General features: G+C 36.2%; 8 protein-coding genes and 1 pseudogene across 20 annotated transcripts in view; 5 read left to right on the forward strand and 4 right to left on the reverse strand.

Annotated features, from left to right (window-relative positions):
• The first annotated feature begins 8,039 nt into the window (after positions 1-8,039).
• On the forward strand, positions 8,040-17,161 carry PRMT6 (protein arginine methyltransferase 6). 2 transcript variants are annotated; one of them, XM_088221791.1, is made up of 14 exons: positions 8,040-8,421; positions 9,578-9,643; positions 9,960-10,028; positions 10,819-10,854; positions 12,153-12,218; positions 13,461-13,529; positions 13,715-13,792; positions 14,048-14,126; positions 14,878-14,972; positions 15,580-15,664; positions 15,813-16,018; positions 16,470-16,588; positions 16,689-16,767; positions 16,884-17,161. In XM_088221791.1, the coding sequence occupies exons 1-13, from the start codon at positions 8,164-8,166 to the stop codon at positions 16,729-16,731; spliced, it is 1,269 nt and encodes a 422-aa protein (XP_088077917.1). In that variant the 5' UTR covers positions 8,040-8,163; the 3' UTR covers positions 16,732-16,767; positions 16,884-17,161. The 2 variants fall into 2 exon arrangements, with proteins under 2 accessions (XP_088077917.1, XP_088077916.1); XM_088221790.1 differs by having other exon boundaries at positions 16,689-17,161.
• Positions 17,162-18,511: 1,350 nt separating this feature from the next.
• On the reverse strand, positions 18,512-23,628 carry LOC110826239 (uncharacterized). 5 transcript variants are annotated; one of them, XM_088221796.1, is made up of 12 exons: positions 23,338-23,628; positions 22,452-22,720; positions 22,288-22,362; positions 21,760-21,818; positions 21,513-21,648; positions 20,924-21,020; positions 20,743-20,809; positions 20,213-20,311; positions 19,744-19,833; positions 19,458-19,612; positions 19,029-19,127; positions 18,512-18,887 (listed from the first exon to the last, which is right to left on the reverse strand). In XM_088221796.1, the coding sequence occupies exons 2-12, from the start codon at positions 22,702-22,704 to the stop codon at positions 18,776-18,778; spliced, it is 1,242 nt and encodes a 413-aa protein (XP_088077922.1). In that variant the 5' UTR covers positions 22,705-22,720; positions 23,338-23,628; the 3' UTR covers positions 18,512-18,775. The 5 variants fall into 5 exon arrangements, with proteins under 5 accessions (XP_088077922.1, XP_021912536.2, XP_088077921.1 ...); XM_022056844.2 differs by having other exon boundaries at positions 19,029-19,130; positions 23,338-23,623; XM_088221795.1 differs by lacking the exon at positions 23,338-23,628 and adding an exon at positions 23,221-23,242 and having other exon boundaries at positions 19,029-19,130.
• A 951-nt stretch (positions 23,629-24,579) lies between these two features.
• Positions 24,580-27,883, forward strand: CI51 (51 kDa subunit of complex I). 4 transcript variants are annotated; one of them, XR_002542013.2, is made up of 5 exons: positions 24,580-24,738; positions 25,337-26,808; positions 26,893-26,983; positions 27,424-27,486; positions 27,588-27,883. XR_002542013.2 is itself a non-coding variant. In XM_022056841.2 (3 exons), exons 1-2 carry the CDS (start codon positions 24,736-24,738, stop codon positions 26,792-26,794), a joined length of 1,461 nt encoding a protein of 486 aa, XP_021912533.1. In that variant the 5' UTR covers positions 24,580-24,735; the 3' UTR covers positions 26,795-26,808; positions 27,588-27,883. The 4 variants fall into 4 exon arrangements, 2 of the variants coding, with proteins under 2 accessions (XP_021912533.1, XP_021912535.1); XR_002542012.2 differs by lacking the exon at positions 26,893-26,983; XM_022056841.2 differs by lacking the exons at positions 26,893-26,983; positions 27,424-27,486.
• Positions 27,884-36,070: 8,187 nt separating this feature from the next.
• LOC148253309 (uncharacterized) lies at positions 36,071-36,475 on the forward strand. The gene has a single exon (XM_088223323.1). It carries the CDS (start codon positions 36,071-36,073, stop codon positions 36,473-36,475), a length of 405 nt encoding a protein of 134 aa, XP_088079449.1.
• A 14,317-nt stretch (positions 36,476-50,792) lies between these two features.
• LOC110826241 (E3 ubiquitin-protein ligase) lies at positions 50,793-53,195 on the forward strand. 3 transcript variants are annotated; one of them, XM_022056849.2, is made up of 2 exons: positions 50,793-52,189; positions 52,734-53,195. In XM_022056849.2, exons 1-2 carry the CDS (start codon positions 50,907-50,909, stop codon positions 52,744-52,746), a joined length of 1,296 nt encoding a protein of 431 aa, XP_021912541.1. In that variant the 5' UTR covers positions 50,793-50,906; the 3' UTR covers positions 52,747-53,195. The 3 variants fall into 3 exon arrangements, with proteins under 3 accessions (XP_021912541.1, XP_021912540.1, XP_021912543.1); XM_022056848.2 differs by having other exon boundaries at positions 52,758-53,195; XM_022056851.2 differs by lacking the exon at positions 52,734-53,195 and having other exon boundaries at positions 50,793-52,393.
• Positions 53,196-53,420: 225 nt separating this feature from the next.
• On the reverse strand, positions 53,421-97,447 carry LOC148253310 (uncharacterized; annotated as a pseudogene).
• A 9,217-nt stretch (positions 97,448-106,664) lies between these two features.
• LOC110826311 (Leucine-rich repeat (LRR) family protein) lies at positions 106,665-108,810 on the forward strand. Its single transcript, XM_022056929.2, has one exon. The coding sequence runs from the start codon at positions 106,799-106,801 to the stop codon at positions 108,587-108,589; it is 1,791 nt and encodes a 596-aa protein (XP_021912621.1). The 5' UTR covers positions 106,665-106,798; the 3' UTR covers positions 108,590-108,810.
• A 20-nt stretch (positions 108,811-108,830) lies between these two features.
• On the reverse strand, positions 108,831-110,893 carry LOC110826313 (high mobility group B protein 7-like). Its single transcript, XM_022056930.2, has 8 exons — positions 110,632-110,893; positions 110,284-110,366; positions 110,026-110,077; positions 109,794-109,907; positions 109,629-109,686; positions 109,435-109,479; positions 109,260-109,337; positions 108,831-109,177 (listed from the first exon to the last, which is right to left on the reverse strand). The coding sequence occupies exons 1-8, from the start codon at positions 110,745-110,747 to the stop codon at positions 109,073-109,075; spliced, it is 651 nt and encodes a 216-aa protein (XP_021912622.1). The 5' UTR covers positions 110,748-110,893; the 3' UTR covers positions 108,831-109,072.
• Positions 110,894-130,911: 20,018 nt separating this feature from the next.
• LOC110807307 (pyrimidine d) overlaps positions 130,912-144,179 on the reverse strand; it is a 14,096-nt gene continuing 828 nt past the window's right edge. For 2 of the 3 annotated variants that reach the window (XM_088222120.1, XM_088222121.1), the window contains exons 3-13: positions 137,915-138,007; positions 137,516-137,598; positions 135,887-136,210; positions 135,399-135,654; positions 135,066-135,146; positions 134,860-134,967; positions 134,743-134,772; positions 133,085-133,222; positions 132,094-132,131; positions 131,872-131,971; positions 130,912-131,375 (exon numbers count right to left, since the gene is read on the reverse strand). In XM_088222120.1, the coding sequence (XP_088078246.1) occupies positions 131,301-131,375; positions 131,872-131,971; positions 132,094-132,131; positions 133,085-133,222; positions 134,743-134,772; positions 134,860-134,967; positions 135,066-135,146; positions 135,399-135,654; positions 135,887-136,210; positions 137,516-137,598; positions 137,915-138,007 (1,326 nt within the window). In that variant the 3' untranslated portion in view covers positions 130,912-131,300. The remainder of the gene's footprint in view (positions 131,376-131,871; positions 131,972-132,093; positions 132,132-133,084; positions 133,223-134,742; positions 134,773-134,859; positions 134,968-135,065; positions 135,147-135,398; positions 135,655-135,886; positions 136,211-137,515; positions 137,599-137,914; positions 138,008-144,179) is intronic. The other variant, XM_088222122.1, reaches the window with a different exon arrangement.

Raw genomic sequence — 144,179 nt, forward strand, 5'->3', positions numbered from 1 at the left:
TTGAGAAGTTCTATCCATCATCTCTTACGCATGTTGAGATTCTTTTAAGTGAATATGTGTTTCAAGATCTTATGGTCTATAGATCTGAAAAGTCTCCCCATATAAGTAATGACGCCAAGTCTTTAAAACGTGGATAATTGCAGCAAGTTCAAAGTTATGGGTGAGGTAGTTTTTTTCATGACTTTTCAACTGCTTATACCCATAGGTTATGACTTTTCCATACTGCATCAGAACACAACTCAACCCCAAGTATAAGACATCACTATAAACTATATATCTACCTGTCGTACTCGGTAAGGCCAACATAGGTGCAGTCGTCAACCGCTTCTTTTGTTTTGAAAAACTCCTTTCACAGTCTTTGTTCCACTGAAACTTGACATTCTTCTTTGTGAGCCGAGTCTAAGGAGCAGCTAGGCTAGAAAATTCTTTCACAAACCTGTGGTAATAACCTGTCATCCTCAGAAAACTACGAATCTCCTATATCAAGGTTAATTTCTCCCAACCAAGCACTGTTTTAACTTTTTTGGGGTTCGCTGACACTATGTCCCTTGATATGATGTGCCTTACGAAGGTAGTTTGTTCGAGGCATAACCCACACTTACTCAACTTTGCATACAACTTCTTTTCTCTAAGAACCTGCAAAACCTGAGTCAGATGGTGAGCGTGTTCCCCTATGCTTTTTGAATAGAGCAGGATATCATCGATAAATACAATGACGAACTGATCCAAGAATTATCTGAAATTGTTTTGGTGCGTTGGTTAGTCTAAATGGTATGACCAAAAACTCATAGTGTTTGTGCCTGGTTCAAAAAGTTGTTTTGAGAATGTCTTCTGTCTTTATCTTTATCTGATGGTAAACTAAATACAGGTCTATTTTAGAGAAGATTTGGGCACCCTGCAACTGATCAAAAAGTCATTGATCCTGGGGAGGGGGTATTTGTTCTCGATCGTCACCTTGTCCAGTTCTTTGTAGTCAATACATAACCTTAACATCTCACCCCCCTTCCTTGCAAATATGACCTAGCACCCTAAAGGAACACACTATGTCAGATGAACCCACTATCCTGCAATATATTGATATATTTTTTCAGCTCTTCCATCTTGATACGACTCATTTAGTAAGGGGCAACCGATATAAGCTAGGTGTTTGGCTGAAGATCTATGGTAAATTCAACTTCTCTGTCCATTAGCAGTCTAGATAGTTCATCAAGAAACACATTCGGAAAGTCTCAGACAACAAGAATCTCTAGAAAACAAATTTCTTTCTTAGATTTGCCTAATTAGAGAAAGTAACCGAGTTAAAGCACTATGTAATAAGGAAATTACTATAAGGGAATAATATTCAAAATTTTTATTAACTTATAAATGACTCTTCGTTAGGAGGCTTAAATATACATTTTTTTTGTGAAAATAATCCACAGTGGTGTGATACATCACTAACTAGTTCATTCTTGAAAATACACCAGGGTCCCCCATGTCAATCTTTATTAGGTCTATCATGGATGAAATTGAGTCTCATGGAAGAGGGGTCAGATGTTGCTGGGGAGGGACCAAGTGGCCCTGTAACGGTTTCAGATGATACGGTGGGGGCTTCGAATTATATTGTGACTGTGTCGGATGGTACGACGGAGGAGCAGGGTTGCATCAAGGTGGCATTAGATCCTCTCGTTGTAGGGATGACTCATATTGTAGAAGTGGTGGAGGGTCAGACAGTTCTCCCCTCTCTTCCCTGGCCTACTGGGCAGAAATGAGTCTCTCTAAAATCTCGAAGAGCTGATCGACATCCTCTCGAGGTAACCCGTCTCGAGCTGTCCTATTTAGTAAGGGACCTCATCTCCTCGTGTCCTTATACTTATTTTTTCGTAAGGAAGGCTTAGGTGTTGGTTCGTATTTGGTGTTTTTAAATTTTTATGTAATGAATGGTTTCGAAGAACGCGACTCTGATACCAAATATAACAACTCAGAACTTAAAAATGAAATAAAGACATGAATTGAATGCAGAAGCAGAATAATAAAGTTAAGTTTTACATTCCTTACACAATAGTTTAAAATACCCAATAGGGCTACGAGAATGTCTCTTCTAAAAGAACAAATGAAAATCAAAGAAATAAATAAAAAATGAACAACTGAGCATCTTAGGACGACCTTCACTAGCTTTTGAGGGAGTGCAGGTGGTGAACTATTCACAAACCCCTTGTTGATCGGGATTTAGGTCTTGATCCTCTTGATTTGAAATAGTTAATGAAGGGGTGAGCTACACTAGCTTAGTAAGAATATCACACTACTCACTGATATAGAAAATGAAGGTTGGTAAAATTCATAAAAACAATAAATTGAGCTCTTAATTTAAGTAAATTCATTTATCATAAGTAAAATCATTTATTGCATACTTACTCTTACAAGATTTTCAAAACCGACATATAAAGAAAATAGTTCAATAATATCATAATATCATATTTAAGATACAAGAATAATAACTTTCCCTTGTTATTTGTCTATTGGTATCCATGGGGGTCTATAGGAATATCCCACTATGTGTGAACCAACATCCAATCTTGTTAACTAACTGATCATCCCCATACCCCATCCCGTATTAGTGCCAAAAATACCTTCCCTCAATTTCCTGTTTGGTATGAGGATGAAACGGGCCGTCCTTATATTTTGTCCGGTATGAGTGCCAAAAATACCAATCCTCGATACCCGTCCGATATGAGGCGACGTTCACGGTATGGTTCCCTATGTACCCGGGCCGTCCATCATCTCTCAGGATATCCAGTAAGGCTATCATTCATTCATTCACTTAACCAATCAATTTTCTATTTATGTTTAATTTTTAGTTTCACAATTTAATCGTAAATCAACGCAAGACACACAATACATGCATTTTACCAATTTCGGTATATTATCATGCATTTAAAGCTATAAAATCAAACAATCGGTTAAACAAGACAATAATAATAAATAACCAGTTCTGCTTCTATTAGTAACATGTAATTAATTCTTAAAGTTTTTTAAATTACCCAAAATATCATATTATTAATAATTAGACTTTAATTCTATAACAGAAAATAAGGTGATAGATTCTTACTTAAATCATTGTCCAAAATACCGAACTTTCTACTGCGCCTACTGGCGATCCCCGGATTTTCTGAATTTTCCTGCGGAGATTAAAATATACTTCACGTAACTAAAAATATCCCAAAAAATTAAAAATCGGAGTTAAAAACTTTTTCTGACCAATTTTAGAATTTCGTCACGGCGACACCGTTGTGGTTCGACGATGGCACCGTTGTGCTCCGGCGATGGCACCACCATGCTCCAACAATGACACTGCCACTTGTATCGGCGATTTACCTCGGACTGGCTATTTTCGACCAGTTGTGGTCGATTTCGACTGGTTTTATACCCATAATTGCGAGAAGACACGTTAGGAGACCTCGGTTGGCCGAAAAAAGTTGAAAAACAAAAACTTACCGGCGGCAAGATTTTTCAGTACGGTGGCTCCACCAGGCTTACCTTCGCATCTGGGTGTTTTTCTTCTGTCAACCTGTAGAAAATAGAATGACGAACACAGTAGTGGAAAAATCACATGAAACAGAAAACAGAAAGGGGCTCATCGGAGGCGATTTTGGGTTTTGCCCGCGGCAGCGGCATTGGATTTTGCCCAAAATTTTCGGCTCATTTGTCGTTTCTTTTGCTCTGATTTGGCTATGGGGGTGTTTGAAATCAAATTTCGAGTGGATAAGAGAGTTTTTAACTTTTTTAGCCGTCGGAGGTGGCTCCAGCGCGGCAGGGCGGTGGCGATTGGCTCCATTCTCCAGCGTCTAGTTCTTCTTCTCCAGCAGGAGGCTGGCGAGTAGAGTTTGGGTTCGGTGTGATGCAAGATATTTATACCCGTCTTTCTTAATTCTGGATCATTCATCGCGTTTAATCGCGATCGTTCGATCACACCTGAGGAGAAAACTGATTCGGATCGTCCACGCGCGTGGGAATGCATCCGGGCTATCCGATTGCGGGTACACGGATTGCCAGCGTGGCTTCCCGCGTGGCACCAAGTCAGCGTGCGTTTCTACGCGGCACGCTCCGGTTCGTCAGGGTTGCTGACTGGGCGGTCCTACGTGGTATAATTTTTTTATATTGTATTTTGACATCCAGTTTTTTATTTTTTTTTTCAAAAATACAATCCGAACCCAAATTTTCACCTTTTTTTTCTAAAATTATTTTTAATTTTATCATCCACCTATTTTTTTCATAATTTTATATTAAATAAAAATGTATAAATTTAAAAATTATATTTATATATATTTTTTAATTTTAAAATTAATTTCGAACTAAATTTCGAACTCAGTTATTAAAACATGTGATATCTTGTTGGTTTTCTCTATGAAAATTTATATTTTTCAAGTTTATGCAAAATGATCATTTTGTCATTTTCTCTTGATTCTATTGACTTTGTGGACCTGTGCATTTTGGTATCTTTTTATGCATATACCATAACTTCTATTCATTTAGGTTATCAACATGAAATGCATTGGATAACAAGCTAAGTTCACCGCTTGCATTAATTAATACAATTATTTTTACTTCCCAATGAAAATGTTTTAAGCTTGAACTCAAGTTGTGTAGCGCCCGGGGAAATTGAAGAAATTGAAGGAAAAAAAAAAAACGCGCGTGCCACGTCAGCAGCCACGTCAGCAGACCCAGTCAGCAGGCCTGGCCAACCAGGACCTGCCACGTGGCAAAACCACGTCGACCGGGGACGGGCCGCGTTGACGATCCGCGTGCGCGCGATCGGATGGTCCAGATCAATCGCGCGCACGGACGGCCCAGATTTAATCGCACGGACGGCCCATATTTAATCAAAAACGGATGGCCCAAATTAAATCAAAATGGACGCTGAGATCAAAAGGCAAAAGGGTATAAATAAGACCCCCACACCAGACCCCAAACCCTAGCCGCCTGCCCTCGCCAGAGAATACGAACCAGAAGCCGGCCGCCGCCACCCGCCGCCGCACCGGAGGGATTTCCGACCGCCGATCGAGGTAAATTTCATACCCCCAACTCGTTTTTCCACGCTGATTTCTCCAGTGGCCAAATCAGAGCCAAAATCCCGGCCAAACGGCCGAAAGCCAGCGCCGCCGCCGCGCCCCTTCTCGGTTTTTGCCTCCGATGAGGCCCTTCCCGGCCTCCGTTTAATGCAATTTTTATATCACCGTAATCACCATTCTTTTCTCTACAGGTTGATCGGAGCCGAATCACCAAAACACGAACTTCACCAGAGAGCCGCCGCACCCGAGAGCACCGCCGCCGGTAAGCTTCGGTTTTCCATAAATTTTCAGCCCCCCAAGGGCCGTAGGGTTGTTTTATCGCAGGAACCAATGCGAGTGTGGCCAAATTCGGCCAGAAACGGCCGAAAACGGCCAACCCGAGGCAAACCGCCGCCGCAAGCGGCGGCGCCGTCGCCGGAGCACGGCGGAGCCGCCGTGCCGGAGTTGCGATATTGGCCGAAAGGGGCCCTGGGCCTAATTTGGGATTTTTTGGAACACGTGCAGGTACCAGTAGTGCGTTTCAGTTCCCCGAGAAAAATTCAGGAAAAATTAGGGACAGCCTGTAGGCGCACTGTGAAGCCGTGTTCGGACCCCGAAACGTGTAAGGACCCCTCACCCTATTTCCTATCACGGTTTTAAAGTTCAATAAATGATAAAACGGTATTTCATGAATCAACGAATATGTGAAATTGCTTAAGGTTGCTAATGGAGCCCGAGTCTAGTGTGTTTGTCGGTTAACTGTTATTTGGCCTGTTTACAATTTTAAATGCAGTATGAGATTTGATGTTTTCATTTTATAGTTTCGTGTGCATATTCTACTGTTTTATTGATTATGGATTGAATGACCGGGATATTGATGCTGTATGTTGTCTGTTTGGCATAAATTATCGTTTTACTTGTTTGTATGTGATTGATAATGCTGACTGAGGGAAAAGGAGAATGAAAGATTATGTAAATGGAAATTTTATAATGTGTTCAGCCTGACTAGATATCCTGGGAGATGGTGGACGGACCGGGTCCGTAGGGAATCCTACCGGGATTGTGGTCTTCCATACCGGACGGGGTATGAAGATCTTATGTGTTTTGGCGCCCATACCGGACGGGGTATGGGGACGACCCTGGAATGGATTTCAAGTGTTAAGGATTAACGGGTAGCGGGACCCCTATGGATCCCCATGGATACTAGTGGGCTGGTGAATTAGGAAAATATGTTGTGTAACGATTGAATTACGAAAAGCTTGATAGGTATTATGTTATACAGTTTATATATATGGTTTCATGATGATGATGATGTTATTGATTTCGTATATTATTTTATGAATTTCACCGAGGTAAGTGAATGGTAAAGGTTTTATTATTAATAAAATGATTTGTTATAAATTATGCTCCATTGGTCTTTTTTGTGTTTTCTACCCACCTTTACCTCCGTGACGGTGAGATATCATGATGTCTTTACTGGGCTAGTGTAGCTCATTCCTTATTTAATCATTTCAGATCAAGAGGACATCGTTCCCGAGCCGGTTCCGCAGGAGGACGACGAAGGGAACGCCTAAAGACTCCATAGTCACATTCGTAGTTTTTACTTTCAAGTTTCTGCTTTAGGTAGTTTAATCTTTTATATTTTGTGAGCACGTTTTTTGGTTTTAGTGTAAGGGATGTTATTCAAATTTTGACTTCGCTTCCGCATTTGATATTTATAATATAATTTCCATTTTAAATTTCCGGGGCTGCTACAAGTTGACAGACACAATTATATTTTCATTACTAGTCTATTCACATTTTTAATTATATCGGAAGTTTATTTTTGTATATGACAGTAAAAGAAATAAAAGAATATTTTTAGTCAAATAAATATTTTAAAAAATGTATAAAATTCGTTCTTTAAAGATGATATATTTTATAATATTAAAAGTGATTATAAAATAGAATACTTGCATTACATGAAACTTATGACACATTCTAGTGAATTTTAGTATAAAAATTTAAGAAAATGACAAATTAAAGAAAGAAAACAAAAATTTGCAATTTATATTTTTCTTCAATATACACTATGATACAAAATGGATTTAGAGCTGAAAAATTGCATAACTTTTTAATATTTGTTTTTTTAATATACTATGTTGTAATATATAAATTAATTAGTTATTTAGTTAACTAAGTAATACTTTTTACAAGCTTTTGATGCTGGTGTTGATGATGATTAATTTTTTATAGTGTTAAGTATAAATACTTTTAGATCATTAATCACATAAACAAAAAAACATTAAATTTTAAATCAAATAAAAATAATAAAAAATTAAAAAGAAAAAGTAACGAAAATGTGATTTTATAGAGGTTCGTCAACCAATCACAAGCCTACAGAATTAACTGAAACATGCAAAAACGACGTCATTTCGTGCAAGATTAAAGTTGAACTCCCCTTTGTTTGGGCTAAGTTTTGATAGAAGCGAAATCTTAGGTTTAAACTTTAAAGGGACTGAACTGAAGTTTTGGGCATTTTGCTTTTTCTTTTTTCACTTCATTTCCTTGTTTTTTTCTTTATTTTTATCTTATCATTTTATTAGAAAACATGTTAATAATAATGATATAAATTCTGAATAAATTAAATTTTTTATTTAATAATTTACATTAATGACTTCCTTTTTTTCATTTTGGTTTGGGTAAAATAACAGAATAACAAATAATATAAATTGCAAAAAAAAAAATCGAATAAAAGTATATAAAATAAAATGCACAAAGACAGAATTAAATGTCTAATTAACTCTTGAAGAGATTTATTTTAAAATTTAGCTTCCTAATACATGAAAATATTCCCTAATCTTATTTTAGAATTTACTGCTTGTAAAAGAATTACACAATTAAAAATTAAAATTTCATAATCATTTCATTGTTATTTTATTGATTCCTGTATATTTTTATAATTAAAATAAAAAAAACTAAAAATATTTTTAAGAATTAAGAATTAGTATCACAGTGGTTGGGTTTTTACGGTTTTGGTTAAAACCCAACCAAAACGCCACCGTTAGACCTCTTTCTCCTTCTCTCTCTCTCTCTCTCTCTCTCTCTCTCTCTCTCTCTGCGGGTTTGGTTTCAGAGTCAGACAGAGAAGCAGACAATGTATTCGAGCACTGGGTACAATAACGGCTACCACCAACCGGAGCAGCAACACCAGCACTCTACCGACAAGCGAGCCGGACCTCGCCGTAGGGAACGAGCTCGTAGTCGTAGGCCACGTGACTCGAGAAGCGGCCATGGTCTTAGGGTTTCAGAGCTGCTGCAAAACGAGCAGAAATCTCCGCCTCCTTGCACCGACTTCGACATGGCTTACTTCCACTCCTATGCGCACGTTGGCATCCACGAGGAGATGATCAAGGTCCTCTTTTTTCTTTCTCTATGTTTGGTTTTGCAGGTGATGTTTTGTTGGCATTGTTCGGTTTTGCTACTTTCTTTTCTTTTTTGGGTTCAATTTATATATGGGTACCCAAATGGTTATTGTTCTTTTCGCTGTGGCCCTGTGGGTGGTGGCAATTTCCTCTCTAAGTAGTGCTGCATTAATCTTTGTGCATTTCTTATGTTAGCCTGCTTTTGTTTTCTGTACAATGTTGACAGAGATTATGTTTGCTTGTTAGCTTGTGTTTCAAGTCGCAGTTTTCTTAATGTTGGGAACATTTGGTGTCTGGAAGTGCTGTGAATTTGATTCTTAACTTGCATGGATGGAACAAATCTAGAACCGATTTTAAGTCGATGATAAAATGGATATGCATGAGTATATCAATGGGGCAAGCATGCTAATTATTTGAGTAGAAAACAAACATGGGTTATGCTGCGGAATCAAACAATTAGGATTTAGGACTAGAAGATTACTGTCTTGCATCTAATTATGACTTGACACTGTAATGTTTGGAAATCAAGTTCACCGTCTTAATCATCTATGGCTTGTGTAATATGCAAATGTGTGCAAGAAAAGGGCTTCTGAGCCCTCTTTTTCCTCGCCTTGTTTTATATGTACTTCTCTATGTCTGTATAATCTACAGTTGTATGGGGATCATTCAAAACTATACACACACATACATACACAACCCACATGCATAAGGATGTACTTATGCTGATTTCAATGATGTGAAGTATATCAGCCACGTTAATGCTCACAAGTTGAGATCTGAATATTTTCTATTTGATAGTAAAATGTAGGCAGGTTTAGGTATCCATGTTGGATTTGATGGAAACAGAGATATTTGGCGTTTCTAATTGATTTCATGCTTTTTGTCAACTTCCTCCTCTCTCATTCTAATAGAGTGTTAACTAAAAGTTTCTCTCTTTTATTCTTTTACAATAGTTCTCTGTCAGTTTTTTTCCTCAAAAAAGAAGGAAAAAGGACTGAGCAGTGTACTTATCTTGCTGATTTAGATCTTGTTTTTGTTTAGCCTTTATAGTTTATTGCTGTTTTATTGTTTATCCTTCACAGTTTTATTTGTGTTGTGATAGCAGTTCTGTGGAAGACTAATATAACTTTTTTTGGGACAAATCAGGATCGGGTGCGGACAGAAACCTATAGGGCTGCAATCATGCAGCATCAGAGTTTTATTGAAGGCAAAGTAATATCATCGTTGCTGTAGTTTCAGTTATGCAGTTATCTGTGGTCTTTTTCCTTTTCAAGATATTTCTATCACTGCCACAATTCTGGTAGCTTGTATGTAATAAAGATTGTGCTGTATTGTAATGTTAATTGAATGCTTTTTCATGGTATTGAAGATGTGAAAATGCTTCAAAAAGTAGATCTGGATATGAATTTGGCTGAACATGCTGTCCAGTTTGAATTGTTCTTAAGATGTACATTTTTTGACTAGTCTTTTCTTCATTGTAATCGGATAGTTTATAAGCTTGATTAGTTGGATTTGGTTATCCTTACAGGTTGTGGTTGATGTTGGCTGTGGGACAGGCATCCTTTCTATATTCTGTGCTCAGGCTGGTGCAAAACGGGTAACTTGTTTATATTTTATTTTAAAATAAACAAATTCTTGCCATACCTTTTATGGGACATAAGAGAAGGATCTAATATATGAAGAGTTTTAACAATTTAACAAAGTGTAAGGACTCCCAAAATGTATTTTAGTTTCTAGTTCCCTTCTGAATTCCATGTTGCAAACGATTGCTGCTTGTCAGTGTTTTCTTTTTTTGGTGAAGTAGATGAATAATGATTAGAAGGCTCTCTAAGTGGTGAGTTAGCAAGCATATTCAGCTTCATTTACACATGCATCAGTTCCAAATATATGAACTATAGTAGATGTACACTAGTGATTAATATACATTGCATAAGTTAAAAAACTAACTAGGGGTGTGTCAATCAACAGAGTTTTAGCCCTGCTCCATCTAACTCTCAATAAAATATAGGTTTCACTGTGCTAATGTCTTGAACCAGATACCATTTTATTTTATCAATAAAATTTCACCATATTGTTATTTATTTTATGCATGGTATTATTTTATTTAATAAGTTCTGTTTTCTTTATTAGCAATGAAGTTCAGTTGAAGCACTGAAGAATCTGTTATTTCAATTTTTTTTGGATAGAAAAAGAAGTTAAGATCTGTTATTTGATCCTTAGTTGAGAGAAAAAAACCAACTAACTTCTCTTTGCTTCTTGATGGGGTGGAGGCAATTTTTGCATTTCTTTTTGCCAGATGGGGTTTTGCATTAGTTTATTTCCTTTGACTCTTTTGGCATGTTGTTGGCCACTGTGACTACATTAATTTTAGTTTCTTTTATTTCCAGGTATATGCAGTTGATGCAAGTGACATTGCAGTGCAGGTATTCTGCTGCAATAATTCTTCAATTTGGCCTATATCCACCTTGTTTAAGCATGTGCTATGTGGCCTGGAGTTTTTTTTGCAATAAGGATTGCTGGCATTTCTTTGGTTTGATCATTCTATCGTCAATTTCGTACTTTTATATACTAAAGATAGTGTGGAAGGTTCCCTGTTTTGATGAATAACATCACTACGTTTTGAGAAAGAGATAAAACTATGTAATCTATGAGTTGGTATTGGTTAAAATGTCAATTTTATTTAAGTAAAAAGTGTAGAAGTATATTATATGAGCACTAAGGGGGCGCAACCCATGTACAAATATTTACAAATCAGTCATCACAACATGAAAGTTTCTAAAAGCCTCCATTACCTCTGGAGGATCACCTGTCAACAAAAATTCTAGGGTCATAGACCATCTATTCCTGAGAACATCAAAACCTTTTGTGTCATCTATTCTGTCAACAGCCCTCTTGTTCCTTCCACATAGTCCACAAAATGGTAAGTGGAATCAACTCAGCAAACATACATCTACTTTCTCAGACTCTCCCAAGCCCACAGCTCATACGTAACTGAACCAGCCATCACCCAATTGATCCCAAGCAATCTATACACCAAGGTCCACAGCTCATACACCATAGGGCACCACAACAAGTTGTTAAAGCTCTCCTCTGCCTTCTCACAGAAATAACATGCATTTACCAGAACCTGTCCCCTCCTTCTCAGCTTGTTTATTGTTAGAATGTGCTCTCTACATTCTTCCCAAGCAAAAACAGATATCCGTGGGGGAACATTGACCTTCCAAATCTGTTTATGAGGATATCTAACAGCATTGTCATTATCCTTGAGCAGCCACTTGTACCAAGACTTTACCGTGAAGGAACCATTTTTTGTGAGCATCCAGCGCAGACTATCATTGCCACCATCTAGGGACACAAGCGAAAGAGTTCTCACAACTTCTCATATTCACTTATTTCCCAATCATTCAAGTTTCTTGAAACCAAAACTTGCCACTCCCCTTCACCTCCGGGAGCCCCAATAAAACAGTCACAAATCTTTGCCCCTCTATTCTGAGAAATATTAAAGATCTGGGGAAATGGAACTTTGAGCAAAACCACCATCAACCCACCGATCCTCCCAGAATATAATTCTATTACCCCTGTCCACCTGCCACCTAATTCTACATGGGTTATGCAGCTGAATCAAATAATTACTGGTGTACCTTGAAGGACTTTCTGATTTTTTACATCTTTTATATAACTTTTATGGTTAACCTTTATATCTGATCCTGTTGTAATGCAGGCAAATGAAGTCGTGAAGGCAAATAATTTATCTGATAAGGTTATTGTATTGCATGGGCGAGTTGAGGTATGCCAGATTACGGAGTCTAATCTAATTTTTGTGCTTGATGATAGATGCCTGTGCATACTGTAAACTTCAAACTACTTAGGGGAAATTAACATGATAGCATTTTGAATTAAAAATCAGATACCACAAGTTCTGTTAGTTTCTCTTTATCATTTGCTGGGAAAATGATGATGGGAGCTGCTTGCGGGTTGAGCCTTTATCTCCTCAGTTCCGTATATTCTTAGATAGCCCTTATTTCGTACTCTTTTGTTTAGGATATTTGGATCTAATGGATGGAAGTAAAATTTTTGTTTGTATACATATTGGTGGATATTAGAGTATCCAGCAGAAGTCTATTGGAACATTGAAATTTAATTGAGGCTTAAATGAATAAGTTTTTTTTTTTTTTAATTTTTTTGAAATAAAAATTACTTAAATGAATAAGTTTTAATTGAGATATTGGTGGCATTAAATTCTTCTTCCAAGTGGCAACTGCAATGTAATATGAAAGTACCTTATCCTGTTCAGTTCTAGCTCAGATTCTCTCCCTAGCAACCTATACTGTTCTCTTGTGATGCAAAAAGGAAGTATTGAGTTTAATTATTTGCAAGCACTAACCGAGGGATCAATTTATGGTATTTATATTTTTCATAATCAGTTTCATAAGATTTTATGGTTTTGTGCCTCTCATTTCCTTAGCAACCGTGACTTCAATTCTTCTTATTACCATAATTCGCAAATTTCTCATGTTAAGAGATAAATATATTGCATGAATTCAACAAGTACTCCAGGAACTAGAAATATATGTGATGTGTTTGAAGTTAATTACTGAAATGCTGCTAGTAGGACTTTTCCCTTGTATGGTGAATGTATTGTAAATTGTGATATATCTGATGTAGTACAGGTTAGGGTTAATCTACCTACTTAAGGATGAGGAGTTATACGTAGATAGTACTCTTAGACATCATGCCTAAAAATTGGGTATTAGTATTTAGTGAGATCTTAGATGTGATTCCTAATTATTTTTCTAGTTATTTTCTTACCCATCAAAACCTAATTCCAATGTTAGGCAATATCTAATAATCCTTGGGGATGATATGTAGGTGTTAACGCCTAGTTGCCAAGTTGGCAGAATTATCCTAATTTGTCCCATATCCCCATAATCCTTAAAATCCTATCATACTTCTAGTTTTCATGGCTGCATAATCAGAACTATCATCTAATGGTTCTTTAGTTGTTGACTTGTGCCTGTAATATCTGCAGGATGTCGAAATTGATGAGGAGGTTGATGTTATAATTTCAGAGTGGATGGGTTATATGCTTTTGTATGAGGTGATTATTAGAGTCTTGAATGCATGTTTGCTTTTTCAAGTTTCATCATAATGCCTGAAACAATATCTGGAAGCTATTTGTAGTTTGGGCATATTATTATAGTACTAAAATCTTTGACATTCTTGTTTCTATTCCTTCTTCGTGTATTTCTAGTCTTGTGATGTTTCTAACTTTTTAAATCATAGAGTATGCTAGGAAGTGTAATTACTGCTAGAGATCGCTGGCTAAAACATGGAGGTTTGATTCTTCCGTCAACTGCGACGGTATGTTTTCTTTATATTGTGCATGTAATTTTTAAAAAAAAAAATATTGTGCATGTAATTTCTGTATTTGCTGCTTGTGAATTTGCTGCTCAGTTCAGATTTCAATTATGTGGAGCCGACAACGGAATGAACTTTGTGCTTTTCGTGAGCTGAATTCTGTGTCAATGTATTTGGTGTTGTCTTGTTATAGCATCCAGCAGTGGCTGAAAGTGGATTCAGTTACACAATTTGAATTTGTTTATTCATGAATTGCAGTTATACATGGCTCCTGTTACACATCCTGACAGATACAGTGAAAGTATTGATTTCTGGCGCAATGTCTATGGAATTGATAGTGAGTATAAGCTGATATGAATTTGAATTATTATACTGTGTTAATTTATCTTGCAAACTGGTGTAATCTACCATAAAATTGTCTGTTTTGTTTCGAAGTAGTCCAAATTATCATGGGCAGGGGCATTTGTTTACTCAGGAGAATCGGTCAGCTGAATTATGGTAAAGGGCCTAGTGGAAAATGGAATGGAACAAAAGCTTAGTTTCGAATATCTTTCAGTTGAATTAACTGTGAACTCCAAAGGTTTAGATTAGACACCAGGTTTAGAAGTGATTGCTCGGTAGGAATTCTGAGCAAAACAACACAGTTCTTTGGCCCATTGCCATTGTAAATGCTGGTTAGGTGCTGTTGAATGAACCAACAGTTTGCATGTAACATGCTACAGAATTCACATTTCCTAGCATCCCATGTACAAGCATCATTTCCAAAGGTGGAATCTATTATTTTTCTATTTCAGTGAATGGCACAAGTCCATTTATGTGAACTAATGTTTGCTGACTTCTTTGGCTTTCTGCTGGGAGGTCTATAAATTTCTAAACGCATTACATTAAAATTGTTGCAATAAAGTTGGTGAATATAAAGGATAAAATGCTGTTCAGTTGCATAAACGGTCCCGATAAGCGCTTTGCTTAGCTTATTCTCAGTTGAAAGTGCATAACATTCCATTATTTTTTTTTTCTATGAACTGTTTTTTCAATTTGTACATGTGAATTGTGGTTTAGCAATTGGGAGGATGTTATGTTGGTTGCAGTGTCTGCTATGATACAGCTAGCTAAACAGTGTGCATTTGAGGAGCCATGTGTGGAGACAATAACTGGTGAGAATGTTTTGACATGGCCACATGTGGTTAGTTCTCTTCTTCTAGTTCTATCACCTCAGTAACTTTGTTAAGCATTTCATCATACAATTGCAAGCTAAATTTAGGAAGTGAAATGAAATTTTAGATTTTGTACAGTTACTCTTGTATAAAATTCATCGAAGGCAAACAGCAAGCTTTAAGTGATATTGCATATTTTGAAGTTCATATGTAAGAGGGATTGTCTCGGATTTGGTAGTTGCTCCATAGAGCAAGGGACATATATGTGTGGAATATGTAAAAGGCAATAGCCTAATCTTTTGGGTTCAAATGGTACCCAAAACCGTATGTATTGGGTCCTTGCTTGGTGGACATCCTAGCTTGTACCACTCATTTTGTGTACCTTTATGGTTGATGGTTTGTGTGGGTATGGGTAAAGGCTCCCTACAGGACCCGCTACTCTAGCTAATTGTCCATCCTTTACAAGTGTGATTTTTATGTTATTTATGGCTGTGTTTGAGAGCACACTGGTTAAATTAGATTCTTTTTTTGATCAATCAAAACCCCTTCCAAAAAGAATGAAGTATTGGTGTTTTAGAGCATGTGCATATCCTGAACATAGATCTCCCACAAATTCTAATTGATTGGTGGATGCAGGTTAAGCATGTGGACTGCTATACAATCCAAATTCATGAGCTAGAATCTGTTTCAACAAGATATAAGTTCCAGTCAATGATGAGGGGTATGTATCAATATGTATATCTTAAATCTTTTTTTTTTTTTGTTTTATGTTAAAATAATCATTCATGGTGAGAGGTACTGTATATATGTATTGATTTCACTTTTTATCCTTTCGTGAAAAACCAACCTAATTTCTTATTGGTTTTCAGCCCCATTACATGGTTTTGCATTTTGGTTCGATGTCGAATTCAATGCGCCAGCAACATCATCTATAGATAATCATGTATCAGCCTTGCTGAGTGGTTCATCAGATAATCATCAAATGGATGGTAGCCAAAGGAAGAAACGAACAAATCCCAACGAAGCACTGGTACTGTCCACTGCCCCTGAGGACCCTCCCACACATTGGCAGCAGGTATGGTATATCATGCATCACTACATTTTGTTTGGTCTGCTTTCCATGGTTGATTTTCTTAAATTGAGAGTAGTAGTTGACTTTTTTGACATATTCACACAAGTACGAGTGACATGCATTTGGTTAGTGTTTATTGAAACTCTCAATAGGCAAATGATCCGCAATCTCAATGAATGACTTAAAAAATTTGTTCCCAATGAGAAAATTGGAAAATCTTAGCGAACTATGTGTTGAAATTTGTAAGATGAGGATGAACAAATATGCACCTTGATTTCATGAGGAATCTGCACCATAAAAAAATTTTGGCAAAATTAATTAATATACAGTTAACCCCCCAGAAAAAAATCGTATGATCATTTCTCTTATAATTAATTTGTTAGAATCCTTCTCTCTTGCAATGAATATATTGTTGAAATTTAGTTTCAATTTATCTTATTGTTGATTTTGGCAGACACTTGTCTACTTTTATGATCCAATTGAGGTAGAGCAAGATCAACTCATTGAAGGCTCTGTGACATTATCACAAAGTAAAGAAAATGCTCGATTCATGAATATTCGCCTTGAGTATGCGTAAGTGATGGATTCTTTCAAGCTGCTATTTTAAAATCTTCAACATGGATCATGTGCAAGTACTTAATTGTTTTTTTTTTTAATTTTTTTACTCTTGCAGCTCAGGTGGCCGATCTTTTGTAAAGGAATCAGTAATGCGTTGATGATGAGTTGATATGGAAACTAGTTTCTTTGAAAGGGTTTGTGAATCTAAATCTCGTTAGTTATATCTGTGGATTTCTTGACTGCAAGTCCTGGTAACTTTGGGATTCAGCTGGGTTTACTCTGCAAACTCATCGATTTCACTAATTTTTAGGTTAGGAAGATGCGTGAAGATGAGACGATTAACAAATTACAGATACAGAAATAGGTGATTCAGTTTAGGGAAATTTTGATGTTAACCAAGCTTGTGTACCGCGGTTGTTTTAGATTTCTCTTTAGGTTGTATTTTACTCGTAGATCTATGAAGATGGGATTTGTCAGTGATCTTGTGGTCTCTTCTCAAGGGGAAGCAAACTTAGGTTAGTAATTTGTAACAAATTTACCTGTGCATTATTCCAGTGGATTTTCAGAAAAATCAGTACTTTCCTTTTACTTTTCTGGTTCTATTTTGTGTAATTACATATATTTTCCGGCTTAAGAAGTATAAGGGGTTTGCAGAGCTCTTCAAACCCAGTTGGCTCAAATTGGCACTGTAAGGTGTTGAACCCTCCTGCTTTCTGCTAGTTTCAGGTAAGCCTGATGTGGTATGGAACCAATCACATCTCGTGCCTTGTTTAATTTGTGCTTAGTAGTTTTATGTCGTCATATTGAGATTTAAACAGGTAAATTACAGCCATTCCCACCAAATAATTTTTTTTTTTTAAACAAGCAAGTCATGTGCATAGAGGAAGTCATTTGATCTGCAAATGAGAACATAGATTTTCAGGGAGTAACTTTTTTTTTTTTGGTTGACTGATGAAGGGAGTAACTTTGTTTTATTTTATTTTTAATTATTTTTAAGCTGAATTTTTATTTTGTTTTATTTTTTTTAATTATTTTCTTTTTAATGTTAGAGAATATTCACAACTATTTTGGTCGTAAATTAGTAATAGTATTGTGATTATTATACAATTTGCCTCTTAATTAGGAATAACTTCTTATTATTTTTAACCAACTAGTTTATATATATACACACACACACACACACATCAAATATTCAAGTAGTATTTAAGATTAAAATAGAATTATAATTAGTTGTAAAATATATTAAGTATTCTTATTATTATATAAAAACTAATGAATTCTATATAAATTCTCTATTCCTTAAACTATATTCAAAACTTTATAAAAAAAATCGGAATATAAGTTATACCCCAAAAAGTAATAATTTTTTAATATATAATAATAATAAAAAAAATAATTGATAAATAAAATAACAAAAATAGCTAAGTTACAATGGTCCTATAAAATACAAAAGATACTGATAAAACTAATAGATATTATAATTATTTAATATATCTCAGTATCACCTTTTGGAAGTATCATGTTTGGGAGCTAAATTATATTTATTCAATCTATAAATGACCATCTCTTTTAGTAATTATTTTATAAATGAAAATATATTTTTATAAATTGATGCCATAAATTTCCTGCAAAATTCTAAACTGAGTTTTAGTGACCTTGTTTGGAACTGCCTTAAAGATTATGTAAATCTCCTCCATGCACTCACTCAAGCATTAGATAGCACTTATTACTGTTAGTTTTCAAGAATAATCAAGATTATTATTCAATATTACCACAGTTTGCAGAAATAAACACCAAATTATTAGTAAATTTTCTCTTGAAATAAGAAACTGTAATTAAAACTACATTACATTGAACATATCTCAACTCTAAGAACCAAAAAGAAAAAAAAATTATGCAAGGTTTAAAGAACATTTGAATAAGATAATGATGAAAAAATTTAACAAATAACAGAAAGTAAATTGATTGAATAAGAACTGAAACAAGCACCACTAGAACACAACCAAATTTTCTAGCTAAATGGTGGGGATTTACACTACAAATCTCCTGGGAAACTTTACTGCTGAAAGGCAAATAGTACATGCTTGAATGGTAGGAATGTTTATTGGGAAAATAATGATATATTTATTTTCCTTTCTTGTATTGTCAGTAGGCATTCAGAATATTACCTGTCTTAACATTCTCTGTCTGAAAACATACATTCTATGAAGCTTGTACATTGTTATTCCATGAAGGATCCACTGGAGGAAGCCGGTACTCGTCAGGTTTAAGGGACAACACGAAATCTGGTAACACTGGAGCTGCCTGCATAATCCTGCAACCAAATTTACTTACCATAATCATCCAGTTCCCAAATTTCTGCATCTTTTTCGTGAGTTTTAGCCCCAAAACTCTTCTAGTAGGATTTCTGTAAAGAATCTAAGGAGGAAGTACTGAAAGACAATGAAAAACCTACTTATGTTGATTGTTGAAGTGTTGCTTGATGAAAACTTTACTTGCGATATCTCTTGGAATTTTCTCAGCAAGGCACATGCTGGTGTCCCAAAGAGGTGGACTACTGAACCAGAATAATAGCTCAAACTATGTAAGCTGGAGAGAAACTCTATATCTACCATGAACTATGTTAGTAGAATATTCAATAATTGGTTATGCCTCATGGTTTGATTTGTGTAGACTTTAAAGCATTTTCATTGATCCTGACAAGTTAAAATTGAAACAGAAAGATGAAAGAACAAGTTTATTTGATTTGAGGGTTACATATAGATATCTACTTTTTTGAGATACGAATACATATAGATAAATAATCCTGCAAATTAAGAATGATGCATCTTCGCATAAACGGGTGAGATTTATTACGAGAAAGCAAGAGATCTAAAGCAAGTACCGTGATATGGGAGGCATCATATGAAAAGATTCACAGGCTTTCTTGCTTTCACTAACTAACTTATGTGCTGTTTGTAAAGCAGCTGCAGCCATCTCGCTGGACTTTTCTGTGTTTCCTTCATTAAGGATTAAACCATGGAAATAGTAGGCAACAGCCTGAAGTAATAACTGACTTGCATTATATTATGTAGCAGTTGGTAAGTATGTACTAAAAATATATATCCAATATTACAGAATGGGATGGAAGATGCTGAAACTGATATGCTGGTAGGGAAGGAGATGTATACCTTGGCTTCAATATATTTCCAGTCAATAAAAAGTTTATGCTTTTCTCCCCATCTATTTGCTAGCGGAAGGTCCATAATACTCTCATGAGCCTGAAGATACATAAATGATAAGTTTTAGTAGCATCTCAAACTATAAACAGAGTTATAAAATGAGCTTATCTTGGGAAGTCAATTTTTAAAGAAACCATTTGTACTAAGTTATCTGATATGAAGAAGGAATATGCATCTGTTCAAGAGGATATGGTACAGAGATCTCAATTTCAAACCATGTTTATCTTCTTCTCTCATAAAATAAGGCATATTAAGAGTTCAAAAAATAGAAAAGTAAACAGTGAACCTAAGATAACCAAAAAGTTTTCTATAAGAGGTTCTTGGTTTGAGTCGGGTTGTGCTTTTCGTGTGTCCTCAATTATGATGAGTATGTAAATAAATTTGTACCATTAAAAAAAGTATAAGATAGATGCAACACCTGACCCAAATATGTAACCATCTCACAGGCAAGCCTCCTTTTCACTGCTAGTGTAGCTTTGAGGCTATCAATTGCCATTCCAAGCTGAACATTAACACCCTGTAATATACCAAGGGAGAAAAGAAAGAGAAGGAGGTAAAATTTGCGTCAGTTAAAAAGTGAAGAGGGTATTAGTTCATAACTTTTATGTTAATTTTAATTTACAGAATCACCACGACTTATTGTCTTCAAATTATTTATATTGTACTTTAAATCTTTTAGAGGTGAAAATTTAACTTTTTTCTTAACAACTATTCCATGCTAAGGGATCAATCAGTAATGCAGTTAATCGAAGAGGGTTTGCAAGACTTACATGATTCATTAGTACAACTTGTTTGGCAGAATTCATGCAGTTTTTTTAATTGTTTTACAGCCGAGATTGGTAATTTTACTGTTGAATAGCATATGGTAAATATGGTGAACTTTTTAATTAAACACTTGAGAAGAGAAGTTATGGTATTTGTTACCATCCATTTAGGTATCTACTTCACCTGGCCAAGAGCTTGCAGGCTAAGAGCTTGAAGAACTTCTTGGGTCAGATCCAATGGTAGATCTTTCCTGCAATAAGCACACATACCAAGTGATCAACTACCTTTCAGAAGATATAAGATTGAAAATTCAAATCTGGAAATTCAGGTAGATGATCTTTAAAGAAGGGATTCCGCAAGAAACCTGAGTTCAAAGGGAAACTGTGGAAGAACATGTTGGACAGCAAATTCTAAGTATCCTGCTGCCCTTAAGAAGACATCAATGGAAGCTTTTCTGCACTCTGGTAAAACAGATAGCCATTAATCAGTCTGACAGAGAGTTTATCGGGAAGCACAAAGGAAGAGACAGGTCTTTAAATGTTGAAAATAAACTTGTATTGGTTGAATGCAAACACAGAAATAGGCAAGTTAAGAACCAATGTAACGGTAACTATCAAAAAGATTAAATCTAAAATTAAAGGTGACAGCATTTGGAAGAAATGCAACAGGACTTAGTTCTTGATCTCTCTGGGAATTTATTTTCTACCTTTATCAATCTTAGCTCGTTAAGCTGCTCAATAATTTACATAAAATGGGACAACTAATACTAAACGTACAACTTGGAATATGATTAATGTTTAAAGAACACTTATATGGTGATTAAATGTTCTATTAAACTGGATTAATGTTCTTTACATTCTCTTTTTAACATGACCTAGTTGCCAATCATGTTTGCAGTTACAATGGGAAATGACATAGAGTCTGAGCAGAAAACTGAAAATACTAGCTCTCACCTGCTGCGACTTTGAGCACAGATCCATCTGGTGGCACCTTGGGCAGAAGTAATAAATTGGCTTGTGATAATGATAGCATAGCCAACAAATGCAAAACTGATAACACCTCATACCAGTAATCTGACATGGTTGTCTCCTGCAAAGATGCTAATGGAATTCAACAATCACATATAATCTTATTAAGAAGGAAATGACCAAGATTTAATCTACCAGTTGATCAGTTAATTTCAGGCCTGATAACACTCACCTTTGAACTGTCCTCCTGATTTACCCAAGAGAATTGAACCATATTCTGTAGCTGCTTCCCTGCGTAATATGTTGAAACAAATAAAAGCTTGTATTAAACAGGGAACACCTTCAAAAAGAGATCTTATATTCCAAGCTCTGGCTTCCAGGTTCCGCTTCTTGTGCTAATAACTCCATAAAGAGAGAAGAGATTGTTTCGGGTCTGGGAGAAGAACAAGTTTGACTCGACAAAACTAATCAAGTTTATTTCTTGGGTAAGTTGGGTTGAACACGTCCCATTTTCAACTAGCATCAGTCAGAAGATTCTTCATGTCATTCGATTGAAAAACTCTTGAAAGGAAGCCTAGCAGGAGATGAGGTGGAAGAATGAAAATTTTCCAGAAGGAAAGACTTAAGATTCAGTATAATCTCTCAAGCAAAACCCAATTTGTAAAAATTTCCTTATCTATTTGTACAATGAAGTGTTGAAATATTCAGCATTTTCAATTTTCAATGCCACTATTAAATTTCAACAATATCATCCACATACCATTCTGAACGAGCCCCAATAAGACCGGCAGGTAGTCCTCGAGAGCTTGCTGAAGATCATCCAATGTTGAACCCCCTGCAAGGAAATCAACAAGAAGAAGCCAAATTGAGATGTCAACAAAATTCAAAAAGTCTTAACTAATAGCGAAAGGATAAACATGAAACCATGTTGCCTGGCTCTTCTTCTTGGTTTTTGTGTCACCAGCAAATTTTCTTTGTCCGCCATCACCACAACACGAGTTCTAAGAGCAGATAAACGCTCCACCAAACTCCTGGATAATTCATCACCAAGTGGCTCTGCAAAATCAAGAGGTTTTGGAATCCTGAGTCCTGGGACAAACACTGCAATTTCCCCAACATTTTCTGGCTGTCTTCTGCTTCCACTCTCATCATTTTGGGTTGACACAACACATCCCATCTCCTCAAATCTTTAGCTGCAGAAACAACCAAAAAACATAAATACCCTAAAATCCACAATAAGAATACCAAGTTCCCCATCCTCCCCCCAACCCCACCCACCACCACCCCCCCCCCCCCCCCCCCCCTCTTTTCTTACTCTTATTTTTTTCTTTTGACAAACAGTGAAGATCGAATGAGTTCAAAATTTGACCAAATTACAATGACAATCTCTTTAAAAGAATTAAGAAGATGCCAAGAATCAATATCCTGATACTTTTCCATTTCAGAAAGAAAGAAATTTGAAGCAAAATGACATTCAATCAACTTTCCAGGTCTATCAAGTAGACTAAATATTAAATGGCAACCAAACAGACTAGTGGGCAATTCACGAGCACCCACTTCACAAACATCCAACAACTATCCAAAAAATTATATTTATATATACGCGCACACACATACATAATACAATCCAAAATCTTTTCTGGGTAGTCTAATTAATTTGCTGCAATTCCAAAAATCACGGCTACCCACTTGCCTCTTTTCACTAACAAAAACAACCACGCAGGCAAATATACCTCACTGATAAAAGAAAAAGGGATATACATGCATATATATATATATATATATATCGAGAAAAACAAACTGAACATACCAAAGATGACACATGAAATGCAGTTTTCTCGTGTGGCTGGCCGCTAAGGCATGTTTGCTTTGCTTGCTGGTAAACTTTATTGTGTTATTATGACTTGCTGCGAACACCCATCCAACTTTGAAGGTATTACGTCAAAAGAACATTTTCTTTTTCTTTTGCTGTTAAAACTTGAAGGAGAAGTTGGGAGGAAATGGAAAAGCAACATCTCTTTTTGACATGAATAATCACTGTTCATTGCGTCTGCGCCCGCAATACATCACCATCTGGTGCGTTACACAAGTAATTAGAATGTTTATGTTAATTCCCTCTAAAGCAATATTAAACAAAAGAAAGTGGAACTTCTAGCTCTGTCTTCATCAGTGGGAATTATGAACTATCTATTTAATTAGACATTTTTTATTATTATTTTTTTTAAAAAAATAACTTAGCTTTCGTTTTTTAAATAACAAATAAATTTATTAAAGCATAAATAAACACTACTAATGTTAAAAAATTTTAAAAATTACAATTTTATTCTATGCGATTTAGTTTTTTTTTCTAAATTTAATATATGTAATTTTATTTTTATAATTTCCATAGTTTAACTACATTGTATTAATTATATAATAAAGAAATAAGTATGAAAATTATAATAGTAAGGAAACATTAATAAATGGACAAAAAAAGTTATAGTATGTCATGATCATCATCATTTGAGTATTTATATGTTTGTAACAACTAATTAATTTTCTACTCATAAAAAAATAATTTTTTTTGGAAAAAAAATAAAACAAAGTGATTAGGACGCATAGGACCAAAGAGTTTTTAATTGAATTTTATAATTTAATACTCATTTTGTTTATGTTGTCTTTAAGCAAAAGGTGCATATAACATAGGATACTGACCATTTCATAACAATACCATAAAAACATGAACAAAAAATTTGATTTATATTACTAAAATTAATTTAAGAGCGAAAAATAATATAAGAATATATATTTACTTTTATAAACAGTTTCATGCGTAAAAAAAGTAAATTAAATATATGTTACTTAAATAAATTAGAAATTAAAAATTTTCGAATGTAAAACTGTTTTATTTCTATCTATCTTAATTTAATATTTATATTTCTATTTTTATTAGAAATAATTTCTGTGCGAATCGTACTTTTTACTTTGGGCCGAGTCTAGGAATTTTGTCTTAAGCGAAGCCCAGAACACGAACAAGCACCAAGGCAATATAATCAATCAGAACCGTTGATTGCTTCAGGATCATCAAAGATCGTCTATCCCCCGTCAGTGGAACACAGGGGAACATTTCTTCACCTTGCACATCTTTCTCCTTCCTCTTTACATCTCTCCATTTTCTGGTTAGTTGTTTGGCTCAATCAACGAAGGGTAGATTTCAGTAACTCTTGCTATGGTAGGCTCTCTATGGACTTTTGAATTTCTCCCCTAATATCATTTGAGTATTTATAATTTTCTTCCGGACATTGATTTACTGAATTAAGGTTTATTTTCCACTTTCATGTATTTTCGCATTATATGTGCAGTTTTCTTCTCGTGTATTGTTAAATAGGGATGGCCTCAATTAGTCTGTGCAAAATGGTTTTCAATCGTTAAGTCTGTGCCAGATCTAATTGAGTTATTTATTTCGATTTATCGTTTGGTTTCCGAGAATGTTGGGCGAAATTAAGAGGAAGATAGTGAATTGGTTTCATCTCGATTTTATGTGTTGTTGCATTCTTTGCTTTTACGTTTAGCTAAACCATTTTATTACATTATCGAGGAGGAAATTTTTTTTGCTTTTCAGCTCTCGAAATTTCAATCGCTTCTCACTAGTCCCTGAAGTTTTTCATCATATCTGTTGCTTCTAAAATTTCAACCCTAAATATAAGAAAGAATTGGTGTTGCTTCCTTGGAGACCTATGATTGGTTAATTGCATATTTTGGTAATGATCTCATAGTGGGTTACAATAAACATCCAGAATTCACTTGTTTTCTTTCACTATTATGGATAGGCACCTGTTAAGGGCATTCTTTCCCTGCAACGCACAGCTTCACGTTGGCAGCAAAGTAACAGATGGGGCCAAACCATGAGATCATTCAGCACTCAAGGTGCTGCACCTTCAAATACTGCACAGCCTCCTCCACCTCCCCCGCCTCCTGAGAAAACTCATTTTGGTGGTCTTAAAGATGAAGACAGGATTTTTACCAACTTGTACGGGTTGCATGATCCTTTTCTCAAAGGTGCCATGAAACGTGGGGATTGGTATAGAACTAAAGACCTGGTACTAAAGGGTGCTGATTGGATTGTCAATGAAGTCAAGAAGTCTGGGTTGCGTGGACGTGGTGGTGCAGGTTTCCCGTCTGGCCTTAAATGGTCATTCATGCCAAAAGTATCCGATGGTCGTCCATCATATCTAGTTGTCAATGCTGATGAAAGTGAACCTGGCACATGCAAAGATAGGGAAATCATGCGACATGATCCCCACAAGTTATTGGAAGGCTGCTTGATTGCTGGGGTAGGAATGAGAGCTACTGCTGCCTATATTTACATAAGGGGTGAGTATGTGAATGAACGTAAAAATCTAGAGAGGGCTAGAAAAGAGGCTTATGAAGCTGGATTTTTGGGAAAAAATGCATGTGGCTCTGATTATGATTTTGATATTCATATCCATTTTGGTGCTGGTGCTTATATTTGTGGTGAGGAGACAGCACTTCTGGAAAGTCTTGAAGGGAAGCAAGGCAAACCAAGGTTGAAGCCTCCTTTCCCTGCCAATGCTGGATTATATGGTTGTCCCACCACTGTTACTAATGTGGAAACAGTGGCTGTATCTCCCACCATTTTAAGGCGTGGGCCAGAGTGGTTTGCCAGTTTTGGCAGGAAGAATAATTCTGGGACAAAACTGTTCTGCGTCTCCGGACATGTGAACAAGCCTTGCACAGTGGAAGAGGAGATGAGTATACCACTTAAGGAGTTGATTGAGAGACACTGTGGAGGTGTTAGAGGTGGATGGAATAATTTACTTGCTGTGATACCAGGAGGTTCATCTGTTCCGCTGCTTCCTAAGCACATATGTGATGATGTGCTTATGGATTATGATGCGCTCAAGGCAGTCCAGTCAGGACTGGGCACTGCAGCTGTGATCGTAATGGATAAGTCAACTGATGTTGTGGATGCAATTGCAAGGCTGTCTTACTTTTACAAGCATGAGAGCTGTGGGCAATGCACACCATGCAGGGAGGGGACAGGTTGGCTTTGGATGATAATGGAGAGATTGAAAGTTGGGAACGCAAAATTGGAAGAGATTGATATGCTTCAGGAGGTGACCAAGCAGATTGAAGGACACACCATTTGTGCATTAGGTGATGCAGCTGCATGGCCTGTGCAGGGTCTTATACGGCACTTTAGGCCAGAGCTTGAGAGAAGGATTCGGAAGCGTGCACAAAGGGAATTATTGGAGGCTTCTGCTTAATTTGTTTTGCCAAGGTTACTTCTTGCGTCTTTTGTGCTTTCATTTTCTTTACTAGATTGTTTCTATGAATAATTGGTTTTTTTTACACATACTGCTAGGACAACCATTGTGTTGGCATGATATTGTAGTATTTAATCTTTCATTCACCAGTCTCTGTGGACATTCAGTGCCCATCTACACACCACACAGGTTAGAAGTTTGGTGAACTTAAAAGTCATCCCTTAGTAAGCATATGAAAATAGGACAGCATAATTAAGATTATCCAGAGAGCCATATATTTCCTTTGTGGTCTTGCTTTTAATTAGCTTGTATTACTCTTATATTCTTCTCAATTATATTTAATTCCTTTCTTCTGAATGATGTTAAACTTTAAGAAGAGAAAAAGAGAAATGACAAAAAGCAACGTGAGTAAAAAAAAAAAAAAGAAAAAAGCTCTCAAAGACAGGAGTTTGGTCCTGAAATGAAACAGACTCCATATGTCAATATTTTTTCACTGATCTCTAGTTTCAACCTATTAAGAAACCAAATTTAGACAAAAAATCCTATGAGTTTTTGGGTCTGTTCTTGAAACGTACTCCATAGCTCTTTTTGCCTTGAATTAGCTCTAATGTTCTTATAATGAATAACAGATTCTAGAAGATTTTCTATTATTGCAATTAGTGGTTTCTACTTGAATATTGCTGGCCGTCTTGGTAAATTTCTACCTTGTTTATTTTTCAGCAGAGAATAGCTACTACTAGAATGCATCTTAACATAAATATAAAGTTCAATGTGCTTCTTTCTTCTGGTATAGGAATTTCCTGTGCTAGTGGATGTTCTGGAATAAAATTGAAGAAGGGTCCGTAGATGGGGGAAGATAGGTGACTCAGTAGCTGTTGGTACTGCTGCAGTTTGTTTTTTAGCTGTATACTCTTGACTTATTTCAACTATCCCAAAGGAATGATTATTTGTTCTATTTGTCTGGGAGTAGATTCTCCAGAGATTGTTTATTGTATCTCCCATCTTTCCTGGGCGTCTTCTTGCACATTTGAGGTACTCTGTTAATAATATTTGAAGTATTTTGTTCTGCACTAGGCAGACAGTTTTCTAGCTGGTGAAACGTTCACGAAAGTGACAATTTAATACCTGCATATTGAAATTTATTTGCATTCCAATTACAAAAATGAAAATGAGTTTGCATTTTGCAAGATCAAGTATTGTGTCCCTCAAGATAACATGATTAGATTGGGAGAGAATCAGCTCGAGACAAAAGCTATTTGCAGTAAAGCTGAGTTGTTGCAACTTGCGATACAAGCTTTAAGCTTGTTAAAAAGACAGGAAAATGATAGTCTTTAGAATTTATAAGTTTTAATTGTGAGATTACGGATTTGTGCAGAGATCATAGCTCATATCGTTTTTTTGTTAGTGTTTAATTTGATGATGGATGAGTGAGTAGGTGATTATGTGACGGCCCCGGAAATTTTAAAATGAAATATGTGTATTAAAAAGGTCAAATGCGGAAGCGTAATAAAAATTTTGATTAAACATCCCTTACACTAAAACAAAAAACGTGCTCAAAGTATAAAAGAACAAACTAACTAAAAGAGAAACTCGAAAATAAAAGCTATAAATATGACTACGGAGTCTTCAGGCGTCCCCTTCGCCGTCTTCCTGCGGAACGGGCTCGGGAACGATGTCTTCCTGATCTGAAATGATTAAATAAGGAATGAGCTACACCAGCCCAGTAAAGACATCACACTATCTCACCGTCACGGAGGTAAAGGTGGGTAGAAAACACAAAAAGAACAATGGAGCATAGTTTACAACAAATTCTTTTATCAATAATAAAATCCTTTACTATCAACTTATCTCGGTGAAATTCATAAAACAATATACGAAAGCAATAACATTATCATCATCACGAAATCATAGAAACTGTATAACATAATACTTATCACGCCTTTTGTATCTCAATCATTACACAACATATTTTTCCTTATTTACCAGCCTACTAGTATCCATGGGGATCCATAGGGGTCCCGCTACCCGTGAACCCTTAACACTTGTAATCAGATTCCAGGGCCGTCCCCATACTCCGTCCGGTATGGGCGCCAAAACTATAAACCTCAATACCCCGTCCGGTATGAGGGTGAAACGGGTCGTCCCCATACCCCGTCCGGTATGGGCGCCAAAACACATAAGATCTCCATACCCCGTCCGGTATGAGAGACCACAATCCCGGTAGGGTTCCCTACGGACCCGATCCGTCCACCATCTCCCAGGATATCTAGTCAGGCTGACCAAATTATACAATTATCAATTTACATAACCTTTCATTCCCATTTTCCTCAGTCAGCATCATCAATTCGCAAACAAACAAGCAAACCAGTAATTTATGCCAAACAAGACAACATACAACATCGGGTTCTCAGTCATTCAACCCACAATCAATAAAACAGTAATATGTGCACACGAAACTATGAAATGAAAACATAAGACCTCATACTGCATTTAAAACCGTAAAATAGGCCAAACAACAGCTAACGGACAAACACACCAGACTCGGGCTCCATTAGCGACCTTAAACAATTTCACACATCTGTTGATTCATGAAATACCGTTTTATCATTTATTGAACTTCAATACCGTGATAGGAAATAGGGTTGAGGGGTCCTTACTTGTTTCGGGGTCCGAACATGGCTCCACAGTGCGCCTACAGGCTGTTCCTAATTTTTCCTGAATTTTTCCCGGGGAACTGAAACGCACTACTGGTACCTGCACGTGTCCCAAAAAATCCCAAATTAGATCCAGGGCCCCCTTTCGGCCAATATCGCAATTCTGGCACGGCGGCGATTCGCCTCGGGTTGGCCGTTTTTCGGCCGTTTCCGGCCGAATTCGACCACACTTGCATCGGTTCCTACGATAAAAAACCCTAGGGCCCTCGGGGGGCCAAAAAATTACGAAAAATCGAAGCTTACCGGCGGCGGTGCTCTCGGGTGCGGCGGCTCTCCGACGAGGTTCGTGTTTTGGTGATTCGGCTCCTATCAACCTGTAGAGAAAAGAATGGTGATCACGGTGATATAAAAATTGTATCAAACGGAGGCCGGGAAGGGCCTCATCGGAGGCAAAAATCGGGGAGGGGTGCGGCGGCGCCGCTGGGTTTCAGCCGTGTTTTCTGGCCGTTTGGCCGGGATTTTGGCTCCGATTTGGCCATAGGGGAACTCAGCGTAGAAAAATGAGTCGGGGGTATGAAATTTACCTCGATCGGCGGTCGAAAAACTCCCCGGTGCGGCGGCGGGTGGCGGCGGCCGGCTCCTCCGGCGTCTGGTTCGTCTTCTCCGGCGAGGGCAGGCGGCTAGGGTTTTTGTGATCAGGTGTGGGGGTTCTATTTATACCATTTTGCCTTTTGATCACAGCCGTCCATTTTGATTAAATTTGGGCCGTCCGTGCGCGATTGAATCTGGGCCGTCCGTGCGCGTGCATCTGGGCCGTCCTTGCGCTTGCATCTGGGCAGTCCAAGCGCACGCTTAATCTGGGCCGTCCGTGCGCGCGGGGACACATATGGGCCGTCCGATCGCGCGCACGCGGATCGCCAACGTGGCCCGTTCCCCGGTCGACGTGGTCTTGCCACGCGGCAGGTCCTGGTTGGCCAGGGTGCTGACTGGGCCGCTGACGTGGCTGCTGACGGGGCGCTGACGGGGCACAATTTTTCTAAATTACGTTTTGACCCCTGGTTTCCGATTTTTTTTTCAAAAATACCCCTAGAATCCTAATTTTCACCCCTTTTTCCCAAAATCAATTTCAATTAAATCCAAATAATATTTTTACCCAATTTTACAATTATTATTATTTTATTATTATATTAAATTAAATTAAAATAAACAAAATAAAATAAAATAAAATAAAAATAAAATTAATAATTGTAATAAAAATAATTTAAAATTATTTGGGCGTTACAACTCTCCCTCCCTTAAAGAAATTTGGTCCCCCAAATTTGCCTCTTACTCTTGGTCGAACAAATGGGGATACTGTGCTCTAAATTCTGATTCCAGTTCCCAAGTAGCCTCTCTAGGCGTGTGGTTCTGCCACACGACTTTTACAAATGATATTTTTCGGTTGCGGAGTATTCAGCTCTCTTGGTCCGTGATACCGACCGGTACTTCTTCATAAGACAAGTTCTCTTGGAGTGGAAGCGGTTCATGGGCCAAGACATGAGAAGGGTCCGGGTTGTACTTACGTAGTATCGATACGTGAAACACGTTGTGAACTCGGGAGAGCTCAGGAGGCAGTGCTAGTCTGTAGGCAACGGTACCAATCTTGTCTAAGATTTCAAAGGGTCCAATATATCGGGGGTTTAATTTTCCCCTTTTGCTGAACCTACTAATTCCCTTGAGAAAGGAGTGACCTTAAGAAACACACGGTCGCCTTTCTCAAACGCTAGGTCTCTCCTCCGGATATCTGCATAACTCTTTTGCCTGCTCTGAGCTGTCTGAATGTTCTTCTTGATTTTAACTATCTTGGACGTGGTCTCCTCCACCAACTCCGGGCCGAACAATCTTCTATGGCCCACTTCCTCCTAACAAATTGGTGACCTGCACGGGCGCCCATATAGCGTCTCATATGGAGCCATGCCGATACTTGCTTGGTAGCTGTTGTTGTGCGCCTACAGGTTGTCCCTAATTTTTTCTGAATTTTTTCCGGGGAACTGAAACACACTATTGGTACCTGTACGTGTCTCAAAAAATCCCAAATTAGATCCAGGGCCCCCTTTCGGCCAATATCGCAATTCCGGCACGGTGGCTCCGCCGTGCTTCGGCGACGGCAAACGGCGGCGATTCGCCTCGGGTTGGCCGTTTTCAGCCGTTTCCAGCCGAATTCGGCCACACTTGCATCGGTCCCTGCGATAAAACAACCCTAGGGCCCTCGGGGGGCCAAAAAATTACGAAAAATCGAAGCTTACCGGCGGCAGTGCTCTCGGGTGCGGCGGCTCTCCGGCGAGGTTCGTGTTTTGGTGATTTGGCTCCGATCAACCTGTAGAGAAAAGAATGGTGATTACGGTGATATAAAAATTGTATCAAACGGAGGCCGGGAAGGGCCTCATCGGAGGCAAAAACCGGGGAGGGGCGCGGCGGCGCCGCTGGGTTTCGGCCGTGTTTTCCGGCCGTTTGGCCGGGATTTTGGCTCCGATTTGGCCACAGGAGAACTCAACGTGGAAAAACGAGTCGGGGGTATGAAATTTACGTCGATCGGCGGTCGAAAAACTCCCCGGTGCGGCGGTGGGTGGCGGCGGCCGGCTCCTCCGTCAAGGGCAGGCGGCTAGGGTTTTTGTGGTCAGGTGTGGGGGTTCTTTTTATACCCTTTTGCCTTTTGATCACAGCCGTCCATTTTAATTAAATCTGGGCCGTCCGTGCGCGATTGAATCTGAGCCGTCCGTGCGCGCGGGGACGCATCTGGGCCGTCCGACCGCTCGCACGCGGATCGCCAACGTGGCCCGTTTTTCGGTCGACGTGGTCTTGCCATGCGGCAGGTCCTGGTTGGCCAGGGCTGCTGACTGGGCCGCTGACGTGGCTGCTGACGTGGCGCTGACGGGGGCACAATTTTTCTAAATTGCGTTTTGACCCACGATTTCCGATTTTCTTTTCAAAAATACCTCCAGAATCCTAATTTGCACCCTTTTTTTCCCAAAATCAATTTCAATTAAATCCAAATAATATTTTTACCCAATTTTACAATTATTATTATTTTTATTATTATATTAAATTAAATTAAAATAAACAAAATAAAATAAAATAAATAAAAATAAAATTAATAATTGTAATAAAAATAATTTAAAATTATTTGGGCGTTACAGATTAGATTTAAGTTTATCATTATTTTTGCTCAATGAATTCAGAGTTGCCATGAAGTTAAGTTTTAAACAGCCTGCAATGCGGTTGTAAGTTTTCTCTAGAAGTTGAAATTCCTTGCAGAGGTAGTTTATTTAAGAAGCCAATTTATTAGTAAGAAAATTATTTTTCATATTATTATTAATTCAGTATTATGTCTTGCTTAGGATTCAATTTTTGTTTTTAACCTATCATGCAATGTCCAATTATAAATATATTTTTTTAATTTTAATTTAGTGTAAAAATAAAGAAAATATGATGGAGGATGAAAGTGAAAACAATTTTAGAAAAAAAAAAGTAAAAATTTGAGTTATGGAGATATTTTTTGAAAGAAAAATTAGAAATCGAAAGTCAAAATACAATTTAGAAAAGATTTGCCACGTAGGATGCTCGGTCAGCAGTCCCGACGAATTAGGACGCGTCGCGTAGTAATGGATGCTGATGCGGTGCCATGCGGGCGATCCGCGTGCTCGCGATCGAACGACCCAGATTTGTTCCTCCGCGCACGGATGGCCTGGATGCGTTCTCCTCCCAAATGCAATCAGACGGCCAGATTTGAACGCGATCAAACGATTAAGATTAGATCGCAATGAATGGTCCAGATTAGATCGCGATGAACGATCTAGATTAACTCTCTATTTAATCGCGATCGGACGGTACATATTAAATGCGATGGACGGCTCAAATTAAATGAGAACGGATATAAATAACCCCATTCACACCAAACCCTAACCCTAGCCGCCAGCCACTCTAGCCGGAGAAGAAAACCCAACCGCCAGAAAGGAGAGCCGCCATCATCCGCCGCCGCGTCGGAGCTACTTTCGACCGCAAAAAAAGGTAAAAATTTATTCCTTTACTCGGAATTCAATTTTAAACACCTCTATGACCAAATAGGAGCAAAAGAGCCGACCAATTGGCCGTAAACCGTGGGCAAAGCTCGGCGGCGGCGCCACCGCGGGAAATTTCACAAAATGCCTTCGATGAGGCCCTTTCCAATTCCCTTTCGGCGTAATTTTTCATCCATTGTGACCACCTTTTCGTTCTCTACAAGTTGACAGGAGTAAAACATCCAACCGCAACGTGAGCCGGAGGAGCCATCACACTGGAGAGCCCCGCCACCGGTGAGTTTCAGTTTTTTGTGCTTTTTTGGCAAACCGATGCCTCTTAACGTGTGTTCTTGCAGGGATCGATGCAAAATCGGCCGAATTCAACCGAAAATGGCCGACTCGAGGTGGACCGTCGCCACGGGCGACGTCGACGTCGCGAGAGTGGAATTGGCGAAAATTGGACCTTATGGCTAATTTTGAAGTTTTTTAGGACATTTATAGGTACTTATAGCGCGTTTTAATTTTCGAAGAAAAATTCAGGAAACTCAGGGACCGCTAGTAGACGCAGTCAACAGTTTAGCCTTTCGGGCATCAAAATGAGTAAGAATCTCTCACCCTATCATCTGTTATGGACTTGAAGTTTAATTTTAAATAATATGGTATTTCGTGAAACTTAGAAAATATTTATAATTAGTTATGGGTTACTAATAGAGTTAGAACCGAAAATTGTTCTCTGTTGATTTCTGTTGATTTATTTTACAGTTTAAATGCATGATAGTATCTGATTTATCGATTTTATGGTTTCAATGCATGTATTGCTGCCTTACATGACTACTGTTAAATTGGAAAACCGAGATATGATTGCATTCCCTGATGCTTGTTTGTTTGTTTATGTGATCACGGTTGATTTGAAAAATGGAGATTAAAGAAAAACGGAAAAATTGTGTGATTAAGTGAATGGATGAAACGACAGCCTTATTGAATATCCTGAGAGATGGTGGACGGACCGGGTACAATAGGGAACCCTATCATGAACGTTGTTTTATACCGGACGGGATATCGAGACTTGGTAATTTGGCATTCATACTAGATGGGGCATAGGGACGACCTGTTTCGTCCTCATACCGGACGGGTATTAAGATTTAGTGGTTTGACACTCATACCAGACGGGGTATTGGGACGACCATTTAATTGAGAATGTTGAAGGAAATGGTTCACCCACTACATCCCTATGAACCCCCATGGATACCAGTAGGTCGATAAAAGGAAATGTTGTTGTTTGATTTATTGAATATGGATTTATAATGTGTTCCTGTTACCAATTACATATGGAATCATGATAAGTACTATGTTATTGTCTTTATAGGTTGCTTTTATAAATTTTACTGCGATAAGTGGATGGTAAATGTTTTTATTATTAATAAATGTATTTGTTTAATTAAGTACTTCATTAGTTATTTCGATTTTCTACCAACCTTCATTTCTGTGTCGGTAAGTAGCGTGATATTTTTACTGGAGTAGTGTAGCTCATTCGTTATTTAACTATTTCATATCAAGAGAACCAGGATCCAGAACCCGATCCACAAGAGAGTTGCGAGTAGGATACCGCTTTTATTTATTTTCTATTTATTTATTATTATTATTTTTTTCATATTTCTTTCAAAATGTTAATTCTCGTAATACTATTTGGGACTTTAAGTTTATATGTGAGAAATGTAAACCTTAGTTATTTATTTTGTTTCCGCACTTAACTTATAATTTATTTCTTTGAACATTCTGAAGTTGTTACAGTTGGTATCAGAGTTGCGTTTCTCGGACCTATTTCTTACACAAAATCCTTAGGAAACACAAAAAACAATGAATTATCACTCAACCATTTCTTGTGAAATGTAGGTACAGATAGATGAGGAGAGGAATACCCCTACTAAACGAAACAGCCCGAGAGGGTTCACTTAGAGAGGATGTTGATCGGTTATTTGAGATAGTGGAGAGACTCATTATTGCCAAGTAGGCTCGGGAGGAAAGAAGGGAGCTACCTGACCCTCCCTCGCTGCCACAGGTTGAGCCACCCCTGCAGCGGGAGGATCCTGAACCACTCCGATATGACCTTGCTTCTCCACAGTACCACCCGGAACCACAACAGTATGATCCGGTGCCCGAGCCACTGCATCACTTGACACCACTACAGTACAATCCGGTGCCTCCACCGTATTATCAAATACCACTGCAGGACCATCCAGTCCATCCTCAGCCCAGTCCAGTTCCCTCATCCATGGGACATAGCTCCTCTCATGATGGACCTAGACTACAAAGAAAGATATAAAAGACTAAATCCTTCTACTTTTGCAGGGAGATCATCCTTTGAAGAGGTCGAGTTCTGGTTAGCTGAGACAGAGAATGCCTTTAAGACCCTCGGGGTGATCCCCGAACAGATGGTCATCCTTGTTACCTACATGCTAGTGGGAGAAGTAGACTGCTGGTGGCAACTCAAGCAGACCACCCTGCTCTTTCCAGTCACTTGGGAACAGTTTCTGACGGCCTTTCATGTAAAGTACCTCCCAGAGCATCTCCAACATATGAAGAAGATGGAGTTTGCACACTTGGTCCAGGGGGATATGACTGTATCAGAATATGCTCGTAAGTTCTTAGAGTTGGGTCGATATTCTCCTGAAAGTATGATGGATGAAGGCATGAAGGCTAAAAGGTTCAAGTGGGTTCTCCGTTTTGAGATCAGACAACAATTGTTTGTGCATGAGCTCAATACTTATTCGGCTGTTCTGACCAAGATACAGTTAGTGGAAAGGAACATTCACACCTTCTCTCAAGCAGCAGGGAGCCTCATGTCCTCAGCCCCACATCACAGACCAGCACCTAATGCACCTATTCAACAGAACAAGAGACCTAGGTCGATGACTCAAGCTCTCCCTCAGGTTCCAGCAACAGGACGCGACAAGATCTGTCAGCATTGTGGCAAAGATTATGGGGACTGACCCTATTATCGCCTCAACAACACCTGCCGCATATGTGGTAGCGCCCAACATTATGCAAGGGAGTGCCCGAGGAACCAGAACTAGACCATACCTCCTATCTAGGGCAGGGCTTACAATGTAACACCCAACCCTTTTTTTTATTAATTATTATTGTATGAATATAATTGTTATTTATGTAATTTTATATTGAATTTAATTTAGTTTAATTTATTTTAATGAAAATAATAATAATAATAATAAAAAGGGGTAAAAATTATTTAAGGATTTAATTGAAAATAATTTTGGAGAAAATGGGTGAAAATTTGGGTTTTGGGGGTATTTTTTGAAAGAAAAATTAGAAATCGGGGGTCAAAATATAATTTTAAAAAATTGTGCCACGTCAACTGCCCGGTCAGCAACCCCGGCCAACCAGGACGCGCTAGGTGGTAGAGACGCTGACGTGGGAGGCCACGCGGGAGGGAGCCACGTGGGTGATCCGCGTGCACGCGATCGAATGGTTGAGATTTGTTCCCGTGCCCACGGACGGCCCAGATTGCGTCGTGCACAGACGGCCCAGATTGAATCGTGCACGGATGGTCCAGACTCATTTCTTATTTAATCGCAATCGGATAGTTCAGATTAAAAGTGATGGACAGCTCAGATTAAAAGCTGATGGGTATAAATAACTTCATCCGCACCCAAACCCAAACCCTAACCCTAACCGCTAGAGCCCCTCGCCGGAGAAGACAACCCAGTTACCGGGGAGCCGACCGCCGTTGTACCGGAGCAATTTTCAGCTGCCAAATGAGGTAAAAATTCTACTCTTTGCTCAGAATTTGATTCTAAACCCACTTATGGCTAAATCGGAGCGAAAGCACCGGCTAATTGGCCGAAAAACGTCACCAAAGCTCAGCGGCACCGCCGCGGGTATCTCGATTTTTGCCTCCGATGAGGCCCTTCCTGATTCCCATTCGATGTGATTTTTCCACCATTGTGATCACCGTTTCCTCCTCTACAGGTTGACCGGATCAAAACACTCAACTGCGACGTGAGTCGGAGGAGCCGTCGCACCGGAGAGCCCCACCGTCGGTAAGTTTCAGTTTTCTGTATTTTTTGGGCTGACCGAGGGCCTTAAGTGTGTTTTCTCATAGAAACCGATGCAAGTTTGGCTTAATTCGGCAGGAAACAGCCGAAAACAGCCAACCCGAGGCGGATCACCGCCGTTCGCGGCGGCGCCGTCGCCGTCGCCGGCGCACGGCGGAGCTGCCGTGCTAGAATTCTGAATTTGGCCGAGTAGGCCCTGAGTCTGATTTTTGGGTAATTTGGGACATGTGTAGGTACCGTAAGCGCGTTTCAGTTTTCGGTAAAAAATTCAGGGAATCTAGGGACCGCTCGTAAGTGCAGTGAAAATCTAGTTTTCGGCATCAAATTAAGTAAGGATCCCTCATCCTATTTCCTATCATGGAATTGAAGTCTGAATAAATGATAATACTGTATTTTGTACAAATTAAATAGATATGCATAATTAATTACAGTTGCTAATGGAGCCCGAAACGGACATATTTCTCTGTCAATTCCTGTTTGATTTATTTTACAGTTTAAATGCATTATGGTATCTAGTTTATTTATTCTATGGTTTTGAATGCATGTACCATTGCTTACTTCACTATTTTTTGATTTTGAGAATCTAAGATATGCTTGCTTTGTTGGATGCACATTACTCGTGTATGTATTCATGTTTGAGTTGGTAACGGAGACTAAGGACAAATAGGAATGGGATGAGATTTGATAAATGGATAAGATGATAACCTCACTAGATATCCTGGGAGATGGTGGACGGACTGGGTTCATAGGGAACCTTACTGTGAACGTTGTCTCATACCGGACGGGGTATGGAGACTTGGTCATTTGGCGCTCATACCGGACGGGGTATGGGGACGGCCCGCTTCACTCTCATATCGGACGGGGTATTGAGGTTTATTATTTTGACGCTCATACCGGACAAGGTATGGGGACGGTCCTGGAATTAAGTTTGTTAAGGGGAATGGTTCACGTGTAGCGGGGACCCCTATGAATCTCCGTGGATACTAGTAGGCTGATAAAAAGAGGTAAATTGTTGTTTGATGATTTGAATATAAAAGTATGATATGTGCTATGTTACAGATATTGTATGAATTCATGATATTTATAATGTTATTATTTCCATAGGTTGTTTTTATAAATCTCACTGCGGTAAGTGTACGGTAAATAGTTTGATTATTGATAAATGAATTTGTTTAAAATTTGTGCTCCATTGGTCGTTTTTGGTTTTATACCAACATTTATTTCTGTGACAGTGATATAGTGTAATGTCCTTACTGGGCTAGTGTAGCTCATTCCTTATTTAACCATTTTAGATCAAGAGGACCTGGTTTCCGAGCCCGATCCACAAGAAGAAGGTGAGTAGATGCTAAATACTTTATAGTTTCCTTTATTTTTCTCATTTCTCGTATTTCCTTTAGAGAACTTATTTCGTGATATTGTTTAGTACTTTAAGTTATTGTGTAAGGGATGTTAACCTTAATCTTTTATTTCGCTTCCGCACTCAGATTATTATATGTATTTCCTTTTGAATTTCTGGGGTCGTTACATATAATCTCACTCAGTAGGATGCAGAAGCCAACATAAACGTGGTACATGGTATGTACACTATATGTAATCATCTTGCTCATGTCTTGATTGATACTGGTGCATCGCATTTATTTGTTTCACATGTTTGTGCATTAAAATTAGATGTATTACCTAAAAAATTTGATTATGTGTTGTTTGTGTATACTCTTGGGAGTAGGACACTATTGGGAGAGGTTGTATGCAGGGCATGTATCATAGATATAGCAGATAAAAAATTGAGTGTGGACCTAATAGAAATTGACACGTGAGACTTTAATATAATTTTAGGAATGAACTGGTTAGCGGCATATCACGCCACTGTACATTGTTTTAGTAAGAAGGTTGTATTCAACCCTCCTAATGAGGAGTCATTTACAAATTAATAAAATCGTTTAACATTTGTTCACTTATGGCAAATTTTCTTATTATCAAGTACTTTAACCCAATTGCTTTCTCTAATTAGGCAAACCCAAGAAAAAAATTTGTATTCAAGAGATTTCGATAGTCCGAGACTTTCCAGATGTGTTTCCAGATGAATTACCTGGACTGCCAGTGGACAGAGAAGCCGAATTCACTATAGGCCTTCAGCTAAGCATCCAACCTATTTCAGTTGCTCCTTACCGCATGAGCTGTGTTGAGATGGAGGAACTAAGGAAACAGATCACGGAATTGCAAGATAGTAGATTCATCCGACATAATGTGTTCATTTGGGGTGCCAGAGTCACATTTGCAAGAAAGAGAGATGAGATGTTGAGGTTATGTATTGATTACAGAGGTCTGAACAGGGTCACGATCAAGAACAAGTATCCCCTCTCCAGGATTAATGACTTCTTTGATCAGTTGTAGAGTGTCCAAGTCTTTTCAAGATAGACCTGCGTTCAGGTTACCATCAAATAAAAATCAGGGCAGAAGACATTCCCAAAACAGCCTTTCGAACCAGGTATGGACATTATGAGTTCCTGATCATGCCATTTGGACTAACCAACACTCCAACCATCTTCATGGACTTGATGAATAGAGTTTTCAGACAATTCCTGGATTAATTTGTCACTGTGTTCATCGACGATATCTTGGTCTATTCAAAGAGTAGAGAGGAACACGCTCACCATCTTACTCAGGTTTTGCAGGTTCTTAGAGAGAAGAAACTGTATGCAAAGTTGAGTGTGGGTTCTGGCTTGAGCAGACTACCTTCCTAGGACACATCATATTAAAGGATTGAGTGTTAGTGAACCTCGAAAAAATTAAAGCAGTGCTCGGATGAGAAAAATTGACATCGGTTAAGGAGATCCGTAGCTTTCTGGGGATGACAGGGTATTACCGTAGTTTGTCGAAGGGTTTTCTAGTCTAGCTGCTCTTCTGACTCAGCTCACAAAGAAGAATATCAAGTTTGAGTGGAATGAGGATTGTGAAATAAGTTTTTCAGAATTAAAGAACTGGCTGACTATTGCACCTGTGTTGGCCTTATTGAGCAGATCGGGTGGATATACAGTTTACAATGATGCCTCATATTTATGGTTGGGTTGTGTTTTGATGCAACATGGGAAAGTCATAGCCTCTGTAATGACCCCGGAACTATCCAAAGGAAATAAAAGATAATTAAAGTGCGGAAGCGTAATAAATGTTCAGTGTTTACATGTCTTACACAAATAACTTAAAGTACCAAATAGCGTTACAAAATTCACTCTTTTGAAAGAAACACAAGAATAAGGAAATAAACGGAAAATAAAAAAATCTAGCATCTACTCGCAATCTTCCTACGGATCGGGCTTTGGAACCTGGTCCTCTTGATCTGAAATAGTTAAATAAGGGATGAGCTACACTAGTCCAGTAAGGATATCACACTATATCACCGACACAGAAGTAAAGATTGGTATAGAATCAAAATACTAATGGAGTACGTAATTTAAATAAATTTATTTATTATAAATAAAATTATTTACCGTTTACATACCGTAATGGGATTAATAAAAATAACTTAAGCAGACAATTAATATCACACAGATCATAGTTTTATTTAAAATCAGCAACAACACATATCACAAGTCTATATACATTGTCAATAAACCAAATAATAACTGTCACTTTTTTCACTAGCCTACTAGATTGGGGTTCATAGGGATGTCTCCGCTCTACGCAAACCCTTTCCTTTAACAATCTCAATTACGGGTTGTCTTTATACTCTGTCCGGTATGAGCACCAAATTATTAAACCCCAATACGCGAACCCTTTCCTTTAATAATCTCAATTACGAGTTGTCTCCATACCTCGTCCGTTATGAGGGTAAAGCGAGCCGTCCCCATACCCCGTCCGGTATGAGCGCCAAATTATCATGTCTCCATACCCCGTCCAGTATGAGACAACGTTCATGGTAGGGTTTTCTATGTACCTGGTTCGTTCACCATCTCCCAGGATATCCAGTAAGGTTACCATCTTCATCTATTCATTCTCCCACACAACTTTTCCATTTCCCGTTAGTTTCCACCAAATCAACCATAATCACATAAGCAACAAACATGTATAAGGAAATACAATCATATCTTAATTTTCTAACTAAACGGTGATCACGTAAGACATCAATACATGCATTCAAACCATAAAATTAATAAATTAGATACTATCATGCTTTTAAACTGTAAAATAAATCAACAGAAATCAACAGAAATCAATAGAAAATAATTTTCAGTTTTGACTCCATTAGCAATCCGTAATTAATTATGCACATTTATTAAATTCACACAAAATACTATATTATTATTTATTTAAATTTCAATTCTATGATAGGGAATGGGGTGAGGGATCCTTATTCGATTTGATGTCCAAAAAGCTAAGCTGTTCGACTGCGCATATGGGCGATTTTCGGGTTTCCTAAATTTGTTTTTCGAGAATTAAAACACGCTAATAGTACATACAAATGTCCCAAAAAAATTCAAAATCAGTCCCGAGGCCCACTTGGCCAATTTCAGAATTCCGGCACGGCGGCTCTGCCATGCTCTGGCGACGGTGCTGCCGCCCGCGGTAGCAGTCCGCCTCGAGTCGGCTGTTTTTGGTCGTTTTCGACCGAATTCGGCCAATTTTGCATCAATTATTGCGAGAAAACACGTTAAAGGATCTCGATTGGCTTAAAAAATATAAAAAATCGAAACCAATCGGTGGGGGGGCTCTTCGGTGCGGCGGCTCCTCCGGCTCACGTTGCGGTTGGGTATTTTGCTCTGGTCAACCTATAAAGAAGGACATGGTGATCACAACGGTGAAAAAATTACATAGAACGGGAATCGAAAAGGGTCAATTGAGGCATTTTATAAAATTTCTCGTAGCAGCGCAGCTGGGCTTCGCCCGCCTTTTCCAACCAATTGTCCAGTTTTTTTGCTCCAATTTGGCCATGGCTGTATTTAAAATTAAATTTTGAGCAAAAGAGGAAGGTTTTTTTTTTACCTTTTTTGGCAGTCGAAAAGGGTTCTGGTGTGGCGGCGGGTGGCGGCGGTCTCCTTCCCGACGGTCAGGTCTTCTTCTCCGGCGAGGAGTTCTGGTGGCTAGGGTTAGGGTTTGGTGCGAATGGGAGTTATTTATATCTGTCAGGTTTTGATCTGGGCTGTTAATCGTATTTGATTTGGACCCTCCGATCGTGATTAAATAGGGAGTGAATCTGGACCGTTCATCACGATCCAATCTACGCCATCTATCACGATCTAATCTGAACCGTCCAATCGCATTTGAATCTGGCCGTTCGATTGCATTTGGGAGGGAGTGCATCCAGGTCGTCCGTGCGCGCGAGAACATACCTGGGTCGTTCGATCGTGGGCATGCAGATCGCCCGCGTGGCATCGCGTCAGCGCCTATTATCACCTGGCGTATCCAGGTTGGTCAGGACTGCTGACTGGGCATCCTACGTGGTAATTTTTTAAAAAATTGTATTTTGACCTCTGGCTTTTTATTTTTCTTTTAAAAATACCATCAGAACCTAAATTTTTACCTTTTTTCTCCAAAATTGCTTTCAATTTCATCGTCCATCAATTTTATTTCATTTTTATTCTAAATTAAAATAAAAATAAAAATAATTGAAAAATTATTTTATTACATTTAGAATAAAATCCTAAATTATAAAAAAAAATAAATTTCGGGTGTTACACTATGAGTTCAGCAGTTGAAGAGTCATGAGAAAAACTACCCTACCTATGACTTAGAACTTGCCGCAATTATTCATGCATTGAAGACTTTGCGCCATTATTTGTATGGATGGACTTTTCATATTTATACCAATCATAAGAGATTGAAACACATATTCACTCAAAAAGATCACAACATGCGTTAGAGAAGATGGATAGAACTCCTCAAAGACTATGATTGTGATATCATGTATTACCCAGGTAAAGGCAACATGGTAGCCGACGCACTCAGTATGAAAAACGCAGGTGCATTAGTTCATTTGATGGTTTCAGAATGCAGGCAGATAGGGACTGCACAACAGGTTCGACTTTAGGACTTGAAAAGAGTCACATGTTTGAGCCACCTGACTGTTCAGTCGGAGTTAATTCAGAGAATAAAAGAAGCTTAATCCGTCGATTCCACCATAGTAGCACTCAAGAAAGATGCAGAACAAGGAGTTAACTCAGAATTCCAAGTCTTTGCTAATGGGTTACTCAGATTTCAGGACAAAGTGTGTGTTATAGGTGACAATGAGTTGAAAATGGACATCATGACAGAGGCCCATAGCTCAAAATTTGCCATGCATCCCGAAATTACTAAGATGTATCAAAGTATGCGACCCCAATTTTGGTAGAACGAAATGAAAAGAGATATAACTGACTTTGTTTCTAAGTGTTTAGTATGTCAGCAGGTCAAGACAGAGCATCAACGCCCAGATGGGCTACTTCAGCCATTACCAATTCTGGAGTGGAAGTGGGAACATATCACCATGGATTTTATGACAGGATTGCCTAAGGTACGCTCAGGACATGATGTCATTTGGGTAATTGTTGACCGGCTTACCAAGTCTTCCCACTTCTTGGCCATCAGGATGACCGATTCCTTGTACAAGTTGGTAAGAATGTACATTCGGGAAATAGTCAGATTACATAGAGTTCTAGTGATAGTAGCATCCGACAGGCACTCCAGGTTCATTTCTCGATTCTGGTCTACCTTTCAGCAAGCCATGAGAACGAAACTGTCCCTTAGTATTGCATTCTACTCTTAAACTAATGAACAGTTAGAAAGGACAATCCGTACACTTGAGGATATACTCTGAGCTTATGTTCTTGACTTTGGGGGCTATTAGGATGACCATCTACCCCTGATAGAGTTCGCCTATAACAACAATTACCAAGTAAGTATTGACATGGTTCCGTATGAGGCATTGTATGGCCGCCCATGTAGATCGCCGATCTGTTGGGAAGAAGTGGGTGATAAGAAACTGTTCGGCCCAAATATTGTAGAGGAGACTATAGCCAAAATAATTAAGATCAGGAAGAACATTCAGACGACTCAAAGCAGACAGAAGAGTTATGCGGACACCTAGATGAGGGATTTGGAATTTGGAAAAGGTGATTGAGTGTTCCTTAAGGTCACTCATTTCAAGAAAATTAGTAGGTTTGACAAGATGGAGAAACTAAGCCCCCAGTTTATTGGGTTATTTGAGATCTTAGATAGAATTGGTACCACAACCTATAAACTGGCGCTGCCTTCAGAACTTTTCAAGGTCCATAATGTGTTTCATGTGTCTATGCTACGCAAGTACAACCCGGATTCCTCTCACGTCTTAGCCCACGAGCTTCTTTCCCTCCAAGAGGATGTGTCATACGAGAAAGTATCGGTCAATATTGTGAACCGGAAGAGCAAATTACTCCGCAACTGGAAAATTCCATTCGTTAAGATTATGTGGCAGAATCACACACTGAGAGAGGCCACATGGGAGCTAGAATCAGACTTCAGATCCCAATATCCTCAGCTATTTGATTGAGAGAGAGAGAGAGAGACAAATTTGAGGGACCAAATTTCTTTTAAGGGGAGAGCGTTGTAATGCCCAAATTAATTTAATTGTAAATTAAATTAATTATAAATATAATTTTTTAATTTTTTTAATTTTAATATAGTGTAAAAATAAAGAAAATGTGATGGATGAAGAAATTGAAAACAATATTGGGAAAAGAGGTGAAAATTTGGGTTTTGGAGATATTTTTGAAAGAAAAATCAGAAACTAGAGGTCAAAATACAATTTAAAAAAGTTTTACCACGTAGGATGCTCGGTCAACAGCTCCGACGAACCAAGATGCACTGCGTGGCAACAGATGCTGACGCGGTGCCATGTTGGAGGCCATGCAGACGATCCGCATGCCTGCGATTGAACAACCCAGATCCGTTCCTGCGCCCACAGACGACCTAGATGCGTTCCCTCCCTAAACGTGATCGAAAACCAGATTTAAACGCAATCAGACAGTCCAAATTAGATCGCGATGAACGATCCAGATTCATTTTCTATTTAATCGTGATCGGACGGTTAAAATCAAACGTGATGGACGGTCCAGATTAAATAGAGACAGACATAAATAACCCCCTTTATATCAAACCCTAACCCTAGCCGCTAGCCACCCTCGCCGGAAAAGAAGACCTAGTCGTCGGGAAGGAGAGTCGTCGCCACCCGCTGCCGTGCCAGAGCTACTTCCAACTGCCAAAAAAGGTAAAAATTTCTTCATTTGCTGGGAATTCAATTTTAAATACCCCTATGGTTAAATCGAAGTAAAAACACTGGTTGATTGACCGAAAATCGCGGGTAAAGTCCGGCGCCACTGCCGCAGGGAATTTCACAAATCGTCTCCGATGAGGCCCTTCCCGATTCTCATTCGGTGTAATTTTTTCACCATTGTGATCAACGTTTCCTTCTCTATAGGTTGACCGGAGGAAAACAGCCAACCGTAATGTGAGCCGGAGGAGCCGCACCAGAGAGCCTTGCCGCCTGTGAGTTTCAATTTTTTGTATTTTTTCAGTCAATTGAGGCCCCTTAACGTGTTTTCTCACAGAGATCAATGTAAAATCGGTTGAAAACAGCGCAGCGGCGGGGCCCCCATGTCGAAATTCCAGAATTGACCAAAATTTAACCTTAAGGCTGATTTTGGAATATTTTTAGGTACTTATAGCGCGTTTTAATTTTCGAAGAAAAATTCAGGGAATACGGGGACTGCTAGTAGGCGCAGTCAATAGTTTAACTTTCCGGGCATTAAATTGAATAAGAATCTCTCACCATATCATCTATTATGGAGTTGAAGTTTAATTTTAAATAATATGGTATTTCATGAAATTTAGAAAATATGTATAATTAATTACGGGTTACTAATGAAGCTAGAACCGAAAATTATTCTCTGTTGATTTTTATTGATTTATTTAACAGTTTAAATACATGATAGTATCTGATTTATCGATTTTATGGTTTGAATGCATGTATTCCTGCCTTACGTGACTACTGTTAAATTGAAAAACTGAGATATGATTGTATTCCTTGATGCATGTTTGTTTGTTTATGTGATTATAGTTGATTTGAAAAATGGAGACTAAAGGAAAACGAAAAAATTGTGTGATTAAGTGAATGGATAAAACGAAAACATTACTGGATATCTTGAGAGATGGTGGACGGATCAGGTATAATAAGGAACCCCACCATAAACGTTGTCTCATACCAGACGGGGTATCGAGACTTGGTAATTTGGCACTCATACTGGACGAGATATGGGGACGACCCGTTTCATCCTCATATCGGACGTGGTATTGAGGTTTAGTGGTTTGACACTCATACCGGTCGGGGTATGGGGACAGTCTTTTAATTGAGAATGTTGAAGAAAATGGGTTCACGCGTACCGGAGGCATCCCTATGAACCCCTATGAATACCAGTAGACCGATAAAATGAAATGTTATTGTTTGATTTATTGAATATGGATTTATAATGTATGCATGTTACTAATTGCATATGGAATCATGATAAATGCTATATTATTGTCTATATAGGTTGTCTTTATAAATCTCGCTGCGGTAAGTGGATGGTAAATTGTTTTATTATTAATAAATATATTTGTTTAATTAAATACTCTATTAGTTTTGATTTTTTACCAAACTTTATTTCTGTGTCGGTGAGTAGCGTGATATTCTTACTGGACTAGTGCATCTCATTCCTTATTTAATAATTTTAAATCAAGAGGATCAGGATCCAGAACCCGATACATAAGAGGGTTGCAAGTAGGATACCAGTTTTATTTATTTTTCATTTATTTATTTATTTTTTTCGTATTTCTTTCAAAATGTTAATTCTCGTAATACTATTTAGAATTTTAAATTTACGTGTGAGAAATGTAAACCTTAACTATTTATTTCACTTCTACAATTAAATTATAATTTATTTTTTTAGATATTTCAGAGTTGTTACATATTCGAAAAGAAAAAACTATTTATTATTAACCCAAATAGTAATAAACAAAATTTCAAGTCATTGTTATTTCAGATATTTCTCTTGCCCATCTCATCTTTCTCATGCCCATCTCAATGGCTTTGTAAATATTTTTAAAAATCAATTGGCACAGTTGTTCATAATCAATCATTTAATATTTTTAAGAATCAACACATGCTTTCAATAAATATTTTATTAAAATAGTTTAGATAAATAGAAAATTTGTGCTTTCAAGAAATTTTTTTAAAAATTACTTTATTTAAAATAATAATTCTATTTATTTATTTATTTAGTTGATTATAAATAAATACAAGAATGGTTATCTATTAAATAATTTTCTCTATATAAAGGTTTAAAACAGTACTCTTACTTTTAAAAAAAAATCTCATAATATTTAATACATAAATTAATTAAGTCATATTTTAAAATTTTAATTAAAAAATTTATTTAATAAAATGAAGCTGCAACAAGTATGTATGTATTTTTTATATATTTAATAGCAGCTACATCATATATATATATATATATATGTATGTATTACTTTATTCTTTAACGATAGATGAGAGCCGTTCCCATAATTTACGTTTCCCACCCCCGCCAAGAATCGGCCGTCGCTATCTGATAAAAACTAAAATAAAACCAACCAACTATTAAAATTTAAAAAACCAAATTAAAATTGGCAGCTAGTGAAAAACTTTTTAAAAAATTCAGTCCTGCCTCATGTAACGGCCCCGAAAATTTAAAATGAAATATATATATTAAATATATCAAATGCGGAAGTGTAATAAAAATTTTGATTAACATCCCTTACACTAAAACAAAAAACGTGCTCAAAGTATAAAAGAACAAACTAACTAAAAGAGATACTCGAAAATAAGAACTATAAATATAACTACGGAGTCCTTAGGCATCCCCTTCGCCGTCTTCCTGCGGAACGGGCTCGGGAACAACGTCTTCCTGATCTGAAATGGTTAAATAATGAGTGAGCTACACCAGCCCAGTAAAGACATCACACTATCTCACTGCCACGGAAGTAAAGGTGGGTAGAAAACACAACAGACCAATGGAGCATGATTTATAATAAACTCGTTTATTAACATAAAAACCTTTACTGTCCACTTACCTCGGTGAGGTTCATAAAATAACATATGAAAGCAATAACATTATCATCATCATGAAATCATATGAACTGTATAACAAAATACTTACCACGCCTTTGCATCTCAATCATTAAACAATACATTTTCCTCATTTACCAGCCTACTAGTATCTATGGGGATCCATAGGGGTCCCGCTATCCGTGAACCCTTAACATTTATAACCTGATTCCAGAGCCGTCCCCATACCCCATCCGGTATGGGCGCCAAAACCATGAACCTCAATACCCCGTCCGGTATGAGGGAGAAACGGGCCGTCCCCATACCCCGTCCGGTATGGGCGCCAAAATACAGAAGGTCTCCATACCCCGTCCGATATAAGAGGTCACGTTCCCGGTAGGGTTCCCTACGGACCCGGTCCGTCCACCATCTCCTAGGATATCTAGTCAAGCTGTCCAAATTATCCATTTATCAATTCACGTAACCTTTTATTCCTTTTTTCCTCAGTCACCATCATCAAATCACACACAAACATGCAAACCAGTAGTTTATGCCAAACAAGACAACACAGTACATCGGGTTCTCAGTCATTCAGCCCATAATCAATAGAACAATGATATATGCACACGAAACTATGAAATGAAAACATCAGACATCATACTGCATTCAAAACTGTAAAATAGAACAAACAACAATTGACCGACAAATACACCAGACTCGGGCTCCATTAGCGACCTTAAACAATTTCACACATCTATTGATTCATGAAATACCGTTTTATCATTTATTGAACTTTAATACCGTGATAGGAAATAGGGTGAGGGGTCCTTACTTGTTTCGGGGTCTGAATACGGCTCTACAGTGCGCCTACAGGCTGTCCCTAATTTTCCCTGAATTTTTTTCCGGGGAGCTGAAACGCACTACTAGTACCTGTACGTGTCCCAAAAAATCCCAAATTAGACCTAGGGCCCCTTTCGGCCAATATCGCAATTCCGGCACGGCGGCTCCGCCGTGCTCCGGCGACGGCGCTGCCGTTTGCGGCGGCGATTCGCCTCAAGTTGGCCATTTTCGGCCGAATTCGGCCACGCTTGCATCGGTTCCTACGATAGAACAACCCTAGGGCCCTCGGTGGGCCGAAAAATCACGAAAAACTGAAACTTACCGGCGGTGGTGCTCTCGGGTGCGGCAGCTCCTCCGGCGTGAGTTGCATTTTGATGTTTGGCTCTGATCAACCTGTAGAGAAAAGAACGGTGATCACAGTGGTATAAAATTTGCATCAAACAGAGGTCGGGAAGGGCCTCATCGGAGGCAAAAATCGAGGAGGGACGCGGCAGCACCGCTGGGTTTCGGCTGAGTTTTTCGGCCGTTTGGCAGGTGGTTTGGCTCCGGTTTGGCCATAGGCGGACTCAGCGTCGAAAAACGAGCAAGGGGGAGAAAAATTACCTCGATCGGCGGTCGGAAACTTCCCCGGTGCGGCGGCGGGTGGCGGCGGTCAGCTCCTCCGGCGTCTGGTTCTTCTTCTCCGGCGAGCATTGGCGGCTAGGGTTTCTTTGGTCAGGTGTGGGTGGGGGTATTTATACCCTTTGCCTTTTAATCTTGACCGGCCATCAAGATTGAATCTGGGCCGTTCGATCGCAATTTAATTGGGATTAAATCTGGGCCGTTCATCGCAATGCAATCTGGGCCGTCCGTGCCTGATTGAATCTGGGCCGTCCGTGCGCGTGAATCTGGGCCGTCCGTGCGCGTGGGAATGGATCTGGGTCGTCCGATCGCACGCACGCGGATTGCCCCCGTGGCCCGTCCCCTGGTCAGCGTGTCCTTGCCACGCGGCGCGTTCTGGTTGGTCGGGGCTGCTGACCGGGCCGCTGACGTGGCTGCTGACGTGGTGCTGATGTGGCACAACTTTTTTAAATTACATTTTGACCCCCGGTTTCCGATTTTCTTTTCAAAAATACCCCCAGAATCCAAAATTTCACCCCTTTTTCCCAAAATCAATTTCAATTAAATCCAAATAATATTTTTACCCAATTTTATCATTATAATTATTTTTATTTTCATTGAATTAAATTAAATTAAATTAAATAAATACCCAAATAAATAAATAATTAATTAAAAAATAAAAATAAATAAATAAAATATTTATTATATATATAAACTGATAAGGTCAAAAACCAGTAAACATCTGCTGCGCCATCTCTCTTCCAGAATCAAATTCTAACACGCTTATTTTCTTCCATCACATCTTCTCTGTCACCACTTCTCGACGGAAAACAAAAAATCATGCCTTCTTCACTCTCTCCAGCACCATGCCAGCAATCGCAATACATCGAAACTCTCTTAGACTCTGCACGTCCCTTCCTTCGCGGCGAGCTCCACAAGGTCGATGACAACCTGCCTTCTCTTGTCGCTCTTTTGCGCTCTGTTGGTGCGGGTGAGTGCTGGCACAAGCATGGCAGTTTTCTGGACCATCTGGTTGACATTTACCGCATTCTTAAGATATGGAATGCACCGGATTCTGTCTGTCTTTGCGGTCTCTTTCACTCTGCCTACTCCAACTCTTATGTAAACCTCGCTATCTTCGATCCTTCTACGGGTCGAGATGTTGTCAAAAGTTATGTTGGTGAGGCCGCTGAGCGTTTGATTCACTTGTTTTGTATTGTCCCAAGGCAGTCTTTGATCCATGACGATCTTCTCTTCACATATTCTGATACCGAGCTTCTCGACCACCTCCGGTTTTCGGAGATTTCATTGAAGAATGCGAGGGAGAAGGGATTCTTCGACAAAGAAGAAGTTTGGAGGAAGAAATTGACTTCAATTTTACCTGAAACTGGGATTGTAGTGAAGCATATAAAGACTGGAGAAGATGTTCTGGTCACGAGAAGGATGGTTGCCGTTTTCCTTTTGATGACCGTAGCTGATTTCAGTGACCAATTATTTGGTTTTCAAGATATACTGTTCGATAACTTCGATGGGCGGCTTGAATTTTCAGGGAACAATCATGTCGCTCTGTGGCCTGGAGATGGAAAGCCTGGGCTGTGGATGAATTCAATATCCAGGATGGGGGCGATTTACAGTTTGATAGTTAGGGAGGAAGAGATTTTAATTGAAGAGAGGAGATGGGTTGGTGATGTTGAGGTGAGAAAGGAGAGAGATGAGGAGATAAACCTTGTGGTACCTCCAGTTTTTGAGTTCTGCACTAGGGTTTTGGATGCAAAGGAGCAGATAGAGGCAAGGGACTTGTATTGGGAAGGTGTTTGTGATATTATGTCTAAGAGAGGGTTGGAAGGAGCCGAGGATTTGTTGATGAGGTGTATTGAGAAAAACCCATTTGTTGGAGAGCCGCATGTGGTGCTGGGTCAAGTTTATTTATCACAAGGAAAATTTGAAGAGGCTCAGAAAGAGGCCGAGAAGGGGTTGACCCTGTTGTTGGAGTGGGGTAGTCCTTGGGACAAGAGGATGTCGTGGGAAGGGTGGATTGCTTGGTCTAGGGTTCTTTTGATGAAAGCTAAAGAGAAATCATGGCCACAAACTTCTTGGGGGATCCTAAACTTAGGCCTTGTTAGGTAAAATACTTCATAGCTACTCATTCTAGTTTTCTTTTGGTATGTTCTGCAAATGGTCTACTCTTATATATTAAGTAAAACGCATAAAGTGCAGTATATATTCATCTTGGATGTTGCAGGAGACTTCTCTTGATGTCCTTGTTTGTTTGTCCAATATAGTTGAACAAAAATATGTATAACAGTCTTATTATTGCTTTTTTTGGATGCTACAATTGCAGAACACAATTTCTTCATTCATTAAAATCCATTAAGAGCTGAACTTGATTAATTAAGAGATGGCTAATATCATTACTAGGTTTGTATTAGTGATGGGCTTAACCTCTCTTATTTCTGTAAGTCCTCAAAAATCTTGCAAAAGCATCCTCTCTGGATGGTTAGGAGTTTCTAGATCTTCAGTTTTGGCAGTCATTCATTTGATATATTTCTTGCATTTGTTTAAACGTTAATTTTAGATCTTTAATATGAAGACTAATAGAGGAACCAAGTATATGGTCTAATTCATTGCTTCCTCTTCTTTGCTGTACATTTGGAATAATTTAAACAGAAGACCTGGTTAACCTTGCATCAGGAAAGCTTTGAAGACATGTAGTCTGTTCTTATACAGTGTATAGAGATTGAGGGCTTGCCATGGTTCTTTTTTATTAGCTTGCCAGATCAAATGTGCAATTCTGAGGTGAAGGAAGGTAGCAATACATGGGTATTACATGTAGTCTGTTCTTATACAGTGTATAGAGATTGAGGGCTTGCCATGGTTCTTTTTTATTAGCTTGCCAGATCAAATGTGCAATTCTTAGGTGAAGGAAGGTAGCAATACATGGGTATTGCTTAAAAAAGCAAGAAAATATGCAGCCTTTGGTCCAATGAAATAAACAAGGAGTCTGTTAAGGGTCCTCAGACAGTAGCCTGTCCAGTAATTTGTGTGATGTGATCTAAGAAAGCAACATCTAATACTTCTTTCCCTCTCTGCAATAGAGCATCAAGAACAAATTTATGAGTGCTTAATTCATTGTTCACTCATCTTTTACTCTTTAATTGAAAGCTTCTCCACTTGAATTGGAGCTATATCTAAAGATCTGTGTATATTTTTGGTTGTCTGACCTCTGGTTGCAAGTATTTTACGTGCAGCTTCCTTAGTTGCATGATCTATGTCTATTTGTCACTTGCTCGAATTTACAGTTTATGCAGAGATTCAACTAACTACTGCTTCCATTAGAAGATGCCCTTCTGAAAGAATTATAAAGCATTTATAGGCCTTTTGTTTAATAATTTTCATACATCCTAGTAATCCGGAAGAAACAACCAAGTATATCCTGGATCTCCCGATGCAAACTGCAGCATAGTGAACTTCGTCACTGTTAGGAAAAAGAAACTAGTCATAAACATATTAGGCACCTTGTTTCATTGCACTACATAATGAAACAGTTTTATTTAACTAATCCTAGATTGAGGATATCCCATGCCAAGATTTCTCTTTAGCCTTGATCAACAAAACCCCAGCCCAAGAGATCTAAACCCCTCCAAGAGTGTTAACTCCTTTTTCAGCCACTCTCTCAGCCTCCTCAAAATTCTCTTTTGTCAGATAATGTGTGGTTCCCCAACGAATGGGTTCTTCTCAACACACCTCAATAACAACTCTGCTCTATCGAACCCCTTGCTATACACGTCAGAAACAGCTTCCCAGTACAAGTCCCTTGCCTCTATCTGATCAGTAGCATCCAAACCATGATGCAGTTTTCAAAAACAATTGATGGCACTACAAGCTCAATATCCTCATCTATGTCTTTGTGATTGTGTATAGCGCCAAGACTTTTCCTCTTTTCCATCAAAATCTCCTATCTTACTATCAAACAGTAAAGAGCATCCATCCTTGATATCATATTCATCCATAACCCAGGCTTGCAATCTCCAAGCCATAAAGTAGTGTAGTTATTCCCTGAAAACCAGAACCAGCAGAGCGTAAGACTGAGACAATACCAGCCAAATTGTTGTCTACTTTCTGCAGCTGATTGCAGAGGAAGGAACCGTGGACTCTAGGAAAGCTTGCAGGTATTGCCTTTCCTGGAATGATGTAGGAGAAGGAGAAGACCCATCTTTTGCCCCATTTGGCTTTCTGATTTGGGTAAGACGGTGTAGAGAACTTAGATGAAGATAAGAGAGAACTTGGTTATATTAAACCAGAAGAAGAGGACAAGTATAAGCTTCTCTTGTTTTATTCTTTCCAACGGCTTGGTTTTTTTTTTTTTTTTGGAAGCTAATCAACACGTTCACAAAGCTTTCTCTTTGACTGACTTATTTGCGTATAAGAGATGAAGCTTAGCGTCCATTTGGCGGCGGATGTGCATCCCCTGTTGCCTCTTAGCTAGCAGATGTGTTAAAACTGTTTTTAAGTATCTGGTAAAACTTGCTTAATTAATTGTATTATAAATTAAAAATAAATATAGAAATAACGAAACTTATATAATGATTTAAATATTATTATTTATCTTTATTTATATAAAATTTAACTTAAAGTTTAAAATAAATATTTGTTTAATGATTCACAATAAATATAAAATTAGTGATGATGGAGTAATATTATATTTTTATTTTAAAAGTATTTTATTTATTAATAAATGAAACAATAGATATTATTTATTGATTACAATACAAGTCATTTGTCAAAAATATCTAATTTTTAGTTTTTTATTTTATTTATAAATGATATTTTATGCTCAATCACCTCTTGTTTCAATCTAATTCAACACAGTTTTTTTCGTTAAATTAGAGTTTTAGCCCTACTTATATTAGATAATTTGATCTTATCTCGAATAATTAATTAATACCGTTAATTAGTAGTCAATTAAAATAAATTTATATTTATTTGTAGGTAAATAATAAAAAATATTCAAATAAAAAAAATGTATAATTTTCTCCTTATTTTGTTATAATATTCTTTATTGTTCGTAACTGGTTTCTTCTATTTATTGGGTTCATCGAAATAAAATAATTCTTATAAGTATGCTTATAAGGAATTATCGTAACAAAATGTAAAATAAAAACTTATATTATTTCAACAAATACAATTACTAATAGATTTCTAATCTCACTCATTTTCCTTTGTTAATCTCCCGCATGCAAATTGATTATATGAATTTTCATCTTTTATTGTTTACAATCGAAATCGAATAGTTAGTAATATTTCTTTTTTTGTTACCCATTGAATCTTGGTGATTTGTTGAATTAAAATTTTAACAAGAAGCTGGTTAAAAGTAAAAAAAAAAAAAAAAAACTAAAATCTTACTCAGCAAAGTCTGAGTTTAAGTTAGTAGAAAACAAGAGTGAGTTTGAGCAAATTCAAGGTTTGGTTTTTAAAAATTTATCTAAACTCAGACCTGTTATACATATATATATATATTAATTTTTTATTACTAAATATAATATAATAAATATAATAAATATTAATATATTGTAGATCAGAAACTTCTTCCCTAAAATTTTAGTGATTGAATTTGCACTAATGAAAACCATAACTTCGAGACATAAGATGTGATATTCAGATATTGAATGAAATTCTCTCGTTCTATTTTATTCAGTAGGACTAATAATTGATGTTGATAAAAAAGTTTTCATATTCATAAATATAATTAATATATTATTATCTATATTAATAAATATATTTTAATTTTTTTAATGTAAATATAATTATATTAATATTAATATAATAAACCAAATGAGTTGTCTGGGTTTGGACTCTATATAGTGTAGGTGGGGGGGATTTGGGTTTTTGATAAGATCCATCTCCAACCTATAATGTTTATATAATTAAAAAGGCATATTTTAGCTTTCAATTTGGCTAAAATTATTTTAATTTTTTTTATTTGACTGTAAATTGCTTTAGCGAAAGGCTACAACCAAATAACCGGTAAAAATGTTTGAAAATTACTTTCAACAAAAATATTTTTAATGTAATAAAAATAATACAATATTTAGTAAAACTTAATATGTAAAATATTTTAATATAAAATATTATGTTACAGAATTAGGAATAAATTTATCATTATAATTGTTTAACTAATATTAGTGCAATAGCCGGACCCGAAAAACGACTCGAAATAAAATTTTTATTAGTTAATTATTAATTTAAAATAATTAATTAATTTATTTTATTTTTATTTAAATAGAATTTTGAGAAAAAATAAATTAGAGACGAGATCCAAAATAATTTTAAAAAAATAGGTGAAAATTTAGGTTTTGATGATATTTTTAAAAGAAAAATTAACAACATATGGGTTAAAGTGCAAATAGAGAAAGTTCGGTCAGGTAGAACTGACTAGTCAGCAGTCTCGACGAACCGGAGCGCGCCGCGTGACAAAGTGCCCTGATGTCGGTGCCACGTGGGAGGCCACGTTGGCGATCTGCGTGTCCTGCGATCGGACGACCCAGGATCGATCCCATGCGCATTGATGGCCCAGATTTGTTTGCTCATTAGGCGCAATCGGACGGATGAGATCGATCGCGATGGACGGTCCATATCAATACGAGATGGTTATAAATACTTCGCATCATACAGGCACCTAAACCCTAGCCGCCAACCCCTGCCGGAGAAGAAGAACTAGATATCGGAGAAGGAGGCCGACCGTCAACTGCCGCCACACCGGATGTAACGGCCCCGAAAATTTAGAATGAAATATGTGTATTAAAAATGTCAAATCCGGAAGCGTAATAAAAATTTTGATTAACATCCCTTACACAAAAAAACTAAAAACATGCTCAAAATATAAAAGAACAAACTAATTAAAAGAGATACTCAAAAATAAGAACTATAAATATAACTACGGAGTCTTTAGGCGTCCCCTTCGCCGTCTTCATGCGGAACGGGATCGGGAACAATGTCTTCCTGATCTGAAATGGTTAAATAAGGAATGAGCTACACCAGCCCAGTAAAGACATCACACTATCTCACCGCCAAGGAGGTAAAGGTGAGTAAAAAACACAAAAAAGACCAATGGAGCATAATTTATAATAAACTCGTTTATTAACATAAAAACCTTTACTGTCCACTTACCTCGGTGAGATCCATAAAACAACATATGAAAGCAATAACATTATCATCATTATGAAATCATATGAACTGTATAACATAATACTTACCACACCTTTGCATTTCAATCATTAAACAATACATTTTCTTCATTTACCAGCCTACTAGTATCCATGGGGATCCATAGGGGTCCCGCTACCCGTGAACCCTTAACATTTATAACTTGATTCCAGAGCCGTTCCCATACCCCGTCCGGTATGGGCACCAAAACCATGAACCTCAATACCCCGTCCGGTATGAGGGTGAAATGGGCCGTCCTCATACCCCGTCCGGTATAGGTGCCAAAACACAGAAGGTCTCCATACCCCGTCCGGTATGAGAGACCACGTTCTCGGTAGGGTTCCCTACAGACCCGGTCCGTCCACCATCTCCCAAGATATCTAGTCAGACTGTTCACATTATCCATTTATCAATTCACATAACCTATTTGCCCATTTTTCTTGGTTTCAATCATCCAAACACACACAACATATAAACCAGTAATGGACACCAAACAAGACAACACAGTATCAAATTCATCATAATACAAACCATAATAAAAGAAACCATGATTCATGCATACGAGACCATAATATAATTATATCAAATATCATGTTGCATTTAATACTGAAAATTAAATCAAATGATAACAGACCAACAATGTATCAGACTCGGGCTCCATTGGCAACTTTAATCAATTATACATTTATAAAGTCACACAGTACAGTTTAATTATTTATTTAGCTTTAATACTGTGATAGGAAATAGGGTGAGGGGTCCTTACTTATTTGAGGGTCTGAATACGGCTCTACAGTGTGCCTACAGGCTGTCCCTAATTTTTTCTAAATTTTTTTCTCGAAAAATTGAAACGCATTACTGGTACCTGCACGTGTCCCAAAAAATCCCAAATTAGACCTAGGGCCCCTTTCGGCCAATATCGCAATTCTGGCACGGCGGCTCCGCCGTGCTCCGGTGACGGCGCCGCCGCTTGTGGCAGCAATTTGCCTCGGGTTGGCCGTTTTCGATCGAATTTGGCCACTCTTGCATCGGTCCCTGCGATAGAACAACCCTAGGGCCCTCGGTGGGCCGAAAAATTGCGAAAAATTAAAACTTACCGGCGGCGGTGCTCTCGGGTGCGGCGGCTCCTCCGGCGTGAGTCGCGTTTTGATGTTTGGCTCCGATCAACCTGTAGAGAAAAGAACGGTGATCACAGTGGTATAAAATTTGCATCAAACAGAGGCCGGGAAGGGCCTCATCGGAGGCAAAAATCGAGGAGGGGTGCGGCGGCGTCGCTGGGTTTCGGCTGGGTTTTTCGGCCGTTTGGCCGGTGGTTTGGCTCCGGTTTGGCCATAGGCGGACTCAGTGTCGAAAAACGAGAGAGGGAGAAAATTTACCTCGATCGGCGGTCGAAAACTTCCCTGGTGCGGCGGCGGGTGGCGGCGGCCGGCTCCTCCGGTGTCTGGTTCTTCTCCTCCAGCAAGCACTGGCGGCTAGGGTTTCTTTGGTCAGGTGTGGGTGGGGGTATTTATACCCTTTGCCTTTTAATCTCAACCGTCCATCAAGATTAAATTTGGACCGTTCGATCGCGATTTAATTGGGATTAAATCTGGGCCGTCCATCACGACGCAATCTAGGCCGTCTGTGCCTGATTGAATCTGGGCCGTCCGTGCGCGTGAATCTGGGTCGTCCGTGCGCACGTTTGATCTAGGCCGTCCGTGCGCGTGGGAACGGATCTGGGCCATCCGATCGCCCGCACGCGGATCGCCCACGTGGCCCATCCCCTGGTCAGCGTTTTCTTGCCATGCGGCGCGTCCTGGTTGGCCGGGGCTGCTGACCGGGCCGCTTTGACGTGGTGCTGACGTGGCACAACTTTTCTAAATTGTGTTTTGACCCCCGATTTTCGATTTTCTTTTCAAAAACACCCCTAGAATCTAAATTTTCACCCATTTTTCCCAAAATCAATTTCAATTAAATCCGAATAATATTTTACCCAATCTTATCATTATTATTATTTTTATTTTTATTAAATTAAATCAAATTAAATTAAATTAAATAAAAAAATCAAATAAAATTCCAATAATTACAAAATAAAATAAATTGAAAAAAATAATAATAATAATAATACACTTGGGGTGTTACACCAGAGCTACCACTGACTGCCAAAAAAGGTAAAAATTCTCCCTACCCGCTCAAAATTCGATTCCGAGTATCATTGTGGCCAAATTGGAGTAAGATGGATGATGGGTAAGCCGAAAATCGCAGGCAAAACCCGGCAGAGTTGCTGCGCTAAAATCTCAAAATCCCTCCGATGAGCCCCTTTTCGATTTCTGTTTTACGTGATTTTTCGATTATTGTGTTCACCGTTCTTTTATGTGCAGGGTAGCTGAAAAAAGAACCTCAGCCCGAAGGAGGACCGGTAGAGCCGCTGCACCTGGAGGTCCCCTCTGCTAGTAGGTTCGGTTTTTTTGTTATTTTCTAGCCAACCGAGGCCCCTAACATGTTTTCCCATAAGGATACAGCTAAAACCGGCCAAAACCAGCTAGGTCGAGGCGAACTGCCACTGTGGGCAACAGAGCCAGCGCTAGAGCACGGCGACGACGTCGTGCCAAAACCTTAAAATTGGCCGAAATGAGTTTTGGACACTAATTTTAGATTTTTTGAGGTATTTTTAGGTATGTGACGAGTGTTTTGAATTTTACAAAAAAATTCAGGGAACCCGGTACCCGTTAGGAGGCGTAGTAGACAGCTTGACATCTTGAAACATAGATCTGGATAAGGATCCCTCACCCTATTCTCCGTTACGGTAAATTAAGGCTTAACGATGTATAATTTTGTGTTTTGTGAAAAATTAGAAAATTCTAAAAATAATTACAGGTTACTAATAGAGGCAGAACTGGTTAGTTCACAATTGTCTTGATTTCTTGTTTATTTTTTTGTACTGTCCTACTTGCTTGATTTTCGTATAGTATATGTTCTTAATTTATAGTTAAATAGCCTTATCAATTTATATGGTTATTTTGGTAATATACTATCAACATGAATGTAGTTTAATTGATATGTGAATATGATATGAGATATTGGTATGAGTCTGTTAGTTATTTGTTGATGAAAATCTGTATGTGAAAGACTTGCTAGTTTTCTAGGGAAAAGACGAATGAGCCCGGTACATAGGGAACCTTACCGTGAATGTTACTTTAGTGAAATGGGACTGAGAAGTCCCTTACCAAAAAAGTTTGGGAGATATGGTTTACCCTTATACCGGATGGGGTCTCGAGGCAATTGAATGTTTAGCCTCCATTACTGGATGGGATATGGGGACGACCGATCAATTGTAAAATTAGATATTGGGTTCACGAGTAGGGGGGACACCCCTATGGACCATCAGGAGTACCAGTAACTAGGTAAGAAAAGAAAGTTATTATTTCTTGTTCTATTATGCGTGAAAGTGAAAAGTGATATAGATATAAGTTTTTATGGGTTGTCTTTGAAAAACTTGTTATGGTTAATATTAAACAAATGTCTTCAAGTTTTAAATGTATTTAAATAAAGTAAGAGCTCCATTAATTATTTTTCTAATTTTTTTTACCAATCTTCAGTTTTTTATATCTGTGATTAGTGTGATATTCTTATTGGGTTAGTATAGCTCACCATTTCATTAATTATTTCAGATCAAAAGGACCAAGATCTAGATCTCGATCAGCAAGATGGCTGTGAATAGTTAACTATCCGGACTCTCTTCAAGTGCTAATGAAAGTTGTTCTAGGGTGCTTAATTATTCGTTTTTAATTTTATTTCTTTAATTTTCGTTTATCTTTTAGAAGAGACATTTTTGTAACTCTATTGGACATTCAAAATTATTCTATAAGGAATGTAAACCCTAACTCTATTAATCGCTTCCGCGTTTAATTTATAAATTTATTTACCTTTAAGTTCTAGGCCTTTACAATTAGTGTGATAGTTCGAAAATAACCTCGAGTTAATTTCTTATGTTTGATGTATTTAATTTTGTCTTTATATGTGTTTGGAAATATATAATAAAGTTAAGGATAATTTAGAGTCAAATAGAAAAATGATGGATAAGGATGAATGAGCTAGAATAAACATGAAGAGGCATGAAAAATGGTGAAAACCGTTTAGATAAAGTGGTATAATTAAAAGTAATAATTTTTAGATGAAATGATATAATGGAAAGTGACAAATTTTAAACAAAGTGACATGTGAAAAGTGATAACTTTTAAATGAAATAACATAACAGAAAGTGACAATTTTTAGATAAAGTGACATGTGAAAAGTAATAACTTTTAGATAAAATGACATGTGAAAAGTGATAAGTTTTAGATGAAGTGACATATAAAAAGTGGTAACTTTTAGATAAAGTGATATAATGGAAAGTTACAACTTTTAGATGAAGTAACATATTAAAAGTGGTAGCTTTTAGATGAAGTGACATGTGAAAAGTTGTAACTTTTTAGATGAAGTAACATGTGAAAAGTGGTAACTTTTTTAGATGAAGTGACATGTGAAAAGTAATAACTATTTAAATAATGCAGTAGGTAAAAAATGGTAATCTTTTAGATGAAGTAACATTATGAAAGATGACAACTTTTATATGAAATGGTATGACGAAATGGTGATAACCTTTCTCTCTTAGCTCCCCATTCCTATAAATAGGGGATGGGAGAAGAGATGAAGAGACATTCCAGATGAGAGAAAATAGTGAGAAGCATAGAGGTGAAGAAAGAAGAAGAAGTACGAAGTGTGTGATTTTTTTAGAGTATTGTGAGGTTTTAGATAAAAACCTTGGAGAAACTCGGCTAAATTTGTAAGAATAAAGGAAGATGAAGAGAAGAGGAGGAAGGCTCAAGGTCAAAAAAAGGTCATAAACCGTTAGAAAGGTAAGTCTTTTCTTAAGTTTTGAAGTTAAGTTTTTCTTTAATTTTTGGAATTAGTTTTTGAGTATTGTATTGATATTTTTGAGTTAAGAAAGTGACTAAAAATTATTCTAAAATTTTGCCGAATTTTTGAGAGAAGAATGTCATAAATAAAGCCGAAACTCTACTAGAATTAAGATTGCAATTGCTAAGGACCTAAGCTAAGTGGATATTATGGATTCATATCCTATGTAATTTTGAAGTATTTTATGTATTTTTAGTATAAAAATATGAAAGTGCTCAAATTATTTTTTGTATTTGCTAATTAAGTATTTGTTAAAGTTTTAATTTGATATAAGTGTTATTTCGCTTTTTGTTTTTAAAATATGATTTTGATATGTATGCATCACTCATTATGGAAAGAAATTGTTCCAGAAGCACCTGCATTATGCTAGTCTTTAATGTAGTCGTACATAACCATTTCGTGCTCTAGTGTATTGGCGAAATGATAAATGTGTTCTCATACATAATCGTTTTGTATTCAGGTATATGGAAAAATAGTTTGATTTATATGCCTTAACCGTTATGTGATCAGGAGGTAGTAATGTTTCAAGGTACATGTATGTCGTTTCGTGTTCGGGTACATGAGAAACTAGTAATAAGTATATGTGCCTGCGCATAATCTATGGTAACTGATTAACTCTCTATAATAGTGATGAAGTATATAATGAAGCAATTGTGAATCTATTTTCTTATTTGTGTATCCGTCTTCTGATTCATATATTTGTTTTTAAAAGATTATATAATATATGTTTTGTTGTATTTAAAAAAATTATGTATTGCATGTACTATGCTGTGATTTCATAATATTACTTATTGAGATATTTTATCTCACCCCCTTATCACCCTCCAAATACTGAAGATACCGCTACAAATTGAGCAGTGATATGGAGAAAATTTTTGAAGCTAGACTCTGAGATTAAGATTATTATTTTGTACTTTTATTTAAAAATGTAAGTAAGAAAATTTGGAGTCTCATACATGTGTTTATATTTTATATTTAAGGGATATAATGCTTATGCGATTCGGCCTCAATGGGAAAAGAAAATGGAGCACCTAACAACATATCTTCACATACCAAGAACTACAAGCAAGATCATAGTGGGGTGACGGAGGGATTACATTACAAGCAAGAACCTTTTACTCCCGGTCCGAGCAAGATCGTCGAGACGTCTACGCCTGTTATGATAATAAAATTAAGTTATGGCTACGATGGTAAGTCAACATGTAGTCCATAGCCAAAGGACTATTAATGATAATAATGCTAATACTAGTAACACCCAGCCGATGGAAGAAAATAATAGAAAATATATTGAAAGATACAAGAGGATAAACCCACCACCATTTGTTGGTGCAATCGACCTGATATTAGTTGAGCAGAGGATCATGAAGTTAGAGAAGATGTTCGAGGTTCTTAGTCTCACTTCAAAGCAAAGGGTACAATTAGTCATATTCATGTTCAAGGGAGCTGCAGAACACTAAAGGCGCTTGAAAAAGGGATTTTTGAGGACAATGATCCTTTGGAAAACATTTAGAGTGGCATTTTATGAAAATTATTTTTTCCGACTTTGTTCGAGAATAGAAGCAAATGGAGTTCCTAGAGTTAAAGTAAGGGAATATGAGGTTGGAAAAATATGCAGAAAAGTTCATAGAGCTGGATCAGTTCGCGCCCAACTTAGTAGTAGATGGAAGCTTAAGAGTTATGAAGTTTCAAAGAGGCTTGCGTAAGGAGATATGAGATAAAATCTTAGTTATAACGATTAATGACTACCAAGAAGCACTAGAACAGACTAAAATTACAGAAGGCTACAAGACTAGTTTCACAATAGATCCAGTGGGTCCGACCATTCATACCAAATAATAAGAAAAAGGCTCAAGAGCCACAACAATGTGATAAGAGGCAGAAGATAGGTCTCATAGTCTCAGCACAAGGGCTAGAGCAAATATGCCCCAATTATGGAAAAAACCATGGTAGCATACCTTGCTACAAGCCGACAAATGGATGCTTCAAATGTAGTAGTACTCAACATCAGATTAAAAAGTATCTTATCAACAAAGAGTAGACCAGACCAAGAGCTCAAGGAGAAGTATATGCTCTTACAAAGAGAGATGCTGAAGCCTCCCAGAATGTGATCCAAGATATATTCAATATCTTTAATACCTTGTGTAATATCCAAGGTTAAAAAAAGAAAACTATTTAAAATCATCATGTAATAAAGGATGAACCACAATTTATTTATTTTATAAATTAAAAATGTGTGAATGTGTTAAATTAACATCAAAATCTATCAAAAATGGGAAAAATAATTGAAATAATTAATTTAAAGACCATTTTAAAATGAAATATCAAAGTCAGAGCCCTTTTGAAATAAAAATGGACTCAATTGAAAGAATGTTAGGGGACTAGGGGCCAATCCATCATTTTTTTAAAAAAGGCCATGTAGGATCGTTGACTCACCCGCACGACGAGTAAGATCCTACCGCGTTGATGCCACGCCGGTAGGTGACACAATGTGAACAACATGCTGGCGATCCACACGCTCACAAATGGATGATTCCCCTTTCACCACATGGACGGTTTGGATCTGTTAAGGGGGAGTATTTAAGCCTCACCCTTGTTGGCTCCAAAAACCCTAGCCGACAGGGTAGACTAGAGAAGAAAGAAACAGACGTTAGATGAGGTTACAGATGGCAGAACCAAGCGACGCCACCATGTCGGAACCCTAAACCGACCCCTAGTAAACGATTTTTTCCCTTTTTTGTTGTCGTTTTTAGCATTCATCCGTGATTTTCAGCTAGGAGCCCGAGCCTGAGAGTAGAGCAACCACGCTGGTGGCTAGGAACCCAACGCAACTTTAGTAAGCCACCTCTTATTCTCTTTTCACCCTTTTTTCTTTCGATTAGTATTTTGAGAAGCCTTGTTGTGTATAATCAAAAAAGAGGAAAGAAAACAAAAAAAAATGTAAAGCTCGAGTACAGGAAGCCAAACCACGACGCCTCGAGTCTCTCATTCTGGTAAGGATCCCAAACCCATTCCCGTAACCATTTTTGAAAAAAAATAGATATGTGGTTTGTGCAAAAAAATAACAATAATAAAGGAAAAATAATAATAACAAATAATTATAACAGTGCCGGTGGAGCAATTCCATCATGTTTTGTAATCTATTCACGTATATTTTTTGTACATGATGTGTTTATATATGTGACAGTGTATAAAAATGTATAATGATATATATATATATATATTCTATTTGGATGCATATTATGATAACTTGATGTATAATAATTTTTATATTTTTCATACATGGTATGTTGATGTATGTGATGATATATATGATGTATATAATGATATATATTTAATTCTGGTGCATATGATGATGGGTTGATGTATAAGAATCTCTATGTATGTTGCGGTTATGCGCGTAAGTGTGTCCTTACACCGCATATTGTTAGACGTTAATATTAGTGCATATGACAAGTAATTGGAGTTGCCAGTGATTGAAGGACAAGGTGTGAATGTGCGTATATGTGTTAAATGGGAAACATGAGATGAAAACGTTAGGGAAAGTATACAATATATAATTATGTGTTTTGGATTAATATACCTTGTTTTGTGGTGACTATGCTTTGGTTGTGGGGCGAACCCCACTGTAAATACAAAATAATAGTGACGCTTATATGAGTTACAGTATGGTGGCTATACCTTGATTTTGTGGTGACTATGTTTTGGTTGTGGGGCGAACCCCACTGTAAATACAAAATAATAGTGGTGCCCATATCGGTTAGGGTATGGTGGTGACCGACTGGTTATGCCCCTCATACGGGTTGGGGCATGAGAATAGTCAGTATTTGTGGAGCCCACATGGGTTGAGGTATGAGGCAGTTGATAATCGTTATGCTCATATGGGTTGAGGTATGAGCACGACCAATAATTTATCATTGATTTCAGAAAATTTTTGAGTATCCATAAGTAGTAGAGACCCCTTTAATATGTTAAATAAAAACTGAATATATGAGTGACCTTAAATATCAAACGAAAGAGAAAGGTGAAATTAATTTGATTCATAAATTGTATTTGATGGCATATTTGATATGATACAATGGTGTTTGTGCATGAGAATGCAAGTTATTTATGCAGGTACGTAATGTGCCTTGATGATATTATGAATGAGAAAGGTTGGAGAGGTCTTCAAATAAATTTTATAAAAATATATTTCGTCGGTATTTTACTGTTTTCTACAATATTTTACTAAATTGTTACGTTGTTTAGTTTTTTAAATCTTTATGAAGTTAATGTAGCTCACCTAATTCATTATTTATACTTTTCAGACCAGGACATTCAGGATTCTACTCCCGAATAGTGAGAGCATTGCTAGGAACCATCCCTTTCTTTATTTTGCTTTGATTCGAACTATATTTAAGGTTACTTACTTTCTTTGTAGTAAGTTTTTATTTTTAGGACTTGCACACGCCTCACAAATATTGAGATTTTTTAAAAAACTAAGTCATGTAAGAAATGTACTTTTAACTCTAAATATTAGTTGCGCAAAATGTTTTCTTAAAATTACTTATCATTACTTATTTGTGTGCGACTAGACCTCTAAATGGAGGTTTAGGTCGTTATGCCTTGGCTATTAGTCTTAATAAACGCAGGATCTACACGCTCTTTTGCATCTCATGAGTTTGCTCAGCATTTGAACATGGAATAATCACCTTTAGATTATGTATTAGTAGTCCTACCCTAGCTAACAGAGACTTGAACACTAGTACAGTATGCCAAACATGTATTGTTGAGATTACCAATAAAGAGATACCAATAGATCTCATACTCTTAGATATGTATGATTTTGAAATCATATTAGGAATGAAATGGTTGACGGCATACCAATATAGATTGTCATGGGAAGACGGTGACCTTTAATGTTCCTAATGACAAGACCTTCAAATTCAAAGAAATTAGGGAGCCCCAAGATCCATGTCTCATATTTTGCATTCAAGCTCAACAATTACTTGAGAAGCAATGTACAGAATATTTGGCTTACCTATTGGAGAATAAAAGTAAAGAAGTCAATCTACAACAGATACCTGTGCTGAAAGAATTTTCTAATGTTTTCCCAGAAGATCTTCTAAGCCTACCCTTAGATCGGGAGATTGAGTTCTTTATTGACTTAATTTTTGGTACGAGCTCTATCTCTAAGACTCATATCGAATGACAAAAGCCGAACTAGAGGAACTTAAAAAACAACTACAAGAATTATTGGATAAAAGTTTCATTAGACCAAGTGTATCACAATGGGGATTTCCAGTACTATTTATAAAGAAGAAGGATGGTACCATGTGACTCTGTATCGATTATAGGTAACTAAACCAAGTTACCATAAAGAACAAGTATCCATTGCCTCATATCGATGATCTGCTCGACCAACTTCAAGGAGTCCAAGTATTCTCAAAGATTGATCTACATTCTGAATACCATCCATTAAAGATTAAGAAAGAGGATATTCTCAAGACTGCCTTCAGGACCAAGTATGGCCATTACTTATTGTCAGTCATGCCTTTTGGTCTAACAAATGCTCTCGCGGTATTTATAAATTTGATAAATAGAGTCTTCCAGCCATTCTTGGATAAGTTTTTCATCATCTTCATTGATGATATACTGATCTATTCATATAATAAGGTTGAATGTCAGAAGTATCTAACAATAGCGCTTGGGACACTGATGAAAAAGAAGTCGTACGTCAAGTTTAAAAAGTGTGACTTTGGCTAAAGAATGTTGTCTTCCTCAGACATATAGTTTCAAAAGACAGAATATCAGTAGATCCAACTAAGGTAGAAGCAGTAACAAACTAGAAAAGACCGACAACGGTAACTGAAGTTCAAAGTTTCCTCAGTCTAGCTGGATACTACAGGAAGTTTATTGAAAGTTTTTCAAAAATTGCTACTCCACTAACTCAGCTCACTAGAAATGACACAAAGTTCGAGTGGTATGATAAGTGTGAATAAAGTTTTCAAAAACTGAATAAGTGGTTGACAATAGTGTTAGTATTGATTATTCTTCATGGTACCAGTGAATTCTCTATCTACAGTGATGCTTCAAAGTAAGGATTGAGATGCATGCTAATGCAATACGGAAAAGTGATAGCTTATGATTCCATATAATTAAAGAATCATGAGCCAAACTATCCTGTTCTATCCTACCCATGACTTAGAACTATCCACCATAGTTTTTGCCTTAAAAATATGACGCTATTATCTATATGGTGAATGTTTTGAGATTCACACATTCCATAAGAGTTTGAAATATTTGTTCTCATAAAAAGAACTCAATATACGCCAAAGGAGATGGATGAATTTACTTAAGAACTATGATTGTAATATCCTATACTATCAAGGAAAAGACAATATATTTGCAAATGCACTTAGTAGAAAAAATACTTGCACTCTTGCCTACATGATGACCTTATATTGGAGACTCGTAGAGGAGTTTCAGAAGTTGAACTTGAATGTCTGACATAAAATATTAAGAGGATACCTAGCCAATATAAAAGTACAACCCATTTTGGTGCAGAAAATTAAATAAGCCCAACAGTCTGATTTTACCTTGAGGTTGATTATGGAAGATGTTAGAAAGGGACTTAGGCCAGAATTCATACTATTGAAAGATGGTGTACTAAGGTTTAGAAACAGAGTATGTGTGTCGAATAATAACAGTATAAAAAATAAGATATTAGAAAAAAAATACTCTGCTCTAGATTTACTATGCACCCTGACAACACTAAGATGTATTACAACTTGAGGATCAAATATCGATGGAGTGGGATGAAGAAGGATATAACAAAGTTCATTTCTAAATTTCTCACCTACCAACAAGTAAAGACTAAATGTCAGAGGCTAGTTGGACTACTTCAGCCCTTGCCAATAGTAGAGTGGAAATGAAGACATATTACCATGGATTTCGTGGTGGGTCTACCTAAAACAAGATCTCAGCATGATGTCATTTAGGTTATTGTTGATAGACTAACTAAGTCTGCTCATTTCCTAGCTATCAGAGTAAATGATCCACTGGATAAGTTAGTCAGACTCTATATCAAGGAGATTGTGAGATTGCATAAAATTCCATTCACAATCATCTCCGATTGAGATCACTGCTTTACTTCAAGATTTTAGACCAGTCTATAAAATGCTATTGGGACAAAGCTATCCTTTAGTACAGCTTTCCATCCTCAGATGGATAGATAATCAAAATGGACAATCCAAACTCTAAAAGATATGTTGCGAGCTTGTGTCATTGAGTTACGAGATAATTGGGACGATTATTTACCTCTAATTGAGTCCACGTATAACAATAGCTATCATTCCAACATTCAAATGGCGCCTTATGAGGTTTTGTATAAAAGACCATGCAGATCACTTATTTATTAAGAAGAAGTTGGGGAAAGAAAGCTGGTTAGACCTGAGTTAGTGGAAGAAATTATAAAGAATATGAAATTGATTAAGAAACATCTTTTAAGAGCTCAAAGTAGGCAGAAAAATTATACCTACAATCAAAAAAGAGATTTAGAATTCGAAGTAGGTGACTATGTATTTTTAAAAATCTCACTAATTAAACGGATCATGAGATTTGGGAGGAAAAAAAACTCAATTCTAGATTTATCAGACCTTGTTAGATATTATATAGAGTGGAAGCTGTCGCCTACCTTTTAGCATTGTTACTTGAGTTAGCCAACATACACAATATTTTCTATGTGTCGATGTTGAAGAAATATCACCCAGATCCATCGCATGTAATCTGATATGAAACCCTTGTAATTCAGGACAACCTATCCTACATTGAGTTTCCTATGCAGATAGTTGATCACAAAGAAAAGAAATTATGGTCCAAGGTAATCTTCTTAATAAAGATACTATGGTAGCATCATTCGATTGAAGAAGTCACATGGGAGCCAGAAGAGGAAATGAAGGCTAAATACGCACATCTTTTTGTAACCACTAGCAAGTCCAATTTAGAGGATCAAATTTCTTTTCTAAGGGGGGAAGATGTAATACCTCGAAATACCCCCGAGTTAATTTCTTATGTTTGATATATTTAATTTAGCATTTACATGTATTTGGAAATATATAATAAAGTTAAGGATATAGTTTACAGTCAAATGGAAAAAGTATAGATAAGGATGAAAGAACTAGAATAAGCATGAAAAGGCATGAAAAAAGATTAGAATCTTTAAATAAAGTAGTATAATAAAAAAAAGTAACTTTTAGATGAAATGACATAACAAAAAATGATAACTTTTAGATGAGGTGACATATAGAAAGTGGTAACTTTTGAATGAAGTGACACAACGAAAAGTTGCACTTTTTAGATAAAGTGGCATGTAAAAAGTCGTAACCTTTTAAATAAAGTGATATGTGAAACCTGGTAACCTTTTAAATAAAATGGCATATAAAAAATGGTAACCTTTTAGATGAATTGACATGATGAAATATGACAATTTTTAGATGAAATGTTATGACAGAATGGTGACAACCTTTCTCTTTTGGCTCCCAATTCCTATAAATAGAGGATGGAAAAAGGGAGGAAGAGATTCCAAATGAGAAAAAATAGTGAGAAACATAGAGGTGAGGAAACAATAAAGAGTACAAAGTGTGTAATCTTTTTAGAGTATTATGAGGTTTTAGATAAAAGTCTTGAGAAAACTCTATTAAATCTGTGAGAATAAAAAAAGATGAAGAGAAGAAGAGGAAGGCTCACAGTCAAAAGAAGGTTATAAACCATTAGAAAGGTAAGTCTTTTATTAAGTTTTGAAGTTCGTTTTCTCTTTAATTTTCGAGATTAGTTTTTTACTATTGTGTTTGATATTTTTGAGTCAAGAAAGTGACCAAAAATCATCCTAAAACTTTACCAGATTTTTTAGAGGAAAAAGTCATAAATAAAATCGAAACTCTACCGGAATTAAAATTGCGACTGCTAAGGATCTAAGTGAGTGGATATTATGGATTCATAACTTATGTAATTTTAAAGTATTTTACGTATTTTCAGTATAAAAATGTGAAAGTGTTCAAATTGTCTTTTGTATTTGTAAATATTATTTAAAGTTTTACTTTGATATAAGTGTTATTTCACTTTTGTTTTCAACATGCAATTTTGATATGTGTGCATCATTTATTATAGAAAGAAGTTGTTCCAAAAGCACTTGCATTATATTAGGCTTTAATGTGGCAGTACATAACCGTTATGTGTTATGGTATACTGGCAAAGTGATAATTATGTTGTAACGCCACGTTTTTTTTTTTTCAACGGCATAAGATAAAACAATCCCATGACCTGACACGCAAATCCCCTACCAATTTAATCACACATAAAAGAAATTTGTCCACAGTTCATTGTTCAAACCTAATGTACGTACAATTCTATATATACAACATATAGCAAAACCATATCATACATCTCCAGTAATCAGTATCCATACTAAAATAACTTTTACAAACTACAACCCGCCACAAAGAAAACTCGTGCCCTATGGTGCTAAAGACTAAGCTCCGTAACCAGCAACTCGGATCCCGGCTTGATTCCTACTTCATCTGTTAATGATAAGAAATGAGTTCACATAACTCAATACGATAAAAATCAAGTTGCAGGTATAGTATGCAGTGACAAGAAATTCAAAAATGTCTATATGCATTTATCCTACCCAAATCATACTGTAGAACCTCCCTACAACTAGCCATCAAGATCTTACCCCAAAAGAACAGTTTTGGTTATCAATAGCACACACAACAACAACAAATCCAATACCTCACGTCATCAATATCAACGACCCATACTCACTCCTCTACCTCTCGACCTTATTAGGCCACACATACACACAAGTACCATTAATCCACATCACCAACATCGGCGACTCATACTCACTACTCCACCTCTCGACCTTATTAGGCCACACACACACACACACAAGTACCATTATCTCACGTCACCAACATCGGCGACTCATACCCACTCCTCCACCTCTCGACCTTATTAGGCCACGCACACACACAAGTACCATTATCTCACGTCACCAACATCGGCGACTCGTACTCACTCCTCCACCCCTCGACCTTATTAGGCCACACACACACAGGTACCATCAATCTCATGTCACCAACATCGACGACCCATTCTCACTCCTCTACCTCTCGACCTTATTAGGCCACACACACACACAAGTACCGTTATCCAACGTCACCAACATCGGTGACTCATACACTTTCCTATACCTCTCGACCTTATTAGGCCACACACACACCTAAATATCATTACACACATACGCTGGCAAGGTTCCCTTGCCAACCTCTAAATTTACAGTAGCTGTACCAATATATTTCCCTCCACACACTCACACTACACAACTACTAACACGCCCCTACTCTCCCATCCTAAACCACACTCTATCATCCCCTCCGGTGTCATCCCAATCTCAAGCAACTACGCTCTCTGCCCCCTCCAAACTTACCTCTCCCTACTGTTATGATACACCTTTTCCCTCACCCGAATCTCATCACACACCCCGATTCCTATATCATAGTCCCCTCCATCACATAATCTAGAACTTTTCTCTCCCTCACAACCCTCACGCTCCGCTTCCCTTATTCTTTTGTCTCCCCACGCTTCCTTTATTCTTCTGCCTCCCCAGGGCTATTCGAAGCCTCCCGACTCACTCCGTCATAATCACTACACTCATCCCTCCCACTGGACACTCACTGAATACTTCTCATTCCACTTGCGACTCACTGTGCACCTCCACTCACGCACACAACTCTCCCCGTCATCTCAGATCCCCCACACACGCACACAATTCTCCCTTTGTGCTCACACTCTCCTCGCACAACCTCCACTCTCTCCCACGGATTTTCTGTATGCCACAAACATCGCCATCCTCTCCCTTCCCACGGCCTCCTCCGCGAACGTAAGGAACAGTCATACACTCCACCGCCTACCTCCACCTCTCAGCTCCGTCACGCCACCTACGGACATCGCAACCTGCAAACAATTTACAACTCACACTACACCTATGCAACCAAAATTTTCACCGTATCTCCCATTTCAATCTTCTTTCCTTCTGCCAATATTGTCGTCACCGTCCGCAGCCTTCTCCTCTCTCCCTTCTCGCTCCTCTCCGCTCCGACTCCCCTCTCTCTCTTTCTTTCTAGAACCTTCTTTCTCCTCTTCTTTTCCTCCTTCCCGCTCTCTGTCTTCTCTGCTTTTCTCTCTTTCCCTTTTTTTTTCTCCTTCTCTTCTCCCTTTCCCGACCTCTATTTATACTCTACTAGCTTACTCAAAACGACGTCGTTTTTCCCCTTCCAAAATGACGTCGTTTTCCCCCTTCCAAAACGACATCATTTTCTCCCTTCCAAAATGACGTCATTTTTTCCCCTCTTTAAAACGGTGTCGTTTCCTCCATTTTTTTTTCTTCTCCAGTCACTACATATGTACTCATAAATAACTGTTTCGTGTTCAGGTGTATAGAAAAACTGTCTAATCTGCGTACCTTAATCGTTCTGTGTTTGGGGGGTAATAGTGTTTTAAGGTACTCATATATGTCGTTCCGTGTTCAGGTACATGAAAAACCAATAATAAGTATGTGTGCCTATGCATAATGTATGATAACTGATTAACTGTAACGGCCCCGGAAATATTAAAATGAAATGAGTATTTAAATATATCAAATGCGGAAGCGAGATCAAAATTTCAGTTAACATCCCTTACACGAAAAATCAGAAACGTACTTAAAATATAAAAGATTAAACTAACTAAGAGAGAAACCCGAAAATAAAACTATGAGTATGACTACAGAGTCTCTAGGTATCCCCTTCGTCGTCCTCCTGCGGAACGGGCTCGGGAACCATGTCTTCCTGATCTGAAATGGTTAAATAAGGAGTGAGCTACACTAGCCCAGTAAGAACATCACGATATCTCACCGTCACGGAGGTAAAGGTGGGTAAAAAAACACAAAAAGACCAATGGAGCATAATTTACAATAAACTCGTTTATTAACATGAAAACCTTTACCATCCACTTACCTCGGTGGAATTTATGAAAACAATATAAGAAAAATAATAACATTATCACAATCATGGAATAATATAAGCTGTAAAACATAGCACTTATCACGCCTTTTGTAATTCAATCATTATACAACATATCCTTTTCTCATTTACCAGCCTACTAGTATCCATGGGGGTCCCTAGGGGTCCCGCTACCCGTTAACCTTTAACATTCATAATCAGTTTCCAGGGCCGTCCCCATACCCCGTCCGGTATGGGCGCCAAAACCATAAACCTCAATACCCCGTCCGGTATGAGGGTGAAACGGGCCGTCCCCATACCCCGTCCGGTATGGGCGCCAAAACCATAAACCTCAATACCCCGTCCGGTATGAGGGTGAAACGGGCCGTCCCCATACCCCGTCCGGTATGGGGGCCAAAACCATAAACCTCAATACCCCGTCCGGTATGAGGGTGAAACGGGCCGTCCCCATACCCCGTCCGGTATGGGCGCCAAAACCATAAGATCTCCATGCCCCGTCCGGCATGTGAGACCACAATCCCGGTAGGGTTCCCTACGGACCCGGTCCGTCCACCATCTCCCAGGATATCTAGTCAGGCTGACCCCATCACACAATTATCAGTCTACACAATGTTTCATTTCCCTTTTCCTCAATAAGCATCATCAATTCACATTTAAACAAGCAAATCGTAATTCATGCCGAACAGACAACATACAGTATCAGTTCTTCAGTCATTCAACCCATAATTAATAAAACAGTAATATATGCATTCGAAACTATAAAATGAACACATCAAACCCCATAATGCATTTAAAGCTGTAAAACAGTGTAAAACAGGCCAAATAACAGTAAATCATCAATCACACTAGACTCGGGCTCCATTAGCAACCTTAAGCAATTTCACACATGCGTTAATTCAAGAAATACCGTTTTATCATTTTGAACTTTAATACCGTGATAGGAAATAGGGTGAGGGGTCCTTACTTGTTTTCGGGATCCGAATACGATTCACAGTGCGCCTGCAGGCCGTCCCTAATTTTCCCTGAATTTTTTCCGGGGAACTGAAACACACTAACAGTACCTGCACGTGTTCCAAAAAAATCCAAATTAGGCCCAGGGCCCCTTTCGGACCAAATCGCAACTCCGGCACGGCGGCTCCGCCGTGCTCCGGCGACGGCGCCGCCGCTGGCGGCGGCGAGTCGCCTCGGGTTGGCTGTTTTCGGCCGTTTTCGGCCGAATTCGGCCACACTCGCATTGGTCCTTGTCAGAAAACAACCCTAGGGCCCCCGGGGGGCCAAAAATCACGGAAAAAGCGGAGCTTACCGGCGGCGGCGCTCTCGGGTACGGCGGCTCTCCGGCGAGGTTCGTGTTTTGGTGATTCGGCTTCGGTCAACCTGTAGAGAAAAGAATGGTGATCACGGTGATATAAAAATTGCATCGAACGGAGGCCGGGAAGGACCTCGTCGGAGGCAAAAACCGAGAGGGGCGCGGCGGCGCCGCTGGGTTTCGACCGCGTATTCCGGCCGTTTGGCCGGGATTTCGGCCTCAATTTGGCCATAGGAGGAATCAGTGGAGAAAAATGAGTCGGGGGTATGAAATTTACCTCGATCGGCGGTCAGAAATTTCCCCGGTGCGGCGGCGGGTGGCGGCGGTCGGCCTCTGGTTCGTCTTCTCCGGCAAGCGGCGGGCGGATAGGGTTTGTGGTCTGGTGTGGGGGTTCTATTTATAACCCCTTGCTTTTTGATCACAGCCGTTCATTTCGTTTTAATCTGGGCCGTTCGTTTTTGATTGAATCTGGGCCGTCCGTGCGATTGAATCTGGGCCGTCGGATCGCACCCACGCGGATCGCCAACGTGGCTCCTTTCGGAGTGACGCGGTCTTGCCACGTGGCAGGCCCCGGTTGGCCGGGACTGCTGACCGGGCCTGCTGACGTGGCTGCTGATGTGGCCCCCTTTTTTTTTTTTTTTTTCCTCCTTTCTGGGTGCTACATTAGCCCTCCATAATAGTGATGAAGTATACAATTAAGCAATTGTGAATTTGTTTTCTGATTTGTGCATTCGTCTTCTGATTTGTATATCTGTTTTGGAAAGATTATATAATATATGTCTTATTGTGTGTAAAAAAATAATATATTACATGTACTATATTGTGATTTCATAATATTGCTTATTAAGATATTTTATATCACTCCCCTATCACCCTGCAGATACTGAAGATACCACTACAGAGTGAGCAGTGATACAAAGGAAAGTTTTAAAGTTTAAACTCTGATATTAAGGTTACTGTTTTGTACTTTGGTTTCGTAATGTAAGTAAGAAAATTTAGAATCTCGTACATATGTTTATATTTTATATTTAAAAAATGTAACGCTTCTGTGACTCTACTATAATTAATAAAATTAAATTATTTTATTTAACTCAAATTTATATGATTTAAGTAAATTCTGGTCATTACCCTATAAGATAGGATATGATCTGTGACAACTAGATATTTTTCTTCATTAATTTTCAAGTGATTTAAATTATTTGAAAGTACATGCTTATTTATTTTTAATATAATATTAATTATGATTATGATTATTATTATTTAATTTTTAAAATAAAAATGTTTCAACTAATTTATAATAAATATAAATATTAATGATAAATTATATTGTATTTATTTTTAAAATATTAAATTAATGAAACATAAAATTCTTAAAAGAAAATAAAAGATTATTCACATAAAAATCATTTTTCAGAAATTTTTTTTTTCAACTTTCATTCAAAAATTGTAAACATGTTATTTTCTACTTAAAGTAACTTCTATATTTTATGTTTGATCTCTTTCTTGACAGCAAATTAGAGGTAGAAATTTGAGAAAACAACCACTAAAAATGTTATGAAAATAAATTTTTTTTAAAATTAATTGAAAGTAAAAAGAGTATGATATTTAGTAAAACATGCTATAAAAACATACTTTTAATATAAAATAGGATATATTATTTAATTAATTAATAATAGATATCAAAATAATAAAAATTACATAACAAATCATTACAATTATTTAAATAATATTAAATATATTTTTTAAAGAATTCTATTTTTATGAATAAAAAAATAAAAAAAAATTATGCTTTTAATTAAAAGTGCTTCTTTTTTATTTGATTAATATTTTATTTTCTGTAAAAAAAAAGAAAAAAGAAAATTGAAGGTAGCATAAGTATTGCATTTGTGGATTTTGTCTAAAGTTTACCGAAAGTAAGGAACTTGAAAATGGCGGTGATTCACATTTTAACCTTCCTTTTTGTTTTTTTCTTCTCCTTCTCGAGACTTTTTGCTTGCCTCCATATTGGGATTTAATGGACTCTATCACTTATACTCTAATGTTTCCCCCCTTCTTTAACCAATATTTTTATTAATAACATGTTTGTTTAGTGAGAAAAGAAATTATTTTTTTGTTACTTACAAACAAAAGTTCAGACCCAATATAAAAATAAAATGTGAGTGTGTTATGAATTTAAAGTATAAATATATAATATTTATACTTAGTGATATTAAGAACTTAATTTATTAATCTTAATAAAATTGTTTTTACCAAATTAGAATAAATAAATTATATTTCTCAACAAAAAAAAAATGAATTCTTTAATCGAAATAAACATAATGAATTAAAAATTTGAGTTAATTTATTTATAAAAAAATAATTATTAATTTTAATTCATGATCTAATTATTGTCTCTATTTAAAATTTTAGTTGTTAAGACTTCAAATTTAACTTTTTTTTTTTTTTACAAGAAAAGAAAGCAAAAATTTCCCAGTGAATTAAGCAAAAAGCCAAAATGATCTCTAGCAATGGTTATAATTTGATTAATTAATTATCAAGTAATAGTATATATAATTATATACATGTATTTACGGGGAGGGGGTCAAATTCCAAATCTTGCTTTTTGTACCGCAATCATCGCAGAAACCCAATGCAGTCATGTTTTTGTCCCATCAATTCCTGCTCATAAATATTTTCTATCAAAACAAACAAACAAACAACCACAGTTCATATCCCACTAACCTTTGTTGATTTTTCATACTTGCTTCCATTTTAGATCTCCATTCATGTGCTCATGACTTTATATCTTTCTTTTCTTTTCTTTTTCCAATTCAATTACTTTGATGGATGGGGCTCCAATCACATAAATGTTGTTAGGATCAATCAGTTTATTCGTATTTGTTTAACCATTAGAATGCTTTTTTTTTTTTTTTGACATTATTTCTTTTTCATCATTTATATTTGTGACTTTAAAATATAGGTAGCAGCATATAATTTATGAGTATTATCAAATTTTACATACAATTGTAATTAATATATCTAATGTGTTAAAATATGTCACAAGATATAGAATATTTTGGTATGTTAAATTAATATATGATACAAAGTCTTTGAATAAGTTATAATGTATAGACAAAGCAGATGAAGTTATCTTCAAAAAATTTAGTAAAACTTATGACATACTAATAAATTCATATAAGTTTGGTCCTATTAGATTTAAAGAGGTCATCAAATAAATTCTAAAAGATGTATAACCATTGTACATCCTTAGGAGATATAATACAACCTTCTTAAAAGGTTTTTCATTGTGTTAAGCTCAAAATTCTACTTGAATGTGAGGGTCATGTAGATTGGATTCTCGTATATTAGTTTAAGCTTTCAAATCAATCAACTATTTATTTATTTTATTTTTAATGATAATATAAATTTTAATAAATTCTGTTCCAATTAAAATTAAAATTTATTATATTATATTATTGATATAATATATTTATTTTACTGATTCCATTATCTTTCAAATAATTATTTTTTTTCTAACCTCATCTTAGTAAAAAATAAGAAAAAATAAATGATATTAAATTAATCTAAAGCATCTATTCCACATTTGAGCAAATTTTGAAGTTCTTGCATAATATTTTGGCAAGTAAAATTTTTAGCCAATCAAAATTGGAATGTAAATATATGTTTGGATGGTGAAATATGATGAGAATTTAAGGCCTTCTCATTTCAATTACCACAATGAACTTGGTGATTTTTTTGTCCGAAGAATATTACTCAATAAAATGTGTATTAAAAATGTAAGAGTATGTTGACAAAAATATTGTAAGTTTTAGAAAACGTATAAAATAATAAATATGTATATATATGTTATGGATGAAAAGAAGAGGGTGATCATGGTGATGATTGGGGTGTTGAGAGAAACGATGATGATACATATAGACTATAGAATAGGGATGATTAGTTGTTCTTTACCGTGTTATGTAAAGAGATATGTACATATATTTCTGTGTAAGTATATATGATTGTGAAAAGAAGATAATGGAAATGCAACTAGCAAGCAATACCAAAAATGGTGAAAATTTTGTTTGTGGTGTTTGACAGTAGCTACAAATGTCAACAATAATAATTAGGCAATTAAAAAAAATAATCATAATAATATAAGATAAAGTATATTTTAGTCGGTGTTTCCAATTAGGATTCATACAGTTGTATATTCTAAGATTTTATAATGTTTTTAAATGCTTTTTTTTTTTGCTACAGTATTTTTAAAATGTTTTAAACTAGGGTATAAAACACCCTTTTTTAGGTTGTATGGGTCTATATATATATATATATACATGTTAGGAATTGATCGGTACACCTTCTAAGAATTTAGTTAAATTGATTTCATTAATTTGATAACTAATTTTTTTTTAATAAATATTAAGAGCGCACATAAAAAAATTAATAACAAATTTAAACTGTTGGAGTGAATATTTTTTAATTTAGAAATTTAATTTCTGTTCGATTGATTAAAACTAAAAAGTTATTTGGTTATATTAATATTGGAAGCTTGGGTGTGGTATTGAAAGATAGATTTTACGATTCATATAATTAACTATCACCTACTAAAAAGTCAAATAGGCTTATTTATATCATTTATATCTGTCAAAATTTGTTTCCCATGGAGATTCTCATATGGCCTTGAATGGATTTACAAGAGAAACACACAAAACAAATAGAAAAATTTTCTAACATAGAGGTAAGTGTCGGGAAAAAAAAAAAAGCTCTACAAGGGTTTTCAAGAAGTGAAATATCATTTTTTCTAGATACTTCTCAACTCTACAAGATAAGTATTATATATAAGGAAAATATTATGGTGTACCTGCAACATATTCATACAATATCTTTTCCTAAATATACATACACAAATTATATATTCCTCACTAAACTATTGCTTATGCGAGCTATTTCACCTCAAAAAGATTTTCGTAGGGGTTTTCATGTTTAACCCGTCAGGCACGAGCTTCTATATGTGTCTTCCACTTTAGACTGATGGATTTAGGCTTCTTTTTATGGGCTTGTGATCACGGGCTCTAGCCCTTCGTATTTCAACATCCCCCCTCCGCCCTAAGATGGAGAGTAGATGTTTTTTATTCTCATATTGACAATGTGTATAAGCAACAACTTACTTCTCGGGGTTTATTAAAAATATTTGCTGCCTAAAATTCACTGTTGACCTGTTTAGTTGTGATGCTTTCGTCTTGTACTTTTTCTCTTGTCTAAATAATAATTTATTTTTATATGTTTTATTCTCTCATAGAAAATTAGATTATTAGCTATTTAAGTGGCAACCTTATTGTCACAATGATTCACAATCAAATTCTGATGATAAATTCTCAAATCATATGAAAGATACCTTATCTAGGTTAACTCATAACATGTGCTCACCATAACCTTGTATTCTGCTTCAATCGAGGGCTAAGAACTCATATGTTGGTTCTTCGATTTCTAACTAATTAGTGATGCTCCAAGGAACACATAACACTCCATCACCAATCTCTGTGTGTCCTAACATGCTCTCTAGTCACTGTCACAAAAAGCATTGATTTGCATATTATTCTCAGAAGGATAAAATAACCCCTAACCTGAAGTCCTTTTGATGTATCTCAAGACTTTCTTTGTTGCCTTCATGTTTTCATTTATTAATTGTTCTATGTATTAACTTAAGAATTGCACCGAGTATGATATATCGAGTTTGGTGATAGTAAAGTACAAAAGTTTTCTAATCATTCTTCTGTAAACTGTCGGATCTAGAATTGGCTTTTAATTCTCCTTTGAAAGCTTGAGATTTTGATCAAGTGGGATTATGGATGTCTTAGTAGCCATAACTCCAGCATCTTTGAGTAGGTCCAATGTATACTTTTATTGGAAGATATAAATTCCTTTTCTAGACTGCATAATCTCTAAGCTTAGGAAATACTTTAGATTTCCTATGTTATTGATCTCGAACTGCTTGTTCATATTTGCCTTTAGTTCTTTGATACAACTCAAATCGTTTCCTATAACAACAATATCATCTATATATATAAGTACCACTATAAATTCATCTTTTTTATCCATATAAACATACTATAATAAGCATTGTTGAATAATAAGAATAGAAAATTTTGCATACCCTTATCTGGATGCTTGTTTAAGCCATATAAACTCTTTAATAGTTAGCATACCTTCTTCTGGATTGTCTGAGGATACCATGGGGGTAGCTCTATATAAACTTCTTTTAGTTCACTATGTAAGAAGGCATTATTCACATCTAATTAATAGAGATGCAATCCCTTTACTACTGTTAGTGCCAAGAGCAATCGAGCTGATGTACTTTTGCAATTGGTGAGAATGTCTCATAATAGTCTAGACCATCTCTTTGAGTATGCCACCAGCCTTTTTTTGTATCTCTCCACACTTCTATTATCATTAAACTTTACTTTGTAGACCTGTTTGTATCATATTATTTTTTTTCCCATGAGGCAATTATGTAATTGTCTAGGTCTCATTCTATTCTAGTGCTTTGATCTCTTCATTCATAGTTTTAGTCCACTTTAGACACATACAAGCTTCTTGATAGGTCTCTGATTCTTTGTATGAATCAACAGTAAATATATATCTCTTGTATTCTCTATTTATAACCTTGTAAAAGACTGTATAGGCTATGAAAATAGTCATGCCTCCCTTATCTGTACCTTTTTTTATAGAAGGATTTGTTCTATCCTCATACACATACAACATCTTTCAAACATGTAGGAGGTTTGTTGACTCTTGTCGGTCTTCTTGTTAAAGTTGAGGGTGTTGTCTTGTTAGGATCTTCATAAGCTTTTTTTATATTATGATCTCATTTATTGTCCTCTACTCTGGTTTTATTGTCAGTAATGGGGAGCTTGCATCTTTATCTTCATTAAGGTCTTCATTATCTACAGGGTTTCTTTCTATATTATCATCCTTAAATCATTTTGTTTAGGGACAAGTATTTTTTTCATTAGTATCGTGCAATTCACTTATTCCCTGTATGAAGCTCTCATTTTGCTTGCAAATTGCATTGGTCTATTCTTTACAAGGGAAAATATTTTCATGAAACAATATTTTTTTGAAATGAATACATTGTTAATCTACATACCAAGTAATTCACACCATTTGATTCTAAAAGGGTAGCCCTAGAAATACACATTTTCTGGCTCTAGGATCAAACTTGTGTCTACTACCTGTAAGACTTGAGGGGAAGGCAAATCAACTAAAAACTTTGATATGATTATAATCTGGTTTATTTTAAAATAATTTTAAAATGGTCTCTTGTAATCTATATCTAAAGAGGGAGTTCTGTTGATCAAGTAAATCATTGTGAGTACAAAATCACCCTAGCATTTCACTTCCATTCTACTTTAAGATCTGAGTGCCCTTGTAACATTTAGAATTTGTTGGTGCTTCCTCTCCATCTTGTTATTCTGTGTGTCTCAACACAAGTCCTTTTATGTATGATCCTTTTCTTTTCATAGAATTTTTTTATCTCAAATTCTCTTCCATTATCACCTCGTACAATTTTGGTTTTAGCACTAAATTGGTTTTTTACAAGAGTGCAAAAATTTTACAAAATGTAACATGCCTCTTATTTGGATTTAAGCATATATATCCCATACAAAATGACTAAAATAATCCAAAACGGATAAAAAATACTGGTATCCATCATAATAACTCTCATTGCACAAACTGCAAATGTCACAATGCATCAATTCAAAGCATGAATTTGATTTATATTAACTAATAGGAAGCATGACCTTGTACATTTTGGCCAAAGGGCATATATAACAAGGTCCACATTCTTTATTCTTTAAAGTGCCTGGAATAAATTCTGCAACAGGCAGTGATCTATGTTATATTTTAAACTCTATATTTAAAGTGGAATATAAAGCTACTAATAAACTTTTATAGGAGCATGTACTGCTATTTAACTATAATTGATTTAAGTCATCCTTAATTCTGTTGGATTTTTTCGTTTGAAAAAAAATATAAATTTTTATTGACCTCACTTACTCCAAAATTAACAGTTTAAAGTGCCTTTAAATAGGCTTACATCAAATTCAAATTTCATAAAATAATCTACCACAATCTAAACGATAAACATTAATCAAATCTTTTAAAAGATAAATTTCTACTAATGACATAATATTTAAAAAATAAACATGCTTTAAATCTAATTAAAGATAAATTATTTGAATTCAAACTAATAAATAAAATAAATTAAAATTTCTACATTAATCTTCAACACTCTCCCTTAATATAGAAATTATAATAACTAAATTTGTCTTATTAGAGCACCTCTCTCCAATATATCTTGTTTCATATTTTGAAACAGTTCTCTTTAATTGTTGATGCACTTTTCACTAACCTCTAATTATTGATACTTTTCTCATTAATCTTCAATTATTTGATGCACTTCTCATTAAAATCCATTATAACACTTCTTTTACCTACTCTAATTGTTTTCGAGATTGAAAACTCTTGTATGATTTAAAATGGTGATGAGAATATGAGGTGACATTTTAAAACTTTAGCTAACTTTTTTTTCCTGAAATCAAGTTAAATTTGAGGCAAAACACATATAATGCATTGTATAACATTGATACATCACCAATATTTATTGTGTCAGTGTATGAGACTTTCATTCTACTTCTATTGGGCAAAACGATATGTGAATCAATTCTATATACAACTCTAATAAATAAAGAAGATGAACGTATAACATGATCTGACGCTCCAATGTTTATGATCTGAGATAAATTATTACATATGTCTGTGTAGCACCCGGAAAGGAGGAGGAAAAAAAAAAAAAAAAAAAAAAAGGGGGCCACGTCAGCAGCCACGTCAGCAGTCCCGGCCAACCAGGGCCTGCCACGTGGCAAGATCGCGTCACTCCGAAAGGAGCCACGTTGGCGATCCGCGTGGGTGCGATCCGACGGCCCAGATCAATCACGCGATCGAACGGCCCAGATTCAAACGCACGGACGGCCCAGATTCAATCAAAAACGAACGGCCCAGATTAAAACGAAACGAACGGCTGTGATCAAAAGGCAAGGGGTTATAAATAGAACCCCCACACCAGACCACAAACCCTAGCCGCCAGCCGCTCGCCGGAGAAGACGAACCAGAGGCCGACCGCCGCCACCCGCCGCCACTCGCCGCCGCACCGGGGAAATTTCCGACCGCCGATCGAGGTAAATTTCATACCCCCGACTCGTTTTTCCCCACTGATTCCTCCTATGGCCAAATCGAAGCCGAAATCCCGGCCAAACGGCCGGAATACGCGGCCGAAGCCCAGCGGCGCCGCCGCGCCCCCTCTCGGTTTTTGCCTCCGACGAGGCCCTTCCCGGCCTCCGTTCGATGCAATTTTTATATCACCGTGATCACCATTCTTTTCTCTACAGGTTGACCGGAGCCGAATCACCAAAACACGAACCTCGCCGGAGAGCCGCTGCACCCGAGAGCGCCGCTGCCGGTAAGCTCCGTTTTTCCGTGATTTTTTGGCCCCCCGAGGGCCCTAGGGTTGTTTTCTGACAAGGACCAATGCGAGTGTGGCCGAATTCGGCCGAAAACGGCCGAAAACAGCCAACCCGAGGCGACTCGCCGCCACCAGCGGCGGCGCCATCGCCGGAGCACGGCGGAGCCGCCGTGCCGGAGTTGCGATTTGGGCCGAAAGAGGCCCTGGGCCTAATTTGAATTTTTTTTTGGAACACGTGCAGGTACTGTTAGTGTGTTTCAGTTCCCCGGGGAAAAATTCAGGGAAAATTAGGGACAGCCTGCAGGCGCACTGTGAATCATATTCGGATCCCGAAAATAAGTAAGGACCCCTCACCCTATTTCCTATCACGGTATTAAAGTTCAAAATGATAAAACAGTATTTCTTGAATTAACGCATGTGTGAAATTGCTTAAGGTTGCTAATGGAGCCCGAGTCTAGTGTGATTGATGATTTACTGTTATTTGGCCTGTTTACAGCTTTAAATGCAAAATGAGGTTTGATGTGTTCATTTTACAGATTTGTGTGCATGTACTACGTTTTTATTAATTATGGGTTGAATGACTGAAAAACTGATACTGTATGTTGTCTGTTTGGTATGAATTACGATTTGCTTGTTTAAATGTGAATTGATGATGCTGATTGAGGAAAAGGAAAAATGAAAGATTGTGTAGACTGATAATTGTATTATGGGGGTCAGCCTGACTAGATATCCTGGGAGATGGTGGACGGACCGGGTCCGTAGGGAACCCTACCGGGATTGTGGTCTCACATGCCGGACGGGGTATGGAGATCTTATGGTTTTGGCGCCCATACCGGACGGGGTATGGGGACGGCCCGTTTCACCCTCATACCGGACGGTGTATTGAGGTTTATGGTTTTGGCGCCCATACCGGACGGGGTATGGGGACGGCCCGTTTCACCCTCATACCGGACGGGGTATTGAGGTTCATGGTTTTGGCGCCCATACCGGACGGGGTATGGGGACGGCCCTGGAAACTGATTATGAATGTTAAAGGTTAACGGGTAGCGGAACCCCTATGGACCCCCACGGATACTAGTAGGCTGGTAAATGAGAAAAAAAGATATGTTGTACAATGGTTGAATTACAAGAGGCGTGATAAGTGTTATGTTTTACAGCTTAGATTATTCAATGATTATGATAATGTTATTGTTTTTCTCATATTGTTTTCATAAATTCCACCAAGGTAAGTGGATGGTAAAAGTTTTATTATTGATAAAAGGTTTTGTTGTTAATAAACGAGTTTATTGTAAATTATGCTCCATTGGTCTTTTTGTGGTTTTCTACCCACCTTTATCTCCGTGACGGTGAGATATCGTGATGTTCTTACTGGGCTAGTGTAGCTCACTCCTTAATTAACCATTTCAGATCAGGAAGACATGGTTCCCGAGCCCGTTCCGCAGGAGGACGACGAAGGGGATGCCTAGAGACTCTGTAGTCATACGCATAGTTTATTTTCGAGTTTTCTTTCTTAGTTAGTTTAACCTTTTATATTTTAAGTACGTTTGTTTGGTTTTTTTTCGTGTAAGGGATGTTAACTGAAATTTTGATCTCGCTTCCGCATTCGATATATTTAAATACTCATTTCATTTTAATATTTTCTGGGGTCGTTACAGTCTGCCTTTATAAAATGAGCAGAAAGGCAACGAGACAAACAAAAAAAGGGTTAAAGACTACTCAATAACTGAAATGCTTAAGTGTACATACCATAAAATCTTGTTGGATTTATTTTTGGTGCTTGTGATGAGGAGAGCTACTTTCTCCTCGATTGTGGTATTACTATGAGTTGTGTGTATTGCTATTAAGTAATTGTAGTCAATTTCTAGCTATTTTCTTATTCACTTGAGCTCTTTAAGGAGACTTGGTTAGCACTGGATGGTTTTTCTTTTCCATGATTCTTATTACCCTTAGGATATTTGTATAACTTTTAGCAATTGTCCATAGTGTGCCTTGTCATACTACAATGCAAGTAAACTTGTTTATTTGGATTAACTTTATGACATCTCTTTAATAAGTGTCCTGTGGCGTTGTTGTAGGTATAGTAATATTTTTTCTTATGGGAACCAAATTCTTTTATAAGTGTATTTGTATTCCTAATACTAAAAGCTAGGGTCTTTTCTATTACATAGTGTAAGAAAATATCTCTTCGCTTTCTTTCATACTGAACTATGGACTAAAATTCATTTAAAGTAGGGAAAGGCTTTATAAATGGAACTTGAGATTTAAATGTCTTATATGATTCATTTAGTCTCATAAAGAACTTCACCATCTAATCTTGTTAATGGTAATCAACTAGGGTTTTTAGTTCTCTATATGTACAGCTTAGGATGGAGTCATAATTCATTACCTCATCAAAGAGTGCTTTTAGTTTGTAAAAATATATGCTCACCAAGTCTTGATTTTGCGTGAGGTTAGTAATAGTTTGTTTTACCTCATATACCCTTAGGGCATTTTGTTATGAATGCCTTTGTTCCAACTCAATTCAGAGTTGGTAAGTAGTTTCAGTATTAAGTGTTCCAGACTTAATGTCAAGTGATAGTGTGTTTGGTATCAAAGAAATCACGTTATCGTTATATTGTAGCCAATGATCCATAAGTGAATTATTGGGATCTATCGGCATCTTCAAAATGTCGTCTATAAACCCTACTTTATTTTTTATTCTTAAAGCTCTCCATATAAATCTAGCCCTAAAGTAATAATTCGTTGTATCTAAAGGTTGTGTTATAAGTAATACACTCAAGCTACCACTACTGCCTATAATATAACTATTAAGGTTTACAGGATCCAGAATATTACTATTTTATAAGAGAAACTTCTTGACAATAAGTTGAGCCTCCAATTTGAGTCGAGATTTCTTCATCCATATGCTTTGATACCATGTCTAAAATTTATTTATGGTGGAGATTCTCTTGTGGACTTTGATGGATCTACAAGAGAAACACATAAAACAAACAAAAAAAATCCAATAAAGAATGTAACATAGAGCTAAACGACAAAAGAAATGATATGTTAGGATTTTCAAAAAATGAAAATTTATTTTTTCTCGATGCTTCTCAATTATACAAGCTATGTATTTATACCTAGGATTTTCATAAATATTCTGGTGTACCCACAACATATTCACACAATATCTTTTCCTAAAAATACATACACGAATATATACATTCCTTATTAAACAATTACTTAAATAGGTTTTTTCCTCTCCAGAAAGATATTCGTATGGGTTTTCCAGTTTAACTTGCTTGGCATGAGCTTTTGCGTTCCTCTTTAGACTGTCTGACTTGGGCTTCTAATCATGTGTTTTGGCTATTCACATTTCATCAATATTCCTATAAGTATTTGAAATAATATATTTTAATTCAAACTCTAAAATTTTTAATGACAATTCTGATAGGTCCTTTGTGTTATTTTAGATTCTTATGTTATGATTTTCTAGTTTTTTCTAGTTATAATTTCTTTCACCTTATAAACACCTTATACATACAAATATTATCTAAAAAACTAATATTTATAATTAAAACAAAATATTTATATTAATTTATTTGATAAATACAAATTCAATAATGTAAATAAATTACATCATTTTATAAAAGTCATTTCGCAACAATGTGTCCATAGATTTAACAAATATCATCTTAAATAAATTTACATAAAATATTTTAGTAATGGTTTTATAACTTTACATAAGAAACTAGGGTAATGGTTGCTCATATGTAGATTCATGTTTTTTACTTCTCTCTTTTCTTTTAACTCATAGTCCCATCATAACAATTTACCACCGCCACCCAACAACTCGAGTTAGTTCCATTTCTGAGGAGTTTATAAGATAACTTTGATATAAATATTAAAAGAACAAGAGTTATTAGATAATTAACCTAGATTTGAAGAAATAAGATAGTACAAATCTTTGATATTTTTATTCTTTAACCACAACTCCTAAAGATTTAAAAAAAAAAGTTGTGACATTATTTTCAAGCTAACAGAAATTTTAAAGTTTTGAATGAGATTTAGGATCACAAAACTGCTTACTGAAATAATTATTTTTTAAAATATGTTAAAATAATATAAGATTGCATCATTTGAAGCGATAAGGGTAATGACCTATAAAGCAAAAAAAAAAGTAAAGATATCTTGAAAAGATAATTCTCACATAAACTCAAGAAGAGATAGCCTACAAACTCTTTTGAAATATTCAAAAATCTAATTGTAAATAAAGTCAAACAGAAGAGAAGAACGTTGAGATACTAAAAAAGAAACTTAAGAATTAAAAAATTTCAAGAGTAGAGCTAATAGACTGTGTTATTTATCTTACATATAAGCATTATAGTTGAAATGACTATTATGAGCTAGGAGCTTTAATATAATCAATCATCAACATCTAGGTTTACTTCTAGAGTATCTTAAAAAAATGATAAGCATTAATGTCTTGATCTACTTCTAGAGTACTTTAAAGGAATAATGACCATGATCTTACTTATATACATATTTTTGGATAATTTTATATTAACTTTAGATATTACTAATATAATTATTTTTATTCTATTATTATTAATAGTTATATATGTAAATTCAAATAATTACTTCTCAATTAAAATTTATTACAAGGCTAACTAAGTGACCAAGAAGATTCCAAGTGTTTTTGCTAAGATGAATAAATCGGTAATCTTTTATTTATACTTAAGATTCACTCTGGCACCTAAATCACTGAAGGTATTTTTGATGAAAGAAAAAGTAGTGCAACTACCAAATTTTAAAACTATCTTTTTATATCTCTATTTAGTTATTAAGCATCTTAAGTCCTTTAGGTTTATAACTAAAGGTGTTTATTAGTTTTGTATAACAAAATAATGATCCTCATTCATAATAGGTTAACTGGCACCTATTAAAAGAGAAAAAGGAACGACTTGGTAATTCTCAATGGGAAAAGGTGGTGCATCCTCCAAAGTGTTACCACCTATTGCCACATGGCATTTGATGTTTTAAATTATTTGGGTCTACTTAATGTCTCATCTTTCTTTTAAATAGTCAATGGGTATGTTAGTAAAAAATTGGTATTACCGACATTTCTTTTTCCCTAGAAAAAGAGATGAGCTATGAACAAAGAAAAAACAATAAAAGGTTCTTGAGTAAAAGGTAAGTTATTATTGATTTGGAAGAATTCCCTTGTCCTTTTAGCATTCCAATTTTTCCTATAAATATCTCCCTATTACTTATAATTCCCACACTACTCAATTTAGGGTACAATTTATGTTTTACTTGTGATAGTTTGAAAATACTTCCGAGTTAATTTCTTATATTTGATATATTTAATTTAATTTTGCATGTGTTTGAAAATATATAATAAGATTAAGGATATAGTTTATAGTCAAATGAAAAAATAAAAAATGATGATGAAGGAGCTAAAATAATCATGAAGAGGCATGAGAAAATGTGGGAATATTTTAAATGAAGTGGTATAATGAAAAAAAGTAATTATTAGATAAAATGATATAACAAAAAATGACAACTTTTAGATGAAGTGACATGTAAATAGTGGTAACCTTTTAGATGAAGTGATATGTGAAAAGGCTTTTTAGATAAAAATGATGTGAAAAGTGGTAATATTTTATATGAAGTAACATGTAAAAAGGTCTTTTAGATAAAACAACATGTGAAGAATGATAACATTTTAAGTGAAGTGACATGATGAAAAGTGACAACTTTTAGATGAAATAATAAGACGGAATGGTGGCAATCTTTCTCCCATGGCTCCCCGCTCCTATAAAGAGGGGATAGGAGAAGGGAGGAAGAGATATTCCAGACGAGAGAAAAATAGTGAAAAACATAAAGGTGAAGGAAGAAGAGGAAGTACGAAGTGTGTAATTTGTAGAGTATTTAGAGGTTTTAGATAAAAATCTTGGAGAAATTTTGTTAAATTTGTGAGAGCGAGAAAGAATAAGAGAAGAGGAATAAGGCTTACGATCAAAAGGGGTAAGTTTTTTTTTTTTAAGTTTTGAAGTTCAGCTTCCCTTTGATTTTTTAGATTAGTTTTTGAGTATTATGTTGGATATTTTTGAGTTAAGAAAGTGGCTAAAAATTATCCTGAAACTCTGTCGAATTTTTTAGAGAAAAAAGTCATAAATAAAGTCAGAACTCTGCTGGATTTAAGACTACAGCTGCTAAGAACCTAATGTAAGTTGATATTATGGATGCATAGCCTACGTAGTTTTGAGATATTTTACGTATCTTCTGTATTTGCTAAGTAAGTATTTGTTTAAGTTTTACTTCGATATAAATGTTATTATGTTTTGTATTTTTAAAATGTAGTTTTGATATATGTGCATCACTCATTATGGAAATAAATTATTCCGACGGTACCTACATTATGTTAGGCTTCAATCTAACCATACATAACTGTTCCGTGTTTGGGTGTATTAGCGAAGTAATAAGTGTGTACCCATACATAACCATTCTGTGTTTAGGTGTATGGAAAAATAGTCTGATCTGCATGCCCTAACCATTCCGTATTCAGGGGGTAGTAGTGTTTCAAGGTACTCACGTATGTCGTTCCGTGTTCGGGTACATGGGGAACCAGTGATAAGTATATGCGTCTACGTATAATGTATGGTAACTGATTGATCCTCCATAATAGTGAAGAAGTATACAACATGAATCTATTTTCTTATTTGTGTTTTCGTCTTCTGATTCGTATCTGTTTTGAAAAGATTATATGATATATATTTTGTTATGTGTAAAGAAATTACATATTGCATGTACTATGCTGTGATTTCATAATACTGCTTATTGAGATATTTTATCTCACTCCCCCCTATCACCCTCCATATATTAAAGATACTACTGCAGAGTGAGCAGTGATATAAAGGAAATTTTTGAAGTGTAGACTCTAATATTAAGGTTACTGTTTTATACTTTGGTTTAGTAATGTAAGTAAGGAAATTTAGAACCTTGTACATATGTTTATATTTTATATTTAAAGGATATAACACTTCTACAACTCTTTTATTATTAATAAAGTTAAGTTATTTTATTTAACTAGAGTCTATATGATTTAAAGGAGTATGTTCCGGTCATTACCCTATAAGATGGGGTGTGGTCCGTGATATTACTTCTCTCAAGAGATAAAGCTCTCAAAGAAAAGTCAATAATTATTTTCATATTTTTATTTATAGTAGTATTAATTTTTAATTTTACTTGACATACTGTATTTACCCATGTCAAGAGGGAAGATAGGCAGAATGAGTTTTATTTATTCCCATAAGAGAAAATAATATGTCCACCCATCAAAAGAGGAAAAAATTTGTTTGTCTACCCAATTGTAAATAGTTTTTCAAAGAAAAAAAATACTTTACGAGTGCAAATGATATCCTCATTTTTTGATACTGAGCACTTAAAGGCTTAGACCATTAAGAGTTCCATCCCTAGTCCACACAAGAAATAACCATTTTAAGAGTACTTATAATATTCCCTTTGTGCTAGAGTAAGAAGTTAATGGCACGTTAATTCACTTTTGAGCATATAAATTGTTAGAAGGATTCCTTTAGATATGGCTTAGAATCCTTCCTCATTATAGGGTTTTTATCTATACTCAAGCCTCTCAATATTACTCCTTAAAGATTGACCCCTTATGTTTTTAGTTGTATGAATGAGGTCTTCGTTTTTTTTATCATAAAATTATCTCTCTCATAAACTTTTTTTTTTTGGTTCATTTGAACTTTGAGAAATCCAAAAGTTCAAAATTCCTTAAAACTCACCATGGTAGGGACTTCCTGTTTTTTTCCACTAAATGCAATTATAAATCTTGTAAATGAGGGTTTTTACATTTTTAATATAAAACTCGTCCCAATATTTTGACAAGTGAGGGTACAATTGATCAGACGATCTACCTCTGGATGAGGATATTAAAGATATCATGGTGCCTATCTTGTGTGAGAAAAGCAACTACTATGATTGTTTTAACATAAGGATGACTTGAGTAAAGTTGGTCTTAACAGACCCTAATATAAGTAAATTTTTTTCAGTTTTTGTATCATCTCTTTTATCATTATCTTAACATTTATTGGTGTATTACGCATGATATGTCAGATAATAGCTTCAATCTTTAGGTAAGATCATTCTTATATATCTCTCTTTAGAGAAGAAAGATGGACATATTTTATGATACACCTATAAGATGCAATAAAATAAATTGTGAACATGTTACCAATTGGACGAATATAAGAGTTGTTCTAGCAATAATACTATAAAGAAGTTAAAGATCATCTCAAATTCATGGTGAGATAGGACATTTCTCCTAAAGCTCATCTTGCCCCAATAAGAATTGCTTATTTTACAACATGTACTCAAGGTAAATAGTTAAAAACTAAAAAAATTATGATCACTAAGTCAAGCTTCTCTCTAATTTTATTAACCATCTAGCTAGTTCTTTTTGGTCCTGCTAAATAAGTTCAGCTTAGGTAGTCTTTACCTTCGGAATGTAGGGAACTCATTTATAAAGACATTAAAATCACATACAACTTCTTCTAAGCTTTAATGTATAAAATCATAGAAAACATTCTTTGTAACACCCAAATTTAATTTTAATGTAATTTAAAATTAATTTATAAATATAATTTTTATAATTTTTTATTTTAATTTAGTGTAAAAATGAAGAAAATTTGATACGAGATGAAATTGAAAACAATTTTGGGGAAAAAATAGTGAAAATTTAGATTCTTGAGGTATTTTTGAAAGAAAAATCGAAAACTGTGGATCAAAATATCATTTAGAGAAGTTGTGCCATGTGGAATGGCCGGTCAGTAGCCCCGACGAACTAGGACACGTCGCGTGGCAACGGACGCTGACACAGTGCCACGTGGGCAATCCGCGTGCCCGCGATCTAACGGTCTAGATTCGCCTCTGCGCGCACGAACGACCCAAATCCATTCCTTATTTAGACGCGATCGGACGGGCTAGATTGGATCGCAATGAATGACCTAGATTCACTCCATATTTAATTACGGTCGGACTGTCCAAATCAAACGTAATGGATGGCCTAGATCAAAAGGGGACGAGTATAAATAACTTCCTTCACACCAAACCCTAACCCTAGCCGCCAGACCCCCCTCGCCGGAGAAGAAGATCTAGCCACCGGGAAGGAGGCCACCACCACCCGCCGCCGTGCCGAAGTCCTTTTTGACCGTCAAAAGAGGTAAACATTTCTCCATTTGCTTGGAATTCAATTTTAAAAACCCTCATGGCCAAATCAGAGCAAAAGGACTGGCCAATTGGCCGAAAACCACGGGCAAAGCCCTGTGGCGCCGCCTCAGAGAATTTCAAAAAATGCCTCTGATGAGGCCCTTCTCGATTCCCGTTCGGCGTAATTTTTCCACCATTGTGATCATCGTTTCCTTTACTACAAGTTGACCGGAACAAAACACTCAACCGCAACGTGAGCCAGAGGAGCCGCCGCACCAGAGAGCTCCACCGCCAGTGAGTTTTGATTTTTTGTATCTTTTTTGCCAACTGAGGCCCTTTAACGTGTTTTCTCGCAAGGATTGATACAAAATCAGTCAAATACGGCCGAAAATAATCGACCTGAGGCAGACCGTCGTCACCTGTCGCTGGAGCACGGCGGCTGAAATTCCAAAATTAGCCAAAATTCTGTCATGAGACTAATTTTGGATTTTTTTAGGATATTTGTAGGTACTTATAGCGTGTTTTAATTTCCGAAGAAAAATTTAGGGAACTTGGGGACCGCCAGTAAGCGCAGTCAACAGTTTAGTTTTTCGGGTATCAAATTGAGTAAGAATCTCTCACCCTATGCTCTGTTATAGAATTGAAGTTAAATTAACAATAATACAGTATTTTTACCCTTTAGAAAATATTTATAATTAATTATGGTTACTAATAGACGCAGAATCAGAAATTATTCTTTGTTGATTTCTGTCGATTTATTTTACAGTTTGAATATATAATAATATCTAATTTATCGATTTTATGGTTTGAATGCATGTATTATTGCCTTACGTGACAACTGTTAAATTGAAAAACCGAGATATGATTGCATTCCTTGATGCATGTTTGTTTGTTTATGTGATTATGATTGAATTGAAAAATGGAGACTAAAGAAAAATAAAAAATTGTATGATTAAGTGAATGGATGAAACGACAGTCTTACTGGATATCTTGGGAGATAGTGAACGGACTGGGTATAATAGAGAACCCTACCGTGAACGTTGTCTCATACCGGACTGGGTATCAAGACTTGGTAATTTGGTGCTCATACCAGACGGAGTATGGAAACGGCCCGTTTCACCCTCATACAGAATGGGATATTGAGGTTTAATAGTTTGGCGCTCATACCGGACGAGGTATGGGGACCGCCATTTAATTACGAATGTTAAAGGAAAGGGTTCACGCGTAGTGAGGACATCCCTATGAACCCCTATGGATACCAGTAGGCTGATGGAAAGGGACAATTATTGTTTGATTTATTGAATATGGATTTATAATGTGTGCATGTTACCGATTGCATATGAAATCATGATAATTGCTATGTTATTGTCTCTGTAGGTTATTTTTATAAATCTCACTGCGATAAGTGGACGGTAAATTGTTTTATTATTAATAAATGCATTTGTTTAATTAAATGCTCCATTAGTTGTTTTGATTTTCTACCAACCTTCATTTCTATATTGGTGAGTAGCGTGATATTCTTACTGGGTTAGTGTAACTCATTTCTTATATAACCATTTCAGATCAAGAGGACCAGGATCCAGAGTCCGATCCACAAGAGGGTTGCGAGTACGATACCAGTTCTATTTAGTTTCCGTTTATTTCCTAAATTTTTTTGTATTTCCTTCAAAATGATAATTTCCGTAGCACTATTTGGGACTTTAATTTATGTTTAAGGAATGTAAATCTTAACTATTTATTTCGTTTCCACACTAAATTCATAATTTATTTCCTTTAGAATTTCCGGAGTCTTTACAGTTGGTATCAAAACCGCATTCATCGGATTCATTCCTTACACAAAACCCTTAGGAAACACCAAAAACAAAGAATTGTCACTCATCCATTCCTTGTGAAATACATGTACATATAGATTAGGAGAGGAAGACCCCCACTAAACCGAGCATCCCAGGAGGGTTCGCTTAGAGAGGATGTTAACCGGTTATTTGAGATGGTAGAAAGACTCATTGCTACCTAGTAGGCCCAGAAGAAAAGAAAGGAGCTACCTGACTCTCCCCCGCTGCCACAGGTTGAGCCACTCCTACGGCGGGAGGATCCCAAGCCACCCCGATATGACACTGCTCCTCCATAGTACCACCCAGAACCACTACAATATGATCCAGTGCCCGAGCCACAGCATCACCTGACACCACCACAGTACAATCCGGTGCCTCCACCGTATCATCAAGTACCACTGCAGGGCCATCCAGTCCATCCTCAGCACAGCCCAGTCCCTTATCCACAGGACTCAATTCCTCTCATGATGGACCTAGGCTATATAGAAAGATATAAAAGACTAAATCCATCTACTTTTGCATGGGATCCTCCTTTGAAGAGGCCGAGTTCTGGTTAGCTGAGATAGAGAAGGTCTTCAAGACCCTCGGGGTGATTCCCAAACAGAAGGTCATCTTTGCTACCTACATGTTAGTGAGAGAAGCAGACCGCTGGTGGCAACTCGAACAGACCACCCTGCCCTTTTCATTCACTTGGGGAATAGTTCTTGACGGCCTTTCATGCAGAATACCTCCTAGAGCATCTCCGATATTTGGAGGAGATGGAATTTGCACACTTGGTCCAGGGGGATGTGATTGTATCAGAATATGCTCGCAAGTTCCTAGAGTTGGGTCAATATTCTCCTGAGAGCATGATGGATAAAGGCAGGAAGGCTATAAGGTTCGAGTGGGGTCTTCGTTCTAAGATCAGATAGCAGTTGTTTCTGCTCGAGCTCAGTACTTATTCAGCTATTCTGGCTAAGGCACAATTAGCGAAGATGAGCCTTCACACCTTCCCTCAAGCAGCAGGGAACCTCAGGTCCTCAGTCCCACACCGCAGACTAGCACCTACTACACCTATTCAATAGAACAAGAGACCCAAGCCGATGACTTAGGCTCCCCCTCAAGTTCCAGCAGCAAGACGCGTCAAGATCTGTCAGCATTATGGCAAAGATCATAGGGACCGACCCTGTTATCGCCTCAATAACACATGTCACATATGTGGTAGCGCCCAACATTAAGTAAGGAAGTGCCCGAAGAACCAGAACCAGGCTAGACCTCCTATCCAGGATAGGGCTTACAATCTCACTTAGTAAGATGCAAAAGCCAATCCGAACGTGGTACATGGTATGTACACTATCTATAACCATCTTACTCATGTCTTGATTGATACTGGTGCATCGTATTCATTTGTTTCACATGTTTTTGCATCAAAATTAGATGTATTACCTGAAAAACTTGATTCTGTATTATTTGTGTCTACTCCTGAGAGTAGGACACTACTTGGGGAGGTTGTATACAGGGCTTGTGTCATAGATATAACATATAAAAAATTGAGTGTAGACCTAATAGAAATTGACACGGGGGACTTTGATGTAATTTTAAGAATGAACTGGCTAGTGGCATATCACACCACTGTAGATTATTTTAGCAAGAAGGTCGTACTCAATCCTCCTAATGAGGAGTCATTTACAAATTAATAAAATCATTTAACATTTGTTTCCTCATAGCAAATTTTCTTATTATCAAGTACTTTAACCCACCTGTTTTCTCTAACTAAGCAAACCCAAGAAAGAAATTTGTATTCAAGAGATTCCAGTAGTCTGACACTTTCCAAATGAATTTTCGAATGAACTACTTGGATTACTAGTGGACAGAAAAATCGAATTCACCATAGACCTTCAGTCAGGCACCCAACCTATTTCGGTTTCTCCTTACTGCATAAGCCATATTGAGATAGAGGAACTGAAAAAATAGATCATTGAATTAAAGGATAGTGGATTCATCCGACATAGTGTGTCCCCTTGGGGTGCCGGAGTCACATTTTCAAGAAAGACAGATGGGAAGTTAATGTTATGTATTGATTACAGAGGTCTGAATAGGGTCACGATCAAGAACAAGTATCCCCTCCCTAGGATCGATGACCCCTTTGATCAATTGTAGGGTACTTAGGTCTTCTTCAAGATAGACCTGCATTCAGGTCACCATCAAGTAAAAATCAGGGCAGAAGACATTCCTAAAATAGCCTTTCGAAGCAGGTACGAACATTATGAGTTCCTGGTCATGTCATTTGGACTAACCAATGCTCCAGCCATCTTCATAGACTTGATGAACAGGGTTTTCAGACAATTCTTGGATCAGTATGTCATTGTGTTCATCGATGATATCTTGGTCTATTCAAAGAGTAGAGAGGAACACACTCACCATCTGACTCAGGTTTTGCAAGTTCTCAAGGAGAAGTTGTATGCAAAGTTGAGTAAGTGTGGGTTATGACTTGAGCAGACTACCTTCCTAGGACACATCATATTAAAGGGTGGAGTATCAGTAAACCCCAAAAAAGTTGAAGCAGTGCTCGAATGGAAAAAATTGACCTCGACTAAGGAGATCCGTAGCTTTCTAGGGATAGCAGGTTATTACTGCAGGTTTCTGAAAGGGTTTTCTAGTCTAGCTGCTTTTCTGACTCGACTCACAAAGAAGAATATCAAGTTTGAGTAGAACGAGGACTGTGAGAGAAGCTTTTCAGAATTAAAGAGACAGTTAACTACTGCACCTATGTTGGCCTTGCCAAGCGGATGGGGTGAATATACAGTTTATAGTGATGCCTCTTACCTAGGGTTAGGTTGTGTTTTGATGCAGCATGGGAAGGTCATAGCCTATGGGTCTAGGCAGTTGAAGAATTATGAGAAAAACTACCACACCCATAACTTAGAACTTGCCGCAATTATCCACGCTTTGAAGACTTGACGCCATTATTTGTATGGGGAGACCTTTCAAATCTATACCAATCATAAGAGCTTAAAAGACATATTCACTCAAAAGAATCTCAACATGTGTCAGAGAATGTGGATAGAACTCCTCAAAGACTATGATTGTGACATCATGTATCACCTGGATATGGGCGATGTGGTAGCCGATGCACTCAATAGGAAAAGTGTAGGTACATTAGCTCATTTGATGGTTTAAGAATGTAAGCAGATAGGGGCCGCACAACAGGTACGGTTTCAGGACCTGAAGAGAGTCACATGTTTGGGCCACCTGACTGTTTAGCCGGAGTTAATGCAGAGAATAAAGGAAGCTCAGTCTGTCGATTCCACCCTAGCAGCCCTCAAGAAAGATGCAGAATAGGGAGTTAACTCAGAATTTCGAGTCTCTGCCGATGGGTTACTCAGATTTCAAGACAGAGTGTGTGTTCCAGGTGACAGTGAGTTGAAAATAGACATCATGACAAAGGCCCATAGCTCGAAGTTTATTATGCATCCCGAAAGTACTAAGATGTATAAAAGTATGCGATCTTGATTTTGGTGGAACAGTATAAAAAGAGATATATCTGACTTTATTTCTAAGTATTTGGTATGTCAGTAGGTCAAGGCAGAGCATCAACGCCCAAGTGGGCTACTTCAGCCATTACCAATTCCGAAGTGGAAGCGGGAACATATCACCATAGATTTTGTGATATGATTGCCTAAGGCATGCTCAAGACATGCTGTCATCTGGGTAATTATTGACTAGCTTATCAAGTCTTCTCACTTCTTGGTGATCATGATGACCAATCCCTTGGACAAGTTGGCAAGAATGCACATCTGAGAAATAGTAAGATTACATGGAGTGCCAGTGACAGTAGTGTCCGACAGAAACCCCAGGTTCACTTCTCGGCTCTGGTCTAGCTTCCAGCAAGCCATGAGAACGAAACTGTCTCTTAGTACTGCATTCTACCCTCAGATCGATGAACAGTTAGAAAGGACGATCCGCACACTTGAGGATATGCTCCGAGTATGTGTTCTTAACTTTGGGGCCATTGGGATGACCATCTACCCCTGATAGAGTTCGCCTACAATAATAGCTACCAAGCAAGTATTGGCATAGCTCCGTATGAGACAATGTATGGCCGCCTATGCAGATCGCCGATCTATTGAGAAGAAGTGGTGATAGAAAACTATTCAGTCCAGACCTTGTAGATGAGACTATAACCAAAATAGTTAAGATCATGAAAAACATTCAGACGGCTCAGAGCAGGCAAAAGAGTTATGCAGACACCCAGATGAGGGATTTGAAATTTGAGAAAGGCGATCGAGTGTTCCTTAAGGTCACTCCTTTCAAGAGAATCAGTAGGTTTGGTAAGAGGGAGAAACTAAGCCCCTGGTTTATTGGGTCATTCGATATCTTAGACAGAATTGGTGTCACTGCCTACAGATTGGCCCTGCCTACAGATTGGCCCTGCCTCCAGAAATTTTCAGGGTCCATAATGTGTTTCGTGTGTTCATGCTACGCAAGTACAACCTGGACCCCTCTCACATCTTGGTCTACGAGGCTCTTCACTCTAGGAAGATCTGTCCTACGAAGAAGTACCGATCGGTATTATGGACCGAAAGAGCATATTACTTCGTAATCGAGAAATTTCTTTTGTTAAGGTCATGTGATAGAATCACAAACCGAGAGAAGCCATATGGGAGCTAGAATTAGACTTTAGAGCCCAATATCCCTAACTGTTTAATTGAGAGGGAGAGACAAATTTGAGAGACCAAATTTCTTTTAAGGGAGGAGAGTTGTAACACTCAAATTTAATTTTAATGTAATTTAAAATTAATTTATAAATACAATTTTTATAATTTTTTATTTTAATTTAGTTTAAAAATGAAGGACTTATGGGGGATGAAATTGAAAATAATTTTAGAAAAAATGGGTGAAAATTTGGGTTCTGTGAGTATTTTTGAAAGAAAACTCGAAAACTGGGGGGTCAAAATATAATTTAGAGAAGTTATGCCACGTGAGATGCCCGGTCAATAGCCCCGACAAAATAGGATGCGCTGCGTGACAAGGGACGCTAAAGCGGTACACGCGGTCGAACGGCCCAGATTCGCCCCCGCGTGCACGGACGGTCCAGAATCACTCCATATTTAATCACGATCGGACAATGCAGATCAAACGCGATAGATGACCCCGATCAAGAGAGGAGGAGTATAAATAACACCCTTCACACCAAACCCTAACCTTAGCCACCAGACACCCCTCGCCGGAAAAGAAGATCCAGCCGTCGGGAAGGAGGCCGCCGCCACCTGCCGCCGCGCCGGAGCCCTTTCCAATCATCAAAAGAGGTAAAAAATTTCTTTTTTGCTTGGAATTCAATTTTAAACACCCCCATGGCCAAATGGGAGCAAAATGACCAACTGATTCGTCAGAAATCGCGGGCAAAACTCGGCGGCGCCGCTGCAAGAAATTTCACAAAATGCCTCCGATGAGGCCTTTCTCGATTCCTGTTCAGTGTAATTTTTCTACCATTGTGATCACAGTTTCCTTCTCTACAGGTTAACCAGAGCAAAACACCCAACCTCAACATGAGCCGGAGGAGCCGCCGCACCGGAGAGCCCCGTAACCGATGAGTTTCAATTTTTTATGTTGTTTTCGACCAACCGAGGCCCCTTAACGTGTTTTCTCACAAGGAATAATGCAAATCGGCCAAATTCGGTCGAAAATGATCGAAAACAGCCGACGCGAGGTGAACCACCGTCGCCCATCGGCTCTGCCATGCCGAAATTTTAGAATTGGCCAAAATTCGGTCTTGAGACTAATTTTAGATTTTTTGGGACATTTTTAGGTACTTATAGCGTGTTTTAATTTTTGAAAAAAAATTTAGGGAACCCGGGGACCACCTGTAAGCGCAGTCAACAGTTTAGTTTCTTGGACATCAAATTAAATAAGAATCTCTCACCCTATCCTCTGTTATGGAATTGAAATCAAATTAACAATAATAAGGTGTTTTGTACCCTCTAAAAAATATCTATAATTAATTACGGATTACTAATAGAGTCACAACCAAAAATTATTCTCTGTTGATTTCTGTCATTTTATTTTATAGTTTGAATGCATAATAATATCTGATTTATCGATTTTATGATTTGAATGCATGTATTACTGCCTTATATGACTACTGTTAAATTGAAAAATCGAGATATGATTGCATTTCCTGATGCATGTTTGTTTGTTTATGTTATTACGATTGAATTTAAAAATGGAGACTAAAAAAAATAACAAATTGTGTGATTAAGTGAATGGATAAAATGACAGCCTTACTGGATATCCTGGGAGATGGTGGACGAACTGGGTATAATAGGAAACCCTACCGTGAATGTTGTCTCATACCGGACGGGGTATCGAGACTTGATAATTTGGTGCTCATACTGGATAGGGTATCAAGACGGCCCGTTTCACCTTCATCTCAGACGGGGTATTGAGGTTTAGTAGTTTGGCGCTCATACCGGACGGGGTATACGGACGGCCTTTAATTACAAATGTTAAAGAAAAAGGTTCACGCGTAGTGGGGACATCCCTATAAACTTCCATGGATACTAGCAAGTTGATGGAAAAGGACAGTTGTTGTTTGATTTATTGAATATGGATTTATAATGTGTAGATGTTACCGATTGCATATGAAATCATGATAAGTGCTTTGTTACTGTCTCTGTAGGTTGTTTTTTTTAAATCTCACTGCGGTAAATGGACGGTAAATGATTTTACTATTAATAAATGTATTTATTTAATTAAGTGCTCCATTTAGTTATTTTAATTTTCTACCAACCTTCAGTTCTATGTCGGTGAGTAGTGTGATATTCTTACTGGGGTAGTATAGCTCATTTTTTATATAACCATTTCAGATCAAGAGGATCAGCATCTAGAGTCTGATCCATAAGAGAGTTGTGAATAGGATACCAATTTTATTTATTTTCTATTTATTTCCTTAATCTTTTTGTATTTCCTTCAAAAAGGTAATTTTCATAGCACTATTTGGGACTTTAAATTTATTATAAGGAATGTAAACCTTAAGTATTTATTTCGCTTCCGTACTAAATTCATAATTTATTTTTTTTAGAACTTTCAGGGGAGTTACATTCTTGCTTCAGGTTCATGACCCTAAACGGATATTAACTTCTTGCATATTGGTTGATCAATAGTACCTATGTCTTCTTTTTATCCTCCTATTAGTTTGATTTTACCCGTCATGACTAATCATAATGATAAAAGCATTGTTTCTAATTTTTGCCTAAAGTACAATAATAAAGCTCTTTATGGCAGAGAAGATTCATTGAGGGTCACTAAACAAGTTTTCGTAGGAAATCTTACTTTTTTTTTCTTTTCTTGTACATAATATTTATTTTTTAGGTCACTCCTTTATAAAGGAGTTTGTTCATTTCATGAAAAGTTCCTAAGAAATTATAGGCTCTTAATTAGCAGATACAGATGATCAAATGAAAGATACTGATTTATAACTAAAGTAATTAACCAAGGCTCAAGATTGTTCGAAGGCATTTGGACACACTTTTGTTGACTTTATCTCTAGTGGTTGCAATAAAGGAAATAATTTCCATTATAGAGGAAAAGAATAAATCAATCAAAGATGTGACTAAAAATGTTGAAAAAAAGCTAATTATAGTAGGAAGAAAGGTAGACTAATTGAACAATATGCCAAATATAAGTATATTTACCCTTTTCAAAAAGTCACCAACCTAGCATAAATAAAGACATGAAGTTGGAGAAAAAATAAGTGATGAACAACCAACTCCATCAAGCAAGAGTGGAAAGACCATTATGTAATTGTGTACTTAAATTTATACATTAAACATCCATTTTTATTTTCTTAATCCTTAACTTTTGAGACTCTCTCTTTTTAAAGAGGAATTTTAAGACTAGGCTTTAATATAGATAAGTCTAAAAGAATTGTTATACTTAGCTTATTAAAATGCATTCTTATGAGCTCTGTGAAATTTTAAGCTAGGGAGTTGGTTATATTAAAATTGTTGAAGATATATGAAGTTAGTTTTACCGAAGTCGTCGAAAGTATAATATGTTTATTCTATCATTGATACTAAAAAATAGTAACTTTTATCTTAACCATTAAAAGAGATTTTGTGATCTTTATTTTAGTGAATGATTTTAAATCTATGACTAGTGACAACGAAAGTAGTGCGTGCAAATTGTTTACGAATTGAACTATTATAAAAGTATATATAATCTAATATTGACATAAAATAATATTATTTCGATCATTAAACTGAAAGATAAATTTTGTAATTAATTAACTTTTTATAAATATAACCTAATGTTTACTAATTATACTGATATGTAGATTTTATATGTACCAAGTAAGTTAAAATTGACATAATAATTAATTTTGTCATTTTGGAACAAAAAAGTTATAATAATTGCATAAAGTTAGTTAACCGATGGATGTCAATGTTTTGCATATCTCTATACCTAATATAAATTAATTTAACCTAAGTTAATATATTTAATTAATCAGATTTTGAGTTGATAAGCTATATTTTGCTTAATGAGTTAATCTTGTGGTTTGGTTTTATCATTTGATAGCTTGATGAGTTGCTTGATTAAATGAGTCAATTGCATTATGCCTTATTATGAAATTATCTAATTAACACGTCTTAAATTCATTCTAATTTTTAGAATTTGATTTGACATGGTTAATCTAAGAGCTTATTTACTTACATTATCTTCTATAAATTTCAAGTGCTAAATAAATTGTGTTTGGATTAAAAAAAAAAAAAAAAGAGAGGTAAAGATGCTTAATATTACATTTGAATAATTATTTATCATATTATACATTTAAATTATATAGTATTATCATAAATTAATTTATTAGTATATTAGTAAGACTACGTAATTGATTTTATAAATTTATTTATAATTTATATTTAATCTAATTATAAAAGAATAAAAATCACAGTAGAAAAAAATCAATTTAGGTAGAATGAGAAAAATGTATTCTAAATATATTAAATATTATCATCTTCTAAACATATCTAAAATATAAATCAGACACTTGTCGTTATATATTATATTATTTATTATTTAATCTTTTAAAAAAAATCCCCAAAGTCAACGTTGAAGTCAACATCCAAGTATGATTTATTTGACAAACATCTTCTCAAATTTCAACTAACTCTTGACTTATTAACCTTCATGCTACCAGATTTTCTAAAAATATTTAAAAAGAAATATTTACCCATGTTTTCATTTCTACTTCTAATCAAAATTGAAACAGAAAATGTAGATATATATACACACACACATATATATATATATATATAGTTGCTTAAAAATTTCACCTCTATTATTATCCTTTCTAAACCATATATATAGGAAAATGAATTTTGATTAATGTTCTTTCTTTATTTTTAAATTTTTTATTTTTGGGGAGTTAACACATTAATTTCTCACAACATCTATTTTAGAAAAATAGGGTTTATTAATTTATTTTTAAGTAATAATAATAAATATTAATTAATTAAAAATATTATCTTCATTGTTTGAAATAAAAATTTTGAATTCTGAAATTCTTTAATCCAATAATTTTCTGAACAGGTCTTAGCACTTTCTCTTTAAGTGCTCTTTTTTTTTTCGTTTTTTTGAGAAAACTCTTAAGTGATTAATTAATCAAACTTTATTGGTGATATTTCTCATTTATTTTTTAATTATTACCCCATATATATATATATATATATATATATATATATAACTTAAACGTGGTGGTCTGGCAAGTCTCAGTTGAATTATTTATGAGCATTTAAAGATAAATTAAACCATTTTTAATTATGAAAACAAAATGATAAAAGCGACATTTATATATTCAAATATTAAAAAATAAATAAAGACTAAATTTCTATGAAGTGAAGCTTATGGTGATGGTTGGAACAAGAACTCCAAATAGATCTATACCATTCCCTTTTTGCTAATTCTAATCATATCATTTTTGTAGTTTTTTATAATTATTTTTTGTCACCATTCAAATTTCAGACAAAAATCATAATATTTAGCCTTTTCTGGACATATATATATATATATATACATATTAGATTGAGTATATCCATAATAGATTACATAGAAATGGTTCGTCGAAAAAGAAAATACATAGAATTAATTTTTAATAAATGCAATATCAAAAATATCTTCCAATTTTAGCTTCCATTATTAGTTAATATCGTTTATTTAATGTGTGAGAATAATATAATTAATAATCAATTATGTTTGAATAGAATTTGAACCAGTTGCGCTCCAACGTTCAAAATTGCAATTACCCAATTAGGATCCTCGTGATTCATCCAACGGTCACAATTCTCCATGTGAAGTTCTTTAAACCAAATTATATTACAAAAAAATTTCATTCATTATTTTATACTTATAAATAAGGGAGACCCAATTTTCCAGAGCAGCGCACATATCCAACCATATTATAATTTTCTTCACTCTCTTTGAATCTTTCTTTCCTCTCTAATTCCTTTTTCATCATTATATCTTCCTGTCTACGTGAAGAAACAGGAGAAGAATAAACAACAAAAACTTAATGTCTGCAACGAAGCATTTCCCATGATACAATATTCTTTTCTTTTCCCTTTTGAAACTTGTTCTTCTTCTTCTTCTTCTCAGATCCCAACTTGAGTCTTACAAAATCTATATATTTTTCACCAGTCTCATCAAACAATCGTCTTCTGAAAATGCAGATTCTCAGATGTGTGTTTAAGCTTCTACTGGTATATGCTGTTGTTGATGTGTTGTCAGTGACAGCATCTGAGTCAAGCTCAGAGATAAAGATATGCTCAGAGGAAGATAGGGCTGCTCTTGTTGATTTCAAGGCTAAAATCTTCAAAGACACCACGGATATTCTTTCTTCATGGGTAGGCAGGGATTGCTGTGGAGGAGACTGGGAGGGAGTGCAGTGTAATCCAGTTACAGGGAGAGTTACAGAACTGGTGTTGCAGAGACCGGAAAGAGACGGTGAGTTTTACATGAAGGGTACTTTGTCTCCTTCTTTGGCCAATCTGCGTTATTTGGAGGTAATGGTGATAAGTGGAATGAAGCATATTACAGGTCCAATTCCGGAGAGTTTCTCTAATCTCATTCACCTAACTCAGCTTGTTCTTGAAGAGAATTCCCTTCAAGGAACCATCCCTTCAGGTTTAGGTCACCTGTCCTTACTCCGAACTCTCTCACTGGGTGGTAACCATTTGAAGGGCGAAATTCCACCAAGTTTAGGAAGTACGAAAAATCTTCTTCAGATAAATTTAGCAAGAAATTCCCTGACAGGTCCTATCCCACCAACTTTGAAAAATCTCCTTGCTCTCCAGTCTCTTGATCTTAGCTTTAATTTCTTATCTGGGTTGATTCCAGGATTTGTGGGCAACTTTAAAAACCTCACCTTTCTCGATCTTTCCGATAACCAATTCTCAGGACATTTACCCTCCTCCTTGTTCAGTTTGCCCAATCTTCTGGACTTGTCACTGAGCCATAACAAGCTCACTGGAACAATCCCAGATCAGATTGGTGATCTCAAATCCCTTACCAGTCTCTCACTGAGTCATAACTGGTTTATGGGTTATATTCCTTCATCTATTTCAAGGTTGCAGAAGCTCTGGTCTCTTAATTTGTCGAGAAATGGTTTCTCAGATCCTTTACCAGTCATCTTAGGCCGGGGAATCCCTTCTTTGTTGTCAATTGACCTGTCTTACAACAATTTGAGTTTAGGGATAGTTCCCAAATGGATCAAAGACAAGCCCCTTTCAGAAGTCAATCTAGCTGGTTGTAAACTCAGAGGACCTCTCCCAAAGTTTACAAGACCAGATTCTTTGACTTCCATAGACCTCTCTGATAACTTGCTAACAGGTGGCATTTCTACTTTCTTCACAAACATGTCTAGTTTGCAGAAGCTCAACCTCTCGAATAATCAACTAAGATTTGATCTTTCAGAACTCAAGTTGCCTGAAGGTATTTCTTCCATTGATCTACACTCAAATCAACTTGTTGGGTCCCTCTCAAGCATCTTAAACAACAGAACAAGCAGCTTTTTGGAGGTCTTTGACGTATCAAAGAATCAAATTTCAGATAAAATCCCAGAATTCTCTGAAGGCTTGAGTTTGAAAGTGTTGAACATAGGAAGCAACAAGGTTGCAGGTCAAATCCCCAGTTCTATATCAAACCTTGTTGGACTTGAGAGGTTAATTGTCTCCAGGAACCATCTAACAGGCACCATTCCTACAAGGTTAGGGCTATTGGCAAAGCTTAAATGGCTTGACCTGTCCATAAATAATCTCACAGGAAAAATCCCAAATAGCCTATTGGGGATTGAAGCTCTAAGACATGCAAGCTTCAGAGCAAACCTATTGTGTGGAGAGATCCCACAGGGAAGACCATTTAACATCTTCCCTGCAGTTGCATATGCTCATAATCTTTGCTTATGTGGCAAACCTTTGCCACCTTGTAGGGTAAAGAAACAAGAGATGGGCCAGTGATATGCTGACTCAACCAGTAACATGCTCATGTCATATGGGCATTTTCATATTGGAGAAGATGGTATTGCTTCTGCCCTATAGTAGTTATTAGTCCATTTATTCATTAATAAAATGTAATCATGGATAAGACATTGTTTCAAATACAGTGTAGGAATACATGTTTAATTTACCATTGAAATCAAGTAGGAAATGTAGAATGCAAAAGGCAAGCTTCATAGTCACATGGATATCAAATCATGTATGCAGAAATCTTGTCCTCAAGAAAGGAGGCACCAGAGGTCAATTGTTTTGATCATCATTGCTGGTCCTACACATTACAACTGTTCTAAAAGATCAAAAACTAAAAATTCATGATAACATAATTGTATCAGAAGCAATTCATTACAAAAAATGAAATTTCAGAATTTACAATACCCAAAAGCCAGGCATCAAAACCATTCTAAGAAACTAAACATGAAATTAGGATGGTAAATTCCTAATCAATTAGTAATCATCTAGTACTTCTTCATTTTCATTATCTTCCTTGTCATCACCTTTCTTCCCATCATCGTCCTTCTCATTATCTTCCTTCTCCGAAGCTCCTTCATCCTAAACAATGCACAGAACAATAATCAGAAATGGAAAAGAGCAGGAAGAAAATGTACCTAAAATTGCAAAATGAAACACATACATCTCCAATATCAGCACTATTACTGTCTGAGGCCTTGGCCTTGAGCTCAGCTGCCTTGTCAATATAAGGCTTCTTCTCCTGTTTCAAGTAAGATAAAAATTATTGAAAGCAAGTTAGAGCTCAGAGAGTTTCTAAATCATGGACCTAAAACAAATAAATGAAGATTAGAACTAACTTCATCTGTCATGGACCTCCATTTCTCACCACCTTCCTTTGCAACCTATAATTATCACATTAATGAAAACACAATCAACAAAATTTGACAGAGCGCACCCAAATGCTAATTACATCTGACTCCAAGTCAACTATTCAATAGAGACATGAAACTAAACTGTATAAACCAACATGAAAAATAAAAATAGAAAATACCTCCTTAACACCCTTAATATCTGGGTTTGCTTCCTTGTAAGATTTTCTGAAGTCATCCCTAATATTCAACAACCTCCATTAGTACAAAGCATAGAATCCAACCGCATACATTATATTACATAATCACAAGCAAAATAGAGATAAAAAAGAACATTAAAGCAGTACATGAAGAGAAAGAAAGCAGTGGGAGTGCGCTTAGTCTTATTAGAATCTTTGCCCTTCTTTTCCTTCTCCTTTCTGAGCCTCTTAGGTTTTGGTTCTTCTGATGTTGCCTTCTTCCTACATACCCAAGTTAAAACCACGATCCACAAAAACCAGAACCCAACACACCTTAACCATGTACATGAAAAGGAAAATACCAGTATCATTCACTATTTTAATTCACGCCAGAACTAACCTTTCTGCTGGCTTTTTTTTGGCTTCAGAAGGCTGCTCCACAACTTGAGACGCTAATACGAGCAACAGTAACGATAATTAGCAAAGTACAAGGAACACGACATTGCAGATTATGCTTTAGAAAACAGATAAACAAAATCGCGTTTCATCTAGATCTTTTTTCATACAAGTATATTTACGTTTAACACGTCTCGACCATAGAGCGAACAGAAGATAAAAAACATGGGTGAATTTTAGAAAAGTGCGAAGGAGAAAGTACCCAAGTTCATCTTGATCTTGGCATCAAGGCTGCAACTATGCATACTTATCAGTGCCACCGGTACGTCCTTGTTGCACTCCTCACTGTAATTCATAGTTTCACTTTAATTTCTATGCCAAAACATCGCGAATTTAACGATCAATCTTATAGACTATAAATTTTTAAACAAAAGCCCCCAATGTACAAGCAAAACCAGCCTTAGGGACCAAATTGTTACACAAATGGAAGAAAACTAGTCTTGAAAATGGAACAGAGTATCAGCCAACTATACATCCAAAAAGAAATTTCGAAACCTAAACCACCATCGACCAAAAATACAAAAGTGGAGGACAAAGGAGAAGAGTTTACCAGCGAGCAAAAGCGCTGCCATCTTTGGCGCGAAGAAGAGAAGGGCCAGTCGCAGTTTCAGCTTCTACTCTCTTCCTTGGCTTTGGTGGGTTTACCTTGGACGTCCTCCCTGCCATGGATTCCTCTCCAAAAACTCTACTTGCAGACAATTAGAGAGAGAAAGAGAATGTTGAATATGCTTAAAATTGTGGGAGGAGAAAAGCAGATTGAATTAATAGAGAAAATAGGGAGGGAAAAATGAAAATTGGTTTTTGGCGCTGGCGCTTTGATCCTTTCCCTCCTGTGATTTGACCATAAAAATACAAGAGTGAATTTACACGATATTGGGCTTTGACAAAAGAAATCGATCCATTGGAAAACACATATAACCTGAAGAAGAAGAAGAAGAAGAAGACGACGGCGAACAAGCCCAAGCCCTACCAAAAGCAGAAAGCAGAAGTTTAGATATATTCTCTTTTGGAATAAAAAATATTTTTATTTACTTTATAAAAAAAAACGTTTTTCAGTAACTAAATTTAACTACTCAATATATTATTTTGAATAAGAACTATAAAATTATATTTTTATTAATAATTTTAATAAAAAAATTAGGTGGGAGAAGACAAAATTTTGTAAAGTTAAAATTAAGTAAATTATTGAAATAAATGTGTGGAAAAAGTAAGTGACTTTACTATCGACCTACTTATACCCAGTCGTCAAAATCCTTCGTATAATTTTCCGCATGCATTTATTTTTTAAAATAATTTTCCACATACATTTATTAATTTTTTTATAATATGTTTAAATATGTGTAGGAAAACATTAGTTGACTTTCCTTTCATATATATAATTTGTTTTTCAGTTAGTGAAATTAGAGAATTTATATTTAGATTGGATCGAATTTATTTGGGGTGTACGTACATTTGTTTTTTAAGGGTTATTTATTCCATTTATTTATTAAAAATTAGTTTTGAACTATAATTAGAACATATATTGATTAAAAACGGTTTAGAGTTTATATTATTTTTAATATATTGTTAATTTTAAATGAATATGTTGAAAGTAGTTAAATGAATTATCCTTATGAAACAATTAAATCAAATATATATCCACCGATCATATATATACCACAAAAAAATAAAATTAAAAAGAGAAAATCGTGCAAACATACCATTCTCTGTAACACTCACAAATTTCTTTTTGGTGATAAAAATTTAATAAATATAAATTTTTATTATTTAATTAATTTTTATTGTATTTTGATTTTATTTAATTTAAAGTAAAAAAAATGAAATAAAATGTAAGGAGGATTTAATTGAAAATAATTTTGAGAAAAATTGGTGAAATTTTGTATTCTTATGGTATTTTTGAAAGAAAAATCAGAAAACATAAGCCAAAACGCAATTTTGGAAAGTTTGCTAGGTCAGACGTCGAGTCAGCAACCCTGACCAACCAGGATGCGCCAAGTGACAGAGGCGCTGACGTAGGAGGCCACGCGAGGGTTCCATATAGGCGATCCATGTACGCGCGATCGAACGGTTGAGGTCCGTTCTCCCGCGCACGGACAGTCTAGATGGGCTCCCTCCCAAACGCAATCGAACGGCCAGATTCAAACGCGATCGGACGACCCAGAGTGAATCGCGATGGACAGCCCAGATTGAATCGCGATGAACGGTCCAGATTCACTCTCTATTTAATTACGATCAGACAGTTCAGATCAAATGCGATGGACGGTCCAAATCAAAAGTGGATGGATATAAATAACCTCCATCCGCACCAAACCCTAACTCTAGCCGCCAGAACTCCTCGCTGGAGAAGACGACCCAGCCGCCGGGAAGCCGACCGTTGTCACCCGCTGCCGCACCAAAACCCTTTCCGACCGCCAAAAAAGGTAAAAACTTCTCATTTTGCACGAAATTTAATTTTAAGCTCACCCATGGCCAAATCAGAGTGAAAAGACCAACCAATTGGCCGAAAAACACCGGTGAAGCCTGACGGCGCTGTCGCGGAAAATTTCGCAAAACGCCTCCAATGAGGCCCTTCCCAATTCCCGTTCGGCGTAATTTTTCCACCGTTGTGATTACCGTTCTTTTCTCTACAGGTTGACCGGAGCAAAACACCCAACCGCAACGTGAGCCGGAGGAGCTGTCGCACCGGAGCGCCCCACCGCCGGTGAGTTTCGGGTTTTTGTATTTTTTTGGCTAACCAATGGCCCTAAGTGTGTTTTCTCGCATGAGTTGATGCAAAATCGGTCGAAAACAGCCAATCTGAGGCGAACCACCGACACAAGCGGCGGCACCGACGCCGGGGCACGGTGGAGCTGCTGTGCCAAATTTTCGAAAGTGGTCGAGTGGACCCTGGGACTGATTTTAGGTTTATTTGGAATATTTGTAGGTACTATAAGCGCATTTCAATTCCTGAAAAAAAAATTCAGGGAATCTAGGGACCGCCCGTAGGCGCGGTAAACCATTTAGTTCTTCAGCGTTAAATCGAGTAAGGATCCCTCACCCTATTTCCTATCATAGAATTGAAGTCTAAATAAATAATAATGTGGTATTTTGTGCGATTTTAGTAAACATGCATAATTAATTACTGATTGCTGATGGAGCCCGAACCGGAAATTATTCTCTGTTAACCTCTGTTGATGTATTTTACAGTCTAAGAGCATGATAGTGCCTTATTGATTTATTTTATAGTTTGAATGCATGAATTGCTGCTTTACGTAACTACTGTTTGATTTAGGATTTGAGACATGATTACATTACTTTATGCATATTTACTTGCTTATGTAATTATGTTTGATTTGGAAATGGAGACTAAAGGAAAACAGGAAAGTGGTGTGATTAAATAAACAGATGGAACGGCAACCTTATCAGATATCTTGGGAGATGGTGGACGGACCGGGTACATAGGAAATCTTACCGTAAACGTTCTCTCATACCGGACGGGGTATGGAGACTGAATAATTTGGAGCTCATACCAGACGGGATATGGGGACGGCCCGCTTCACCCTTATATCGGACGGGATATTGAGGTCTAATGATTTGGTGCTCATACCGGACGGGGTATAGGGACGGTCCTGTAATTGAGATTGTTAAAGGAAAGGATTCACGTGTGGCGGGGACATCCCTATTAACTCTCATGGATACTAGTAGGCTGGTGAAAAGAGAAACAGTTATGGTTCGTTTTATTGTTAATGGATATGGATTTACAATATGGTTTATGTTGCTAATTGTTCATGAAGTTATGATCTGTATAGTATTATTATTTTTTTTATAGGTTGTTTTCATAAATTCCACTATAGTAAGTGAACAAGAAATGATTTTATGATTGATAAATGAATTTACTAAATTTAATGCTCCATTAGTGGTTTTCGATTTTATACCGACCTTTATTTTTGTGTCGATGATATAGTGTGATATCTTTACTGAACTAGTGTAGTTCATCCTTTATTTAACCATTTTAGATCAAGAAAACCAGGTTTCAGAGCCCGATCTGCAAGAAGATTGGATTTCTGGGGTTGTTACATTCTCAAATAGAAAGAAATATAATGGCATAATAAATCAATAAAAATATGTGATATCCGGATCCGAAATTTAGTCCGGGATTAATTTTAAAATTAAAAAAATATATATAAAAATATAATTTTAAAATTTATAAATTTTTATTTAATGTAAAATTAGGAAAAAATAGGTGGATAATGAAATTGAAAATAATTTTAGGAAAAATAAATGAAATTTGGGTTCGATGGGTATTGTTGAAAGAAAAATTGAAAACTGAAGGGTTAAAATGTAATTAAAAAAATGTGTCACGTAAGACAGCCCAATCAGTAGTGCTGACGAACCGGAGCGCTCTGCATGGCAAGGCACGCTGACTCAGTGCCACACGAGAGGCCACGCTGGCAATTCGCATGCCCGCGATCGGACGACCCGGATGTGTCCCATGTGCGTGGACAGTCCGAATTCGTTCCCTCCTTAGGTGCGACCAGACAGTCGCAATTAAACACGATGAATGATCTAGATTTATTTTCTCTTTAAACGCGATCCTACAGTTGAGATCAAATCGCGATGAACGGTTTAGATTCATTTTATCTTTAAACGCGATCAGACGGTCAAAATTAAATGCGATGAACGATCCAGGTTTAAGGGAGATGGGTATAAATATCTCACTTCACACCGAACCCAAACCCTAGCCGCCAGCCCCCTGCCAAAGAAGAGAGCCAATCGCCACCCGTTGCGGCACCGGAGCCACCTCCGACCGCCAAAAAAGATAAAAATTCTCCTATGCGCTCGGATTTTGATTTTGAACACCTCAATGGCCAAATCAGAGCAAAAGGAACAGCGGATGAACCGAAACCGTGGGTAAAGTCTAGCAGCGCTGCTGCAGAAAAAAAAAAAAAAAAAACCTTCGATGAGCCCCTTTCTGTTTCCCGTTTCGTACAATTTTTTCACCATTGTGTTCACCATTATGTTTTCTATAGGTTGACTGAAGAAAAACACTCAGCCGCAAAGGTGAGCCGACGGAACCGCCACACCGAAAAATCTCGCCGCTGATAAATTTTTATTTTTTGACTTTTTTGGGCTAACCAAGGCCCCCTAACGTATTTTTTCGTAAGGATGGGTATAAAATTGGCCGAAACTGGCCAAAACTAGCCAAAAATGGCCAATATGAGGTAAACCGCCGCAGCGAGCGGCGGTGTCATTGTCGGAGCACGACAGTGCCTCCGTGCCGAAATTTTAAAATTAGCCAGAAAAAGTTTTTAACATTGATTTTGATTTTCTTTTTTTTGGTTTTTTTAGGTACGTGAAGCGTGATTTTACCTCCACAAGAAAATTCAGGAAACCTATGGACTGCCAGTAGTATAGTAGAAAGTTTAGTATTTCGAATACTGATTCGGGTAAGAATGACTCACCTTTTTTTCTGTTATGGAATTGAAGTCTAATTATCAATAATACGGTATTTTACATAATTTAGAAAGATTCGAGAATTAATTACAGGTTACTAATGGAGTCAGAACTGGTTATTATTATTGTTGTCCTATTTAACCGATTGTTTGATTTTACGGCTTTAAACGCATGATAATATATTGGAATTGATAAAATGATTTAGTTGTGTTTTTTTTATGCATATATTATTTGTCTTGCGTTGATTTACAGTTAAATTGTGAAACTGAAAATTAAAGGTAAACAGAAAATTGATTGGTTAAGTAAGTGAATGAATGAGAGCCTTACTGGATATTCTCAGAGATGGTGAACGGACCGGATACATAGGAACACTACCGTGAACGTCGCCTCATACCGGATGGGGTATCAAGGATTGGTATTTTTAGAGCTCATACCAGACGGGGTATGGGGACGGTCCGTTTCACTCTCATACCGGACGGGGTATTGAGGGATGATATTTTTGGCACTCATATCAGACAGAGTATGGAGACGGCCAGTTAGTTGACAAGGTTGAATGTTGGTTCACGCGTAGTGAGACATCCCTATAGACCCCTATGGATATCAGTAGGTAAATAAAAAAAAAAGTTGTTATTCTTGCTAACTTGAATATGAGATTATGATGTTGTTAAGGTATTGTCTGTATAGGTCAGTTTTGAAAATCTCACAACGGTAAGTATGCAATAAATGATTTTACTTATGATAAATGAATTTACTTAAATTAAGAGTTTTATTTATTATTTTTATAATTTTTACCAACCTTTATTTTCTGTATTAGTGAGTAGTGTGATATTCTTACTGGGATAGTGTAACTCACTCCTTCATTAACTATTTCAAATCAAGAGGACCAATCAACAAGAAATTTTTGAATAGTTCACCACCCGGACTCATTTAAAAGCTAGTGAAGGTCGTCCTAAGATGCTCAATTGTTTACTTTTCGTTTATTTCTTTGATTTTCATTTGTTCTTTTAGAAGAAACATTCTCGTAGCCCTATTAGGTATTTTAAATTACTGTGTAAGGAATGTAAACACTAAACTCTATTATTTCACTTTCGCATTCAATTCATGTTTTTGTTTCATTTTCAGTTCCGAGTATTACAGTTGGTATCAGAGCCGCGTTTCTCGAAACTATTCCTTACACAAAAACCTTAGGAAACACCAAAAAAATAAATTATCACTCAACCATTCCTCATGAAATGCAGGTACAGATAGATAAGGAGAGGAAGACCCCCCACTAAACTAAGCAGCCCAGTAGTGTTCACTTCGAGAGGATGTTGACCGACTATTTAAAATACTGGAGAGACTCATCGCTTCCTAACAAGCCCGGAAGGAAAGGAGGGAGCTACCTAACCCTCCCTCGCTGCCACAGGTTGAGCCACCGTTGCAGCAGGAGGATCCTGAGCCACCCTGGTACGACCCTGCTCCTCTACAGTACCATCCGGCACCACCACAATATGGTTCGATGCCCCAACCACATCACTCGACACCATTATAATATAGCCCAATGCCCCAACCGCATCACCTGACACCACCACAGTATAATCCGATGCCCACACCGCATCATCCAATACCACCACTGGGCCATCCGATTTATCCCCAGCACAATCCAGTCCCTCTTCCACGGGACTCAATTCCTCTCATGATGGACCCAAGCTACATTGAGAGGTATAAAAGACTAAACTCATCTACTTTTACAAGGGCATCTTCCTTTGAAGAGGTCGAGTATTGGTTAACTGAGACAGAGAAGGGCTTCACGACTCTTGGGGTGATTCTGGAACAAATAGTCATACTTGCCACCTACATGCTGGTGGGAGAGACAGGCCGCTAGTGGCAACTCAAGCAGGCCACCCTGTCCGTTCCAATCACTTGGGAACAGTTCTTGATGGCCTTCAATGTACAGTACCTCTCAGAGCATCTCCGATATCTGAAGTAAATTAAGTTTGCACACCTGGTCCAAGGTGGTATGACTGTATCAGAATATAACCAAAAGTTTCTACAGTTGGACTGGTATTCCCCTGAGAGCATGATGGATGAAGGCAGAAAGGCAAGAAAGTTCGAGTGGGACCTCCGTCTTGAGAGTAGACAGCAGCTGTATGTGTTCAAGTTTAGTACTTACTTGGCCGTTCTGGCTAAGGCACAGCTAGTAAAGAGGAACTTTCATATTTTTCATCCAACAGTAGGGAACCTCAGACCCTCGATTTCATACCGCAGACCAGCACCTACTGCACCTGTTCAGCAGAACAACAAATCTAGACCATTGACTCAGGGTCCTCCTCAGATTCCGACAACAAGATGCAGTAGGACTTGCCAGCACTGCGGTAAGGATCATGGGGACCTTATAAATTAATGAAATTCTTTAAACATTATTCCCTCATAGCAATTTTTCATATTATTAAGTGCTTTAACTCAACTGTTTTCTCTAACTAGGTAAACTTAAGAAAGAAATTTATATTCGAGAGATTCCAGTAGTCCGAAATTTCCTGGATGTTTTTTCGAATGAACTACCCGGACTACCAGTGGGTAGAGAAGTTGAATTCACTATAGATCTTTAACCAGGTACCCAGCCTATTTCGATTATCCCTTACCGTATGAGTCGTGTGGAGATGAAGGAACTGAGGAACCAGATTAATGAATTAGAGGATAGTGGATTCATCTAACATAGTATGTTCCCTTGGGGTGCTGGAGTCAATTTGCAAGGATGAGAGATGAGACGTTAAGGTTATGTATTGACTACATAGGATTGAACAGGGTCACGATCAAGAATAAGTACCCCCTCCCTAGGATCGATGACCTTTTTGATCAGTTATAGGGTGCCCAGGTCTTCTCCAAAATAGACCTACATTCAAGTTGCCATCAGGTAAAGATCAAGACAAAAAGTGTGTTCCATGTGACAGTGAGTTGAAAAGGGACATAATGACAGAGGCTCATAGCTCAAAGTTTGTCATGCATCTCGGAAGCACTAAGATGTATCAAAGTATACGATCTTGATTTTAGTGAAACATGGTAAAAAGAAAGGTGGCCGACTTTATTTCCAAGTGTTTGGTATGTCAGCAAGTCAAAACTGAGCATCAACGCCTAGGTGGGCTACTTCAACCATTACCAATTTTGGAGTATAAGTGGAAACACATCACAATAAATTTCGTAACAGGATTGCCTAGGGCACACTTGGGACATGATACCATTTAGGTAATTATTGATCGGCTCACCAAGTCTTTCCACTTTTTGGCCATCAAGATGACCGACCCATTGGACAAGTTAGCAAGAATGTATATCTGGAAAATAGTTAGGTTACATGGAGTGCTAATGACAGTAGTATCCGACAGGGACTCCAGGTTCACTTCTCAGTTCTAGTCTAGTTTTCAGCAAGCCATGGGAACGAAACTGTCCATTAGTACCACATTCCACCCTCAGACCGATGAACAATTAGAAAGGATGATCTGCACACTAGAAGATATGCTCCGAGTTTGTGTTCTTGACTTTAGAAGCCATTGGGATGATTATTTATTCTTAATATAGTTCGCCTACAATAATAGCTACAAGTAAGTATCGTCATCGCTCCATACGAGGCATTATATGGCCATCCATGTAGGTGGGTGATAGAAAATTGTTCGATCCAGATCTTATGGAAGATACTACAGCCAAAATAGTTAAGATTAGGAAGAACATCCAGACGTCTCATAGCAGGCAGAAGAGTTATGCAAATACCTAGAGGAGGGATTTGAAATTTGAGAAAGGTGATCAAGTGTTCCTTAAGATCATTCCTTTCAAGGGAATCAGTAGGTTTGGCAAAATGGGGAAACTAAATCTCATTTGAAATCTTAGATAGAATTAACATCACCGCCTACAGACTGACACTACCTCGAGAACTATCTAGGGTCCATAATGTGTTTCATGTGTCCATGTTACATAAGTACAACCTGGAGCCCTCTCATGTCTTGGCCCACGAGTCCCTTTCACTCCAGGAGGATCTGTCCTATGAGGAGGTACCGGTGGGTATTCTGGACCGAAAGAGTAGAGTACTCTGCAATTGAAAAATTTCTTTCATTAAGCTCTTATGGCAGAATCACACACAGGGAGAGACCACATAGAAGCTAGAATCAGACTTCAGAGCTCAGTATCTCCAACTATTTGATTGAGTGAGAGAATAATAAATTTAAGGAACCAAATTTCTTTTAAGGAGGAGAGAGTTGTAATACACGGGCTTGAAATTTGGCCCAGGATTAATTTTAAAATTAAAAAATATATATAAAAATATAATTTTTAAATTTTTAAATTTTTATTTAATGTAAAATTAGGAAAAAAATAGGTGAATGATGAAATTGAAAATAATTTTGGAAAAAATGGGTGAAAATTTGAGTTCGGGGGGTATTTTCGAAAGAAAAATCGAAAACTGGAGGTCAAAACACAATTAAAGAAAAATATACCACGTAGGACCGCCCAGTCAGTACCTCCAACGAACCAGAGCGCGCCGCGTGGTAAGGCTCGCTGACTTAGTGCCACGCAGGAGGCCATATTGGCAATCTAAGTGCCCACGATCGGACAGCCCGGATGCGTTCCCACGCGTGTAAACGGTTTAGATCCGTTCCTTCCTCATGCGCGATCGGACGGTCACGATTAAACACAATGAATGGTCCAGATTTGTTCCCTCTTTAAATGTGATCGTATGGTCGAGATCAAATCACGATGAACGGTCTAGATTTATTTTCTCTTTAAACGCAATCGGATGGTCAAGATCAAACACGATGAACGGTCCAGATTAAAGGGAGACGGGTATAAATATCTCACTTCACATCGAACTAAAACCTTAGCCGCCAACCCCCGTCGGAGAAGAAGAACCAGTCACCGGAGAAGGGAGCCGACCGCCGACCGCCACCGCGCCAGAGCCACCTCCAACCGTAAAAAAAGGTAAAAATTCTTTTATTTACTTGAAATTTGATTTTGAACACCCACATGGCCAAATCAGAGCAAAAAGAACGGCAGATGAGTCGAAAACCGCGGGTAAAGCCCGATGGCACCGCTGTGAGAAAAATAAAAAATTACCTCTAATGAGCCCCTTCCTATTTCTCATTTCGTGCGATTTTTTCACCATTGTGTTCACCATTATATTTTCTACAGGTTGACTGAAAAAAAAATACACAGTTGCAAAGGTGAGCCGGTGGAGCCGTCGAACCAGAAAATCCTGTCACTGTAAATTTTTATTTTTTAATTTTTTTCTGCTAACCGAGGCCCCCTAATATGTTTTCTCGCAGGGATGAGTATAAAATCGGTCGAAACTGGCCAAAACTGGCCGAAAACAACCAGTCTGAGGCAAACCGCCGCTATGTTGGAATTCCAAAATTAGCCAAAAAAGTTTTTAGTAGAAAATTTAGATTTTTTGGAGTATTTTTAAGTACATGAAGTGTGTTTTTACTTCCGCATAAAAATGCAAAAAACTCAGGGACCGCCAGTAAGCGCAATAGAAAGTTCAGTATTTCAGACACCGATTCAGGTAAGAATCTCTCACCTTATTTCCTGTTATGGAATTGAAGTCTAATTATCAATAATAGGGTATTTTGCATAATTTAAAATGCTTCGAGAACTAATTACAGGTTACTAATAGAAGCAGAAACGGTTATTTATTATTGTTGTCATGTTTAATTGATTGTTTGATTTTACAGTTTTAAATGCATGATAATATGCTAGAATTTATAAAATGATTTAGTTATATTTTTTTGATGCATGTATTGTTTGTCTAACGTCGATTACGGTTAAATTGTGAAACTGAAAATTAAAGATAAATAAAAAATTAATTGGTTAAGTGAATGAATGAATTGTAGACTTACTGGATATCCTGGGAGATGGTGGACGGACCGGGTACATAGAGAACCCTACCGTGAACGTCGCCTCATACCGGACGGGGTATCAAGGACTTATATTTTTGGTGCTCATACCTGACGGGTTATGGAGACAGCCCATTTCACCCTCATACCGGATGGAATATTGAGGGATGATATTTTTTGCGCTCATATCGGACAGGGTATAGGGACGGTCGGTTAGTTGACAAAGTTGGATGTTGGTTCACGCATAGTGGGATATCCCTATGGACCCCCATAGATACCAGTAGGCAAATAAAAAAGAAAGTTGTTATTCTTGCTTACTTGAATATGAGATTATGATGTTGTTGAGCTATTGTCTCTATAGGTCGGTTTTGAAAATCTCGCAACAGTAAGTATGCAATAAATGGTTTTACTTATGATAAATGAATTTACTTAATTTAAGAGTTTCATTAGTTGTTTTTATAATTTTTACTAACCTTCATTTTCTGTATCGGTGAGTAGTGTAATATTATTACTGGGTTAGTATAACTCACCCTTTCATTAACTATTTTAGATAAATAGGACTAAAACCTAGATCACGATCAACAAAATAGTTGTGAATAGTTCACCACCCGAACTCTTTCAAAAGCTACTGAAGGTCGTCCTAAGATGCTCAATTATTTATTTTTTATTTATTTCTTTGATTTTTGTTTGTTCTTTTAAAATAGATATTTTCGTAATCTTATTGGGTATTCTAAATTATTGTGTAAGGAATGTAAAATCTAAACTCTATTGTTTCGCTTCCGCATTCAATTCATGTCTTATCTCATTTTTAGTTCGAGATATTATAAAAGATATAAATAATAATAAATAATACATAAATTTTTTAATAAGTAAATAAGATAAATCAAAATTTGGATAAAATAATATTAAATAGGATTACAGAATTATTCATAATCACAAATAATATTTTCGATATAATTTCTAATCATTTATTCATAAATAAGAAATGAGCAAATTTTTTAATCTATCCATTATCACCTAAATAGTATCATCGTATGAGTTTGTTCATTAGTAATTTTATCAAAAGTTGATTGTTGATATTCGGGCTTGATTTGCTTACATGTAAGATATTTCGAAACAAACTCGACAATATAGGATATTGAAGAAACTTCTCATCACCATGAGATACATAATTTGCCATTTCCAAGTGTAATTATAAGTTCATTACACGGAAAACCATTGTGGTTGTAGTTTTAGCGGTTCCCATTCAATATTTCATGCACATGAGATACTTGTCAATGGAGAAATTGACTTATATATCTTTTTCATTTCTTTAAATGAGGTTTTGCTTGAACCTCATATCTTAAGTACAGATACAATATGTAATAAACTCAAACAAAGAATAACAAGAACATAATTGAAAGACTAACATTTTTTTCTTTTTTTAAAAATGGGCAGATTTTAGGGAATCTGGTGGAGGGAAGTAGAAGATGTTGACAAATGACTGAAGGGTATTAATATTCACTTTTTATAGTCTCTGGGACTCAGAGTGGGAAAAGGAAGAAAAAGAAAATCAAACTGAAATCTTCAAATCCATAGAAACTGGATTTTGCAGTGATTTGGGTTTTGAACCAAACATTTTCAGTGGCATTACAGAGCAAAAACAAGAAGAAGAAGCAGAATGACAACTCACAATCTTAATACACAATTGGGTCAAAGAGCTTTTTCAACCCACTGCATTTCAATTGGTCAGCACACCCATTTTTAATATTACCTCTCTATTTCAGCTTCTCTCCTTTTCAAATTTCTTTCTGAATTTTTCACCAACTGGGTAATTTCTAATTACTTTAAAACCAGTGAATTCTCAAGTTGCATTATGAATCAAACCCAGTAAACCAATTAAGAGAACAGAGCAGGTAAGTTTGAGTAGAATTGATATGCTAATCACGAGCTAAAGATACACATACATATTATAAATAAATATATATATATTCCCCATAAAAAGCTAGATGATCAGAAGCAGATTACACAAACACAAGATAGGGGAAAAATAAACAGAAGATGGACAAAAATGAAAGGCAAAAACAAAATGAAAACACAGGAACACTGGGTTTTTTTCTTCTTCTAGCTAGTGTTGAGTTTTGGTAGATAAATGAAGTAAGAGAAAGGAGGATGATCAGCAGAAAAACCCAAAGTTGCCATTGTCGAAGTTGAGAGCATAGGTGAAAGGATCATACTGAAAGCTGAACCTTTGGTTAGACCTGCTCTTCGTTTGTCTCTTTATCTCCGCTCGAACCCTCCAAAACAAGCTTCTCAACTTCTTTTTACCCCACAAACCCGCCATCCGAGGATCAAACCACAAATCCAGAACACCCATTTCTCACAAGACTCAAAAAGCAGGAAGAACAACTTTATAGGGGAAGAGAAAAAGTGGGGAGGTGGCTTGAGCTGCAAGGCGAAAAGGGTGGTGGTGCTTTTTGTGAAGCGTAGCACAGGGACCAAGACAAACTGTGAATAGATAGATATATATGTATAGATGTATGTATATATATATGCGTATGTATAGTGCTGTGCCTGTCTCTGGTCTCTGCTGAGCAAGTACGGCGCAGTCTGCCGTTTATGTCTGGACTGAAAAAGTATATATAGCAGCTAAGGAAGATCTGGGCTTGAGCACATGGGTTGAGGGATTGTAGGTCAATTTTTCAAGTCATGTAATTTTGCCTTTGTATTTGTACTATTTTTGTTAAGTTATATGCATTTAATTTAAATATCTATTTTTGTATTTCTAATTTTGAATGTTAGAAAAAGGTGGAAAGCCTTATTAACTCTTTCTATTTTTTAAAATTGTTCATATAGCTTATTGTACTAAATTTATATTCAATTAAATTTAAAATTTTCTAATTGTATATAGGTAAACTCTCGGTGTGGGTAGAAAAAATAAAACTATTTGTTTGTAACTTGCTATTTCCGAAAGTTTATGCATTTAACATTTTGATATGATATTTTGTGCTTAGTGTTTTTATAGCATAAACATAGACTTTAAATTAATTAGAAATGATAAAATTATAATAAATAGATATTTAAATTAAAAATTAAAACAATAATTCTTAATCTTGTTTTCTTCTTCATCTCACATGTTCATTTATTTCTCACAATAGTTGTGCTAATACAGAAAGGTATAGTTACAAGGTTTCTCTCAAAGGTCGACTTTGATGTTTTTTAAGTGTTAAAATGTTTGTTCCCTCATTGCAAGAAATTCAGTTTAAATTTTTCCTTATCTAGTTAAAGAATATAAATTTATTTGATTGATTCTAATATGACCTCAATATAACGGTAAGTCTCTTTTCTTTGACAGCTAGATGAAGAATTTGTTCTATCAAAGTTCAAAGTATCATAATTGGATCAGTATAATGGGAGAAAATATCATGTAGATTGCATAACATCACAAAGTATGATGAAATTTAAATGATGATATAGACTATTATATGTAGAGGATTCCTTCTCACCCCAAATAAGGAGACAAAAAAGTGGTTTCAAACATTAAAGGAATGAGTCATCTATAACTTCAAATGTTTGGCACATTTAATTTTTAGTGTGTTTCATATAAAATCAAATGTCTAAGAAGTCATATGCTTCCTTATTGGAAATCCGCCATAAGAAAGAAGAAATAATTTGTGATAGCTTGAAAATATCCCTTAGTTAATTTCTTATGTTTGATATATTTAATTTAATTTTTATATGTATTTAAAAATATATAATAAGGTTAATGACATAGTTTATAGTCAAACGAAAAAGTGATGGATAAAGATGAAGGAGCTAGAATAAGCATAAATATGTATAAAAAAATGTGAAAACCTTTTAAATGAAGTAATATAATAAAAAGTTATAACTTTTAGATAAAATGATATAACGAAAAGTGACAAATTTTAAATGAAGTAATATGTAAAAAGTGATAACTTTTAAATGAAGTGACATCATATAAAGTGATAATTTTTAAATGAAGTGACATATGAAAAGTATTAACATTTTAGATAAAGTGGCATGTGAAAAGACCTTTTAAATAAAACAGCAGATGAAAAGTGATAATATTTTAGATAAAGTGACATGATGAAAGGTGATAACTTTTAAATGAAATAGTATGGTAGAATGGTGGCAACCTTTCTCTCGTAGCTCCCCACTCTTATAAATAGGGGATGGAAGAAGAGAAAAATAAACATTTTAAATGAGAGAAAAATAGTGAGAAACATAAAGGTGAATGAAGAAGAGGGAGTACGAAGTATGTGATTTTTAAGAGTATTTTGATATTTTAGATAAAAACCTTGGTGAAACTCTGCTAAATTTGTGAGAGTAGAGGAAGAAGGCTCACGATCAAAATAAGGTTATAAACTGTTAGAAATGTAAGTATTTTCTTAAGTTTTAAAGTTCGACTTCTCTTTGATTTTTGGGATTAATTTTTGAGTATTGTATTGGATATTTTTGAGTCAAGAAAGTGACAAAAAATTATCTCGAAATTTTGCTAAATTTTTGAGAGAAAAATGTAATAAATAAAGCTGGAACTCTACTGGAATTAAGATTATGACTGCTAAGGACCTAAGTTAAGTAGATATTATGGATTTATAGCCTACGTAATTTGAAATATTTTACCTATTTTCAATATAAAATTTTGTAAGTGTTCAAAGTTTTTCATATTTACTAAGTAAGTATTTGTTAAAATTTTACTTCGATATAAGTGTGATTTCGCTTTATGTTTTCAAAATATGATTTTAATATGTGTGCATCACTCATTATGGAAAGAAGTTATTTCGAAAGCACTCGCATTATGCTAGTCTTCAATCTGGTCGTACATAATTGTTCCGTATTCGGGTGTATTGGCGAAGTGATAAGTGTGTGCTCATACATAACTGTTATATGTTCAGGTGTATAGGGAAACAGTCTGATCTGCATACCCTAACCGTTCCATGTTCGGGTGTATGGGGAAGCAATTTGATCTGCATGCCCTAACCATTTTGTATTCGAGGGTTAGTAGTGTTTCAAGGTACTCATGTATGTTGTTTCATGTTCGGGTACATAAAAAACCAGTGATAAGTATCTGTGCCTACACATAATGTATAGTAACTTATTGATCCTTAATAATAGTGATAAAGTATACAATATTAATTTGTTTTCTAATTTGTGTATTCGTCTTCTAATTTGTATTTGTTTTGTAAAGATTATATGATATATGTTTTGTTATGTGTAAAGAAACTATATATTACATATACTATATTGTGATTTTATTATATCGCTTCTTATGACATTTTATCTCACCCCCCTATCACCCTCCAAATACTGAAGATACCGTTGCAGAGTGAGTGTAATATGGAGGAAATTTTCGAAGCTAGATTCTGATATTAAAGTTACAATTTCATACTTTTGTTTTGTAATATAAGTAAAGAAATTTAGAGTTTCGTACATGTGTTTATGTTTTACATTTAAGAGATGTAATGCTTATGCGACTCTTTTATAATTAATAAAGTTAAGTTATTTTACTTAACTCGAGCCTATATGACTTAAATAAATATACTCCGATCATTATCCTATAAGACGAGGTGTGATCCGTGACATACTTAGTTATATCACGAGGTTTAATAAGGATCTAAAATTATAGACAAACTAGATGATGATACAATTATAGTAATAGTTACCAATGAGATTAAGGATCGTGAGTTTATTTTCTCATTGTCTTTTGGAACCTTTTAACAAGACAAAAACATACATATATATTAAACAAACCATGACCTCACGTCGAGATTGAACATGGAGATGGAGGCACCAATAAAGAAGACCCTATAAGATGATTTATTGCCGGTAGGGATAATATAAAGAAACAATACATTCTACTAAATGCTCAAACATAAAAAATCTTGGTGGAGATTCAATTCAAAAATTTAATTATAGAGCCATAATTTTTAATACCAATAATAACAAATTGGATAAATCACAAGTACTTTAACTCCCATAAAGCTTTATGTCATAATACTGATGCGTATAAGGAACTTAATACAAAGATTAAAAGTTTTATTGAGGTTATTGTAAATGCCATACGGGAGATAGAGAGAAGGATTAAGAAATTAACAATCAAGGCTAAGGGGTTACGAAATTGACAATCAATGTCATCCTTCTAGATAAGTTGTTGGATTTATTCATGTCACAACAACCTACAACAAAGTTATCTTATAGAATAAGGTTATTCATTAATCCAAAACTAGATCGAACTGGATAGATGATTGACTAGTGATATGGGTGAAGCTGAATACAGGACCAAAATGGATTGAAGTTCTTTTTTAATTTTATATTAAAAATATTATTTTTTATTTTTTTATTTATAACATAAATTGGCTCATTTATATTTAAATTGGACCATATTGAAGTGAAAGTATTTTTTATGTCTCTTGGTAACCAAATTGAGGATCAAACTAAAAATGTTTGGTTTTGATTCAACTTTCTTGTCCATATTGGAATTTGAGCACTCATACAGTAGAAGGATGGAGGAGGACAAGTTATGATTTATATTATTTTGTTTTGTTTTGTTTTTTTTTTTTCATAGGGGAGCATCTGAAATCATAAAAGGCTTGAATATCCTTCAAGAGATTATGATACTTGTGTCTCAACTTGGAAAGAATTGTTACATTTCATTTGTAAATTTATGTGAATCTTTTAATTAATGTGATAATATAAATATATGTTATATTGTCAATAAAAAATTTAACGTGTAATATTATTAGAGTGATATAAAATATATTGATTAGTATAATCTTGTGTACTTATTTTATAGTACAAAAATGCATTGAAGATTAATGTATTATTTTTGTAGAAAAAAAAGAATCTATATTAAGCTTTTAAAATAAATAATTTATACATAAAATATATGAAAATCTCAATAATAATTTTTCTAAGCATTGTATAATTCGTTTTACAATTAGAATGATTTTTCAGTCAATTGTTTGGGATAAGTTACATATTTTCGAAATATATATTTATTAGTTATTTATATATTTATTATAAACATATATAACCTAAATGAAAGATTAAAAAAAAAAAAAAAACGAAAGATAAAAGTTCATATTATTAATGGTAAAAGTAGCACGGACATCTCTTTGCAGACTTCATTTAATATCCCACGGTATAAAGAAATTTAATACCTCCTCCTTACAAACTTTTTTGGGAGGAAAAAGAAACTGAAAAAAATTAATAAAAAGAAGCTGAATAATTTTTCTCAAAAATTTTACGATTCACTGTTCAAAAATTTTATTCAATTCAGTAATAAAAAATTTTAATTTTATTTTATTTTATTACCAAATGGGTTTATTATTGATAGTACCTATAAACAACACAATATGAGAAATTTAAATAATTTTACTTTTTATTTTGTCTGTGTTGTAAAATCGGAATAATTATGTATGTTTTGCATGCCATTCTAATGTAAATATGTATAAATATATCTCTAACTAATTATCATGAACTTTATTGTAAATAAATAGATAGGTAATTAAAATTAATAGAAATTCAAATAAAAAATATAAGGAACTTAATACAAAGATTAAAAGTTTTATTGAGGTTATTGTAAATGCCATACGGAATGGGCCCCCCACCAAACTTGCTGCAAATTATTACATTAATTAATTTTCTTTTAGTAATTAAAATCTGACATATTAATTAATGCTTCCCAGCATCATTGGAAAATTATTGATGGCATTTACATTATTTCATATATTATGTGTATATATATATTATATATTATCTTATATTATTAAAAAATTTATAATGTTTATTAAATTTATGGTTACCTTTTCCTTGTTCTTGAACGAGTCAGTTGATCCCATTAATTTTTTTTTTTTTAAAATTAAATGTTATAAATAGTTTTAAATTTTATTAATTAATTACAATAAATATGAAATTGATAATTTTAATTATAATGAGCATTATTTGTACTTTAGATTTTATTTGATTTCACCACCAAAACATTCTAGCTTGATCAACACACACATATATTATTACATTAAGAAATAAAATAGGTATAATTATTCTACTAGATATATAAGAAAAATAAATTATGATATCTAAAGAAACATTGGAATCATGTCAGAAGCATGGGTTGGATATGACAGCAAAACATGTTTTTACTTTTTAGATGAAATCGTACTGATTCAATTATTGAGAAAAAAAAAAAAAACAAATTCAAAGATAAGAAAAATAATTTTTTTTTTTTAAAAAGGTGATACGGTGATCATTAAGTTAAAAATTTTTAAAAACCTAAAAAACTAACACAACAGATTCAAATTAATTAAAATCGAATTGATCAAATAATCTTGGTCAATTCAGAATTAAATTAAGACGTAACTTGAATTAAAGAAATAAAATAATATTTTATTATTTTTAAAATAAAAAATTTATATATTTATTCTCTAAAATCAAGACTAAAACCTTATATAATTTAAAAATATATATATTTATTCTCTAAAATTAAGCATGCTTTTTAGAGAGGATTTTCAAGCACTCTTTTATCCTCCAAAGACCCAAGAGTAAAATTATATATAAAAAAAAATAAAAAAAATTGAAGTAGAAAGTCAGAGAGTTGAAAAAGTCAGCGATGGTCAAGTAGTTATCAAAAAATAAATGAAAGGGTATTTTGGAGAATAAAAATATTCGATCTCGCATAAAGCACGCTGTAAACGGTCTTTGGGTACGTCGTTTTCTGGCTTGTCGGAATCTCAAAATTTGCAGAAGACAAGACAGCTCTTTCTTTTTTTCTCATTTTGAAGGTAAATTTTTTTATTTTCAAAAAAGAAAAAAAAAACAGTGCTGGTAAACAAAAAAATTACTCTTCCTTTTTACCTCTTTAATCTCACATTCTGATAATTATCAGAAATTTCTATTAAACTAATTTATTTATAACTATTTTAGTTCTGACATTTACTCTCTTTGCCATATATGCTGCCGAGCTCTTCCGCAACGTGGAAATCAATATATACAGTTGCTCTTTTAATGTTGAAAAGACTCAACTACGAGAGAAATTTCAATTTTGGTTAGAAAACTTCTTTTTTGCTACTGGGTAACATACTGAGTTCAGTAGACTTTATAAGCATTCATAAATTACCAATAACAATAAAATGTGATGGTACATTATTATATACAAAATAGTCTATAAGTGTATAACCATAAATAAAGTTAAGAAATAAATCATATAAATGCTCATAAGTTTTTTTTTTATTTCAAGAAAAAAAAACCAAGTTATACATGGGGATTATAGCTTATCTTTCATCATCTTTCTTTGCAGTATCATAGCTCATATCAGTGTTTATTTAGATTTGAATTCGAATTTTGAAGTATTAATAACTATTATTTTTTTTAAATGTAGAAGTATTAATAACTAATATATCCATCATACAGTAACATTTCGAGAAACTAACTTGAAAATTTTGAAGAGAAGAAATAATAACAAAATAGTCTGCCATGTTCTTGATTAAACATTTCATATAAAAAGAGTTATGGTTGCCAAAACAATAACCAAGGCGAACTGGGACTGAACCAAGAACCAAGGCTAAATGATATTATTGTATTATTCTAATTTTAGCTACCAATGTCTCCTCCAGTCCATCACGAACACAGTCGATAATTCCCGTTCAGATATTGATTCCACATTACATATGAAAAATTTGCTAAAACTGTTCTGACTAAATATTGTAACCAAAAATTTCCCCACCATTCCGATTAATAGATTACACTATAAAATATTTTACAACAAAACCATCTCACCTAGGTTGAGCCGGGGGGTGGGCACATGTAGAACTCTAGGAAGGAAGAAACAGAACAAAAGAAAGCCAGAGGAAACTTCCTCTATAAGAATAATTTTTGAGAAAAAAAAAAAAGAAAAAGAAAAACTTAATTTTCAGAATCCCGTGGCAGGAATTTACTATCTGAAATCAGCACCAACTGCTTCTTGAACGGATTTAAAACCATCCCTTTTCAAGCATTCAGCTAACTCGGCCTGTGTGAAGAAAACACATCACAAAACTTACTCAGCTACCCTGACAAGAAACTAGAATATTACGATCTCTATCATTCAAATTCTTGATGCTTCCTTAAGGCCAAACACTATCCCTCAAAAGCTAAAACTAAAGCTATAAAACATGAGTTACTAACTCTTTAAATAAAGCTCAACATGCACGTGTTTTTTATGTGACATTAGGATGTCACATAATTACTCCACTTCCAAATAATTTAAAAGTTTAATGAAGTCCAACTTTGCAAGGCTATGAAAAGAGGATCCATGACAAAAAGTTTGGTCAGAATAATTAATAAAATGCCACTCCTTTTAAATCCAAACAGTATAACAGTTGGGAATTACCTATGCCTAAATGCTATTTCTTGGTGCATCTTATATAGGCAATAATAAGTTAATCTTTTCAAAGGAAGTAAATACAAAGACGAAAAATTATATATTCCTTAAAGTAATAAGTATTAGCATAATTAGAAAACAATACCTTTATCCTCGGAATCGAGGCTGGCCCTTCATATGCAAATCCAGTGTAAAGCTGAACAAGAGTTGCTCCAGCTCTTAGTTTCTTATACGCATCCTCACCACTGAACCAAAGACATAAAATACAAACCACAGAGTAGAGAGAAGGAGAAAAGAATGGTTATTATCTTTATGATCAATAGATGACCAAGAAAATCATAATAATTAATTGGTCACCATACTGCACCTGCTAACACCGCCACAGCCTATTAGTGGGATTCTCCCCTGGTAAAGATGAATTCAATACACACTAGTCAAGCTTCTAAAGATGTCACATAGACTATTAGATACTAAAAAGTGAATATGCCAATAAAAGAGCGCTCTTTCCCTGGCATGGCAGCAAAGAGTTTAAACGGATTGTACAAGTTTCAAAGGCAATGAGGTATTAAGAACAAAAATTAGGAATTATATGGTAGCTTATGTGTTCATAAATGGACTTCTGCAAAAATATGGGAGCAGTTTAAGCTGATGAGGATGGATCCAGTTCTGGGCGGCTGGATTATCATCCGCATTCTTATGCAACTGACTACTAGAAACGGTTCAGTTGTTCATCCTATAACCTAGGGCAATTCACAACCTAATGCCCCCGACTAAAACTCCTAGTTCTTTAAATTGGGTGTCCAATTTTTTCCCGTAACTACCAGAAGTGGAGTTCCAATGGTAATCCAGATCATGCGAAGTATCATAAATCATTCTTAGTCATGCTCGAGCATTTCACAGGAGAACTTTATCCTCCTAAAAGTGGTTAGCTAGAGACAAAAGTGATTTGCTGTTGCGGGTGTCTGCAGACCAAGTCTTTTCACATTTCCTACTTCCACAAGTTTTATTAAGCATATCCTACCATTTGTCTAGTTGTTCATACTCTTCTCAGAGGTATTTGGTTCTTCATTTATTACAAAAGAAATAGTGCCTAATATTACATAACAAATAGTTGATTTGGAATTTTAAATAAGATGCTACCTTCTAATGTTCTAAGTGTAAAGGAAGTTCGAAAAATGAGATAAACTTTTGAAGACTAGTTATCTCAAAAAAAAAAAAAAACTTTTGAAGACTTAGATATAATACAGAGTTCTGGGGTCCATTTAAGGCACATTTAATTTAATAACAATCCATGTCTATTTTGAAGGATAAGGCAAGAGAAAAAAAACTCTGCAATATTATAGAGAAAGGCATCTTACCCTTGTCAGAATGTACATCTCCTTCAAGATACTGGTGGACAGATTAAATAGAGGTTTCCCACTTAAGCCACCAGATTCTGCAGCAACTGGGTTTTTGCTTACAGAATCTGGTCTAGAAATGGTTGTATTTGATATGATCTAGTGTGAAAGCCAAGATAAACAACTGATATAAGTGCATGTAGACGGTATTCACATAGCAATGGTCCATATATAGTTAAGTATAGAACATTCTGGCTCATCAATCAATGAAGTAAAGATTGATACTAACATGTAGAACCAGCATCAATTTACTATTCACCAAAGGAAAAAGCAGAACAGCATCAAATATTGTTTTTCTACACAATTTAATGCCTATCATACCTGAACAAAATTTTCATTAGATAATGCTATTGAAGAACAACTAAGGTAGAAATAACAGCTTAACAAATTAACTTCATGATTCCCATTTAATAAATTAACTTCATGATTTCCATGTAATGTTGTTAATATTATCTTGTTGGCAAAAAATTTAGATGAAAAAGAAACATACTGTAAACAAGGCACAAAGGCATACTTTTTGAGATTAAAAAGAATGTGTATATAGTATACGCCACCAATAACCTTTCCAAAATCATCCCACCCATAAATGTCATAAACTAGTATAAGAGTCCTAAAAACATTAATCCACCTGTACCTAATACTGGCCATATCACTGACACACACCTCAAACGCTCTATTTTTTCTCTCTTTGCAAATTACCCAAAACATTGTAAGAAGAATAATCTTAACAATTTTTGAATTTTTACAAATCCACCCCAAGCCCACAGTCAGCTCTAACGCTACCCACTATCACCCAGTTAATACCCATAAGACTATACACCATAGATCAGGGCACCAAGGGATATTACCATATATAAATAACGGTTTACAAGTCTTTTTTTAACAAATAAATGGGTTACAAGTTAGTCAAAATGTCTATCAAGTCTCTAAATCCTCCTCAAGGAAAAAGAATAATATTTAAATAAAAAACAGTATAATGTCTAATTTTACAAAACGGAGGAACTCAATTCCTCAAAAGCTCTCTGATTCCTCTTTTCCAAACAACCGAAAGATAGCCATGAAATGACAGTCAAGAGTTATTTCGATAAACACCAGTCCGAATACATCACCAAGCCCACAACTCCAATGAAACCCAACTTTCTATAGCCATTTAGTGTCTCATAAATATAACTTATTTTCTTTAATAAACTTATTTATCTCCACCACTGAAATGGTAGGGTATTGGCAAACCAATATGAACTTGTTTGTAAAGCTTTTGTTTATGGGCAGCAGCTCCTCGATGTCTTATTTATAAATTGTCATTTTTTTTAATTCAAAAACAAATGTGAGTGAGATAGAAGTTTATCTGTCTCTATTTTGAATTGAAAATCATATTACATTTTTAAGTTCAACATAAAAAAAATATAAATGCGCCAAGAAAAAAATAATAATTCTGATTCAAGTGAAAGACACTTTAAGACTTAATTCTAAGTTATGGTAAGGCAAAATGCTGGGATCATCTAATGACAGAATAATTATGAAAAACTGTAATGGAAAGCACCAAATGACTGAAGATAAAGCTTCTAATGAAGTTTGTCGAAGCAAGAAATATTCAAAAGCTTCTACTAGGAAGTAAATACCAATCCATCCAAGCGGAGTGCAAGAGCAACCTACAACACAGATGTGAAACCATAAGAAATAAATAACTTCCCATATTTTTAAGGAAAGAATTTGTAATAAATAAAAGTACAACATACTGCTGCTATATCATCCAGGTCTTCTTTCGACAAATCTGGAGCAATTTTTACCAACAATGGAGGAGGACCCTCCTCACCCCATTGCATCTCATCACGAGCAGCTTGAACCTTAATGAAAAGACAAACTCATAATAGTGAACTTCCACATCAGATCAGTGAAAAGTCACATCAGAGCAAGAAGTACGTTCAAGCCTAGAATTTCTTACCTTCTTAACAAGATCCTTCAATTGTTTCCTTCCTTGAAGCATACGCAAGCCAGGAGTGTTAGGTGATGAAACGTTAATTACCTAAACAAAAGAGTGCATAAAGAAGTTAGTTCTAAAGAATCTGAAAACTAAAACAAAAAAATAATTGCAGACAGATGAATGCTAACAAAAGTTTTCTGTAAGTATAGAAAACAATCGCTTGAGCTTATGAAGAAAATATAGCAATTATGTTCTTTACATGAAAAAGTTATACCACCAGTTTCTTACTGGATAATTTGCATCAAGAAGAGCATGAAGAAATTTTCGTAATGATTAAAAAAGAAAAATCTCTACCAAGTAATCAGCATACTGAGACAAGCTATGAACTCCCTGTACATAGTCTGCAGCAGCATCTTCACTTGTCTTATTCTTTCCCAGGTTGACACCAAGAATGCCAGGACCAGCTTTGCCTCCATGTTTGACTTCATCAGTGGAAGAGGGTGAAGTGCTTGAAGTCTCATCCAATTTCCTTTTACCATGCTGGGCACCCAATCGCCTTGCCACAACAACAATTCCTTCGCTGTTAAACCCACACCGGTTGATGATAGCACTGGTTCAAGTCATTTTAAACATATCAGAATATTTTTAAATTCCAGAAAACGGATATAATACAACTTTCACGCAATCAAATATTTGAAACCTTAAAAGTTCCAAGCACCTTCGGTAAGTTTCTTGCTGATATCCTCAAGCCAAAAAATGAGTTACTTCTTACTTCAACCGAGAGTAAGATAAATTATTTACTCACCCCTCTTATATTCAAAAAAAAAAAAAAAAAAACTCACCCCTCTTGACGCAATCTGAAGATGCGCGGTTTCGGGTTACCCTCTTGTGGAACAGGAGTTACAGAGCCAACCTCAACAAAGCCAAAACCAAGTCCAAGTAAGCCTTCTACAGCCTCAGCATTTTTATCAAAGCCAGCAGCCAAACCTATAGGGTTGGAAAATTTTCTTCCCCAAACATCCAGTCCCAAGATTGTTGGATCAGGCCTCTTCTCTCTCGGGACCCAACCGCGAGCAGCAGCTGAGACAGCTAGTCTATGAGCAACCTCAGCATCTAGAAGTGCAAAGAAGGGATTTACAAGTTTTGTTGCTGAGAATAGCCAGCCACTGCCAAAAGGGAGTCAACATAAGTTGGTTACTAGAAGATAAATCATCGAAGTAACAGACAATAATCTTAAAAATGGAGCTGATTCTTGAAAGTTATGTGTGTTTTTCATAGAAGTTATCTGCACTGCACGGCAAATTCATTAAATTGACAAGTAGGCCGTCCATCATGGATATTGAAAATTACCTAGGAGTTTTACAGAAGAAGGAATTCATGTCACCATAACAAGGAAAACCTTATTCCCATAGACATAGATGTACAAAATGGGCTGGTATAGCAAACATTTAAAATCAATTGTTATTGAGTTATAATTTCTTCCAGCATGAAATGCAAGAATTCTGTAAAACCATATTAGTAACCATAGGAGCTCAAAAGATAGTTAAATATCTGTTCTGGATCCTGTTCATCCACAGATTGTACACTAAGGTCAATGACCATAATAGGAAGATAGGAAGCATTTTGAGAAAATAACCTCCTCTAGAATGTTATAAAGACAATGAGGATTGTATCCAACTAGTACCCTAACTTTATTTCTTATTCTTAGTTAGTCCACCTTATTATGTTGTAGGCACTCAAAGAACAATTTTAGGGTCTTTCCATATGAAATCAATGATTGACAAAATGCTATATCAAGGAAATTCATAATTAATCTAAAAGGGAGTCCATTAACCCCATTTAAAGCTTAAATACAAGGACATCGGGTTTGTTTCACAATGAATATTTTAGTCCTTCACTATCAGTTAATGCTAGTCACCTTGTGAGAGGATGATAACAAATCTCAAACTTCCTCAGCCACTTTTCAAAAGAAAACAAAATGACAGGCAAAAATCACAAATCTGAGCATGGTTTAATTCCATATTAATGCTTCCTTTAAGTTGTCACATACCATAAGCTTGAATATCATACTAGAATATTGAAAAGGGAACATAAATTTAGCAATTTCCTTTAGCAGCAGAGATTATCTACTAATCCATAAGAAAACTTTCATCCTTTCCTGTTCAGTTTTTTGGATTCAAAACGTAAGAAAGATGGGGAAATGGAGATGAAGAAACAGCAGCAAAATACTTATATTTACGTTTACTTAAACTACCCATATATCCCAAAAATGGAGAAACAAACAAGAATATTCATAAAACCTTCAACTTTTAACTTTCAAGTTGCACTGACAGATAAGTTTCTGGGATAAGGAATTCTTTTAACAGAAATTTCAGATGATTATAACATGATCATCCGGCCAACCCCCTTCCACGAAAAAGAAAAGCAAACTAGAGAGAGCAAATCGTTATCTTTTATGCACATTCACTTACCAGAAAGTTGCTTCATCTACAGTACTCACATAAGCTCCTCCAGCTATAACTAGGCCAATTGTGGCTCCAGTCAATAACCGTGCCTGCAGGTTAAAACAGCCAAACATAAATCTGTAGAAAATAAGGGAATAAATTCCAAATCAGTTAGGTTTATTTTTCTAGCTATTTTCATTTTGTTTAAAATAAGTATATTAGCTATATATTTTCTGTTTTCTGCTGTAAACGGTGACAGTCACAAAGTTGGTAGAGAATAATCAATTTTGTTATTTCCTCATCCCCCATAATTTTGTTAGGAGTTTGTTAGAATTTAGGCTGTATATATACACACCTTTGGTGAATGGAAATGATAAGCAGAAGTATTATTTCCTCCATTAAATTTTTTATGGTATCAGAGCTTACCTGATCCAAAAGAAAAGAGATCCCTGCTGAGCCAACATCTCCAATGGCCACGGGTAAGCTTCTGTCTTCTCCACTAGAGGTTTCCTCTAGTTCCTATCACCACAAAGCAACCACCAGAGCTGTGAGTGAGATGTCATCGTCTTGTATCACAGGACACAAACTCGATGGCAGCAACTACCTTCAATGGTCGTTGTCTGTCCACTTATTCATCTGCGGAAAATGGCATTATAGGTACCTCATTGGCGAGCTCGTGCCTCCTCCAGCGCCCGACTCAAATGCGCAAGTTTGGGAGATTGAAGACAGCATGGTCATGTCCTAACTTATCATCTCGATGACTCCTGAACTCAAAGATAATTTCCTTCTCTACGAAACTACCTACGAAATCTGGAAGGCAGCTCAGGAATTCTACTCCAACAAGGAGAACAACTCGGCTATTTTCGAAATCGAATCGACACTCCATGATCTTCGGCAAGGTGAGTTGAGCATCACTCAGTATTATAATCTCCTAACCCGTAATTGGCAGCAGATGGATGTCTTTGAGGAGCATCGTTGGAGCTGTCCTGATGACGCGAAAAGCTTCAAAGCTTTCGTTGAAGAGAAGCGAACTTTTAAATTTTTGCTAGGGCTGAACAAGAATCTCGATGAGATTTGGGGACGCGTACTGAGCACCAAGCCATTGTCGAGCCTTCGGGAATCTTTTTTTGAGGTTCGACGCGAGGAGAGCCATCAGAAGATCATGATGGGAGAGATTGACCAAACTCACCCGACTGAAAATGCTTCAGCACTCACGATCCGAACTGTTGACAGTCGAACAAAGAAGACGAGGCCCTAGTGCGATCACTGTAGGAAGGTAGGGCACACTCGGGATTGTTGCTGGAAACTTCGCAACAAACCAAGCGATTGGAAACCATCTTCGGGTGAGTGGAAGATGTCGAAGGCAGAGAGCTCTAGCAAGCATCAAGGGAATCACGTTGTTGAAAAGCCCCCTGATGCAGTGAAAAAAGACCCATTTACCCCTGAGCAGTTGGAAGCCCTCCAACGTATTCTATCCAAGAAATCTTACCCGGTCAGTGCCTCTGTGGCACACAAAGGTAATATTCTTGGCTTATCTGTTTTTTCAGAAAAATGGCAGGTGTGAGTAGTAGACTCTGGAACATCTGACCATATGATTGGAGATGTCTCAATGTTTCAAAATTACAGAAGATGTAAAAAAGATTTTTCAATCAGAATTGCAGATGGTTCTCTCTCAAAAGTGGCTGGAATGGGTTCCGTGAATTTATCTCCAAACTTGACTCTCTATTCAGTTCTCCATGTTCCAAATTTGGACTGTAATTATCAATCAGCAAACTATGTGAAGATTTGAAATGTGCTGCAAAATTTGTTTATAATATATGTAATTTTCGGGACTTGGACTAGGGGAAGATGATTGGCAGTGCTAGGATGAGCTCAGGATTATATTTGCTTCAAGTCAATGCTTCTAAAAGACAAGCTCACAATACAGTATGTGCAAACTCTGTTTCTATTTCCGCAAATAATGACCATGATATTATGTTGTGGCACTATAGAATAAGACATCCAAATTTCATGTACTTGAAAAGATGTTCCCATTTCTATTTAAAGAAACAGATACAGTTTCGTTATAGTGTGAAGTATGTCAATTTTCTAAACATACTCGAAATTCATTTCCTAGCTTGCCATGAAAACTCTCAAAACCTTTGCATTAATTCACAGTATGTATGGGACCCTTCTAGGTTTTCAACATTTCTGGAACTAGGTGGTTTGTATCTTTTATTGATGATCATACAAGAATCACTTGAGTAATTCTCATGAAAGAAAAATCTGAAGTGAGATCTTTGTTTAAAAAATTTCATACAATGATTCGAACTTAATTTCATGCTATCATCCAAGTGTTAAAATCCGACAATACTTCTGAATATTTTGAAACTACCATTGAAAAATAGTTTACTGAACATGACATTATTCATCAAAGCTCCTGTGTCCATACTCCACAGCAAAATGACATATCCGAAAGGAAAAATAGACATATCCTTAAGGTTGCTAGATCACTCATGTTCACCATCCATGTCCCAAAATTTCTTTGGGAGAGACTGTTCTTTCAGCTACCTATTTGATTAATCGGATGTCTTCTCATATTTTACAGTTTCAATCACCCTACACTATCCTCTCAAATGCCTTTCCCGATTCACACATCTTAAACACTTTCTCACTTAAAGTTTTTGGTTGTTCAGCATACGTCTATGTTCATAAACATTTTCGTGGAAAATTAGACCCAAGAGGAATAAAGTGTATCTTTGTTGGGTACTCTGTAAATAAAAAAAAATACAAATGTCTAGTTCTGGAATCCCGCCGTTTTTATAATACAATGGACGTCGCATTTTTTGAGAACCAACCATTTTATCCCACTATTAATATTCAAGGGGAGACACATTCACTCAAGAATATCAGTTGTGGGATGTGAGTGTAACTCCTCTGTACCCACAAAATCCACCACCAGACAAATCTTTCTTGGAACCTAAACCTGAAACCTCACAAAAGAAACTTAGAACCAAAACCAGTTACAGAAAACACATTACCTGCAATGAGTGAGTTACGTATCTATACGAGAAGAAACAAAGGAAAAACACCTAAATCATCCAAGCACTGCCATGAATCCACTCCTGATGCAGGTAATGTAATCTCTGTACCAACTCTTGATTCTGATATTCCTATTGCTTTGAGAAAGGGTACCCGGACATGCACCAAACATCCTATACAGGACTATATTTCATTGGACAAATTGTTCTTGGAACATCATGCTTTTGTGTGCAGGATAGACAGTAGCTCACCAGAGCCCAGAACAATACATGAGACTTTGAAAATTCCAAAATGGAAGATAGTTGTCTTAAATGAGATCAAGACACTTGAAAAGAATGAGACATGGGAGCTAACTGATCTATCTCCAGGAAAGCGTCAAGTGGGGTGCAAATGACTCTTTACAACCAAATATAACCCAGATGAGATTGTGAATCGGTTTAAGGCCTGCCTGGTAGCCAAAGGCTATACTCAATCATATGGTGTAGACTATTTGAAGATGTTTGCACCGGTTGCTAAGCACAATACTATTCGGGTACTTCTATCACTTGCATCTAATCTTAACTGGCCACTTTATCAACTAAATGTAAAGAATGCATTCTTTAATGGCGATTGGGAAGAAAAAGTGTATATGGATATACCACCAGTGTTTGAACTAACAGATAATTATCAGAAAGTGTATAAACTAAAGAAATCACTCTATGGCCTAAAACAATCTCCAATGGCATGATTTGATAGACTCACAAGAGCCGTAAAACATGAAAGATATGAACAATGTCAATCCGATCATACACTGTTTGTTAAACACTACATCTCAGGTAAGAAAACTATTTTGATTGTATATGTTGATGATATCATTCTTACAGGAAATCACCTTGAGAAGATTCAGAAATTTAAAAAATTCCTGACCAGAGAATTTGAAATAAAAGATCTTGGGGTACTGAAATACTTCTTCCGTATGGAAGTGGCTAGATCCCAAAAGGGAATTTCAGTATCTCAACGAAAGTACGTTTTGGATCTCCTAAAGGAGATTGGGATGCTAGGAAGCAAGCTCGTTGACACCCTGATGGATTCAGTTATCAAATTTGGATCCAGAATCAGTGATAAAATGGTTGACAAAAGAAGATACCAAAGACTTGTTGAGAAACTTATCTACTTAGCATATACAAGACTAGACATCAGTTTTGCAGTGAGTACAGTAAGTCAGTTCATGAATCAGCTAACTAAAAATCACATAAGAGCTGTGTATTGAATTCTAAGGTATCTCAAAATGACTACAGGATAAGGATTGTTCTTTCAGAAGACAGAAAGAAGAGGTGTTGAAATTTACACTGATGCAGATTGGGCAGAGTTTACAGATGACAGAAGATCTACATCAGGATATTGTACCTATGTTTGGGATAACCTGATTACCTGGAGAAGCAAGAAACAGTTAGTTGTGTCTCGCACAATGCAGAATATGAATTTAGAGCGCTTGCTCATGGTATTTGTGAAGGTGAATGGTTGAAGAGGATACTTGAAGAATTAAAAACCCTTAACAATATACTTATGAAAGTATGGTGTGACAACCAATCAACTATTAGTATGGCCAAAAACCCAGTACACCATGACAGAACTAAATATGTGAGATCGACCGCCATTTTATCAATGAAAAATTGGAAGATGGAACTATTACTCTGATGCACATTCCAAGAATCAACAGACTGCGGATAATCTAACAAAAGCTATACCTAAAAGAAACTTTGATGACATAATATCCAATCTAGATTTACTAAACATATATGTAAACTAGATTGAGGGGGAGTGTAGAAAATAAGGGAATACATTCCAAATCAGTTAGGTTTATTTTTCTAGTTATTTTCATTTTGTTTAAAATAAGTATATTAACTATACATTTTCTGTTTTCTGCTGTAAACGGTGACAGTCACAAAATTGGTAGAGAATAACCAATTTTGTTATTTCCTCCTCCCCATAATTTTGTTAGGAGTTTGTTAGAATTTATATTGTATATATACACACCTTTGGTGAATGGAAATGATAAGCAGAAGCATTATTTCCTCCATTAAATTCTTTAAAATCAGAATTAGATAACAATGTTTCACCCTTATGAATTTCCACTAGAGACACTAGAGTTTCAATATAACTCGTGGATAGAAATTATTTCTAACACAATTCAAAAATCTCATGATAGAAAAAGGCCTAGAAAATGCAACCAAAACAATATTTAAGCATTAAGAGATTATTCTTTTCTCCAGCTTTGTACAAGGTTGGAGAAATTCATCCCACATAGGGTGCTCCTCCATCACAACAACAATATCTGCACATACTTTTGCGATTTCTGATAAACAAAATTATTAGAAATTAAAAGTGTAATTGCTGTAAGCCAGCAAATATAAGCCATCAGAATGCAAAATGTAATCGATGTAAATTATGGAACTATAGACAATAAACCAGAAAGAAAATAAATTAGGAAACTGTAATCCTTTCAATGACAATATACATTCATGCACACCAGCAACCATCCCATCAATGCTAGATGGATTGGCATGACTAGCAGGTAAGCAGCAACATGTAAAGTAATATTATAGGAAGAATTGAACCATTTGTATTCCCACCATCACCAAGTAATAGTCTTTGTAGGCAAATATCCAAAGACGACTTTCAGATGTAAACATATCAAAATCAATCTAGACTCTCAATGAGGCAAATAATAAAATCAAGCTGCTAAGATAATCGATTAAAACACCCATTTTTAAAGGAGAAGAAAATAAATACCCATCCACATAAAGAAAGCCAAAAATCAACAACAGTAAGTCAAACAGTAGCATGCACATATACTGGCTCCATACGACAATTACTAGCCCCTTAGAATCAAAAGAATAGTAATATATTAAAAGCAAGAAGTTAACAATCAATATCTGCTAGTGCTTCCACAAAGTAAAACCCATATCTTTGTGAAGTCATATCTATTAAACCTCAAATAACAATCTTACTGAAGGAAAGAATTACAACAAAAGTCTGCTGATAATGTACCTAGAATAGAGGCCTCTTTTCCTTTAAAAGAAAATATTAGCAGTAAAGGCAGTTTTCAAGTCACTTTAAACTCAAGATGCCTATCTCATTGCTTCTCCCTACCTTAATTGCCATACTTGGAATCAAACCATAAGTTAAATAAATGCTGTGGCATGAACTGTATGGAAAGCTATCGTTAAGCTTGCTTAATTTTGATTCCTTTTGACCCGAGAACAAAACTAATGTTCACAAGGTGCTTAACTCCATTCCTCTTTTACACTTGCTTACATCTTTCTTTGATGTTTATCTACAGTGCTATATTTTCTTAGCTCGCTCAACCCAGGAACAAAGTTTTGCCAAGAGAAATGGACTCAGAAATTGTCTTCCCTTAATAAACAGATAGATAACACCTATATAGAAGTGGTAGATGGGTGGCACTCCCTTGGTGCCTTGTGAATTATTTTGTTCTTGAAAAAGGAAAAGGCATATAGGGGATGACGCGTATATACAGAGAGTAAAGAAAAGAAGTGCTATAAGAAAATTGATCACGTCCACTAACTCTCCTCTACTCACAATAGTTTATCCAGAAATCCAAAAGCATTGGGAGAACAAAGCATTGCAAGGGTGCTTTTTTCTTCTCCATCAAGATAATCCGGGAGAT

The sequence above is a fragment of the Carica papaya genome, chromosome 6 (assembly GCF_054855325.1).
Source record: "Carica papaya isolate Zhongbai chromosome 6, ASM5485532v1, whole genome shotgun sequence".
Classification (NCBI taxonomy): domain Eukaryota; kingdom Viridiplantae; phylum Streptophyta; class Magnoliopsida; order Brassicales; family Caricaceae; genus Carica; species Carica papaya.

Excerpts from the sequence above, each read along its gene's own strand:
- PRMT6 (XM_088221790.1), top strand. The coding sequence starts at position 8,164 with ATGTATTCGAGCACTGGGTACAATAACGGCTACCACCAACCGGAGCAG. Across the intron at positions 15,665-15,812 it reads GTTCCAGTCAATGATGAGGG|CCCCATTACATGGTTTTGCA; the intron begins GTATGTATCAAT and ends ATTGGTTTTCAG. Across the intron at positions 16,589-16,688 it reads AATATTCGCCTTGAGTATGC|CTCAGGTGGCCGATCTTTTG; the intron begins GTAAGTGATGGA and ends TTACTCTTGCAG.
- LOC110826239 (XM_022056844.2), bottom strand. The coding sequence starts at position 22,704 with ATGGGATGTGTTGTGTCAACCCAAAATGATGAGAGTGGAAGCAGAAGA. Across the intron at positions 21,819-22,287 it reads ATTGGGGCTCGTTCAGAATG|GGAAGCAGCTACAGAATATG; the intron begins GTATGTGGATGA and ends CATATTACGCAG. Across the intron at positions 19,131-19,457 it reads ATGATGCCTCCCATATCACG|TAGTCCACCTCTTTGGGACA; the intron begins GTACTTGCTTTA and ends ATTCTGGTTCAG.
- LOC148253309 (XM_088223323.1), top strand. The coding sequence starts at position 36,071 with ATGGAGTTTGCACACTTGGTCCAGGGGGATATGACTGTATCAGAATAT.
- LOC110826241 (XM_022056848.2), top strand. The coding sequence starts at position 50,907 with ATGCCTTCTTCACTCTCTCCAGCACCATGCCAGCAATCGCAATACATC. Across the intron at positions 52,190-52,757 it reads CTAAACTTAGGCCTTGTTAG|GAAAGCTTTGAAGACATGTA; the intron begins GTAAAATACTTC and ends ACCTTGCATCAG.
- LOC110826311 (XM_022056929.2), top strand. The coding sequence starts at position 106,799 with ATGCAGATTCTCAGATGTGTGTTTAAGCTTCTACTGGTATATGCTGTT.
- LOC110826313 (XM_022056930.2), bottom strand. The coding sequence starts at position 110,747 with ATGGCAGGGAGGACGTCCAAGGTAAACCCACCAAAGCCAAGGAAGAGA. Across the intron at positions 109,908-110,025 it reads AAAAAAAAGCCAGCAGAAAG|GAAGAAGGCAACATCAGAAG; the intron begins GTTAGTTCTGGC and ends TTGGGTATGTAG. Across the intron at positions 109,687-109,793 it reads ACTGCTTTCTTTCTCTTCAT|GGATGACTTCAGAAAATCTT; the intron begins GTACTGCTTTAA and ends GTTGAATATTAG.